The sequence below is a fragment of the Mastigoproctus giganteus genome, chromosome 8 (assembly GCF_048544385.1).
Source record: "Mastigoproctus giganteus isolate SK-2022 chromosome 8, ASM4854438v1, whole genome shotgun sequence".
Classification (NCBI taxonomy): Eukaryota; Metazoa; Arthropoda; class Arachnida; order Uropygi; family Thelyphonidae; genus Mastigoproctus; species Mastigoproctus giganteus.
In genome coordinates, this window is record NC_143582.1 from 218,752,449 (window position 1) to 218,858,724 (window position 106,276).

Sequence of the window (106,276 nt, forward strand, 5' to 3'; positions counted from 1 at the left end):
TCAGAATCTTCTATCGGAATTTCTGTTTCTACTTCAAGCTTCAATCTCTGGAAACTACGCGAACTGCTTGCTCTTGATGTAACACTGGTGTACCATAACTTCCCTGGATCAACCTACTTGCCGGATCTACTAGTCAACGGATCCTCGGCAGATAAGGACTCTTTGAGAGATGTGTCTTAAGTTCTCAAGGTGACCGGAGAAGACTGGGGCTAAAGGGAAAGTTTTCTGCTAGTCTTACGATTCTCTCTCTTCATATTATGACATATTGAGGTTATTGCCTGACCAGCAACGGCCAAAGGCACAAAATTAATACATTTGTAATTTTATATTTAAAAAAGATGTCTGCAGGATGATCAAGAAAACTAGAGGATCAAATCTTGAAGGGAGAAGGCAGTTCACCTCCATGTATATTTTATGAATTTTAGAAAAAATAAAATAAATTAAGAAAGCAGCAAATTAAAGTATTTTATTAATATTTATTGGCAGCGTCTTAAATATGGGGATTTGGCCTCCCCTAATCCAACTCGGAGATTCAAATTGAGTTGCACTTGGGATCTATTTAGAACACAGATGTTTGTACTTATGGTCGTTTTTATTTTTCTGGGTATTTTTACTTTTATTTTTTATTGAAGCTAACTCTAAATTAAAAAACATTTTGTTTTTCAGAACACGAAATTAAACCCACCCTCCCGCATACCATAATGATATCGCCTCGTCAACGATACCCTCGATTTCCCAAGCCCAGTTCAGTTGAAAAAACGCTTTTCAAAAGTCGGTGGCCGATCAATTTTTTTTGGGGTTCAGTTCCACTGTCTTGAGATACGATCTTCCAAGATATGCTGTCCCAATGGCAGAGAACCTCAATCCAACATCCCATTCCTGGTCCAGATCGTCAATACAACATGGGGGTTTATCATTAAAACACTGTTAGCACTGTTCTGTACCAAGTTGGAAAGTTCGGCGAGGTTTTCTGTAAATGAAAAGAGCACTCTGTTGTCCAATATCCCAGACGGTGACTCTAAAAAAAAATTAACCAACTTTACTAACAGTTGAAAGGTTGCAGTCAACAAAATTCTCCGCTGACGGACACTTATTTTATTTTTATTTTCCTGTAATACAAGAAAATAAAAATAAAATCGGATGAACGATTTTCTTGTAATACAAGATCCATCATCCATCTGCTGTTGACTCTTCAGTACTCCCAGTAAACTGGAAAAAATAAAAAACCTGAATTGTCAATGATGTTTCTCACGTTAAAGAATTTAGATTTTAAATTTTCTCTTACCTGTTCTTCAGATCAAACTAATACAGAGCGATATCATCTCGTCGACAGTTTTTATCATAATCTCGGCATAAATATATGCACTTGAGATGATGGATTTGTTCAGAATATGCCACCTTTGAGCAAGATCAAACTGGTCCATCTACGCCAAGGTCCTCCAAAGGCACCCTTACTGATTTCCCTGTACTCCAGGAGATTACACTCCAACAACGCCAAGATTCGTCACAGATTCTTCATCCCCGGAAACTGTCAAAGAACATCATGGAAGCTAGTAGGTTCAGTTCCAAATGCAGTTCGACAGCACCAAGTTAAAAAAAATCAGTAGGTTTCTGTGGTTGAGGAGAGCACCACCTAGTGTCGCAGTGTCTCAGACTGTTTACCAAAAGAACGAACTTTGACGAAGATAAAACAAGATTTTCTTTCAAACTAGTAATAAGATCATCAAAACGTTCTCGCGAAAAAGGTCTCAACAATTCTTCTCTGGCTTCCGCCAGCTGTGTCCACTAGACAGTACGACAAATTCCCGTCCTTACAAATGATAATCATCTGGAAAGACCACTCACAAAACTGCTGACGATGTCCTCTTTGAGATGCATTGGAAATTTGCCTTACCCTACTGACTAGTCAAGCAGGGCGTTTGCAAACTTACAATCATCTGAATTAAACTGGGAAGGCCACCATATTATATAGCATTGCTCTCATAGTGACGTCACAACAGTGACATTTTTGAATCATAACTCATAATTTTATTGTTGAGTATTTTTCTGCAATAGCAGTAGAAGGAGTTGAAGATATGCCCTAGAAGGTATTTAATTTGAGGCTTTCTGTCAAGGGACCCCAACCGCAGTCAATTTCATAGACACTGAAGAGAATTGTATTTCTCTAAGATTTATCTTCCTGTTGCAATTCTCTTCTGATTCTCACAAAAGTAAAGAAACTGTTATATCCATGCCCTCGTGGATAGCGCAGTTGGTAGAATCGATGTCCTCCCGACACAGGTTGCAAAAGACTTGAGTTGGAGTCCTGTAGATGACGTGAGGAAATTCTGTGGGCATTTTCTCACTACGTGGCTGAGTTAGTATTAGTATTTTAGTATTAGATTATTATTTGGATTCATGGTATAATTGAGTGGTACGTGATGCAAGAAATCAAGCTTACAAAGCATCAGCTAAAATAAAACCTGCCCAAATCCAGCAATAGTTTGTCTAGTTCTTACCCTCATAATTCATTTCCCTGACAATTGCGTCAGCAACCTCTTGTGGAACCAGCGCATTCTGTCTCGGGGACTGTCGCTGTGTTGCGTGATGCCCAAGTGTAAATTTGGCGTGCGTTGGGTTAAGCGGCTGGGAGCTTGATGGCCTGCTGATTTTATTTACTTCTGTAGAATCCACAATATTCGTGAAGGGCTCTAATGAAAGCCCACCAGCACGTTGCGTTTACTCCCAATTTTCTCAAGCTCTTTGTACCGATTACGGCAAACATCGTACAAGCAGCACATTTTTAAAACAGTGATTCATTGGAAAACTGCTCACTTCAGTCTCCCCCCTTTGCAACAGCACTCCCGCTACTTTGAACCCTCATGTATCCCCTAAGAGTCATCATTAAAACCTCCACGAATAATGATCATTAACTTACAAAGTCAAATTTAAAAAAATAAAGAAATGGACGTGAAACAAACTCGAAAACTATTTATTGAACACAATTTAATATGTTAAATAAGTCAAGAAAACGGAAAACTTTCCAAATATCCTTTTCCAACAGCTCAAAATTCTTGTTGAAATTTGAGGAATCTTTCGCAGAGAGTGAAGATCATTACTTTTGAAGAATACATCCAGATATTGCTTTACCTTGTCGTTCCCTGAAAATTACTCTACATCAAGTAAAGGTATTCAATGAGAAGAAGTATAAGATTTCCGTCTAAGGAGGATCGAGGTCCTTGTACAGCTCAAAACTACAACCAGAAATAGGGAGATTGTCAGACGTTTAGCCTTATGAGGAAAGACTTCGAATTTGTGGGATACATATTTGAATTCATGGTAATCCAGTAGAGGATTTGATTGAATGGATTATTCAATATATAGCTCCGATAATGGACAGTGGAATGAACGAAGCAAACCTTATCACAGTTAAAAAGATACCAGAATTAGGAAACATAAATTCAAATAACAGTGACAGCGATTTAAACTTTGTTGTAGGAAGTTCTTTCAGCCAGCAAGTCGTTAATTGGTAGAATAAGACAGCACCGTAGGTAGGTGAAGATGACAGCACAGAAATCTTTGGATTTCTGCTGGCCAAAAGTGTTAATTAGTGTAGCAGAAGCCTAACAGTACTGATAGCAACTACGCAACAATGAAACCAGTAAAACAGAAGACAAAGGTAATAAGAAACAGCACGGTAATTACGTCACAATGAGAACGATGCTATATAATAGAAGAGGGTTGCCAGAAATTTCGAGGTGATGGCCAGTTTGTAGGTGATCTGCAAGACGGATCTCATGGGGATATGCAAACTCCAAATTCATCTCAACTATAATTCGTCGGTAATTCGGTCAGTATATTACTCTAAAATGATTTTCGCAAGGATATTTGGGCAGTCTTTCCTGGTTGGATGGCCAGTAATAAATAAATAATAAATAAATAAATTTTCTGTTTATACTCCTGGACGACCAAACGGTCAGAGGAGTTCACAAGATAGATTGAATACAAGAAACAGCACCATATTCAGCAGTCACGGGCTTGAACCCCGGTCACTCAAGGCACGTGTACTTATGCACCCGCGTGCCTGACCACTAGGCTACGGCACTGTTTTATCTGTACCAATTTATTTAGTCTTTTATCTAGAAGCTGCACACTAGATGATGTTCTCTACAACTTTGGATGCCATTACTAATTTCACAAAGTTGAAGACGACCAGCTGTGTTTCATGGATTCCCCCAAATCCTAAAAAACGCAATACGCCATCTTCGACGAGTGGGATCAGTGGGGGGAGTCTGGACGTTTACGAAGAGTATCTCTTGGAGTGCAACATCTCAAAAATTGTACTTAATGAAGTTTCATTTGTATGTGGGTGGATTGGATCAGCTTGGTCGTCCATCAACGGAAATCTGAGATGATAGCAAGTTTTTAGGTGATCTGCAAGACGGGTCCACGGGGATATGCAAACTTCAAATTTATCTCAACTATAATTCGGTCAACGTATTACTGCTACAATGGTTTTCGCGAGGGTATTTGGACTGTGTTTCCTGGTTCGATAGCCAGTATTGTTCTGTCTGTACCAACTTATTCATTCTTTTATCCAGAAGCTGCACACTAGGTGACGTTCTCTACAACTTTGGAAGCCATTACTAATTTTACAAACTTGATGATGACCAACTGTGTTTAACGGACCCCCCAAATCCTGAATAACGCAATAGGCCACCTGAGACGAGTGTGTTCAGTGTGGAGTCTGGACGTTGAGGAAGAGTATCTCTTGGAGTGCAACATTTCAGAAAATGTTTCAAGAAGTTTAATTTGAGTGTAGGTAGATTGGATCAGCTTGGTCGTTCATCAACGGAAATCTCGGATGATAGCAAGTTTTTAGGTGATCTGCAAGACGGGTCCCACGGGGATAATGAAACTTCAAATTCATCTCAACTATAATTTGTCGGTAATTCGGTCGACGTATTACAGCTAAATGCTTTTATCGAGGATATTTGGGCTGTCTTTCCTGGTTCGATGGCCAGTATTGTTTTGTCTGTACCAAATTATTCATTCTTTTATCTAGAAGCTGCACAATAGGTGACGTTCTCTACAACTTTGGATGCCATCACTAATTTTACAAACTTGAAGATGACCATATGTGTTTCATGGATTCCCCCAGATTCTAAAAAACACTACAGGCCATCTCCGACGAGTGGGGAGTCTGAACGTTGAAGAATAGTATCTGTTGGAGTGCAACATATCAGAAACTATTTCAAGAAGTGTGAGTGTAGGTGGACTGGATCAGCTTGGTGGTCTATCATTGGACAAGATTTGTTCAGTTGATACAAAGAGATGTATTGTCATCCTCTTGATGACAAAACGTCATCTTTAAATGATGAGGAAACATCACCGATGAAATGATATCACTGTGGTGTCGTATTTTTTTTGCAAAGCAACTGAAAAGGGAAATGTAAATCCTGATGGCTCTGAAGTTCAGAGACATCTTTGAGTCTCTAGACCTAGGCGGAGTCTTCATTAATTGGATGGAAGATTTCCTCACGACACTTGTCAACGAAGATTATTCTCTGAAAAACGTTCTTCTTTTGTCAGTGGTCAATACATCCCCTATTCTTCCGATGGCAACTTGAGCTACTGAACAATAAGAGACGCTTTCTCCATTGATAAAGAAACATTACTAATCTTTCTAAGTTGATACTGATTTGGCTTGTAATAAGTCAACCCCCAAAAGGTAGAAAAGCATTCTACCCAGTTTTCGGCGACTGAACGTTTAGAAGGTTTTTTGCCTTTGTGAGAGGTCAATCTCAAGAAATTGTTCACCAGGAGTTTGGTGGATAAGTTGAACGTTGACTATGGGAAAGCGTTTTTGAGCGGATTATATTGTTGACGAGAAGATATCATGGAATGTGGGTGGGTGGGAATTTTAGTTTCCATTTTAAAGATTATTTTGAGGTGACAGTGTAGTTTCATTTGAGTAGCAATATTTTCATTAGATTAATAAAACTTGCATTATGTTCATCTTTGTTTTGGTTGTATTAGGTATTGAGCAATAAGGCCAAATTGCAATATATGTAATGTCTGTAAATTGTTTTTGTTCTGTTGTCGATTTTCCGTTTTGTTGCATAAAAAACCAGAGTTTCCGGGAAAAAAGACAATGCTCCCCTAGCCTGAGACTGACTAACTCATGTGAAAAAGGCCCATAAAAATTCCTCACATCATCGATGGAACTCGAAGTGAGGTTTTTTCCACCTGGTGTGGGAGGATAGTGAGTCTGTCAATTGTACTACGAACGAGGCCGTTGTTTATTAGGGTATACAAGTACTAAGGGTACCCGAATTGAACTGTTAGCATTAACATAAAGGGAAAATAAAGTTTCCTGCATGGATTGATTTTCCTCTTTGAAATTAATCTCTTTTCTTTGATTTTTCTACTCTGTAACGTTTAAATCACAGAAACAATCATCGGAAATGCATGAAAATCAGCTGTAATCGGTTGCAATCTTCGGCTGATATAAAAACGAACGTACAGATCATACAGCTCAAAGTAACGCCGGTGTAACGCGCATTTACTAGGCTTCTGCAGTTAGACCACAAAGAGATCAAGGCCTGCCAGACCGAAATATACCATCAGGCACTCAGAAGCCTTCTCATAGCAAAGCGAACAGAGGCCACACAGTTAAAGCTATAAACCTTTGCCCATCTCTGGTTCTGTTGTCACTTCAGCTAAGGATAAAGCTGACCTGCTAGCATCCCATTTTTCCTCCAACTCATGTATTAATGATCTTGGTAAAACACCTCCCGCCATTCCTAACACGCTCCATTCAATGCCTCCTTTTGTCTTCCGTCAAAAGGATGTCAGGATTTGTGAATAATTTAAACGTTAATTATGTGACAATGCATTGTGGGTGTTAAAAGGGAAGGTGTATTTTTGGGGATGTTTATGCTGTGGGGGAGGGAAGAAAATAGGGAAGAAAAAGTTTTTCTTTCCTGTTAATCTTTTTTCTGAAAGATTAGCATTAGCATTAGCATTAGCATTAGTAGAGGCATTTGATGCAAGAAAGCAAGCTTATGCAGCATCAGCCAAAAAAAAAAAAAAAAAAAAAAAAAAAAAAAAAAAAGTAACATAAATAAATAAAAATAACCACTTCCACTTCACCCCTCTGTTCGTTCGAAATACCTGTCCAGCTGAGCCTTAAACTTATTTAGGCTATCAACTTCCACGACAAGGGATGGAAGTCTGTTCCACCCACCAACCACCCGCTGGCTAAAGGCAAATTTCCGCACATCTATCCTACATCTGTCTTTCCTCAATTTGAATTTATGCCCTCTCAGGTGATTTTTCTGAGCTAGAGGAAGAATCCCATCAGCATTGAGCATGCTCAAACCATTCAAGGCTTTGTACACCTCTATCAGATCACCCCGCTGGTGCCTAGTTTCCAGACACTGTAATTTGCAAAACTTAAGCCTTTCTTCGTAAGAGAACCCCTTTGTCCCATTCACCAATCTAGTTGCCCTTCTCTGTACTTGTTCCAGCAGCTCTACATCCTTCCTGAAATGAGGCCTCCAGGCCTGTATACAGTACTCTAGGTGTGGCCTGACCATTGCCTTATACAAGGGAATAATCACCTCCTTATCCCTGCTAGAAAAATTCCTATATATCATTGACAATACACCATGAGCTACTCTTGCAGCTCGTCTGCACTGCTCAGAGAACTTCATATCTGCCTGCACCACCACCCCCAGGTCCCTTTCATTCTCTACCACTGTCAGTGTAGTACCACAGAGTTGATACGTTGCTCTGGGGTTGCTGTTTCCCATATGTAGTACTTTACATTTGTCAATGTTAAACTTCATTTGCCACCTCGAAGCCCATCTGCTCAACCTTTCCAAATCCTGTTGCAGCAGCATAGTGTCAGTAGTGTCCTTGACAACCCTGCCAACCTTCGTATCGTCTGCAAACTTGGACATTAAGCCTGATATACCATCATCAATATCATTTATAAATACAGAAAACAATAAAGGCCCCAATACTGAACCCTGAGGGACTCCACTAATAACATTAGTCCACGATGAGCAGTGTCCATTGATTACCACTCTCTGTCTTCTCCCCCTCAACCACCCCTTTATCCATAGCAGCAACTTGCCTCCAATGCCACACTGCTCCAATTTGTGCAGCAGTCTTCCATGTGCAACAGTATCAAAAGCCTTTCTAAGATCCAAGTATATAATATCAAAGTTATTCCCTGCATCCAGTTCTTTTGTGACTGCATCATAGTATCCAATCAAACTGGTCAGGCAAGACTTCCCCTTAACAAAACCATGCTGTGTCCTAGCTATAACTGAAGTCTTGTCTAGATGATCCTGCAGTGCTTCTTTCACCAGTGCCTCCATTAATTTTCCGGGAACAGAAGTTAAACTCACAGGTCTATAATTACTTGTGTCAGCCTTTGATCCCCCTTTGTGAATTGGGGTCACATTTGCACATCTCCAGTCAATGGGTACCTCCCCTGAGTCCAAGGAAGCTCTCATAATTATGGCTAAGGGTTTGCTTACCTCCTTTGCTGCCTCCTTTAATATAACTGGATAGATCCCATCCACCCCAATTAATAGGGAAGGTGTATTTTTGGGATGCTTTTGGGGGGAGGGACGCCGCATTCGTCGCCTGCCCGACCCAGCGTCGGCGACGTGGTACCTTGTGTGAATGTTTTTTTTTTTTTTCTGGAAGATAAATTCATTTTTGTTTCCAACTGTTGCTGAGACCTGAAAATAAAATCCGTTCATTGTAGTGTCTACCCTGGAGTGTCTTCTTTACCCACAAGTTCCATCTGTTCTTGAAAAGAACTGAAATTTTAAACTTGGAGTTTATCAAGTTTATTTGCAATGTTGATGCGTTAAACCTATTCCAAAGTAAACTTTAGCAGATTTGAAAAGCTGAAAATTAAACTTGTGTGCGCGTGCTCGTGTGTGCGGCCCACACACTTTCTGTATATACTCGATGTGTGAAATCTATTCCAAGGTAAGATTTAAAATTGTAGGTTTTGGTTCTTTTTCAACAGAATCAATCGTTTTATATTCCAGACGTGAATACGATTTCTGGTGGATCCAAATTGTGTGTGTCTAAAAACGTTTTAATTGGTTCAACTGCATCTGCAAACGTGATTGGTTGAAAATAAACCTGATATTTATTGAAATATAATTTGCTTTTCCCACGTCCGTTTCCCAACTTTAAATTCGACGTTTTAGCTGATGTTACATTCAGCAACATCAAGTACGTTTTTTTTAAACGAGTTTAAGTGAAAATTACTAAGGTGTGTGTGATTGAAAACATTTTCATGTATGATTCCACTGTGTCTGCAACACACGAGCGAGTGTCTCTGTGTTTTCACAATCTCCGGATCGACTTAAAAATTTCTAAAGTTAAAAGTTTAAGATTGAATTTAAAATCTACTTAAGCTTAGTAAACATAGGCGCTGATAGCATTTACAAGCCAAAAAACTATTTAATTTAGACATGTGAATAAGGGTGAATAAGGGTATAGTCACTAAAGCTTTTGTTTTGGAATCGCGCAGTCAACACAACAAAATTTATTAGGCCTTTAACACATCTCTTTTTCCCTAATCCTAGCCACTGAAATCCCAGAAAACTAGGTGGCAGGACCTGCCTGAGCAATTTCTGTAGATACACACGGCTAGCCTCCACGTGATATACTCGACTGATATTACTAGGGGCCTGGCGGCCAATAAGCCGGACAAACAATATCACATACATTCAAGATTTTCGTATTATTCACTGGAAATATATTCAGCTCAATGTCAACTGTATCACAAGGCTACATACACATTGTGAATCAAACAAGAAATACATTTTTCCACTTAGCTGTACGAAAGCACAACACATATACAACTTCAACCGACAGAAAGAACGCAGTTTCTTTTTGTAAATGAGTTGAATATCACTAGCGAAAACACCCATGTACACGCCGTTTCTACCAATTTGACTGATAGAAGAAGGATATAGCTTTGAAGACACCGACGCGTTCGAGCCTCGTTTCCGGTCAATTTGAAGAGAACGAAATTTCCCCCTTTTTTTATATCTTCAAGACATGTGAATACGTTTTTATGATAGATCCAAAATGTAGTACACAAAGTATATCATCATATTAGCTGAATGAAAAATTGACATTTATTTTTCGTTTGAAACCAAATTGGGAAAATTCTTATTTTTCGCCTGAGTTTTCATTGAAAAACACGCTCGTTTATGTTCTATTTTAACTATTCACACGTCTTTGCAGTCTTACATTAACTCCATACACAAATAGAGAAAAAGGCTTCTGAGTGCCTGATGGTATATTTCGGTCTGGCAGGGATAGATACATTAAGGGATAGATACACAAATAGAGAAATATGGTTTTATATCAACGTTCAACGTAATGAATAGACAAAGTTCGATCCCAAAATCAACCACTTTGACTGATATCCGCTCAAGATATCAGTCAACGCGTCGGTGTTTCAAACTTTGAAGACACCGACGCGTTCGAGCCTCGTTTCTGGTCAGTTTGAAGAGAACGAAATTACTCGTTTTTTATATCTTCAAGATGAATACGTTTTTATGATAGATCCAAAATGTAGTCTATAAGGGATAGATACACTTTCCTGATATTAGCTGAATAAAAAATTGACAAAGTGCCCGACGTCTCATCTGACACTTTGGGCACTTTGGTGATGCATTTTTTATGGTCTTGGATTACGAGCATGAATCCTTCAGTCTCAGGGAAGATCATCCCTCTCGTGAGCCATCCATTGGAATCTATTTTATCTATGTGGTCTTGATGGAAATCATTGTAGTGTCTGTCTGAATTTAAAATCTACTTAAGCAACTTTCTACCTTGTTTGTACCGTTTGGGGTAGAGAGAGGACTCCTCGCTTAGCTTGAGTGGGGGTATGCTGCTTGTCTACCTTCTTTATGGCCTGATAATGTGCTGCTGCTTGTTTTTCTGGAAATAATCCTTCAGGTTAGCTATCGCTGTCTTCTGTTGCTCGATATCTATCAGGCACCTTCCTCCCTCTTTCCGAGGAGCAGCCATCAAGAGCTGTGGTGATGGCTGCTCTTGATCATCATTGTCCTTGTCTTTCTCCTGATATCTTCCAGGTCAATATTAGTCCAATCTATGAACGTGAAAGAGTATGTCGGCACCGGGACTGCATAGGTGTTTATAGCTTTAACTGTGTGGCCTCTGTTCGCTTTGCTATGAGAAGGCTTCTGAGTGCCTGATGGTATATTTCGGTCTGGCAGGCCTTGATCTCTTTGTGCTCTTACTGCAGAAGCCTAGTAAATGCGTTACACCGGCGTTACTTTGAGCTGTGTGAATTGTACGTTAGTTTTTATATCAGCCAAAGCTTGCAACCGATTACAGCTGATTTTCATGCATTTCCGATGATTGTTTCTGTGATTTAAACGTTACAGAGTAGAAAAATCAAAGAAAAGAGATTAATTTCAAAGAGGAAAATCAATCCATGCAGGAAACTTTATTTTCCCTTTATGTTAATGCTAACAGTTCAATTCGGGTACCCTTAGTACTTGTATACCCTAATGAACAACGGCCTCGTTCGTAGTACAATTCACAGACTCACTATCCTCCCACACCAGGTGGAAAAGACCTCACTTCGAGTTCCATCGATGATGTGAGGAATTTTTATGGGCCTTTTTCACATGAGTTAGCCAGTCTCAGGCTAGGGGAGCATTGTTTTTTCTCCCGGAAACTTGGGTTTTTAAGCAACAAAACGGAAAATCGACAACAGAACAAAAACAATTTACAGACATTACCTATATTGCAATATGGCCTTATTGCTCAATACCTAGTACAACCAAAACAAAGATGAACACAATGCAAGTTTTATTAATCTAATGAAAATATTGCTACTCAAATGAAACTACAGTCACCTCAAAATAATCTTTACAATGGAAACTAAAATTCCCACCCACCCACATTCCATGATATCTTCTCGTCAACAATATAATCCGCTCAAAAACGCTTTCCCATAGTCAACGTTCAACTTATCCACCAAACTCCTGGTGAACATTTTCTTGAGGTTATGACCTCTCACAAAGGCAAAAAACCTTCTAAACTTTCAGTCGCCGAAAACTGGGTAGAATGCTTTTCTACCTTTTGGGGGTTGGCTTATTACAAGCCAAATCAGTATCAACTTAGAAAGATTAGTAATGTTTCTTTATCGATGGAGAAAGCGTCTCCTATTGTTCAGTAGCTCAAGTTGCCATCGGAAGAATAGCGACTGTATACCACTGACAAAAGAAGAACGTTTTTCAGAGAATAATCTTCGTTGACAAGTGTCGTGAGGAAATCTTCCATCCAATTAATGATGACTCCGCCTAGGTCTAGAGACTCAACGATGTCTCTCAACTTCAGAGCCATAAGGATTTACATTTCCCTTTTCCGTTGCTTTGCAAATAAAATACGACACCACAGTGATATCATTTCGTCGGTGATGTTTCCTCATCATTTCAAGATGACGCTTTGTCATCAAGAGGATGACAATACATCTCTTTGTATCAACCGAATAAACCTTGTCCAATGATGGACCACCAAGCTGATCCAGTCCACCTACATTCACACTTCTTGAAATAGTTTCTGATATGTTGCACTCCAAGAGATACTCTTCGTCAACGTCCAGACTCCTCACTGATCCCGCTCTCGAAGATGCTCTCGAAGACTTACTATCATCCGAGATTTCCGTTGATGAACGACCAAACTGATCCAATCTACCTACACTCAAATTAAACTTTTTGAAACATTTTCTGAAATGTTGCACTCCATGAGATACTCTTCCTCAACGTCCAGACTCCACACTGAACCCACTCGTCTCAGATGGCCTATTGCGTTATTCAGGATTTGGGGGGTCCGTTAAACACAGTTGGTCATCATCAAGTTTGTAAAATTAGTAATGTCTTCCAAAGTTGTAGAGAATGTCACCTAGTGTGCAGCTTCTCGATAAAAGAATGAATAAGTTGGTACAGACAGAACAATACTGGCCATCAAATCAGGAAACACAGTCCAAATACCCTCGCGAAAAGCATTTTAGCAGTAATACGTTGACCGAATTATAGTTGAGATAAATTTGAAGTTTGCATATCCCCGTGGGACCCGTCTTGCAGATCACCTGAAAACTTGCTATCATCTCAGATTTCCGTTGATGGACGACCAAGCTGATCCAATCCACCCACACACAAATGAAACTTCATTAAGCACAATTTTTGAGATGTTGCACTCCAAGAGATACTCTTCGTAAACGACCAGACTCCCCACTGATCTCACTCGTGGAAGATGGCGTATTGCGTTTTTTTAGGATTTGGGGGAATCCATGAAACACAGCTGGTCAACTTCAACTTTGTAAAATTAGTGATGGCATCCAAAGTTGTAGAGAACATCATCTAGTGTGCAGCTTCTAGATAAAAGACTAAATAAATTGGTACAGATAAAACAGTACTGGCCATCCAACCAGGAAAGACTGCCCAAATATCCTCGCGAAAATAATTTTAGAGTAATACACTGAACGAATTACCGACGAATTATAGTTGAGATGAATTTGGAGTTTGCATATCCCCATGAGATCCGTCTTGCAGATCACCTACAAACTTGCCATCACCTCGAAATTTCTGAAAACCCTCTTCTATTATATAGCATCGTTCTCATTGTGACGTAATTACAGTGCTGTTTCTTATTACCTTGGTCTTCTGTTTTCCTGGTTTCATTGTTACGTAGTTGGTATCAGTACTGTCAGGCTTCTGCTTCACCAACTAACACTTTTGGCCAGCAGAAATCCAAAGATTTCTGTGCTGTCATCTTCACCTACCTACGGTGCTGTCTTATTCTAGCAATTAACGACTTGCTGGCTGAAAGAACTTCCTACAACAAAGTGTAAATCGCTGTCACTGTTATTTGAATTTATGTTTCCTAGTTCTGGTATCTTTTTAACTGTGATAAGGTTTCCTTCGTTCATTCCACTGTCCATTATCAGAGCTATATATTGAATAATCCATTCAATCAATTCCCCTACTGGATTACCATGAATTCAAATATGTATCCCAAAATTCGAAGTCTTTCCTCATAAGGCTAAACGTCTGACTGACAATCTCCCTATTTCTGGTGTAGTTTTGAGCTGTACAAGGACCTCGATCCTCCTTAGACGGAAAGCTTATACTTCTTCTCATTGAATAACTTTACTTGATGTAGAGTAATTTACGGGGAACAACAAGGTAAAGCAATATCTGGATGTATTCTTCAAAAGGTAATGATCTTTAGTCTCTCCGAAAGATTCCTCAGATTTGAACAAGAATTTTGAGCCCTTGGAAAAGGATATTTGGAAAGTTTTCCGTTTTCATGACTTATTTAACATATTAAATTGTGTTCAATAAATAGTTTTCGAGTTTCTTTCACGTCCATTTGTTTATTTTTTTTAAATTTGACTTTGTAAGTTAATGATCATTATTCGTAGAGCTTTTAATGATGACCCTTAGGGGATACTTGAGGGTCCAAAGTAGCGGGAGTGCTGTTGCAAAGGGGTGAGACTGAAGTGACCAGAATGCAGAGAAAGTAGAATTTTCGAAAATATCACAGTGGACAACTGCATTGATGATTTCATTTATGACAACCAGTAAAAGTTAAAAAAAAAGAAATCCAAGTAGCCGTCCAAAGAACAGAAAAACTGGCCCTTGACTTATGTAATCGTACTTCCATTATTCCATTTCATGGTTGTTGCAACAAAATTCTCATGAAGCCAGATATTTTGATCAATTTAAAGGTTTTTTGTAAGAAATTCAGGAATTCAGAGAATAAATTTTATGTCTTTCCTGAAAGTCATCCGCATTTTCATTGGGTTCCCAATTAAAATGAATATCCAAGTAAGGTGTAAGGTGTATTTAGTGTCAGACGGCACCAGCGGTTTCCTCCCGCGTAGTTTTCATTGTGAGTGTACCAGTTCGCTGGAAATACCAGAGATTTAAATGTGTATATGTGTAGTGTCATGTACCGTTGTTCACCTGGTCGTTTAGCCCCTGGACCCCTGCTGAGGCCCAACGTTGCCCCACCTTCGCCCCGTGGAGACAGATCAGGAACCCAGTAGTTTTAGTTTCACTCTGGCAGGTCCTGCCACCTAATTTTCTGAGATTTCAATGACTAGGACCTAAAAAAAACACGCGCACGCTCTTTTATATGCACGTACATACAGGCAGATCCATATATATGCGATACATGTACCATCATCGTCCGTTTTGATGATCGTTACGTGAGGGGGGTACCGCTTGCATAATAAAGACCTAAAATATGGGCGAACGGTAATTTGGACATAATTTAGTTTTTGTGTGTGTGGAATTCGCTGCATAAAGATAGAGTGGGTGGGAAACTGAAGGCTGGGGGGATTAAGGTAGAAATATGGGGTGATAGTGTAGACAACCCCAGAAGTCAGTGAGACAGGCCCATACCTCACCAGGAGAAAGTACTGGGTACCGGAGGAGGGACCGTCGTCCCACCGGCGCAGGGGGAGGAGGTAGAAAGGCACAGGGCAAGGGAGGCCGGTGCGATCGCCAACAGGCTTCTCCAGGAAAACTATACATAAACCCTGCTGTTTGTGTCCAATCTTGTGTCATGTCCGAGTTGTCAACCGTGGGATCGGGATCACGTCCGCCTTAGTCCTTTACCTTAGTGTGGTTTTTTGTTTTATTTCCTAAGCCTTCCAGTTCTCAGGAGTGTGTCTTGTTCACATAGACCCAGGTGGTGGGGTGTCTAAGTTTGGTAGTCATCTCCATTTGTCATTAATGGGACATGAGTCCCGTCCATTTTAGTCTACTTTGGTATAGTTTGTTTCCTGAGTTTTCTAATTCTTGGGGGTGGGTCATTTCTGGTGTCCCAGTCCGAGTAAGCTGAAGAACAGATGTTCTTTGGTTATAGTGGTAGTGGATTGTGGGCTGCGACGATTTGGTTTCTCCTCCTCGAGAACAGTGCCTGTGCGTAATCCGAGAAGGCTTGATACTCCTCCTTCGTGTCTAGGAGGCGATGTTCTTGTCCCTGTGGTAAGTAGTGGATCCTGGTGTATAAAACACCACGTAGGTCTTCATAGAGCCTGCAGTCATACATTAAGTGCCGCCAGCTCTCCAGTCCCCCGCAAGTGCAAGTTGGATCATCCTGTATCCCAAGTCGAGACAGTTCAGCATTAATCGCTCCTTGTCCAGTTAAGAGGTAAGTTACTTGTAGACCTGGGGAGAACCAGTTTGGTGAGGTTGGGTAGTTTTGTTCAATACTGGATAGAAACTTCTTTGTGATCTCTCCCTTTTGAGAGTTGCACCACCTTTCCTGCCATGCCTGCTGCAGGTGAGTTTGTATCCTCTTATTTTCCACATTTCTGTTGCTGGTTAGGTCTATAGTGAACCCCAGAAAAGTCTGTGGAGTACCTTTGTCTGTCTAGGTAGTACATTATTATTATCATTATTATATTAGGGTTACCCGTAAATGATTACATTAACCCGTATTCGTGTCTGTAAATTGCGTGTATTCTCTGGTCGATTTTCCTCTTTTGCTGGACGAAAAAAACCCAGAAATACTGATTTCTCGATTGCGGCTCAATTCCAGAAGCCTGGCTGGATTTCACTGGCAGACTGAAAAGCTAAAAGACTGTGAAAAGAATAGCATGCGATTCTTTTCATACCGATTCTATAGCATCTAAATTTGGAATATTTAAAGATCTGCTGTATTTTAGCTTATTTTTTTGGTAAATTCATTTCTGAGTATCGTGAAAAAAAGTTTAAATGTAATTAAAATACATTTTGTGATTCTGTACACCCTAACATATCATAAATAAATTTATAATACGCAATTTTCTGAATTCTTTTATTTTTTAATATAATTGTTACATTCCCTTAACCTTATGTAACACGGTGAAGAAATGATTTCTTTAAAAATCCAGCATGGAGGAATATTTCATAAAACAATTTTTCTTCAGAGATATAACTGATAAAAATCGTTTAATATTTTATAGTTAGTTATTCAAAATAATAGAGTCCACGGCTCGTGCATTGGAATCCACGTGAACCAAAAATGCAGTGACATTCAAAACTGCGTATAAGTTATACGCAGCATTGGTAGTATTATGATATTCTCTACCCTCGTAGGTAGAAAGAGGATATAATCGTTGCAGTAGGATTTTAGCAACATTAGGGTCCAAGGCCATACCGCTCAGTATATACTGTCTGTAAATTGCGTGTGTTCTGTAGTCAATTTTCTATTAGCTGGATGAAAAACTCCAGTTTCCGAGAGAGAAAACCATATTACCTTTGCCTGAGGCCGACTAACTCAGCCACATTGTGAAAACAGACCCACAGAATTTCCTCACGTCATCTACAGGACTCCAACTCAGGTCTTTTGCAACCTGTGTCGGGAGGATATTGATTCTACCAACTGCGCTTCCCACGAGGGCATGGATATAACAGTTTCTTTACTTTTGTGAGAATCAGAAGAGAACTGCAACAGGAAGATAAATCGTAGAGAAATACAATTCATTGTCTATGAAATTGTTTGCGGTTGGGGTCCCTTGCCAGAAAGCCTCAAAATAAATACCTTCTAGGGCATATCTTCAACTCCTTCTACTGCTATCGCAGAAAAATACTCAACAATAAAATTATGAGTTATGATTCAAAAATGTCACTGTTGTGACGTCAATATGAGAGCAATGCTATATAATATGGTGGCCTTCCCAGTTTAATTCAGATGATTGTAAGTTTGCAAAAGCCCTGCTTGACTAGTCAGTAGGGTAAGGCAAATTTCCAATGCATCTCAAAGAGGACATCGTCAGCAGTTTTGTGAGTGGTCTTTCCAGATGATATTTATCATTTGTAAGGACGGGAATTTGTCATACTGTCTAGTGGATACAGCTGGCGGAAGCCGGAGAATTGTTGAGACGTTTTTCGCGAGAACGTTTTGATGATCTTATTACTAGTTTGAAAGAAAATCTTGTTTTATGTTCTTCAGAGTTCGTTCTTTTGGTAAACAGTCTGAGACACTGCGACACTAGGTGGTGCTCTCCTCAACAACAGAAACCTACTGATTTTTTTTAACTTGGTGCTGTCGAACTGCGTTTGGAACTGAACCTACCGGCTTCCATGATGTTCTTTGACAGTTTCCGGGGATGAAGAATCTGAGGGATCTTGGCGTTGTTGGAGTGTAGTCTCCTGGAGTGCAGGGAAATCAGTAAGGGTGCCTTTGGAGGACCTTGGCGTAGATGGACCAGTTTGATCTTGCTCAAAGTTGGCATATTCTGAACAAATCCATCATCTCAAGTGCATATATTTATGTCGAGGTTATGATAAAAACTGTCGACGAGATGATATCGCTCTGTATTAGTTTGATCTGAGGAACAGGTAAGAGGAAATTTAAAATCTAAATTCTTTGACGTGAGAAACATCATTGACAATTCAGGTTTTTTATTTTTTTCTAGTTTACTGGGAGTACTGAAGAGTCAAGAGCAGATGAATGATTTTCTTGTACTACTAGAAAATCATTCATCCGATTTTATTTTTATTTTCTTGTATTACAAGAAAATAAAATAAGTGTCCGTCAGCGGAGAATTTTGTTGACTGCAACCTTTCAACTGTTAGTAAAGTTGGTTAATTTTTTTTTTAGAGTCACCGTCTGGGATATTGGACAACAGAGTGCTCTTTTCATTTACAGAAAACCTCGCTGAACTTTCCAAAATGGTACAGAACAGTGCTAACAGTGTTTTAATGATAAACCCCCATGTTGTATTGACGATCTGGACCAGGAATGGGATATTGGATTGAGGTTCTCTGCCATTGGGACAGCATATCTTGGAAGATCGTGTCTCAAGGCAGTGAAACTGAACCCCAAAAAAAAATTGATCGGCCACCGACTTTTGAAAAGCGTTTTTTCAACTGAACTGGGCTTGGGAAATCGAGGGTATCGTTGACGAGGCGATATCATTATGGTATGAGGGAGGGTGGGTTTAATTTCGTGTTCTACAAAACAGAAAATGTTCATTTTTAATTTAGAATTATAGCTACAATAAAAAATAAAAGTAAAAATAAATAAAAACGCTGCCAATAAATATTAATAAAATACTTTTATTTGTTGTTTTCTAAATTGATTTAATTTTTTTCTGAAATTCATAAAATATACATGGTGGTGATTTCTCTTCTGCCCTCAAGATTTAATCCTCTTGTTTTCTTGATCATCCTCCATTCATCTTTTTTAAATAATAAATTACAAATGTATTAATTTAGTGCTGATCAGGCAATAACCCCATATGAAGAGAAACAATATAGTATGACTAGCGAAAAATTTTTCTCTTTAGCTTCTTCGGTCACCTTGAAATCTTTACAATACATCTCTCAAAGAAAGAGTCCTTATCTGCCGAGGATCACCCTAGATATTTGTGTGAGGTATTTGTAACAAATTTCAGCATTTGGTCATGGTATCACCACCAGTTGATGAGATTCACAGCGATAACCGCAACCATGAGTGTCCCCTAATTACTGTCATTAACCACCCTTTAGGTATTTCAGACTTATACATTAAGTGTAATATACCTTCATGAATATCATTTGAATATTGAAAAGTAAATGGATCCAGCACTGAACCCTGGGGGACTCCAATAATATCCATTAATTGGTAACTCTGTCTTCTTTCACGCAACTCTTCATCCATAGCAGTGATTTGCCCTTAATGCCACACTGTTCAGTTTTTATCCAGTTCCTTTGTTTCCGCATCATAGCATCCAATCCGATTTCTCAGCCAAATCCATGCTGTAACTACAGTATAACTACATTGCTGTCCAGATGGTCCTGCATTCTTTAGCCAGACACCACAAGACACAATTGAACAGTCTCAGCAGTTCTTGATGTATTGTTGACATCGCAGAATACGCTTCCTGTTTTCATGGAGTGGAAAACACACTGAAAGGTGAGGCCATCATCCCAAGTTAAGTTATGGTCGGTTTTCCATTTATAATTATCAATTTATTATCCCAGGAAACTGTGGGCCATCCTGGGACGGCAATTTTGTACCCGGAGGGTGCGAGATTTACATACTAAGGTGCGAGAAACCACACGTGCGTGCTCTACCTGACATATTTACAGAGATGAACTTACAAGGGTTTGAAATAAAAACAAAGTTTGTAATAAACAGCAAGATAAATGCAGCAAACAAAAAGTCCAGGTGTAGGTGGACGTCATAGATTCAATAACTGGTAACAGTTCTTAAGTATTTTCTTTCTGTAGAGCTTGTCCTCACTGAACTTATCAGTTAGATGCCTAATTTATTGTACATCTGAAGGCAATTGGCCGGAAAGATGTCCCTAAGGGAATCAATGTTTGTAAGGGTAAGCAGCAGAGGGACGCAGGAATCGGGGTGTTCTCCTCTTATCTTCTTTGGCCCAGAGATTAATGGAGATATATACGGAGCATCAATTCGACCTGTGATAAGCCGAGCCAGTGTGAGTGTATTTCTTTTCCTGATGAGAATGGGAGTGGTGCCTAGATTAGCTTGGAGGATGGATCTGGAGATAGCAAAAGGGTAGCCCTGTTCATCCATCTGAGCAACCGATATTCCAGACTGAGGTACTTTTTTAGGTGGGAGGCAGGACCAGATGACCAAATTTCAGATGAGTAGAGAGAGATAGGGGTAATGCACCTCAGGATGTACCAAACAAGCAGCGCTGGCTGATGCACACCAACGAGCTCCTAACGCTTTGCCCAAAGTGCCGCGTACGTCTTCTGTCTCATCCTTGGAAAGTGAGACTGGAAGATGAGTCCAACGTCCCAGGTGAGGCCTAGGTCTGTATGGGAAGTTACCTCAAGGCCCACAAGCGCATCCTTATGCTTAGGCATCGACAAGTTGAAATCACCCGCGACTACAGTCGAAGTTCAAGGCACTAAATTTGTTGCCAGCCAGGTGAACAGCTCAACTCTAGAGTCTTCGTCATGATCTGGGGGGATGTAAACCAGGCAGCATGGAGCAGCGACAAAGAGAATCCATTATTGGAGAAAAAAACCTCCCCTAAGCTGATCTTGAGATCCTAGGAGAGGGCAATGAGTGTAGACGTGTTGTTATTTAAAACGTTTTTAATTTCCAAAATTTCTGAGGGGTTGTTAACCCGGAAGTCTGTCGCGGAAATTGCCTGAGCGAAATCGTATTTCCGCTCCAAAAAGGCATCATCTATCCCAATGCGTAAACTTGTCTCACGAGGCGTTCTTGACGCAGGCGATGATGTAGTGCTTCCGACCTTCGAAACCCGCACATCAAACAGCCCGGAGGATGTGGACGAAGTTGCCTCAGTAGGGGTGATAGAATGTACCTCTTCCTCCGAGATATCCGCCCGTTTTGAGTTACTTTCACAGAAGTGGCAAATCCATTTTCTTCTCCTTTGCTTGCTCAACCGTTTAAGTTTAGGTGTCTGACAATTAGGGAAGAAGATTCTCCGACACGAAAGGCACCGTACTGCTGGGGCTTCCGGTTTACTCCCACAATCGGCACAGGGCATTTGCTGAACACCCGTTATATCCTTCATTGTATCAATCTAGATGGGAATTGAAGGCGCAGGCTTAAGAGGAGACGAAAGGTATTACTAGGTAGGCAATTTATGGTAGGCTCTGATGTCATTCTTTATTTGATTTGATTTGCATACTTTGAGCTTAAGTTCTGTTTCTTTAAATAGGCTAGGAAACTGTTAATCGCCGTAGCAATAGGTCGTTTATGATGCCAATTCGCTATTCCTTGCATGAAAAGGTTCAAGCGCAGCTGCAACAAATAGTTAACTTCATGTTTCAGTGTTCATGATTTTGAAGACAAACAAATGATAAATAAATCTGGTAGGATATTAACTCCACACGGACGATGAAATGACATCAGTGTTGTCAAAATAATTTTATTAGAGTATAAAATGTCTGGTTGCACAGATTTTTACCAATCATTGGTAAAAGAACTTCATTAAATTTTTCGTTATTTAATAAATGCCAGTATTTTATTGTATTACTTTATTTCCCATGTGATAGTCTCCAAGGAGAGTCTCAAAAGATCTGAAGGGTGTATGCTAAGTAATGAAATTTAAAATTTTACAGTAATTTCTTGTTATTACTATGTTGTGAATCATGTCTGCAATGTAGTGAAGATGGATTTAAAGGGGCATAAGGAAAATTGCGAATGATGCGTTAAAAGAATTCTTAAGCTGTGCGTGCTATATGGTACAAAAGTTGAAGAATATGTGTCAAGGAGTTGGTTTTTTACAAGTACAAGTTGGTTTTTCTGTATCACAATAGCCAAAATCAGGACTAACTCTTATATGAATATATAGAACACTAACCAAGAAATCTTTATTCTGGTGTTTTATTAAGACCAGTACCTTATGCCACAATTTATCCTTAAGAGAGTAATTACACCCAACTCAACTGAGGTGGCTCCATGCGTTTTCCAACGGCGTGGAACCAATATATAGTTCGGCCAATTCAAAAAACGCATTGAGTCACCTCACTATCACAGTTTCAATTATGAAAGAATCATGTATCCTCAAAATCATGGAGAAGTGCCTTCTACCATTCCTAACTAACAAGTTCTCCTATGTGGTTCACCATTTAGCCATTATGCACGGAAATGCTGACAACCAACAACACCATTCTGGAGGCTCTACAAAATAGGGCGAAGATGGAAATAAACAATTTCCATCTTCGCCCTATTTTAGGCCACCCGAATAATTAAATTCATCTGCCTTGCTGTGTCTTATGTCTGTTAATTGCGTGTGTTCTATGGTCGATTTGTCTGATTGCTGGACGAAAAACCCCAGATTCTGGGGGGAAAAACCTTGCTATCTACGCCTGAGACCGACTAACTCAGCCACTGAGTGAAAAAACCCATTAAAGTTCCTCGCGGCATGGACGGGATTCGAACCCTGGCCTTTTCCACCCGGTGTGGGGAGGACGGTGACGATACCACTGTGCTACCCACGCAGACTTCTTCACCTGACTGTGAATAAAAAATCCTTGACTAGGAAAGTTAGTGAAGGTGTTTCCCAGGGCGGAGTCCTTTCAGGGCTCCTCTTTACGGCGGCAGCCATCTACCCATTCCTGTGCCAGCAAGCGAATTTTCTCAGTTACACAGATGATTTAAAGCTCCTCTATCGGATCCACGAGACCGACCGACCTGAGACTGCATCCTCAACCATTATCAACAGCCTAAAGAATCTTATTACATACGTAGCACAGTTTTGTCTCTTAAGATTAATCCAGATAAATCTGCACAATTTGTTCTCACTCAAATCACACCCAACTCAAGTAAACCTGAAAATCCAATCGACCTCTATCCCTCCAATAACCAAGCACAGCGATCTCCGGGTCATCTTCGACACTAAACTCCGTTTTAAATACCATGTTGCAGATATTCATAACAAGGTCTGCCAATCCAGATAACTTGCCAAACAACACCTCCTTCATGCCATAGAGTCTGAGTACACCTTTTCAATATATTTACCGGTTTCTTCAGCCAGTCATCACCTACGGATCTTAAATCTGTGCGTCCGAAACGAAAACCACTCTAAAAACCATCTCATCTGATGAGTACTGGCTTCTTCGTTGGGTGCTCTTCAAGCAGAAACTTACACCCCCCCTCTCGCACTCTTCAGAAATCACAAAACTTCTAAACTACAGGAAAGTCTCAGAACGGATCTTCACCCTCCAGTTACTCGTCTCAATTAAAATGATAGCGGGTGAAATCAATACGCCAAGTTTTTGGCAGATGTGTAATTGGAGGATCCCCTCGAAACCCTTAAGAGCCTTTACAGTCCTTGGTGTGGAGGCTCACGAAGGGCGACGGATTCCTGCCAATGGAGATGCCCCAAAATATACAGGAGATAGATGCTGACTACAAGAAATTCATTGAGGACAAATTCTACAGAAAACGTATCATCAGGGAGCAGCTCTTGTCTTCAGTTGAGTGAAGGTCACTGTTTTTCCTCAATCGGTATGCTGCCATTATGGAGAGGAAAAAACTGTTTTCTCATTTCCTGTTTTTACAAGTTTGTTTTTTTCTGTTTTAGTTCCTTTTTAAGTTAAACTTCTAGCATTGTTTCTATCATGGCAATTGCATCAGGCATGCATGTAAAATTTTGACATAAGAGGAACTACAGATATGTATCTGTGGTTCCTCTTATCGTGCCTGAACATAACTGCAGATACATAAACATTCGGATCTAACTAGAGAAACCATTTTTTCAGTGAAGGTGTTTCCCAGGTTTACATCACTAGTCCCAAGTGAATAATAATTCCCTTCTTTACTCCTCTTAAAATCTCATAAGTTCTTGGTGACTTCATGTAATGTTCCCAGCAAGCACATCCTGATTCTATCCACCAATCCTTATTACAAAAAATGTTACCCATTTCCCTAAAACTGGAAACTCCCAATAGAACTATTTTAAACCAGAGCATTCTTTACTTCATTAGGTTCTGGAGTCAAAACGTGAATCATCACTTTCCTGGTTACTAAAATCTTGAGTTCCTAGTGAGCGCCCAGATACATTTGTCTCTAGGAATTTGACTCTTTTAAACTGATTTCCTTCATCGAAACATTAAAAATGGCCACCACAAACTTCCATAAACAGTCAAATCAACGTGATTTTGATAAACTTTAATGTGAACTTTAAATATTTCAATTTGCATAATTTTCGTTAAATTTCTAAAACAGATAGTCAAGTATTCAATAGATAATCGATGGAAATGAAGACGTGACTCCTAGAACAAAGAACAACCGGCTAAATCCCACCCACCCACTTTCCACATAACCCGACCTTCCTCAAGCGATATATCACTTTGTCTTGCTATCAACACTGTGTGCTGATAGCAAGACACATTTTCAACTGCAGAATTCGACTGATGGTTATCTTACCCACTCACCCATCTGCCAAAAAACAGGAGATACACCCTAAAGATACCCTTCATCGGGAACATTCTAAGGTCTCTACAAGATTTCAAAATACGTTGGCAATTAACGTATTTTGATGTTCAATTCTCATAAATCGCCTCCAACCGATTTAACACCGCTGTGCTCACACGGGTGTGTCTGAAAGAGCACAAGTGTGTTCCATCAGCTGGAAAGGTTCACGATTTCTTAGATCTCCCCTCTAATTGAGAAAGAACTTCCGCCTACAGACCCCAAGTGATACCGAAAAAAGTAATGCTTCGGAAGAAGTCGAACAAAGGATGCAGTCACTGGCAAACGGGTATGAAGGTGACCATCTAAACTTTGACACTTCAACTTTAGTGGACATCCATCGAAGAGTTTCGGACGACGATTCTTCATTGAAATTGCCTGCCACCAGAAGTCTCCTTCTTCTTCGGTGGCGAGACAACCCACTCACCTCCCTATCATCATTTTGTTAATGCAGAAGCATTAACGAAGAAAGGACAAGAGTCCTTCCTTAATTTCATTAATCTGAATTAATGAACAATAACTTCGTATTATGGTGACTTACGGTATCAACATATACTCTGTTTTTCCTCTCATCCATTGCGGACCAGAGTACAAAACCCGAACAACTCCAAATCGTAGTTGAAATTCTGATGAACGCCACTGATATTAGTCACTTGCGTATTCCACTGATTTTACAACTTGCGTTCACTTGATTCCTCTCTTACATTTATTGCCAATTTTCTTAATTTCTTGAACTCCAACTCCAAGAACCGTCTTCTTTGAAGTAATCAAGCACCGCTTCTAGCTTTTATAGCGTGGATTGAATTGTGATGTCATAATTTCACATTCTGAAGTCATACTGGGCAGAGGTAGAGAAATGGAAGATAAATTTATTTCCGCTTGTTGTCAATTTGCATTATTGCGTATCACTGGGAATGAAGGCCATTAGGTATCAGTGCAGATGGGACATATGCAACGTCAGAATTTGTTCGTGTTTGAACTGTTATACTTCCTAGATGTAGATCAAATGAATTGAAGGTAAATATGGATGGAACGATGAAAGCTGGTAGCTTGATATTACCGGCCAACTCAATTTACGAATGTTTGAAAGTCTTTATCAAGAAATAAGCAGTAGACATAAGCAGCTTTTGCTTCATTCTGAAATACAAAGGTTATTCCCTTGGATAGTGTTGAAATATTCGTTCCAGCTGGGGATGAAATATTTTTCGATTGAGTGGATGTTCTAACAGCTTTTCATGAATTTTGTTTGCATCCATCGCCAAAAAGAACTCATCTGTCCATGTCTATTATGTCCATAAATTGAGTGCGTTCTCTGGTTGTTCTACCTGTTGATTGCTGATGTTGATTAAAAGTTTTGGCTTCAATGATTCTTACTGTGATTATTTTCCTCGTTTTAATTCAAATAAAAATTGGCTTTGGAATCTATTTGGTTTTAAATTATTGGAACAAAACTGCTTTTTGATTTTCTTAGAACTGTTGCTTTGAATTAAAATTCGAATAACATAGTATAGTCCAAGGATTACCAAAGTGGTCGATATTGACTCTTTGTGGGGGTCAATTGCCTTGAAAGAAGGGTAGGTACATGTCAAGGAGTTGAATGGAAGTCAACAGGCAACTTATGTAATATTATAATAATAATAAATATGAAGAATATAATAATGCATGATTTAAAAATATAACTATGCACATTGGCCTTGTTAATTCTCTGTTTTAGCAATTTGATATGCAAATTTTGCATTTTATCTACATTTACTAATCAGCCGAATCCAGCGAACGGCTAGACGAGTGTCACGTGTCTCAAGTTGAATTTATTTTACAGGAGGAGTAATTAAATAAATCAATAAATCTTTATTGTGAAGCACAGAGGAACAGCACAATATCCCATCACGGTGACGAGTGCCAGCGGTTCACATGTAGTGGATTGAGAAAAACAGAATAATATACGGCATAAAATACAAGACAGGTTACAAAAAAAAAACAGTATACAAATACAAAATGCGAGAATCTTGTAGAGCAAGACCACAAATGTAAACGAAATACAAAAAAAAAAACAGAATACAACTTGGCAATGATTCAGCAGGGCTCTAGTAATGACAGATTTGAACATGGAGATAGGAACATCACGATTCTCTTTTAGAAGGTCAGGGTTCGAGGGCTTTGGTAAAGTATCTGTCCTTCTTGTTACTTATTACCCTGTCAAAGTTGGCGTCCAAACCGTTCAAGGTGGCGAGCATCTGCTTGGGGAGAAACCTGTCAGTGAGTGCAAGCCTGTTGTGGTGAGCCACAAGTGCAGATGACGATCTTAGGCTAGGCTGTGGGATCCTCCAAGAGCAAGCGTTTCAAATATAATATTCGGAGATGATATCTGGCCTTTAATGAGTTCGGCTGTGAAGACCAGCCTCTTTTCCACGATCAGGAACTTCACCCTCGGGATTTCGAGTGCTTGTGCCATCATAGTGGTTTTGTGGTGGCAGGATACAGACGAAGCTTGTTGTTGGCCCATTTCAATAATCAGTATTCAGCGGTATACACCCACTTATGCAGTAGGTGCAGCTGAGGCCCATATTTCTGCACCATAGAGAATGGCGGGGTAGATCGTGGAGATGATGAACTTTTTAAGAGTGAGGGGATGTTGGAAGTGTAGCAGATGCTGCTTTTAAATCCACCGTAGACGAGAAAATTTGGTATTGATTTTGTCGATCTGGTTGACAAAGGACATATTTTGATCAAACAGAATTATGGACATCTGAATCAAGCCTTGGAATTTTGATGCTTACAGTATTGTCACTATTTCAGTCTAAACTGGTAGAAATTCCTGATGGATATAAGCATGTGGTCAAAGGTGGTATAATCAGTGTGCATCTGCCAGTTATGGATACGTGGAGCTAGATAAGATGCCAATGATACATCATTACTCCATTGGCCTAGCGAGTTAATGAAAGTAAAAGGTTAATTCGGAAGATTCATAATATAAAGTTGATACAAGAATAACAGATCTCAAAGATCTTGAATCATTATTATTGCAATGCCAAAGATTGGATTTCAAGTTTGTATCCATTACAGTGATATTGCTAGCAAAATCAAGGTACTGAAGATCAGGAATTACATTGTTCGAAGGCGAGTAGTATAAGATCAGATAAAAAGAATGAGTAGCACAAGTTATTTGCACGCAATTAATAAACTGTGAACACAGGGAAGAGACTTTTAACACGTCTAAATTTAAAGACGATAATGACAGTTGGTCACAATAAATCACTTGGTCACAACTGTGAACGATTTGACCTTATTGGCTGACCAACCAATAAAAAATCTGTCGACAGGATACTGTCGAACCAGTTTGGAAGAAACTTTTAGAACGTAATTTTATGTTTATGATGATGGCATTGCTGACAACACAGTCAATAATGCTGCCCTTAGAAAGATTATTATCTATATCAAATAGGAAACTATTGGATTCAATTCCTTAGGTGCCTTTGCAGCAAAGCTTGCACCTGACAAGGATTTAAAAGGAATGGTGGTTTGAATTTCATCATTAGCGTGCGTTTCAATTATACCTTTATTCTAATCTGAGAGTTTTAATTTTCTCTCAGACTCTTTTGTTTCCGAGTAAAACCAGAAGGTTGATAAACTTTTGAATGGCTGGCATGGAAGGAGATGGGGAAGAGGAAACATTTTGGTGTAGAACTGCTGATAGAAGACCCCTTAACAACAGAGGCATAGGAGCAAGATCCATAAGTGTAGAATTTTTCGATTCTTGTATTAACCTTTAGCCTTTCATCATCAATGTGTAGAGAGTTGAAAAGCGGTTCGGAATTACTCCAAACCTTGAGGATTATTTTAGCTTGAATCATAGTAATCTTACTGCATTCGTTGAATGGGTATCCCTCTAATTCTTTCCTCAAGAAAGACAGAAACGAATTCTTATGAAGGCAAGTCAGTTCAAAAAGTACAATTTTTATTTAATATCCTGAGTTTTGTTATTATTTTTGGGTATTTAGGAGTATTAGGGGCTAAGGCCACATTTCTCCACGCATGCTATCTGTAAATTGCTGGTTCTATCATCGATTTTCTGTTTTGCTGGGCGAAAAACCCAAATTTCCAGGAAAAGAAACTCTCTGCTCTTGCTTGAGACCGATTAACTCAGTCAGGACTAGTTCGGTTTTTTTCTGTAGCTTCTCATAGGAGTGGCCTGGATATGGGAAAAGCATACCAAAAGAACCTCGTGAGGTACGGAAATGATAAAGGAAACAACACAACAAAGGAAACAAAACGGGGCAGAAGGACTTTATTCAAAAATGGTAACACAGCACTGGCTGCCATGATACAGATGGATCATCGCCAAAGATGGAACGAAGGGAAGAGGCGGTCCTCAATAGGAGATATGGCCCCCCATAATATTGATGCAGGCTTTGCACCGCTGTTCATACTTAGAACAATGTTGTTGATAAGTTCTTGCGGTAACATCGTCCATTCCTCTGTCAGCGCCATCTTCAGCTGGTGAACATTTTCTGGTGGGTGTTGATGTGCCGCTAGGCGTCTTCCCAGAGCATTCCATATGTGTTCGATGGAATTTAGATCGGTGGAACGGGCAGACCAATCCATAAGATCAATATCCTCACTTTCCAAAAGCATATCAACAGCTGCAGTGCGATGGGTTGTGGCATTATCTTCCTTAAACACGAACTCGGGGCCAATGGCACCTCGGAACAGATGCATATGGGGAAGGATTACTTCAGTACAGTAGTTTCAACCGGTTACAGTGCCGCCTTCCAGTATCTGGAGTTGTGTACGTCCATCCAAGATAACGCCTCCCCAGACGAGAACACCTCGACCGCCATATTGATTCCTTTCAGTGATGTTTGCGGGGTGATACCGTGTGCCAACGCGGTATCACCAGATCAGCTGACGTCCAAAATCGCTGCTGAGACTGAATCTACTCTCATCAGTAAAGAGTACCTTAAGTAAAGATTTTGTGGTTGTAATCTTTGGAAACGGTGTTGGTCCTAAAGTTTCGCACACAAGTATATGACGATTTTTTATGTATAAATATCGTCATATACTGACATGCGCAGAGACTAGCCGATACGTTTGTGCATTTGAACGCATAAACATGCAAAACAAAAATCATGAAAAGATATTAGAACATCCACTCAATTGAAAAATGTTTCGTCCCCAGCTGGAATGAACATTTCAGCACTATCCAAGGAAAATCTTTGTGAAATACCTATGTATTTCACAAAGATTGTATTTCACAAAGAAATACCTATGTATTTCACAATGAAGCAAAAGCTGCTGATGTCTACCTCTTATTTCTTGATAAAGACTTTCAAACATTCGTAAATTGAGTTGACCGGTAATATCAAGCTACCAGCTTCATCGTTCCATTCATATTTACCTTTAGTTCATTTGATCTACATCTAGGAAGTATAACAGTTCAAACATGAACAAATGCTGACGTTGCATATGTCCCATCTGCACTGATACCTAATGGCCTTCATCCCCAGTGATACGCAATAATGCAAATTGACAACAAGCGGAAATAAATTTATCTTCCATTTCTCTACCTCTGCCCAGTATGACTTCAGAATGTGAAATTATGACATCACAATTCAATCCACGCTATAAAAGCTAGAAGCGGTGCTTGATTACTTCAAATGAAGACGGTTCTTGGAGTTGGAGTTCAAGAAATTAAGAAAATTGGCAATAAATGTAAGAGAGGAATCAAGTGAACGCAAGTTGTAAAATCAGTGGAATACTCAGGTGACTAATATCAGTGGCGTTCATCAGAATTTCAACTACGATTTGGAGTTGTTCGGGTTTTGTACTCTGGTCCGCAATGGATGAGAGGAAAAACAGAGTATATGTTGATACCGTAAGTCATCATAATACGAAGTTATTGTTCATTAATTCAGATTAATGAAATTAAGGAAGGATTCTTGTCCTTTCTTCGTTAATGCTTCTGCATTAACAAAATGATGATAGGGAGGTGAGTGGGTTGTCTCGCCACCGAAGAAGAAGGAGACTTCTGGTGGCAGGCAATTTCAATGAAGAATCGTCGTCCGAAACTCTTCGATGGATGTCCACTAAAGTTGAAGTGTCAAAGTTTAGATGGTCACCTTTATACCCGTTTGCCAGTGACTGCATCCTTTGTTCGACTTCTTCCGAAGCATTACTTTTTTCGGTATCACTTGGGGTCTGTAGGCGGAAGTTCTTTCTCAATTAGAGGAGTGATCTAAGAAATCGTGAGCCCTTCCAGCTGATGGAACACACTTGTGCTCTTTCAGACACACCCGTGTGAGCACAGCGGTATTAAATCGGTTGGAGGCGATTTATGAGAATTGAACATCAAAATACGTTGATTGCCAACGTATTTTGAAATCTTGTAGAGCAAGACCTTAGAATGTTCCCGATGAAGGGTATCTTTAGGGTGTATCTCCCGTTTTTTTGGCAGATGGGTGAGTGAGTAAGATAACCATCAGTCGAATTCTTCAGTTGAAAATGTGTCTTGCTATCAGCACACAGTGTTGATAGCAAGACAAAGTGATATATCGCTTGAGGAAGGTCGGGTTATGTGGAAAGTGGGTGGGTGGGATTTAGCCGGTTGTTCTTTGTTCTAGGAGTCAGGTCTTCATTCCATCGATTATCTATTGAATACTTGACTATCTTTTGTAGAAATTTAACGAAAATTATGAAAATTGAAATATTTAAAGTTCACATTAAAGTTTATCAAAATCACGTTGATTTGACTGTTTATGGAAGTTTGTGGTGGCCATTTTTAATGTTTCGATGAAGGAAATCAGCTTAGAAGAGTCAAATTCCTAGAGACAAATGTATCTGGGTGCTCACTAGGAACTCAAGATTTTAGTAACCAGGAAAGTGATGATTCACGATTTGACCGTAGAACGTAATGAAGTAAAAAATGCTCTGGTTTAAATTAGTTCTATTGGGAGATTCCACTTTTAAGGAAATTGGTAACATTTTTTGTAATAAGGATTGGTGGATAGAATCAGGATGTGCTTGCTGGGAACAACATTGCATGAAGTCACCAAGAGCTCTTCAGATTTTAAGAGGAGTAAATCAGAGAATTATTATTCACTTGGGACTAATGATATTAATCACACACTGACGATATTTGGGTAAACATTAGACCATGCTGAAAAAAATTCTGCTAGTTAGATCCGAATGTTTATGAATCCACAGTTCTGCTCAGGCACGATAAAGGAACTACAGCTTGCTGGATTAGTATAAGATTTGAAGGACTCTGCAAGGATTTTGAGGAAACATTTTTATCAGCATTGCTTGCACTTGTAGCTAGAATGTGTAAGGCAACTACCACTGGATTAATAGAGCAAACGGGTACGTGGGCCTACTCCGAAATAGGGGATGATTCGTTTCATTACGGGACGTACGTATTTAGAAATGATAGGGAGGATACTGGACCTGTATATAATTCTTCACAAGTTATATTAAAAAATCTAACTTCAACTTATTTGTTTTAAAAAAATTATCAAAACTTTTTTTCCTCCTATTTACAAACTAATACCTCGCTTTCTATCAGGCAACTTATTACTTTAGAGTACTTCAACTGAAGCTTGAGATAAGTATATTGTTTTGTTTATTACGGAGGATGACACTGCTGGAAATGTTAATCCACTGGATTAAATGGAGTGAACAAAATGAAAACTCAGCAGTGGTAATTCAGAAACTACTTTTGTATATGAACATATTGAAGAATTATACTAAACGTAAAGTTCTATGAAGATATTTTTACTCTTCCAAAAAATTTAGAGAATAAAGAACTTTCTGACCCTATAATATCATCTGATGTTAGAAAATTCAGGGCCCACGTGAGCAGCACAATTGATAAAATCGCTGCCCTCTTCCACACCAGGTGGAAAAGGCTCGAACTGTAGATGGTCTGAAGTGTGGATGAACTGAAGAAGCTGCCTTCACCTACTGGGTTTTTGTTACTAAACTAAAGTAATCGGTAAGTAATCAAGAACTGATTGTTACCAACTGTGTATTATAATTATTTTATATCTTTTAATAAATAATTAACTATTATTAAAAGATTTTCTTATATTCCATCCATTAAACTGTCTAAAGACTTATAACGCTGTCGACTGCGTAAATCATAATCTTCTCCTTAACAAACTCAACAATCTTGGCTTGAGAGGAAAAATTAGTCTTCTCCTTGAAGATTACTTTGTTGTGAAAACAAACCAGTCTTATAAAGGACACGTTATTTCTCCAGGAAAACTTCTCAAGGCTTATTTCTTGGATCTGTCCTACTTATCCTTTTCCTCAATGAATTTCTCCATGTTCTTCCATCTTCCCACGTAGTCGCGTATGTTGATATTTCCATTCTTTTCAAAGATAAAGACCCAAACTTGTTCCAACTAAAACTCTCCACCTTACTTTCCATAAAGCCTGCTCATCATTCTTAATTCTGAAAAATCCAAATATATGGTCTTCAGAACTAAAACTAAACACTAAAAACAAACAGCTAAATATCGATTTCCAGACAGTGTACAAAGAAAAGGATCTAGAGAAAATGAGTGAAATCAAATTTCTAGGAATGTGGTTGGAAAGTAAGTTAAGCTGGGATAAGCAAATAATAACCATGCGCAACAAGACTTCGTTACTTGCAGGCATCCTTGCCCGAGCCTCTGCACCTCACCTATGGAATAATCTCTAGGAGAACCACCTGCAAAGAGAACCTTCCAAGAGTCAACTCCATTCTTAACAGTCCAATTTTAGGCCTTCCCTGAATGCGTCAGTGAGTACTAAAAAGAAAGAAGTGGGACTCCTCAACATCTACCAACTGTTTCACAAAGCTGGGGATGTCTTTCCCTACAACGCTTTGAAAACATCAGATTCCCTACTCGTTTCAGATCCTTTTTCTGTTATGAAAAAGGATTTTATTCTAATTGTAAAAATACTCACAATTTAAACAGTCTGGTAAACCACGTTATGTACGTGGATAACTTTCATTGTCCTCACTCCTTCAAGATTGTAGAAGGGAGTGTCTGAATTTCTCCTCTATTTTCTATTTAAACGTACATATTTTCTAATTAATTAGTAGTGTATCTGTTGCTGTTGTTGTAATACCTTAATTTTAGATGTGCATAATTATTATATTGTCATCTGATGAGGAGTTCGATGAAAGAAAACTGCGTTTTTTAAAAGAGTCGGCAAGTAAAAAAAGATTAGGAACTCACCCGTGGTCTAGTCGATGTTTGTATAAGGGCACAGTAATAAGGATCTTAGTGTGTGTGCAATGATTTAAATAACAAAAAAGCTTTATAAAATCTTCTGTATGTAAAATTTAAATATTGAATCGGATGGAGTTAGATTTCAAGGTTTCATTTTCAGCATCAACTCAATAGATTTCGTAAACGTTTTCAACCATATAAAACAAGCTTTGACATCAATATATATGTCAATACTGTGTTTGTATTTTTAGGAATAAAATTATAAAACTTTCTTTGTAATTCGTGTTCTTTTTTTCCCAATTTAAAGTTCAAATTGTCAACAAATACCCTGTTGATTTCTAAACCTAGACAGAAAGAAAACAATTAGGAGTAGAATTTTTTTCAGCCTGGTCTGTACTTGTTAACAGGAGAGACTGTTCTACAGGGGTGGGATACACTTAAATAGAAAGGGTGCAAGAATATTTGCTGATGCTATCGAGGCAGTGTTAGGTGGGTCGGAAAACTGCTAGCTTGGGGGGATACAAGGACTAACAGATTAACAGTAGTCACTGGCAGAGGTGAAAGGGATTCTTGCACTGCTTCTATTGGAATGAGCAGCAGCCTGGAAAACAAGATACAGGATATTTCAGAGACTGCTGGGAGCCATTGCAGTACAAGTAAACACATGGGTTGTGTTAGGGTAGCTAAGAATAGAAATAGGTGCAGGTATACTTGCGTGTACACCAATGCTAGGAGTTTAGTAAATAAATTTGATGAATTTGAAGTGTTGGTCAAGACATCAAAGGCAGATATCGTTGGGATAGCACAGACGTGGTGTCACACAGATATAAGGAATGTGGAACTGGAATTTGGGTAGTACAACGTCTACAGAAAGGATAGACTGGATAGGAAGGGAGGAGGGGTTATGCTATTAGTTAAGAAACATAAAATCCAAGGAAGTGAAGCCAGTCGACATTGCTGGACAGTGCAGTGTCGAGTCAGTTAGGTGTGACATAAGCATTGGGAGATCAAACTTGAGAGTAGGAGTGTGCTATAGGCCTAATGACTCTGATGAGTATAATAAGAAACTGTACAGGGAAATAGAGTGGGCCAGTAAATCAGAGAGTCTTATAATGGGAGATTTTAATTTCCCAGATATTGACTGGAATTTGTGGGTTGGTCACTCACACACTAGCAAGGCTTTTGTGGATTTATTGGATGATTGTTTTATATATATATCAGCATGTTCGGGAGGCAACTAGAGGGAGTACTACTCTTGATTTGATTATCAGTAGTGATTCTTCATGCACTAAGAATCTGCAGTTAAGGAACCACTAGGTGGCAGTGATCACAGTGTGCTGAAGTGGGATTTACTCAAAGAGGTAACTACCATTAGGGGTAAAGGGAAGGGTTATTGCTTCCGTAAAGGCGACTACGATGGACTGAGACAGTATTTAAATTCTATACAGTGGGATCAACTGATGATGTTACCAACAGCAAACTCAAAATGGGAAGCATTCAAGGAACTTATCTTGGAAGCTACTAGGCTTTACATATCAACTAAGAAATATTGTTCAAAGTTTAGATCTAAATGGATGTCAGATGAACTAATGAGACATGTGGCACAGAAGAAAAATGCATGGGATGGATACATATAAATTAACCTGTGACACAGAAGCCTATGATAGATCTGTAACCAAGTTACAAAGGAGGTTAGGCAGGCGAAGGCAGCTTACGAGAAATCTTTGGCAAGGGATGCAAAGAAAAACAGCAAAGAGTTCTTTACTTATGTAAACTCTAGAAGGAAGGGGATGAATCAGATTGGTCCACTTGATGTCGAGGGTTCAACTGTTGATGATCCTGCTCAGGTAGCTAACAAACTAAATGAATATTTTGCATCGACATTCACACATGAGGAGTTATTCAGCGAGGGGAATGCCAGAGGTGTATTCAACTCTGGCAGTAAGCTAGAGAATCTTGTAATAACTGAGAGTAAAGTGGAGGAGAAATTGTTGAAGATAAACACAAGAAAGGCACCTGGGGTTGATGGGATCTATCCAGTTATATTAAAGGAGGCAGCAAAGGAAGTAAGCAAACCCTTAGCCATAATGATGACAGCTTCCTTGGACTCGGGGGAGGTACCCATGGACTGGAGATGTGCAAATGTGACCCCAATTCACAAAGGAGGATCAAAGGCTGACACAAGTAATTATAGACCTGTGAGTTTAACTTCTGTTCCAGGAAAATTAATGGAGGCACTGGTTAAAGAAACACTGCAGGATCATCTAGACAAGACTTCAGTTATAGCTCGGACACAGCATGGTTTTGTTAAGGGGAAGTCTTGCCTGACCAATTTGATTGGATACTATGATGCAGTCACAAAAGAACTGATGCAAGGAATAACTTTGATATTATAGACTTGGATCTTAGAAAGGCTTTTGATACTGTTGCACATGGAAGACTGCTGCACAAATTGGAGCAGTGTGTGATTGGAGGCAAATTGCTGGTGGGGATAAAGGGGTGGTTAAGGGGGAGAAGACAGAGAGTGGTAATCAATGGACACTGCTCATCGTGGACTAATGTTATTAGAGGAATCCTTCAGGGTTCAGTGATCGATCCATTATTGTTTTGTGTATTTATAAATAATATTGATGATGGTATATCAAGCTTAATGTCCAAGTTTTCAGACGATACAAAGGTTAGCAGGGTTGTTAAGGACACTACTGATGTTATGCTGCTACAACGGGATCTGGAAAGGTTGAGCAGGTGAGCTGAGAGGTGACAAATGAAATTAACATTGACAAATGTAAAGTACTACATATGGGAAACAGCAACCCCAGAGCAACGCATCAATTCTGTGGTACTACACTGACAGTGGTAGAGAATGAAAAGGACCTGGGGGTAATTGTGCAGGCAGATATGAAGAGCAACGCATCAACTCTGTGGTACTACACTGACAGTGGTAGAGAATGAAAAGGACCTGGGGGTAATTGTGCAGGCAGATATGAAGTTCTCTGATCAGTGCAGACGGGCTGCAAGAGTAGCTCATGGTGTCTTGTCAATGATATACAGGAATTTTTCTAGCAGAGATAAGGAGGTGATTATTCCATTGTATAGGGCAATGGTCAGGCCACCCCTAAAGTACTGTATACAGGTCTGGAGGCCTCATTTCAAGAAGGATGTAGGGATGCTGGAACGAGTACAGAGAAGGGCAACAAGATTAGTGAATGGAACAAAGGGGTGCTCTTACGAATAAAGGCTTAAGTTTTGCAAATTACAGTGTCTGGAGACTAGGCACCAGGGAGGTGATCTGATAGAGGTGTATAAAGCATTGAATGGTTGGAGTATGCTCAATGCCGATGAGATTCTTCCTCTTGCTCAGAATAATCACCTGAGAGGGCATAAATTCAAATTGAGGAAAGACAGATGTAGGATAGACGTGCGGAAATTTGCCTTTAGCCAGCGGGTAGTCGGTTGGTTGAACAGACTTCCATCCCTTGTTGTGGAAGTTGATAGCCTAAATGAATTTAAGGCTCAGCTGGACAGGTATTTCGAACGGGGTGAAGTGGAAGTTTTTTTTTTTTTTTTGCCTGATGCTGCATAAGCTTGCTTTCCTGCATCATATGCCTCTACTAATGCTAATGCTAATGATTCGGATTCATCATGTTTTCCAATGAAAATGAAAGATCACAAAAAGAATAAACCTTGGAGCAAGGCCGGTAGTAGAGTTCGGGGGCAGCAGAGATCTCCCTTTTGTCTAGCTTAAGAAGTTCCCCATCCCTATTCTTTAGTTTTTGGAGTCTTTCCTGTCTGGCCAAAAAGCAGTACGCCTGCTCACCCTCTTCATCAAGGATATGCTCTGTCTCTAGGGTATTCACTGCCGCGGATGCCTGACTTTTCCTAATATTAATTAACTACAGTGAGGTATTCAATGCTGGACTTAAAATATTCTAGGAACCTCGTCAAATATATTTGTTGGGGCATCCTGGATCGACAGTAATTGGATCAAACTCCGCCCCCTGGCCCAAGCATGCCCCACTGATCCCGGTAAATTTGGTCTTCAAGGTACCAAATATTTGATATCATGCTCTGTATAACGGTAAGATTGGTAAATACTTTGTAAATTTTTACAGCATCTTTGGTTACATTGGGTCAGTTTACTATGTTTGTTTCTGTGGGCACTTCAGCGGACTTTGTTGGATGGGATGAAAAACTCGGAGTAACCCACGAGTAAAACTATTATCGTTCAGCTCTCAATAACTAGAGTTGACTTTTAGAATTATCTTTGGCAGCTTCCCCACAGATTTAAAATCAATCATGTTAAAGGGTATTGACGATGAAACAGTAACAGCTGCTAAGAAGAAAACTAAAATTGGAACTAATGAGAAAACAGCAAGTTATTGGATGCAGAAGAAGGGATCATTGTGATACGCTTATGCCAAAAAATATTAGAGATTAAATTTAATCGAAGGATTTTATCTTATAGAGATATTTCACTAGAGTTAATGGAATTTTTTTTTTAAGTAATAATCGCTAAACATAGTGTAAGTTTGTACAGCCAGTAACTGATGATGGTTACAATGTAACATATGACAACACTATAATTGGCAATAATCAAAATTATTTCTATTGTGTACTGTACTCAATAAAGACATCACTACTATGACCTCACAATTTGTTCCATGCTATAAATGCTAACAGCACTGTTTGATAACTCCACATGAAGAACAGGTTTCTAGAAATTAAAGTTCGAGAAGTTAAGAAGGATTCGGAAGAAATGTAAAACAGAAATTTTCGAGTTAAGTTGGAAAATCAGTAGAATAATCTGTTGACTAAAATCAGAGACATTCATCAGAATTTCGACTTTGATTTGGAGTTGTTCGGGTTTTGTACTCTCCTCCGCAATGGATGAGAGGAAAAACAGAGTATTTTGTTGATACCCGTAAATCACCATAATACGAAGTTATTGTTCATTAAATCTGATTAGTGGAATTAATGAAATTATGAAAGGACTCATGTCCTTTCTCCGTTAATGCTTCTGCATTAACAAAATGATGATAGGGAGGTGAGTGGGTTGTCTCGCCACCGAAGAAGAAGGAGACTTCTGGTGGCGGGCAAAGTCAATGAAGAATCGTCGTCCGAAACTCTTCGATGAAGGTCCACTTAGAGTTGAAATGTCAAAAGTTTAGATGGTCATCTTTATACCCGTTTGCCAATGAGTGCATCCTTTGTTCGACTTCTTCTGAATCATTGCCTTTTTTCGGCATCTTCTAGGTAGGAGAAGGTTCGTTCTCAATTAGAAGAAAGATCTAAAAAATCGTGAACCCTTCAAGCTGATGGAACAAACTTGTGCTCTTTTAGAAACACCCATGTTACGAGCACAGCGATGTTAAATCGGTTGGACACGATTTATGAGAATTGTACTTCAAAACACGTAGGCAATCCACGCATTTTGAAATCTTGTACGGCAATACCTTAGAATGTTTACGATGAAGGGTGTCTTTAGGGTGTACTAGCGTTTTCTTGGCTGATGGGTGAGTGGGTTAGATAACCATCAGTCGAATTCTTCAATTGACAAAGTGTCCTGCTATCAACGTTCACGCTGACAGCAAGACAAGGTGATATATCGCTTGAGGAAGGTCGGGTTACGTGGAAAGTGGGTGGGTGGGATATTAACTGGTTCTTCTTTGTTACAGGTATCCGTTCTGAAAGCGATCAGTTGAATGATTGTAGTTGGGTACTTTACGTACTGTTGCAGAAGGTAGATATAACTTGGAATTCTACTTCGAACTTACAAAAATAGTTTCTATCCGATCTTTACGTTTGTGGCCGTCCTGGTTGGTTCAGTATGGGGTAGTGTTTCACATACCTCCATTACAATTGGGGCACCGTTATTTTAATGAGGTGGAATCTATTTAAAAGAAAGGTATATTCAACGACATAATTTGATTGAATACTTCACTGAGGTTAACAAAAGGCAAGATTCTGAAAAGAAACCAGCGATATCATATTTTTCAGAGAAAAAGAGAATATCTTTACTGCAACATAGAAAACAGTGCACATCAGGCTAAAGTTGCAGCTCTCCAACGCAGCTAGTTGGCCAGGGGTTATTGTGTTACTTATTTTAACAAGAGCTAACTTAATTTTAATGTAACTGCACAAGAGAGAATAAAAATGGTGCATTTAAAAAGTGTCAAGGAAGTGGTTTAAGTTGTTCAATAAAGTTACATAACCAAGGACATTAATAGAAGTCTGTCTTTTCAGGTTAATGAATGGCTAATTAACATGTGGACATGTGTTTTTGTAATGGGCGGCACCTAGAACGTCAGTTCATCTCTGCCTCGTACCTCTGTGAAGAACAGTACCACTGTAGAAGGGCCAGAAATGAGTAGTGTATATTTGTGGGTACTCGTCCACACCACGGGAAGGTGGGCCAGTTCCAATGGGGCTCGCACTGTTTGAATTCAAGACTCTGACCCACCTGATGTTGGCAAAAGATGGGCCAGACTGGCACATCTGGGGACCCACTCCAGAGGAGAAAAAAAAAATCCCGTGGTGTGTTATTTAAAAAAATTAAATAATAATTATAAATAACTATAATAAATTTATAGATTCCTTATGTACTGTTACTTGAAGGAATCCCTAATAGAATCCTTTTATTTATTTATAATTATATTAGTAAATTAATAAGAGGAGTTTACCTCAATATAGTACGTGGAACACTTCCGTATGATACCCTCCAGAAATTAAAACGGAAAAAACGAAAAAATCGACAACTTACCGGTACATTAAAGTAAAATATAAATAATTAAAGTAAATTATAAATAATTAAATAATCAATTTAACACAATTCAAAATCAATTCAAAACAATTAAAATTCAAATTAACGCAATTAAAAGAATCTAACGAAAAATCGTTTTGAATATTTTCGTTAGATTCTTTTAATTGCGTTAATTTGAATTTTAATTGTTTTGAATTGATTTTGAATTGTGTTAAATTGATTATTTAATTATTTATAATTTACTTTAATTATTTATATTTTACTTTAATGTACCGGTAAGTTGTCGATTTTTTCGTTTTTTCCGTTTTAATTTCTGGAGGGTATCATACGGAAGTGTTCCACGTACTATATTGAGGTAAACTCCTCTTATTAATTTACTAATATCATTATCAACGTAGAACATATTGAGTATTACAGCTCTGATTCATACTATCAAATTATTTATAATTAATATGAATTAGCATAAAGCTAATTTGTATATTAAGCTTTATGCTAATATTAATTATCAATAAATAAAAAATTAATTAATTAAAATAAATAAATAAATATTTAAAAAATTATACATATATAATATGTATATATAATAAAAATATAATAAATAAATAATACACCACGTGTATTTTTTTCCTCCTCTGGAGTGGGCCCCCAGAGGAATTTAGCCCATCTTTTGCCAACGTCAGGTGGGTCAGAGTCTCGAATTGAGACAGTGGAACTGGCCCACCTTCCCGTGGTGTGGACGAGTACCCAGAATCATCAGTCCAGGTGACTGATGCTTCTGCCAAGAAGCCAGAACAGAACAACAGAACATACTGATCCCTAATACACAATGTGCACAACCTCCAAATAAGGAATGTTGCTCCCTATTAGTTAGCTCCAACTTGCCAAAGGAGTAGCATTATTCGTAGCCGTATAACTAATTCTTCTTCTTGTGAAAACATCAGACGCAAACTGCAGAAGAACAACAAAAGAATTCTTTGTCTCCCACCAGCAAAGTTTCAGGCCCATGAGATAGAGTAGAAACTGACGAACGAAAAGTATCTCTCAAGTCATTATATAGCGGACAATCAAATAAAATATGGCTTCAATTTTCATTTTCTCCGCGTTGACAAGCTTCTGTTCTTAAAAGACGAAAACGACATAGTTTCTAGTTAAGAGATCCATGTACTGTTAAGAGGAAAGTGAAGATAAGTCTAAAGAGAACCAAAAAGGTTTCTGCTTTACACAAAAGTCACCTCAGGGAAGAAAGTCCTAGTAACAGATCCGGCAGATGACGTATCCCAGCGGGTCTGCCACAGATCATTTCATTCCACAAATGATTACGTTCTTGCTTAACATCTGAATAAATATTCGGAACCAAACCCATAAATTCAGTTGATATTTGGTTTTTTAACCTATAACAAAGACCTCTGTAAGCTACAAGAAGGTCCAATGGCAATATACCTGCAAGAACCTGCAGTGCAGAAGTTGAAATAGTACAACACGCTCTTAGCATACATAATAATATTGTACATTGCATAGAAGTCAACTTCACGCGAAATTTAGCAGTTCTAACCCTGTGAACCCATACACCTGCAGCGTAAGTGGTCATATGAAGGAATACGGCGTTATAATAGATTCTCATGGTAAGTCTAGAAAGTCCCCAGTCTGAACGAGAAATTTTTACAATAGCACCAGTGAATCTTCTGGTCTTTGTTGTCACACATTATTTAAATGAGAGACAAAATTAAGCTTCGCGTCTATTGTAATCCCAAGTAATTTAGTTTCAGAGAAAAGTGGAATCCTGTTATTATTAGTCTTCACTTTAGTGGATTGATTTATTAATCTTCACTTTAGTGGATTGATTTATTAATCTTCACTTTAGTGGATTGATTTATTAATCTTCACTTTAGGGTTTAAATGTTGAGGGTTTAAATGTGATCCAAAGATCATCATTTTAGTCTTAGACGAGCTTATTATCAATTTATTATCCACTGTCCAAAATAAATTTTGTAAAACATCATTGTCATTATTTTCGATAGCAAATCTAGATGAACCTTGAATTAAGATAGTAAGGTCGTCAGCATAAGCGATGATTTTAGTACTACTGAAACAACGGGAAATCCAATCCTGTAACACTGTATTCCGTATATAAGAAGCCCGAAGATGGCCCTGAGGCACCCTCGTGAAACTTCTCTAGACACCTCCTGAAATTTAGACTTCACTAAAATATGACGATTACTGAAATAGCTCGTGAACAGGAGGTATAGTTGCTGAGAGCATCCAGCTGATCGTTACCGTTCCAGATCACCATGCCACCATACAGAGTCAAAAGCGCCCTCGGAATCAACAAAGGTAGCTAACGTGTACTTTAATGTTGAACTCTCAATGCTGCGAACAAATTCAACAAGTGCATCTTCACAGAACCCATATTGATTAGAAGACGCCATATTTTTCAACTGAAGATCAGTAACACGCAGAGTCATTAGACGCTCTAGCAACTTCCCAAGATTTGGCAAAAGTGCAATAGGCCTATAAGATCTAGGATTTAATGCTATTTTATCCGATTTTTTAATCAGTTTTAAAAGTGCAATTTTTTACATATCAGGAAAGAGGCCTTCTTGGAGACATTTGTTAAAAAGCAAGCAGCACTTGTGGACACCAATTTGAAAAATCGCAAAATGTATTTTCAACCAAGTCTATCCCTAGATATTTCTTAATACTGTATTAATATTTTTAGAAACAGAGATTAACTCATCAATGGTGAATTCTTCTGTCTTCATATTGATGGTATAAAACGAATTTGCAACTCGAGTATTTGAATGTACAACAGAATCAGTAGTTAGATCATGCACCGGGAATAGTCTGTCAAGAATAATGTTAACTGTATTCATCCAATCAGTAGACTCCAGGAAATCTTCCTTCACAGTCCCGTATGCATCTAACGAGTGAATCTTATTACAAGCTGTCTTATAAATAAGACCCCAAGGATTATCATTACCTGCACTGTGAACAAACTCCTTCCATGTTTCCCGCTTACGTGCGGCAATAGCCTTGGCGTAATGTTGTTTGAATGAATTATATTGAGAGTAAAAATAAGCTACTTCATCAGAATGCCAATCCTTACGTCGACGCTGATATTTTCGACGGGCTTGATGTACCTTTTTCCTTAAAGAAGACAATTCTGAGGTCCACCAGGAACAGGTTTTTAAACTAATCTTTTTCTTGCTAGCCAACTTGTATGAGGCCTTAAGTAATGACTGGCGTAATAAGACAGCAATTCCACAAGCCGTAAAAGAGTGAAGAGACAAAAAGTCTTGTTCAGGGAAATCTGAACAAATGGAGGAGTCAAATAATTCCCAGTTTATGTGATTAATGAAAAATCTGACTAAAGCTGGCCGTAGTAAAAATTGATCTCCAGGTTTAGAAAACAAAAAATAGAACTCGATTATCACTTGTTGTCCAATCAGTAATCACTACCCAATCACGAAAAAGGTTGTTACTAGTTGAGGTAGGTGTAGTATATTTAAAGTGTTATTAATAATAAATTCCTCCAACATTTGACCACGACGATCACTTCCATTATTAAACCAAACTGGAGATTTAGCATTTACGTCAGAAGTTATTAAGACATTTTGTGGACCCAAGAAATTTAAAGCTGCTTCCAGATAATTCAAGGATAAATTAAAATCTTCTGATGGAGGACAATATAGGGAAATTAGATAAAAATTCAAATTCGAATATATAACCAAAATACAAGTAGCCGTTCTTGTAAACCAGGGATAATCTGCGGAATAATCTTTAATCTGAGAAATCAAGCTGATTCCTCAGAGACTGGCTGAATTATACAGGCAGTAAGCGGAAATCCCATTACCTTTGGAGTATATCCAGGTTGCACTTTAGCAGTATAAGGTTCTTGAATTGCAATAATATCAATAGCATTTTGCTCAATAGACACTTGAATTTCGTCCAATACTGCTCTAGAACGCTAACCGTTAATTTGCATAATCCTAATACCAGCAAGCAAAGACGCGGAAGAATCAGCAAGCGAATCATTAGCTCCAATAGCAGCTCTATCTCCGGGAATAAAACTTATATTGATATTATTATAACTATTATTCATTGGAGGTCCTTAATCATGCAATCTGTAACGTCTGTAAGTACTCGGAACATGTACCGTCCCTTACAGAGTGCTGATATTCCTTCCTATGTCTCTTACAGTTGATACAACTAGGCGGCTCTCCTTAAATGGACACTCATTAAATACGTGCCCACTTCGAGCACAATGCCCACAAGACTGGGACTCATGTGAACAATATTGGGTAGTATGTCCATACCCAAGACACAGATAACATTTAGTGACTATCGTATAAGGATGGTGTTTATGAGAAGTCCAAGTCAAAAACAACCTGTCCAGTGAGGACACATATTTATAAATTTTAGGTGAGAAGCTAACAACCCAATGAACTAGCGATGACGACATGGCCTGAATAGTAAAACGAAAAACTGTTTATTGCTTCACTTCTTCCAATGTGAAACCATAATCTACCATATTCTTGTTATAAATATTATCCACAATATCGTCCTTTGAAAGATCCCGTGGGACATCATAAATTATGACTATGGATTACCTTTACGAGGAACGCCAGTGATCACTCCAGCTTTGGAAAACGCCGCCATAGAAGTCAAGCAGTCCAAATCAGATTTCGTAGCTGTTTCCACAATCACTCCTCGATTACGAACAAGCCGCAAAGATTTCACTTTTACATTCTTCAAATAATTTTTAAGGGTTGTAGTAACTACATTTTTCACATCAGAACTTGTTTTCAAGTCACTAGTATCCAAAGCTCTAATTATTGAAACATTATTAGATGATTTAATAACATCTCTAGAAAAAACACCCTTTACAATAGAACCCCTCACAGTATCAGCATAGGTACCACAGGCTCTTGTGTATGTAACCTGTCCATCGGAAACTCATCTGTATTTACATCTGACTTTGGTATATACCTCCCTTCATCCTGTTCAATACGTTTACCACAGACTACAGTTAAAGTTTGTAACAATTGGGATCTTTTATCAATTTCCTCATTAATGGCTTTTAATCTCTCATTTTCTATCAATAGTGCAGTTGTTACAGTCTCCAAATTACACCATTTGTCCATAATGATATCCTCATTTTTTCAGTCACCTTATTAGCCTCTCCGAAAAGAAAACTTGTGATATCTTTTCGCATTTTAGAAATGACCGCATATACAGAAGACGCATCTTGAATATTATGAAACTCATCAGTTATTGCACTTACATAATTATCACATTCATCAGGCATTGTACTTGAATCAATAGTCAAAACAGGATGGAAATAGACCCAATCCCCTCCACTTCAATTAACTCACCACCTGTGCTCTGCCCTCGTTCTCAGCTGCTCGTGACTAATACTTTTAGAATAAACAAACTCACCTAAAATCGCCATGAGATTGAGGAATTTTAGGTGGGAGTAGTGAGGAAGTATCCTCTCCCTCCCCACTGGATCTGTCTAAAGATCGTTTACCGTTAGGATTTCTATCTTCCATAATTGTTTGACATCAAAAACTCGCAAATAGATTAATATTAGTAGTATTTAATTAGTGTTGCGCGAAAATGCCCTCTCCCATTCTGCACTTTTGTGAAGACATTTCTGATCTAGCACCAGCAGATTTCTTCCTCATTTCGACAAAGTGTGCATAGTATTAGGGTCAGGCGCCACCTGTGGTTTCCCACATCTGCGCCATATGTTCGCTGTGAAGGAATACAGTACTACTGTAAATGCCAGAAAAGTGTTGTGTGTTGTATATAACATATTGCGTTAGGTTCTGTTGTGTGTTGTATATAACATATTGCGTTAGGTTCTGTTGTGTGTTGTATATAACATATTGCGTTAGGTTCTGTTGTGTGTCCTGGCATTTGGCCACAGGGACCCTGGTGTAACTCCACGTTGCCCGCACACACCACTATAACTTAAGAGAGTTATAGGATAGTGTTCTGCGAACTTTTTTACTACGTCAACTTCCAGCAAATCCAAGCCTGGGGTTTTACCCTCCTTCGTTTTGGCCAGGGCCAAATTCATTTCCAGGGATGTGAAGAGCGGTTCACTAGTATCTGATGTGTATGCCCTGTTCCTGTCAATGATTTCTTGTTGCTCCAGTGTCGGTGCCAAGTCATCAGTTGGGTAGATATTGTCCAGTATGTTGTTGAGAGAATCAGACCAAGAGTATGTCGAGGTTCCATCCGGCCTGAGTGTGGTTTCCAAAACTTCACCTCTGGGTAGCCTGTTTGTAATGATCCGAAATACAATGCCCCATGGATCGCCATTTCCCACTGTGGAAACTAGAGTTTGCCATGACTCCTTCTTACATCTGCGTATTTCTTTGGAATATGCATTTCTTATCACACGGTAAGCCTCTCGTGCTGCAGCTACTTCTCTCGGGGGAAGGTGTACACGAGCTCGTTGAAATGTCTTCCTGGCTAGGTGGACTCTTATTCTCAGATCTCGCAAATTTGTGTTCCACCAGGGGACCGCGTACCTGTATTGTCTTCTACGCGGGATGGAAGCATCACAGGCACTCCTGATGGCAGCTGTTACCTTCGTAACGCTTTCTTCAGGTGTGAGTGTAATAGGTAGTGGAATGTCTTGCGGAAAAAACTTGACCAATTCCTCTTGGAATCGGCCCCAATCTGCTTTTTTGGTGTTGTATCTCACTATGTCTCTAGGAATTGGTGGTGCACGTTCCACAGAACGAACGAGGGAGAAGGTGATTGCTCTGTGGTCTGATGTTGTCCATGACTCTTGAACAGCCCAGTTGATCAGTTTACTTTGAATGTCAGGTGTTGCTATAGTGACATCAATTGTGCTCTCCAGAGGGAACTGCTGAAGGTGGAGAGGTGACCTGGACGATTCAGGATCCGCAGACCAGACGAAATTATGTAATCTTCAAGTCTTGTACCATTTCTGGTTGGTGTTCTGTCTGGAGTTGGGCTGTTCCAGAGTGCTGAGCGACAGTTAGCATCCATGCCTATCAGCAACCGCCCACCTGGGAGGAGATGGAGTGCTTCCTGGATGATGGAGATTGCAGTAGTAATATCCTCACCAGGGTGAGAATATAGTGAGAGAAGATATAGGGACCCGAGAGATGTCATGATCTGCGCACAGGCGCTGATGGAGGTGCATGATGGCGCGATTTTAGTCACCGTTATTTCTGGATTCCTCACAACGACAGCAGCCCATGGATGGTCTTCCATGCAGTGAATGATTTTATATGAAGTGGGATATCCCACGACATTCCCAGAGTGAACGTAGGGTTCCTGCAACATCATGGCGTCAATTTGATTTTCCTCAGCTTTGATCTTTAGCTGGTCTGCGACTACTCTCGCTCTCTGGGCATTTAGTTGCAGTAACTTGATCTCTTGTTGTCTGTTTCTTGTGGGGCATCTATCCATAATTTACTCTCATTTGGTAAAGGCTCTTCACTTTTTTGTATACTGGGCAGTTTGTGTCACGAACCGAATGTTCGTGTGGTGCCCCAGATGACTTACAGTTTGCGCAGTTTGGAGACTGTTCTTTGTTGGGACAGTTCTTGAAAACATGGCCCTTTTGAGCACAGTGGCCGCAGGTGGTCTCACGCTGGTTGCAGGTATGGGACGTATGCCCAAAGCGGAGACACCTATAGCACTTAGGAACCGATATGTGCTCTTTAAACCTATAGCTGCCCCAGCCAATATAAATTCTATTTTGGGTTTCAACAAGTTGCCACACTCTTGGGGATAGTTCAATTATCCAATTAACCCTTGTCGGTGATTTTGTTTTAGCTCTGTATTTTGGTTTGATGTCTTCTACCGCCGTCTCGTCCAGTAGATACATACTCAAGTTTTTATGGTAGATCTCTTCTTTGAGTTCCTCTGGGGTCATATTCTGGTCTATATCGAAAGGTATAATCGACGGCCCATTTTTTTGGGGGGTTTCAGCTCTTAATCCATAGTTGGACATTTCTGTGTTATTTAAGATGCTTATTGCCTCCTCCCTGGTACCAGTTTCAATTATGACTCCGGGGTGTCTGGTTTTCCTGATGCTTTTAATTCTGATGGTTTTCATCTGGTTCTTCATATTTTTTGTTAAGGCGTCTTTAACTGCATCGCTAGTTTCCAGTTGTGCATCTTCAGCTGGCTTAATTATGATTACATGCGACTCAGGCTTCTTGGCTATCTTTTTATCTTGTACTTTTTCAGGTAAATTGGTGTTTGATTGTGTTGCACCATTCCTCAACGCTTCTGCGAAGGAGCGGGGGCGTTGTTGCATTTGATTTCCTCGCTCCTGTGTAAGGACGTCAATTTTGGCTTCTAATCTTTCATGTTCTACATGGAGGTTTAAAACCACTGTCTCCATTTTGCTGAAGATACCAATTAAATCAGACCTGATGGCAGCAGTGATCCTGCTCGATTGCTTTGCCAAATATTTATCTAAGGACACTCTGATTGTCCTGATCTGATCAATCGGAGAACCTGTTAGTGGGGGATCTTGACGCTTAAGCACTTGACTTTTAGGTTCTTCGCATTCTGAATCGCTGCAGGACTCATTTCCGCCCTCTACAGTTGTGTCTTTAGGTGTTGGAGAATCTGTAGCCGATATCATTCTACTTCTCTCCTTTTTCTTGAAATTATCCTTGAAGGGCTTGTTTATCTCTTCCGCAGCAGAGGGAGCTTCAGTGGTGAAATGGTATTAGCAAAGCTGCTGCTTCCAGGGCTATTTTTACGGATTTGTGACTGCGCGCGCCAAAGTCAAATAGGGGCCCACTTATTGGGGGTCATTATTATTGAGTATAATATTACTCAATATTTTCAGAGAGACCCATACTAAACTTTGCACTGGGGCCCACTTTTTCTAGTTATGACACTGGTAGTAAGTAAATTAACTGTACCCCTTAAACAAATAATAAACTTAAATACATTATATTTTTTCTTTTTCAACATTCAAGATTTTAAAATCCGATTACTTTATTAAAAACGAGTTAGAGACTTCATATGGCCTCCTTTACATACAGTTTCACTTGAATTTGTTTCATAATTTTTCTTACTATTAATTAATTATGAACGATTATACAGAATGACAGAGACAGTGAGGTTATGATTGATCGGTTAAACGACGCCATGTCTTTAACCGGAAGTACGTCATGTGTGATCAGCTCTTTTTCAAAGAGCTGATCACTCATGACGTACTTCCGGTTAACCTTTCCTTTCACCTTTCACCTTTCCTTATGTTTGTAACCCATTCATTTAACGCTTTTGTTTCAGACATCTTTAGCATGAAGTGTGGCTTGCGGAGAGGTGAAAGTTATGCTTAATTCGCGTGTAGTTACATCCTTGAGCCTCGGATTCGGGCTTGGTGTCCTGTTTTCTCAAGCGGTATGTTGTTTGTTTCGAAGATATTTCTCATACGTAGCATCGGGAACACGTTGCGATTTGACCTCTACGGATATAAAGCTACTTTTGAGTAATAGAAAGAGAAATAATGGATCCTGTAATTCATTTCACAGAGTTCTTGTGTTTCCAGACTCCAGCATAGCTTGCAATACAGTTGCCAAAGGGGAAAAATGTGTGAAACCAAATTGCAGGTTTTCCCATGAGAAAACTTCCGTAGTTATTATGGAAGAAGTATTGACTTCCAGTCGTTATACAATAGATATTTGTGTGTATCTCATAACTTCAAACTACCTTCGTGAACTAATAATAAATTGTCATAAAAAAGGGGTGGCTGTTAGATTGATAACTGATAAAGCTGCAGAAGAGACTAATGTTAGCGGAAGGCAAATAGGAATGATAAGAGCAGAAGGTACGTATGATACTAATTTCAGTTGTTAGCTTATTGCCGGAAATTATTAACAACACTTTTAAGTTATCCGCATTATGAATAACTTGTAAAAGCACTAGATTTTGTTTTTAAAAGTGGTAGCTTTCATAAACCTGAAAAAAATAAATAAATCAAACAAAAATATATACAAAAGGTTACAGTTCGATTCCATGATACAGCTTGGTTTCTCCACAGCTCAACTAGAAATAGAAAGCGATACTGTTCATGAAAAATCGTCCTTTATTGAATAGCCATTGTAGCATCAAATCGAATTGGTTATATATGATTTTTTCGTAACAAACCCGTGCTGTGGCTGAAGTATAACTGCACTCCTGTCTAGACGATACTGCATTACATCTTTAACCAGCAACTCGGTTATTTTCCCCAGAACAGAAGTTACGCTAACAGGTCTGTAATTACTCATGTTACTTTTTGATTTCCGTTTGTGAATTGGCTGAGCCGTATACACTCAGTCAGATTTTATCCGACAATGACCATGTGTCTGCCGTTTTTAGCTTTTTAAAATCAATAAACATTTTTGCTCATATATAAAATTTACATTTTTCTTTTATACATTTGTTATACCTTTTGACATAGTGACCTAACCAATTAGGTCACTGAAAGTTAAATTTTTTTTTTTTTTTTTATATATATGACCTGGTCTTTGTGCATTATAGCCTTAGTAGCTAATGCGCCAATAAAATCAAAACCAAGCCAAACCAAACCCTTTGTGAATTGGGAATACAATCACACATCTCCAGTCCTCAGGAACCTCCCCTGTATCCAACGATGCTGTCATAATTATGATTAATGGTTTGCCTACCTCCTTTGCTGCTTCCCTTAATTTAATTGGATAGATCCCATCCACCCTAGGTGCCTTTTTTATGTTTAACTTCAACAATTTCTCTTCCCCTTTTCTCTCGGTGATCACAAAATCATTTAGCTTCCTATCAGGATTTGATAAACTTCTGGCATACCCATCCCTAAAGAATTCCTCATTTAGATAAAAATATAATATTTTATATTAACAGTGGTTAGGCCACATCTTGTATCCTGCATATAGGTGTGGAAACCTCAGTTTAGGAAGGAGCTGTATGTGTTGGAATGGGTGAAGAAGAGGGGAACAAAAGCATGCTCTTACCAAGAAAGGTAAGATCACCATTTTGTTCTGTTTGCCTGCTCTGCAAATTGCAGTGTCTGAAAACTAGGCACATGTCAAGAAAAGGAGCATACACATTGAGTGACATCATTGCCAGGTTACTCTGCTCTTCAAATGTGTCCCCAATACTCAGGAATTGCTAGTTAGGTTTACTAAAATTGGTTTTAAAAAAATAACTTGGAAGTTTTTATGTCAGCTCAATTGATAACAGTTATTCAGTCATAATGAATAGAAACCAATGGGGGATGAATATTGTGCAGTAAGATTATCAGACTGTCAACCTATCATATGGAAGCAACACTAAATATCATTATTTCTTGCCTCAACTTTTTTTGGAAAGTTTTTCATTCCCTACTCAACATGGGCAATTTAAACCCAAGGGTGATACTTCCTTCAATTTAGAAATCAATAAAATTTTATTTTAAAAGGCAGTAAATATATGTGATGGACTTATTAGAAGCAAGCAATGCAGATGCAAGTATAACTTTGCATGTAAATTTTTCTATTTTATGGGCATCTAATAAATTAAATTTCACCAGACAAGATGGCAACTTCACCATAACTGTTTTATTGCAGCCAATCGTTCAGTACTGGATCACTGTGCATTTCTTGCGTAAACGAAAGAGTTTGATTTTTCAAGTGTGCACTGCTTGCATATGTTTATTTTACTGAATGGCAATTTGAGAAATGTAGTCAAGAACACTGTCAATTTTCATTTAAGCCCAAAGAAAATACTCTGCATTTTGAGACAAAAAGTAATACCTTCTGTTGGATATCTTCTGGCTGTTGGTCAAAACTGGTGAGCACAGAGCACCAATTTCTTTGATGAGGGCTTGGTGCAGTTTGAAAAAAATTTAACAGTGGAAACCTTAACAAAACTACTGTTTTTGCTTGCTTTATACTTCTCTGAAGTGTGAAAACAAAACAACTGAAATTATGCCTGAACAGTATTAACATCAAAAATTAATTTATGGTTATTAACTAACACTTCAAACATTTTATTTCTATGAAATGTGCTCATTTTTTAAAATCCCAATGTAAACTACAACACGGGGACCCAAAAAATGCTAAATTTCAAAAACTGACAATATTCATGCCTGTAATAAATGAATTTTCATTACTGGCACATTATTAGTCACCATTGCATTCTTGTTAAGGGGTTACATGATAGTTTATTACTTTATCTTAAACTATACATGTATTTTACATTGGCAAGATATTTGTTAATAATGGAAGCAAATTGGTGAAGTTTTTTTTTTTAGGTTGGCTGTAACTAATCTCCCAGCTATAAAGTGTTTAAATTTGGTTTCTTTAAGTTTATATTAAAAAGGTTTATTTATCACATAATGATATTTATATGAATAGGGGTTTAAAAGTTTTTAGCCCAATAGAGATTGCAGAAGTTTTCTTGGAAAAAATATTGCCATCCTGTGCTGTGACTCTTGTGTGTCCTCAGAAAATTTCAAGTTTGTAACTGTATTCTCCTCCTTTACCAAGGCTATTGAAGTATTGTGATAGTGTTAATTGTAATGTGGCTCTGGGAGTTTCCCCCAACTCTGCTTTGAAGTGTGGAAAGTGAATGAAGATGGCAAGTGCTGAGAAAATCAAGCACTGTGTGCAGTCATTGAGTACCTTCATTTAAAGGGAATGTTTCCAAAATAAATTCATGGAGACATGCAGCAAACTTTGGAAGAATCTTTTTCCTCATGCAACATGATCAAAAACTTGGTTGCAGAATTTAATCATAGACAAGGCAGTGTTGAAGGTGCATGCCACAGTAGGATGCCTATTACCATATACCTACAAACGTAGATACCATTCATGACCCAATCGTGCAAGAACGCAGAATAACATTGAAGCTGATTTAGACAACATTCACCATCTCCCATGAGCAAGCTCATGATATTGTATGAGCATTTTAGAGATGAAGAACATTTCTTAAAGGTAGGTCCCTAAAACACTGAATGTAGACCAGAAGCAGGAAAGAGTGAGGTGTTTTGTCATGAGATTGTGCAGCATTTTGAAGCTAATGAAGCTGTTTTTTGGGTGGTATGTCACTGTTGATATGATGCACCACTTCAACTCTGAAAGAAAAGAACAATCGACACAGTGGAAGCATCCCTCTTCTACCCCCCCCCCATTAGAAGGTTTCAAGTGCAGAAGTTAGCAGGGAAAGTCATGGCATCCATCTTTTGGAATGCAGAAGGCAAGATCATAGTCGATTTCCTGGAATGAGTTGCTGAGTATTAGCAAAACGGCCTTAAAACGTCAGGAATAAACATACCAGAAATAAATATTACTACAACCAGTGAAATGTTAAAATAATATTTTTTTAAAAAAATATGCAGTGATAATTAAGAAATACAAATATAATAAAGAAAATTAAATTAAAGGAAACATCTCAGCTGTGTTATTCTAACCCTACTGGAAGTGTTTCCACAAAGAATCCACGCTTCTTGATTAGACCGGGGTTCGAGCCCGTCACCACCAAATACGGAGGATGCAGAAAGGTCAGCGAATGACCACCGCATATTCTTGGAGCAATATGGCCTTAGTTGCTAATGCTCCTAAAAACCAAATAACAAATCCACAAAGAATTAAATCTCAAGAAGCACAGAAAATTGGCCAAAGGAGATATCTTACATCAGGACAATGTACCGGTGACTGTGGGTTGAGCTATTACAGCATCTACCCTTCTCACTGGATTTCGGTCCGTTGGACTATTTTCTATTTCCAAATCTCAGAAAGGAGTTGAAAGGACAGAAATTTGATAGTAACAATGCTGTGATTGATGGAGTCAATAACTGATTTGAGTCAAAATCTTCTAAATTTTATTTGTGCAGGTTACAAAAGCTAGTGGACTGTGCCAGAAAGTGTTGACTTAAGGGGGACTGTGTTTAAAAATAAATGTGTTTTCACAAATTTTCAGCATTCCTTCTATGAGGGGCTAGAAACTTTTCATATTCCCCTTGTATGTAAAGCTTTATTAAGCACATCTAATTCAAATTTTTTTTTTTTTTTTTTTTTTTTTCCATCTAGGAATTCCAGTTAGGTGTAATAGTACAGCTTATTGGATGCATCATAAGTTTGTTATTGTGGATCAGCAAATCCTTCTTACTGGTTCTTTGAACTGGACTGAACAAGCCATGATGGGAAATTTTGAAAATATAATCATTACCACTGAAAAACAATTAGTAGAACCATTTATTGCTGAATTTGAAAAGTTATGGACACTCTTTAAATTTTAAGGACAAACAGTGGACATCCACTGTGATATTTTTTTTTCTTTCTTACTGTATAGAATAATTTTCATTGCAGTGAGTTATTTTATACAGTCAAATTATGCTAGCCTTAATGGCTTACGTGAATGTTTTATTATTTTAAATCATGTTTTAAGATCATTATCCATTTCTATCCCTTTCTCATACGTCATATCCAACCTTTGAAGTGATTAATGGGATCTGTGGCACCTGGGTCGGTTGTAGCTGTTCATTTAGGGGGAGGAAAAAGTTCTAGATTGAGTTTTTATCATCAACTTTTTTTGACCCATTGAATGTTTAAGGCTAGTATATCTGAAACCATCTCATGAAGATGTTGAGTGCTAATGTGATAAAATTATCAATTTATATGTGAAACTCCTGGCCAAGCTGGCTGTGAAGGGTATATTGCAGGGTGTATTTATTTTCTCTGCAATAAAGAATATTTATTTATTTATTTAAACTATTTTTACATGTTTACAAGAATTCCTTGCATCATTTTGCATTCACTGAACCTTTGAACATTTTCAATGGACAGAGTAAGCCATTATGGGGAAACCGCATACAATTTTATGAAAATATTATGAAATTGTTAATTTTAAAACTAGTTACGACAAACAATGAGAGCTATCAGGGCTTATCATTTCTGTGTTTGCTTGCTTACACAGTTAATTACATGCATTGAAAATGTGACTAATACTTGAATACCTCTGAAGCAATTAACACATCCAGCACCAATCTTCCACCACCAAATACCGAGGATGCGGAAAGATCAGGGAATGACCACCGCATATCCCGGAGCAATATGGCCTTAGTTGCTAATGCTCCTAAAAACCAAATAACAAACAAACAAAGCACCAATCTTCCACCTCATGGTGTATTCAAAAAGTAGTTATTACAAATTAAAAACTATCAGTCTGCTGTAGTCCACCTATAAAATTTATAACTTATTTTCCTGAGCAACATATAAAAAGTGATATTAAATCTGCAGCAGTGGCAACTTGTTTTAAATTGTTTTATTGTATTTTAATTTATTTGTTTTGTTGCTTTTATGAAATTTTATTTTTAAATATATATTTAAATTAGATACTGGTGTAGTTTCACAAAAAAAATTGTTTTATGATTCTTGTAGTGACTCACTGTTGTATCAGTATATTGGAGAAATTGATACAAAGCGAGCCCATTGGTAAGATGTTGAAGTCGACACATATGCCTTGGAATAATTAATTGCATTAAATGTTATGGACAAAGTAAGCCATTATGGGGAAACCGCATACAATTTTATGAAAATATTATGAAATTGTTAATTTTCATAAAATTGTATGCGGTTTCCCCATAATGGCTTACTCTGTCCATTGAAAATGTTCAAAGGTTCAGTGAATGCAAAATGATGCAAGGAATTCTTGTAAACATGTAAAAATAGTTTAAATAAATAAATATTCTTTATTGCAGAGAAAATAAATACACCCTGCAATATACCCTTCACAGCCAGCTTGGCCAGGAGTTTCACATATAAATTGATAATTTTATCACATTAGCACTCAACATCTTCATGAGATGGTTTCTTATGATAATCTTATGATGGTTTCTTTTTCTTATGATATAGAAAGTAATTTAAAATAAAATTACTGAATTGCTGAAGGAATTTTTTTTTTTTTAACAAATACCAAAAATTAAATACTTATTGCTAGATGATTGAAGCAAAAATATTACCACCATTTTCTAATATCAGAAGTATGGTAAATTGTATCGAAATCCTCAAATGTCATTAATTGAACTCGATGGAATTAATTTCATGCCTAACTAGAGTCAAATATTGCTCTTCTTGCATCTTCTGAAACAGGTGGTGCATACCATAAAATGATTAATCCCTTTGAGTGCTTTCTTCCTTCAGAAGAAATGGCACATGACCTTGCAACATAATATTCTGGGATGAATTTTAGACCGGTTATCCCACTATCCACAAGAAATGCAAAACTCGGCTGGTTATTTTTTGTAAACATTAATCTAGTATCACGACTGCCAATATTTTTGAAACTTGACTAGTGCAGTTTTCTGCATTTTAAAAAAATCCTTAAGCAAGCAAATTTTCACTTCCTGAGCGTTTTATTCCATTGTAGCAGAAGTTAGTCCAGTAAAGGGCCAGAACAAATTTCCAAAAAATTAATTGTAGGGAACACGAATGACAATATAATGTCAAGGAATCCAATTTAACAATCTTTTATATCTTGATTAAGTCATGTTTTAAACAGAGTGGTGCCTCAAAGTGAAGTGTGAGAATGGTGTTTTGTCTGTGCTCTTTCTTCACTTAAATATGAGAATGTTGGGAGAGTGTTTCGATAGGGCTGCACCTGTGCTACACCTCCAACTTCAGCCAGCATGAACTGTAATATAAAATCACAAAACTGAACTTACACATACCACCAACCCATCAACATGTACAGTGGTTTTATATTTTCAGCCTCTGTTGCATGTTACTCAAACTCTTGATGTTTAAAAACATCTCATGTTTTAAAGAGAGTGCTCAATGAACAGTATTGTATGTCCACACTCATTCATAAACTTCATTCAGTACAAGAGCTACTACATTACCGTGATCCAATAAACAGACCATATATCAGCAGTTCTGCCCTACACAAAAGGACATCTTTTCAGGTATATCAAGTCAGTAATTTCACTGTGTTTAAATGGTGTAAAGATGAGAGAGGGATGAAACTTAAAATCTGTCCATCGCAAGTTAAATTTAACCAAGAAATGAGGGAGATAAGTTTTATCCTTGTATCTTTATTTTTTTTTTTTTTTTTTCTATTTCTTCTTTTTCTTATGATATAGAAAGTAATTTAAAATAAAATTACTGAATTCTCCAAATAGGCCTCTGGGGTTGGGTATATTCATGATATAATTTTAAGTATTTTTCACCAACCGTATGTTGAAATGACAAAATAAAATGAAAGCCAAAATTTTGATAACTTTATAATTAAGCTTACAATAAACTACTATTTACAGTGAATATAAAACAAATAAAATATCATAAAATACAATAAAATATGCCAGGTTAAAAGCGATAAAATATCTGAAGCTTTCGAAGGCTCCACCTTCTTTCTCAACAGTATACTTTTTTACTTTACAGTGCAACTTTAAATACCCGCAGGTTCACGGCGCATGGCACGTGCACTGTTCTCGTGGGTGTCGGAACCGGAAGTGGCTCGGGAGCACGTCAGGTGGAATCGTTCATCCCCTCTAAGGATCACTGCCTCAAAGGGGGATGAATATGCATACCCCCCCTGTCTCTGTTAATATTGTTCTCAATGGAACTAATCCACAAGCTCTCGAGCCACTTGCAGCCCCAAAACCTATGTGCCCGGTCAATGATAACTGCTTTGTCCGGGGAGATATGGTGCTGCTTCTCCCAAAAGTGTTCGGCCACGGCGGATTTTCCGTAGTCCGCATTCCTTATCACCTTTGTGTGCTCCCCCAGATGATCCTTGAGTCGATCCCCAAACGCCTTTGTGTGCTTCCCCCAGACGATCCTTGAGTCGATCCCCAGACGCCTTTGTGTGCTTCCCCCAGACGATCCTTGAGTCGATCCCCAGACGCCTTTGTGTGCTTCCCCCAGACGATCCTTGAGGATCGTCTGGGGGAGCACACAAAGGTGATAAGTAATGTGGACTATGGAAAATCTCTCTCTTTTTTTTTTTTTTTTTTTTGCCTAGTGTAGCAAAAGCCTTAGGCTTCCTCGCACCATATGGCTGATAATGATAATTACATGTTACATTCACCCCAGGAGCTCACATGTGGTGAGTATGAGCTTGGCACACCCAGGGTCCTGAGCTGGATATCATTATTCTTCTCTCTCTTTGTGATTCCCTTCTCTCTCAGGGTAACTCTGGAATTTTTTTTGGCTGGTGCAGCATAAGCCTCGGGCTTCCTTGCACCATGTGGCTAAGTAGTAATAGCATGTGCTGCCTTCAAGATCTGAATTGCAAATGAAATACTGCAGCCAACGAAATGCTCTCCTTCACGAACGCAACAGGTACGACGCCGGCACGCGTTTTTGCTCTCATAACCACATTTTTGTGACAGTATTACTGTCACTAAAATATGGTTATTTTAATTACTGTCACAGTAATTAAAATAATTGCATAGATTGAACACTTTCATTTTTTTATAATTTCAGTATGTAAATGTAGGACGTAGGACACCTGGCAACCCTATTTACAGCATTACTAAGGAAAATATGCATTTTTTTTTGTTCACTTCTAATTATCATAAAAATTCGTTTTGCATAAAAATGTAGTAATTAATTTTATGTCAGATTTCAAGTTGTGTAAAAGTGCAGTAATAGTTTATATTACTGCTAATACAATTGATGTTCTGATATTTCTGAAAAATAGGCTTTCTTCAGTAAGCCTATTCCACCTTCTCCCAAAAAGTTGACATTGATTATTCAAACTTTCACAGTGAAACAGAAAAAACAGTTACAGAAGTTGGCTTTATTATAATTCTGAGTTAAGTTCCACCATTCACAAATTTTCTTTCTTAGCATGAATAATTAGGATCGAGTAATCCAGTATTGACTGCCCATTTTCTGTTTTCCTAAAAACTTTCCTCACCATGTCACACAAATCCTGCATGAAATCTTCCACTTTCTCAGAAGGGATGTAAGATGAGAATGCACAGCGAGATTTCAAAGAACCTAAAAATAATATAAAGGAACTTTTTAATTTCAAAAATTAAAATAATTTTAAAAAGTTATTAAAACAGATGCTCATTTATATAATAATTTGCTTGTTTCTCTGTACAGAACACTCTTTGAACTTGATTACCTCAAAGACTAAACAAGCTTCTAACTTGATATCTTTTACAACAGGTTTTGTTTAACAGTAAAATTGAGAGGAAGAGTAAAAAGAGAAAAAAAAAATAGGTTGTAGCGAAATTTTCAAAATTTTCACACAGATTTTCAAAATTTCTGTTAACAGTTTTGTTAGTTTAGACGAAATGCTCACCATGGGTACACTAAAATAAATGAAATTTTGTAATTTTGTCTGTGCAGTAATTGTAATTTTTATAAGGAATTTATACAGGAAAAAAAAAAAGATCAAATTGCATTTAGTCATTTTTTTAATATATTTTTCATTAACAGAGTCCATCCCACTGATACCTTAGCTAGCAGCGAACGGAACTGAGCAGTGGACTTTTGTGATTATTTTGATATTAATCTTTGCTTCTCTGAAACAAAAGAAAGGAAGGGGGAATGTCACAAGAGAGCGATTAAACCCTGATTGGTCAGTGTTTCCTGGACTTTGTGATTAACAGAATTTAATATGATCGAAGGACTGGCAGAGGTTTTGGAATGTGATGCTATTAAAGGTAATAATTACAACGTTAATTGTGAGTCAAGTGGTAGTGAACTAATGGAAGTAAACTGCAACACTTACAGTCGTGATTAGTGGTTGAGTTAATCTATCTCAGGAAAAGGCCGAATTGGATTCTCACATTCTTTGTCCAGCAAAGAGAAACTGGGACAAAGAATACCTTAATTACAGACACATTGTACTATTGTAAGTAGTGACCAAGCTGTTCTTCTTAACATAGTATTCAGCTTCAAACTTGGCCTACATGCCTGCTGATGAGACTCCAGAATCGAAACTCATGTTTCGGCAATGGCAAGCACTTTAAATAAAACAGTATTATACTTCACTGGAGCAGTGCATGGTTGGTGGGATCACATCCTCTCCACACCAGATGGAAAAGACCAGAGTACAATTTACGTTGATGATGAGAGGAATTTTTGTGGGCCCTTTTCATCTGAGGTAGCATGGTTTTTCATCCATCAACCAACAGAAAATCAACCTCAGAACACAATTTTCAACTGGTAGCTCTTTAGATTAACATCCATGGAAAGTAGTAATTAACTGACAGGTTTTCCACATCTCGAAAGGTGTTTTGGTGGTTGTAAGACTAAAAATTTATTTCTATCTGATGACTGCCCACTCTTAGCTGAGGAAATAAACACTCAAGGTAAGTGCCAACGGAAAAGTCCCAATGGCTTTCAACATCTGCAACAAAAAAAATCAGGGTTGATATATATATATATATATATATATCTCATTCATTTCTTTATTTCTATTCAATATCTCAACTCATTTCTATATTACAGTAATAGCTATAGAGGGCACCAGTTCTTTTTTACACAGCTTTTTACTGAGCAACTCCACAGTTGTCATAGCTCTTTGCTTCTGTTTATATTCTATTTATGCCTATCTTGATGAAACATAACTTAACAAATGACAGGTTGTGATTTTTCAAACCTATTTATCTCTCTGCCACATCTGATTAGTTTTGTGCTTAATCATATAAGAATGTATTACACATAGATGAAGTTGTTTGGAAGAGATATATTAACTTCTGTATTCTCAACAGTTTCATTTATGATAGTAAATTTACTTATAGACAATACCAGGAGTGCCCATGGGCTCCCAAATTTTAAGCATAGTTTCTAATTTATTTTTTACATTATTATGAAGATTTATATACTCATAATAACCCAAACCATAATTTCTATGCTTTTTGCTATGTTGATGACATCCTTGTTTTGAACGTTCATTTTGAGAATACTGTATTGCTAAAACTATATACCCAATCGGACTTACTTTGAATAAAGAAAACAATGGTAATCGAAACGATAACTTTCTTGATTTACGTATTACATTAAATAGTCCCCCTCTTCATCATAATTTAAAATTATTTGACAAAAGAAGTAAATTCAATTTTAACATTATTTACTTAACTAATTGGAATTCTAATATTTCTAATAAAGTGCAAAAAACATTTGTATTCAGATTATTCAGCTTGCAAATTTAAGCAGTAATCACTTTTTACTAATGCCTTAAATGGCCTTTGTACTAAATTGGTCAATAAAACAATGTTCTAAGTGCCGACCGGGCTAGCCGAGTGGGTAAAGTACCTGCCCGGCAACCCAAAGGTCGCGGGTTCAATTCCCGCCTCGGGCTTGGATTAAAGTACTGCAAAAACCTTGGGAGGTGCAATATGGCCACAGAAGCCGATGCGCCAACAACTACCAAATCAAAAAAAAAAAAAAAAAAAAAAAAACAATGTTCTAATTAACTTTATTAATTAAAATACAAAAAACATGTCATTTATCAAACAAAATTTGGATTTATTATGTTTCAATAACTACTTACAGTAGATGTACAGATATATAATTCTGTAATTGAAAAAACAATCCTGCACACCATTATCGAGCATTGCTTCAAGCACAGGCCAGAATACCTGCACTCAGTACTTCCACAGAGATCGACCATCACCAACCTCATGGGGACACTGCTAAGGATCCAACAAGCACTAAACAGCAAGCAGCAGGTGGACGTAGTCTTTTTAGATGTGGCTTCCGCGTATGATAACATATCCATCCCAGCTCTCATAGTCATTCTGCGGGACTACTTTCACATTGCAGGAAATGTCCTCCATTTATTAAAGAGCACTCTTCGGCAAAGACAAATTGCGGTGACAAACGAAAACATGTGCGCAATGTATGAGGTGGATAAAGGGGTCCCGCAAGGCGGAGTTTTGTCTGCCACACTTTTTGCCATAACCCTTGAACCCTTCTTAGCCCAGAACAAGAAGCACTTCATCACATACGCCGATGATATAAAATTTTTTATTACCTCAGGAGATCAGAAATCAGCTGACTACCACAACCAAGTGGCTAATACTAAAATAAAAGAACTTCAAGAGTACCTAGATTGTATCGGGCTGCAGTTGAATGGAAAAAAGACGGCACATATGACTTTCACAAATAAAATAAAGCCAAACAAAATGGAAATATTTGTGAACGGCATCCTCGTCCAAAAGGCACAGACACACGTTGATCTTGGTCTCAAGTGGGATGAAGGCCTAACCTTTCGCCCGCACTTCGCATACATCCGCAACAAAACATACGCGCCGCTTTGGGCAACCAGGCAAGAGCTCACCGGTATTAGAGACCCCGGTCTGATGAAGCAATACATCAACAGATGTGTTACTCCTATTCCCCTATACGCGGCACAAATCTGGTCTTCAGCTCCCGAAAGCAGTATCAAAGCCTTTCTAGGACTCGAATACTGGCTCTTGAGATGGCTGAACAGAATTTCAGCTAAACCTTTTACCATCTCAAGAGCTATACTATACTCCAATTTAGAGGTCACACCCTGGAGACAAATAATCACGTCAAGGAACATAATGACCCTCGCTCAGCTTTTAACGGGACGACTGGATGCACCGAAAGCCCGAGAGTGGATAAAAATACCCGGCGAAAAATCAAGACGAGTTGCAGATAAAGAACCACAACTGAAAGCGGCATTTACGCAGTTGGATAGCCTCGGAAGATTCTTTCCAGCAAACACTATCCAGCTATTTAACAACCTCAACATCAATCCTGAAAAGCTCTGCAATTGCAAATCCTACAGAAAGGAAGTTCTCAGAAACTCTTACTTGCAAATACAGATGTAAGGATACAGTTTCAGCACCATGTTAGGCCAGGCACAAGCCACTGGGCTTTAGGAAACCCGGCCTCATCAATGTGTAAGGATTGGCCTACCTACACAACTCTAATCCCCACAGAAGAAGAAGACTGCTGGAAAATTGAACTTTAAAATTTTTATTTTGCCGTATCACGGTCATTCCTGTTGTTTCATATGCTGTACGTTGTTTTGGCTGCTGTAAATATTTGTGTTTATGTAAATATGGTAAAACTCCCACTTGTGTGTGTTTAAGCAGAAGGTATGCTTCAGTTGTCACGGTATGTTCTTACCAGTTTACAGTAGTTAAGTAGTAAAAGTATTTGCGAATAATTAATAACTCAAATAGTGTATTTTCCAGATAAAATGTAGTTATAAATCAGATATTATGTATTTTATAATTGTAACATAGATGTATTTTTGTAACATAGTTGTATATGTATTTTCACCCTCTAGCCAGTAGCTGTAACCGGGTGTTCTCCTAAGAGAAATAAACTGATGATAATAATAATAATAATTCAATGGTGGTAGTTATTATTATTATTATTATTAGCCATATAGTGCAAGGAAGCCTGAGGCTTATGCTGCACCACCACCAAAATTCATGAGTTGCCCTGAGAGAGAAGTAGAAAGGAATCACTAAGAAAGAGAAGAATGATGATATCAAGCTCAGGACCCTGGATGTGCCAAGTCCTTACTCACCAGATGTGAGTCCCTGGGGTAATGTTCCACTACTTTGAAAGTGAATGCATTATATGACTTCTCTCTGAATGATATCTATGCTTTTTCACTGCCTGTCTATTTTCATTTTTATTTTTAATAATCATTTACAATTGAAATGGTATTTTATATTCTTCTTTTCGTCTATGGCATGTTGCTCTTTCTCATTTCTTCTGATTTTTTTTCTTTCTTTTTTTTTTTTTTTTTTTTTTGCCAATCAGTATTTTGCATTCATTTTTTATTTCTATTCGATATCTCAACTCATTTCTATTTTACAATAATAGCTATGTCGGGCACCAGTTCTCTTTTCTTTTTTTTTTTTTTTTACACAGCGTTCTATTGAGCAACTCCACAGTTGTCATAGCTCTTTGCTTCTGTTTATATTCCATTTATGCCTTATCTTGATGAAACAACTTATGAAACAAGGTATTTAATTGTTTTCTGATATTCATCATTTTTACTTTATTGAATTCATTCTTATATTTTTATTTTTGGCCATATATTTTGACATTTTAAAGCATATCACAGGCTAGGGTATTAGTTTCTTCTTCAACTAACACACCTCAGCCAGGGTCCCTCTCTAAGAGGCTGGGTATTTACCCACCTAGCTTGCTTAGTATCCTTTAAACTCTTTTCTTTTTATCTTTCTACTTTCTATTCTTCTTTCTTCCGTCCGTTGAACTATTAGTGTAATACGAGGGTGATCGGACATTCTTTTCTTATTCTTCGCTATTTTTGCCTCCTTTGTCTTTATTACCTTTATCCTTTCCTTGCCCTGCTTTATTTCCCCATTTCTATACCACTGCCTGTCACACTTAATACATTTTTGATCTCCAAATTCACTTTTTTGTCTCTTTCTCAAAACATTTTTTACACACCCAGCTTTTTCATTGCTATCGTTTTTCCGTCCGTTGGGCAATTCAGAAATTCTTGCTTTCCTTCTTTGCTATATTTACTATTTTTTCCTTCCTGCACTCTATTTTATTTCCCTTTGCCTTCACATTAAATATTAAGTTATGTACATTACTTCAAGGTATTCATTATTCTTTTTTCATTAATTTTATACTTTGATGATTTAATTTGCTTAATTTAATTACCTTAACTTAATTACATACATGTGTTGGGGCTACCTTACTTATGTTTTTGGAGGTTCTATCTTTTTCTCCCTCCCTTTTTTTTTTTCTTCATATTATTTTTAATGTTTCCTCCATTACCATAAGTTTGTATAGAAACACTGGTTTGGTACATGATCAAGTGTAGTCACCTGATCTATGTACCAACTTCCTTTAGTTTGCATCAAGCTTTTTTTTTTTTATTTTTTCTCACCTTATTTATTGTCTTCCCACCCTCAGTTTGATGCTCACTATTTTTCTTTATTAATTAATCATATATTTCTGCTTTCGCCTTCAGTTTCTCTAGATTTAATTGGCTCATTGATTCAGCCTCTAATTTTTTTAAAATTTTTTTTTTTTTTTAGGTTCGTGATATTCTTTTTCTTTTTATTTCTCGTTCTTTTCTTCTTACTTTTCTTCTATTAGACTTCTGCACCTTGTGTTCAATATTGCTCCATCTTTTTGTATTTTCTATTAATTCTTTCTGATTTCATCCATATACTTTTGTATCCTGTTTTTGCAGCTTTGCACACTCAGGTGCAATTCCTGTTTTTTCTTTACATTTCCTATTCATGCATTCTCTCTCTGTCTCTCTGTGTTGGCAAGAGTTTAATATTCTTTATCAGACTAAAGACTGATGTTCAGTGGCTTTTTAGTAAGTGTATTTTATTGCTGTAGTTTTTGTGCTCGTATTAAAAAGTTAGTGTTTTCTTTGAATGTTCCATTGTGACATCATCTTAAATTTAGTTTGAAAGAATTACTTTTTGTGATACATCCTAGAGAAAGTGGCATTTTCGTCTACCCATTGCACCAATGTTGAAACCCTTACCAGTATGGAATTCTCTTAGTACATCCTGGAAGACCATGGTTTAACAGAACGAATGATGGGTAGGTAATTTCTTTTACTCACAAGATACATAAATGTGGAGAATATAAATGGTGTTGAGAAACTTAAATTTAGACGTGCTTTCACTCTTCAATTGTGTTTCTTCCAACGAGAAAAGGGTGATTATATGGCAAAAAATTGAATTTCATGAGTGGCGAGCGAATATTTGCAGCTGTGATTAAATGTACATACTTTTTGTCAAACTAAAGACAGTAAAAGTCATAGTTTTTATCAATTGTTTTGTTAATGAGTACCGTCTGCGTGGGTAGCACAGTGGTATCGTCACTGTCCTCCCCACACCGGGTGGAAAGGGCCCGGGTTCGAATCCCGTCAATGACGTGAGGAACTTTAAATGGGCTTTTTTTCACTCCATGGCTGAGTTAGTCAGTCTTAGGCATAGATAGCAACTTCAGAAATTGGGTTTTTTTTTCGTCCAGCAAACAGGCAAATCAACCAGAGAACACGCAGTTTACAAACATAACACACACAGCATTGATAGAAAATCTAAGATCTTTTGGAGGAGGAGAAGGAGGGGAACCTGTAGTATTTGGAAGGAGAGATACCTTAAAAGTGATTGCTCGGTGGTCACTATGTAGTCAGTACGTATGGTCCAATCAGAGATCCTCGAGGACATGGCAGATGTTGAAATGGGTAAAACAATATTTGATTCTCCGTGGATGTTTGAGAAGGTGCGTGATTGGTTGGGTAAGTTGTGCAGATTTAATTTGTAGGTGAATAAAAATTCCTTGAAAATCCTACCTCTGTTGTCCAAGACACTGCTGAACCATAAGAAAGATTTTGAGTTTGAGTCAGTTGTAATTATTAAATATGTGGGATTTAAAATAGCAAACACCTGTTCTAGATATCTTTATGATAAATTAATATCTGCTGAAGGTGGACAAAATAGTGACAGTAAGTAGAACGAGAAAGTTGATGTAGAGACTAAAATACAGGTGGAATTTTGATTACACAAGCCAGAGATAACAGTGATATCCAGCTTGTTGAATATGATGATGGCAGATTTAGGATCTGTTGCAGAGGACTGGATGATTCTTGTAGTCGTGGGATATCCCATAACTTTGGAAGATTGCTCATAAATGTGCTTAGAGACATAAGGTTCCTGAATGCATATAATATCGAATAAATTTTCCGTTGCAATGAGCCTGATCTCATCAGCAATGCATCTAGAGTGTTGTGCATTGATCTGCATGATTGTAAGTTGGAAGGGACAGTTTGGTTCACTGCCTAGCTATGCAGAGAGGCATACTGCCCGTCTCTGGTCTCAAGATCGCTTGTACCGCTGGTTCATTATGACTGCCAAATGATGGCATTACCAAGAGACCTGCAGGCCATATATCTGTGTTTAAATATCTTTCTATATCGTGACTTTTGTTCTTAATCCGGAAAGAGGAATAGGATGGATGCCTGGTATGGACCTTTATGGGGGTACCGGGTATGTTGAGCTGCTTCAGAATGGTTTCAATCTGTTCTACTGTTGTTTCCGGGCATAGTCGACATAAAAATGCTGGAGGGCCTTGCCCTCCTTCCTCTGCCCTCCCCGGTTTTAATACCCAGTGTGTTAGGGTTAGAGCCAATAACTGCATCACAATTCTGAGCTGCTTGGGTGAAGGAGGTCTCCTTGTCTTGCTTGGAAGTAACGTTACTGTTGATAGGTGCTGATTTCATCCTCCATGCTCTTGGTTCAACTGTCTTCTTGGAGCTTTCAAACGGCATATTGTGACCATCAGTTGTATTTGTTGCATTACTGTTCGTTGTTGGTCAGAAGTAATGCTGTCGTATGTTCACTGCAGCTGTGTTTTGCTGCAGACAGCTCGATTTGGGCTGTTTGGATTTTTTGTAGTTCAGTTCTGAACCTCTGACGGCCGCCTTAGTTGGTCTTCTGGTGTTCTGAAGCATTATTTCTCCTTTTGCAGCTGGTAACTGGTGTGTAGTTTGGTTCAGTCTATTTAGCTGAGAGGATCTATCACCTCTTAATAAGGAATCGAGTTTTTCTTTGTGTGATTTTTTTTTGATAAAATCTAAATAGTCAGAATTTCTTAGCATTTCTTCAAGAGGACTAGAGACCTCAAGAGCAGGTTTATTATTATTATTAATCTGCACCTTAGGTTGCTGCGGTACAGTCTCACTAGGCATGGAAGAGACAGGATCTGATGTTTGAGTGCCCACTTCCCTTTTGAGTATGGCTTCCTTTTCTTTAGTTGAGCTATTCGGGGTTCTTAGGTATGTTTCAAGAGTATCAGCTATTCTGTTAATGCCTTCAAGTATCATCTCAAAGCCATTTGTTTCCTGCCCTTCTCTGCGCAATATTAAATCCTTAATTTTCTCGAGACGTACCCAGTTTTCTAGTTTTTTCCCATTGGTCGAGATATTTTTTTTTTAAATTATTTATCTCACTAATACAAGTGGCATGCAGTTCTGAATTTTTTTCTTTTCATATCTCTGTTTTTGCTACCGAGTTCAAAGATCACAAAAGATTGTGGTTTATGGTCTGTGTGGGTTACTGCTCTGGGCGTCCTCGGTTCAGGTATGCCGTCCGAATCAGATGCTCCAATAATTGTAATACTATTTCGCATATTCTTTGCTTTTCTAAGTGTTTTCTTCATTGTGGTTTTCCTGTATACGGAAATCTGAAAGTGCCGGTCGGGGAGTTATTCCTAGAAACGCTAGAGCTACATTTAGTTGGCTGAACACCACAGGCATGTATTGGCCTGTCACTTAGATGTTTTAATTGTGCATATTCCTTTCGTGGGCAGGTAGAGGATTTAGATTTCTTCATTGTTAGGCCAAATGGAAATTTACAGACAATTGTTTACAAGCCCTAAGGATACTTGTAGGGTAGATCTATACTTGGGCGGAGTAGGAATTTGAGCTGGAGGAAAATTCCTAAGGGAATTGATTGAATTATCCCAACAGCAGGGTGGATACTAGTACTTTTGACCTTGGAAGCCTATTGTTCCAGAATTCTGGCAATCAGCAGTAACATTATTGACTAATATTAATTTTAAAATTGAAAATTGCACTGTACCTGTTACTCCTGGAATTAAATGGAAAGGATTGATGTACAGCTTACACTTCCTGGATTCTGTAGATGCCAAATATGGATCAGTTTGGTGAAGCTAATACAAGAACATAGTAACTAAACTGGGAGCACACAAACATGCGACCTGACGCTGGCAATTGTTGTGACATTTCCTTAGGCTTCCTTCAATTAAACAGAAGTGTGATCCTTCGATATCTAATCTTTTTGTTCAGCGCTAGTCAAATCTATCCTTTTCCTATCTTGAACTGAATTCATTCGATGATCTCAGAATCGAATCCACTAAGCGAAACTTGGAATGGAACTCCTCTTGACGAAACAAAAATTGCAAACTTAGATGAGGCAAAGTGAAAATTAACTTTAGTAACATCCTGTAAGACAGCCTCCCTACTCCCTTACTCCCTACCAAAGCTCATTGGCTTTGCTAGGGAATAATAAGCAGTGTGAAGTTGTTCCTTCATTACAAAAACTGACACTGAAATAGTTTAAAACACAGTATATAAATAATTCATAGATACACAGAAATACAAAAAAAATTTTACCCTGTTAAAGGCCGGAAGGTTGTCCCTGACTTCATTCAAGAGCCAATGAAATATTTAAGCCAATTTAGCATTCACCTGCGAGAGATATTCGACTTGCAAATTTATCTTGACTATATAATTATAAAAATTAGTTTTATATTTCTGAGAATATTTTGACCTACTGGTACACCACTGTATAACTGAGATAACATTTTTTTAATTGAACATTGGACCTACAATCTATATGGCATCCCTCATCCTGACATTTGTGCTACTGACACTCTCCCTCCACATGCCAGACACTGGCACCAGGAGAAGGCACGTGTATATTGCTGAACTCCGATTTAATCTGCTTGTGCCATGTGCAGCTCATTCCCTTAATCTCCTCTGATAAAAAGCTGCCTCCACAGTACCTGAAGTTGTTGACCACTTTGCTATTTTGCAACAGTTATTGTTTTCTTTTCGGGTTCGTCTTGTAGATGAAGTATTTTAAACACATGCCAACTTGGATTTTTCTTTAGAGTCTTTACGTGTAACAAGATGGTCTGCCCATTATAATTCTGTTCAAGCCTTGCAACATGGATACAATGGCATTTTAAGGAATCTAAAATATATTTTTGAAGACTCGGAAGATAAACCCGAAAACAAACAAGATTGTTATTTCTTTTCTCGTTCTAAATAAATATTCACTTCGTACCTAATTTTGCATTCTTTTACTTAAAGAGGCTCCCACAAAACCTGGATCCGTGGAACGGACACTGCACCTCCATTTGCGTATAATCAAGTGTAGTTATGCTCTTGTAATTTCAAGAGTTTAGTTTCAGTTTTCAGATTTTTTAAAAATATTCCCTCAGCTGACAATGCTGCTGTCAAGTTGAAATGTTCCTGGCACTGGTAAGATGCAGTTTTCAGTGCTTTGAGTACATTGACCTGAACTTCTGTTGCCAGTGCATATGAAGTATTTTCATGCTCAACTGTCATATTGATACCCAATAAACATTTAATCTTAAATATACTAGGTTATAGTGCAAGGCCTGCATAGCTGAGTGGTCAGGAGTAGGAGTGCTGTAGCACGCTCTTTGAGTAAACCGGAGTTCAAGCCCTGACTGCTAAATACAGTTGATTTGCCAACCCGCACTAGATCAGTGTGGCAGATTTTTGTCCATTTCCCTCAACATTAATTTTTCAGTAGGCTGCCGTCCTACAGTGGATTGATAATGGCTGCAGTTTAGCTTTACTTATAGTACAATTTTCATCATTTCTACAACCATAAATCAATAAATACAAATATACTGGTAAACAAACATTCGAAGAGTAACAAATGAAGTGGTTGACATTTAGCCTTTTGTAAGTTTGTGCACATAGATGATGGAAATACAAAATGAGCAACGTATTCGCGTGTACATGGTTTTCTAATTAAAATCATTTCAAAGCGAGTTTTGAAATGATTTTAATTAGAAAACCATGTACACGCGAATTAATTAGAAAACCATGTACACGGGTAAAAAACATTTCATATTTACACTATGCCACATAGCTCGCAATATAAAAAGCTGAACAGTTTACTATGCTGGAAAAGTGATTTACATCTGGTCGTGCAAGTCACAGTGATAAAGCAGCAATTACGGGATGCAGTAAAATTATCACGGAGTTTCAAACGGCATGATTGTGGGAGCTTTTGCGTTGATTGCTTCCACATCAGAAATAGTCATCGTATCAGTTGCTCATGGTCCACTGTGGTTAAGGTGTACAAAGAATGGTATTGAATGGGTCAAACCACCATCAGAGCTGTAAAATATTGCAAAAGGTGAACGTTCGTGGCGAGTGAAGGGTGCAGCAGTGCATTTATACCAGCTCAACAGCTGACATGGAGAATGCAAGAACAGTAGCACGTGTTAGAATCGCCATCCTCCCCAACACCGGGAGAAGAACTAAGTTGAGGTATTTTCGTCCAGCAAACAGAAAATCGACCTCAAAATACAATTTACAGACAATATACGTGGAACAATATGGCCTTAGGCCCTAAACTTCTATTAGAACAATATCCCAACTTAGGATGTGCCACGCACTCAAACATGTGGTGTTTCCTCAGCAGACAACCTCTCCTCACCGCTGACCATCCTCGACAGCGAACACTGTGGTGTTGAATCCGGATGAGTCCAAATACCTGGTGCAACATGCCGTGAACACCTTCGTGTGTGACGCAAGCAACATGAATCCATGTACTCATTGTGCATGCTGCTCACTATCCAGGCAAATAGTAGTTGCTTAATATGACATATTTTTCTAGCAAGAACTACGATCCCTGGATCCTACCATTATTTGGCGCATAATGGCCTTTAGCTGCCATTGTGCCGTAAAACATACAACAACAACAACGATCCCTGGGTGTGTATGTACCAAGGTTTTACTGGTGATGTCTACTGGCAGCTCTTTGGAGACTGTGTACCCGCTGTGTTGTATATTTCCCTGGACAGAAATAGGATCTTTCAAGACAATAATGCACCGTTATCGGGCCCACATTGTGCACAAGTATTCGATGAACACAGTGAAGATATCATCCATCTTGATTCACCTCCAAATTCGTCTACCCTCAATCCAATTGCACACCTGTGGGATATTTTGAATTGTATGGACGTATATTTGAGGTGTATAGATTAGGAACTGGCATGTATCCAATGCTGGAAATCCCTGTTGAAGAAGGATCCAGATTAGTACTATATTAGTTCAATTATGAAGTAATTGAATCAAGATAGGCCTAATTTGGGGCGCACTGCTACAAAACAACATGTTTATACATGTCTAATCCTCACCTGAATGTAATAAACTGTTCACTCGCTTATGACAGTCCATTAATGTCAGCCGATAATGAAGATGTATTTTCACATCTCGTCGCATTTCTAAATAACCGAGTTCACTGAACAGTATGTTGAATTTTGCTTTAAACAGGAAGAAGAACAAATGAAACATTTGATCTTATATAGGAATTTTGCTGTGAGCCATTCTCAAGATTTCGACTGTCACCATCGTTTCAAAGAGGATAGAGAGTGTCGAATGCGATCCGCGAGTTGGATGGACTTCAACAAATAATGAATCGTGTTTCATTATGGGAACGTTAGTACAAAATGACCAAAAGTAAACTGCTAGTGAAATCTTTGAAGTAACATATCTGCATTGCATCATGTCATTCTATTTTAACCATGAGGTGCATTGCAGCAAAGTTCGACACCGTCGACACCGGTTCTTCACATGAACAAAGTGAACATGGCCATCAGCTCACTTCTAACTTATCTGAACGTTGGACTAATTGCGAGATATTTTTGAAGTGTATGTGTATCATAAGTGGAAAAGAGACTCGGATTTATGGATGTAATCCTAAAGCCAAAGAACAGTCATTGAGTGGAAGGCTCCTCCATCCCCCATCCAGAAAAAGAGCGGCAGATGCGCAGAACAATGAAGGTTATGTTGCTAACATTTTTTTACTATATGTCCCAATGGTGTAAAACAATTAATAAAGAGCTTTACGTTGAAGTTTTGAGAAGCCTTCTTGATCAAGTTTAAAGAAGAAGAAAAAATCTGGAACTCTAAAGACTGGACGCTCCACAACTATAATGCATAGTCGCGTTCAGAAAACTAGGTTTTGTATTTTGCTGTCGGCGTTACTTTGCTAAACAACTACTCACTGTACAAATCTCAGATCCACCCTACTGTGAAATATTGTTCTCACATCTGGGGCGGTGCCTCAATAACCTCTCTCAAACTTTTACACCCCATTCAAAAGATTTCAGTTAGTTTAATTAATGACCCATGTCTTACAAAGTCTGCACTCTAGGTCTCATAAAGTGTGCCTTTTTCTATAGACACTTCTATGGACGCTGTTCTTCTGAATTAGTACTTTTAATTCCCTTTCACTATTCCAAACCAGTCGGAAAACGTGTAGTGACCAGTCAACATCCATCTTCAAATTGACAGAACCAACTTGTCTTCTTCCTCATGTATCCCTTCTACTTCTGTATTCTGGAACAATCTCCCTTCACAAGTTATTTCTTGGAAATTACAGTCTACAGAAATTCAAGTCTGATATCAACAAGTATCTTCTTAATCGTCTCAACCTTCAACTCACGCAAGTCACTAGGTATTATAGGTTCTAATATCCTTCGTATTTGCGGTTTTCATAAATAAATAAAAACATTCATTGCTTCTTATAGAGATTAAGGACGCTATTCCGAAGGTGTTTACATTGCCCAAGCTCCAGGCCCCTCCTCCCACGTTAAAATTCTACTGCCCAGTTTTAACCATACAATGGCAAGGGGCATCCTCCCCCAGTGTTGTAACTATATCCTCATGAATTGCCTTTGGCGTTAGTCCCTGTCTTCTCAAATATTGCATAACTGCACTGTGGTTGATTTTTATCCTCTTTCCTCATTCACACAACGCATTTGACTTCTGGACCTAAAATTTACAAAAAAAACTGAAACTGCATGAAACTTCCCTGGTTACTATTTAAAGTCTTATACACCAACTACAGAAATTATTAACCCCGCATCACTACTCTTTCATGCTCAGGCCACGAACTTTTCAAACCCCCTCGTAGATATGGAGTAATGCTGTTCCATTACAACACCAGGTCTCGAACATCACCTGCACCTCAACAAAACAATGATTAGGGATTTCGGGTAAGAACATCTTGATGTCTTATCTACATTAATTACACTGATTACAACATGAAATGAATTCTTTCTTTAAGCAGCGAGTGTCCAAAATTTTGGTAAAGTGATGGGACAAGTGTCTAAATGGCTTTGGTGATTATGTTGTAAAATAGATACTTTCATTAAGCTACTTTCCTTTTATTTATTTTATTTTTTTTTTTATTGTAATCTTTTGTGACTTAGATCTAGAAAATTTGAGGAGATGGGCTGAGAAGTGGCAACTGAAGTTTAACATTGACAAATGCAAAGTACTACATATATGTAGAAGTAACCACAGAGAAACGCATCAACTGTGATACTACACTTAGGTTGGTCGAAAATGAAAAAGACCTGGGAGTAATTGTGCAGTCAGATATGAAGTTTTCTGAGTAGTGCAGAAAGGCTGCCAGGGCAGGTCATGGGGTTATGCCAATGACATTCGGGAATTTTGCTAGCAGAGACAAGGAGGTGATTATCCCTTTGTATAAGGCAATGGTCAGGCCACGCCTTGAGTACTGCGTACAGGTCTGGAGGCCTCATTTTAGGAAGGATGTAGATTTGCTTGAGCGTGTACAGAGAAGGGCAACAAGATTGGTGAAGGGAATGAAGGGATCCTCTTACCAAGAGAGGCTTAAGTTCTGCAAATTGCAGTGGCTGGAAACTAGGCACCTGCGCAGTGATCTGATTGAGGTGAATAAGGCATTGAATGGGTTGAGCATGCTGAATTCTGATGGGATCCTTCCACTTGTTCAGATTACGAACTTAAGGGGGCATAAATTCAAATTAAGAAAAGACATGTAGAATAGATGTGTGGAAATTTGCCTTAACCAGCGGTTGGTTAATTGCTGGAACAAACTGCCATCTGTCATTGTAGAAGTTTATAGTTTAAATAAATTCAAGGAAGGAATGGACAAACGTTTAGAGCAAGTGGATGTGTGAAATTGATTTTTTTTTTTTTTTTTGGCCGATGCTACATAAGCTCATACACTTGCTTTCTTTCATCACATACCTCCATTGCTGCTACTACTATATTTTATAAAATTGTAGACCTTACTTTTAAATTCCTTTTTGTCTTTGTAGACGTGGGTCTTTTCGACTTCCTCACAGCGTAACACCGAAAATCCAATATCCTGCAGCATTTTCTTGTAAGTTAACGCTCTCTGTTCTTTTTCCATGAAATGACTTTCTGGAATACGATTGTCTACGCCCTATGAATGCAAACAATACTGGTGATACTCAATTTGAAATGAAAATTATTGCTTCAATAAATTTCATTAAACAGTTCAATACGTTGAAAGATTGATAGAAACATGGTACATCTATGGAAAATTATGATAATCAGCAACTACCATGCATAAATCCTGCAGAATTAATACACACAACGTTGTATAAAATTTTTCTTCTGTTAATGTTTCAAGAATTAATACTGGTTCTCATTGTCTAATGGATTGGTTGATACTTTCATCTAATATTCACTGAGCTAGCTTTGTATTAGCAACACCCCCTTGTATACAAACTTACTGGCCTGTGGCACTGGTGAAGTCTCAAAGTCTGGAACGGCTGATTTAAGATTGCATTGGTGACGATCAGTTTTTGAGTGTCTGCGAGGAAGAATGGTTTGGCGTCGAGATCTTTCTAACTTCGAATATTGAATGATTGTGGGAGTAAGACGTGCAGGTGCCAGTATATCGAAAATAGCCAACATGGTTTAGTGGTCCCGATCTGTGGTATTTCGGGTCTACCATAACTGTTTCAACAGCAGTGGGATAGCATGGCTCAACAATATGGGACAGCTGCGTATGGTCGGCGCGTGTGGTGTGTGCCATGCATCTCGTCTCGTAACACAGCTGCGACAAAGCACAGTTCCCCAATACAATGCAGGAAAGCAAGATCAATACCTACATGGACTATGTACCGGACATTAGCCTGTACAGGCTATAGCAATCGACGACCGTCATTGATGCTCACTGCGAAACACAAGAAACTGCTCTTGTTTGGGCATGTCAGCACCAATGTTGATGGGCGTATATCTGCATTCGGAAAAATAAACATCAGGCCATGGCACCTAGTTCACTGTTGGTGTTCGGCAGGCGGGAGTCGGTTGTGTTATGGTTTAGGGACTTTTTATGGCATTCCCTGAGTTCGCTGTTCACCGACAATTCCACAGAATAACTACCATCACCAGCCAAGTATACACCTCTTCATGACGACAGTGTATCTGGAAACAGCGGTGTCTATGAACAAGACTAGGTACCATGCCACAAGGCCTGGCAGATGCTAACTGCCAGGGGTCCTCGGGTAGCACTGTTGCCAGCACAGGCTGTCACGTGCTGAATAACCTATTCAGATACAGAAAGCATTAAATAGAAACTCTCAACTTTGTTATTTTCTTTGACATTTCTTCAGCGTACGATAGCCACTCGGATTCTCGCCTGGTGCTTTTCCAATATGTAAGACATTGGAAAACTATTGCAGAATTACGGTAACTTCCTCAGAGTTTTAAAGTCCATACTTCAGTCTAAGTTGTCAATAATCTTTCATGAGGTTTTCCACGAGACCAGAGCTGAGAAAGGAGTCCCATAAGGCGGAATCATCTCAGGTGTTCTGTTTGCACCCGACTTGAAGCCATTTCTAGTAACACGTGATAATTTTGCATCTTAAGCCGACTGCCTTAGAACATGACAATAAATTCTCCGTCCTGCCATGGCCGCCCAGATTTTCCGATCTATAACCGAACTGAGTATGTTTGGGACATACTGGAAAAGGACATTCTATACTACGACCATCCACCTAACAATCTGTGAGCATTACTAGACACATTGTTAAACGTATGGGTAGCACTGCCACAGGACACCCTGCAACACCTTGTGCAGTCAATGGCAAGAGGTGTATAGGCTATGTTACGGGGTCAAAAGGTGGCAGTGCGAAGTATCAGGTAGGTGTTGCTAATGCAAAGCCACCTCACGAGTTGGTGTCAAATTATGATATCTAAAAATTTCAATTGATTTATAGTATTTTCACATAAAGGAGGAATTCAAGATAGGGAAGATTACAGATTAAAAACTCTGTCAGGAATATAAATAAAATACATAATTCGTAACATTGAAGGAATAATTAAGGAAAAAGAAGTCAATAGACTTCAATAAATTAATAGTTGAGCAGGAATCTGAAGTTGCCTTCAGATGTTAGATGAGAATGGGCTAATTTAATTCATTTTCTGATTTCCTGCTATATCGTACTTACCTTCAGATAATTTTTCCATTGGGGTTTTTCTTCTATATAATTCACTATATCCCAGAAAGGTGTAGAAGAAACGTATAACAGCGCAAAATCACCACCTGGTGCTAATAATGATAAAACATTTTGAAATGCCTTTTTGTGGTTTTTTATCCAGTTGAAACAATGAATGGAAAATATCTTTGTAAATTGGCCTTCCCATCCTTGAAGAAATGTTCTTCTGAAAGAAACAGTTAAAAACATTTAATAAATAACTGTTTAGATATAAAGAGGTGAGTTTAATTTAGTGTTAGTATTAGTCATGGAAGGTTTTTGCTGCAAAAGCCAAATAATAATAAATAAAAGAAAAGAAAAAATAAACTGTTTTTCCTCCTCACGTAGATAAATAATCAGCTGATCTTTGAATTTTCTGGCTAAAAGAAAACATCCTGCAATCCGGTCTTACCCCATAATTTGAAATTATGGCCCCTAGTCATGGAATCTTTTGCAACAGTGAAAATTCCTCCTTCATTCATTTTACTGTCCACATTCAGTCTTCTAGACTCCATTCAGGTTCCCCTTTATGGTACCTAGTTACCAAGGTCTGTGGCTCATGTATGAGAAGTTTTCCCTCATATGAACACTCCTATGGCAACAAGAGTGTTGAAATCATTGGACTCTATCAAGAAACTCAATGTCTTTTTTCTTTTTCTTTTTTTTTTTCAAGTGCAGTTTCCACAGTACTCCAGGTAGTTTTACAATTGCCTTGTATATTGCGATTAAGACCACACTTTCTATACAAACAAATCTTAGATAATTATCGAAATGGCACCATTGACGCTCCTTAACGCATACCTACACTGCACAAAGGACTTCATATCCATCGGTATCATGCCCACCTTTCCCAAGCTTGCGGTTTGCTGCATTAAAATATAACTACCACTTTTCTGACAATCAATGAAACTTATCTCAGTAGATCCGAAGGGTGTTTGGTGGTATTCATTCATTAACAACTCTCCCAATCTATATCATCTAAAATTTTGATATCATGTACCTCTAGCCTTTCGACGATGTCATTTAAGAAAATTAGATAAACATTGGTCCCAGAAGCGATTCCAAGAAAACCCCACTTCTAACGTTAGCCCAATCTGAGAAGTAATCATTAATAACAATCCTGTAGTCCCTGCCCTGCAGCTATTCTTCGGTTTATACGGTAAAGAGTTCTTTACTTATATAAACTCCAGAAGGAAGGGGATGAATCAGATTGGTCCACTTGATTATCGATGGCTGAACTGTTGATGAACCTGCTCTGGTAGCTAACAAACTAAAGGAGTTATTCAGGGATGGGAATGTCAGAGTTTAATACTCCGGCAGTAAGCTAGATAAACTTGTAATAACTGAGAGTAAGAAAGGCAGCTGGGGTGAATGGAATCTGTCCAGTTATATTAAAGGGGGCAGCAAAGGAAGTAAGCAAACCATTAGCCATAACTGTGAGAGCTTCCTTGGACTTAGGAGAGGTACCCATGGACTGGAAATGTGCAAATGCGACCCCAATCCACAAAGAAGGATCAAAGGCATACAGGTAAATACAGACCTGTTAGTTTAACTTATGTTCCAGGGAAAGTAATGGAGGCACTGGTTAAAGAAGCACTGCAGGATCATCTAGACAAGGCTTCAGTTATAGCTCGGACACAGCATGGGTTTGTTAAGGGGAAGTCTTTTCTGACCAATTTGATTGGATACTATGATGCAGTCACAAAAGAACTGGATGCAAGGAATAACTTTGATATTATATATTTGGATCTTAGAAAGGCTTTTGATACTGTTGCACATGGAAGATTGCTGCACAAATTAAAGCAGTGTAGCCTTGGAGGCAAATTGCTGCTATGGATAAAGGGACAGTTGAGAGGGAGAAGACAGAGTGGTAATCAATGGACACTGCTCATCGTGGACTAATGTTGTTAGTGGAGTACCCCATGGTTCAATGTTGGGTGCATTGTTGTTTTCTGTATTCATTAATGATATTGATCATGGTATATCACGCTTAATGTTCAAGTTTTTGGACGATACGAAGGTCAGCAGGATTGTTAATGACACTAATGACAGTACGCTGCTGCGACAGGATCTAGAAAAGTTAAGATGGGCTGAGAGGTGGCAACTGAAGTTTAAAATTGACAAATGTAAAGTACTGCATATGGGAAGCAGTAACGTATCAACTGTGTGGTACTACACTGACAGTGAAAGAGAGTGAAAAGGACCTGGCGGTAATAGTGCAGGCAGATATGAAGTTCTCTGAGCAGTGCAGACGGGCTGAAAGAGTAGCTCATGGTGTCTTGTCAATGATATACAGGAATTTTTCTCGCAGGGATAAGGAGGTGATTATCCCCTTGTATAAGGCAATAGTCAGGCCACACCTTGAGTACTGTATACAGGTCTGTAGGCCTCATTTTAAAGAGGATGTAGAGCTGTTGGAACAAGTACAGAGAAGGGCAACAAGATTAGTGAACGGAACAATGGGTTGCTCTTACGAAGAAAGGCCTAAATTTTGTAGACTACATTGTCTGGAGACTAGGCACCTGCGAGGTGATCTGATTGAAGTGAATAAGGCCTTGAATGGTTTGAGAATGCTCAATGCTGATGGGATTCTTCTCCTTGCTCAGATTAATCGCCTGAGGGGCATAAATTCAAATTGAGGAAAGACAGTTGTAGGATAGATGTACGGGAGTTTGCCTTTAGCCAGCGGATGGTTGATTTCTGGAACAAACCTCCATCTGTCGTTGTAGAAGTTGATAGCTTAAACAGACTCACGGCAGAGCTAGACAAACATTTGGCGCCAGTGGATGGGTGAAATGAGAAGGGTGTGTGTGTTTTTTTTTTTTTTTTGGCTGATACTATAGAAGCTTGCTTTCTTGCATCATGTGCCGTTGCTAATGCTAATGTTATCAAAGAATCTTACCGAGATCTCAACATGTTTCAACTTCACAGTGACCTCTCGTGCAGGGCAGTGTCAAATGCTTTGCTAAAATCCAAATAAAGAATGTATAAATTATTTCCTACATCCACCTCATGAGTAATGTGCCAAAACAGCTAACCAATTTAGTTAAACATAAGTTTCCCTTAACAAAACAATAATGTGTATCCTCTTTAGAATCCATTTCTATCTATATTCTCGTATATTGCACTCCTGGTCATTACCTACATGATTTTCCCAACCAATGAAGTCAGACTAACTTGTCTGTAGTTACCCACTTCGCTCTTAAAATCAGCTTTACAGATTGAATCTCTATACAATTGTTAGAGATTACGGAGAGGGTAACCGCTCAAAAAAATAAACGGCTTTCCAATAAGTTAGCAGTAGACCTAGATGGCTTTCTCCCATTCATTATCCAAATATTCAGTGTTTTCATAACAGACACTTTTCTTAACATCTTCAACAGATCTTAAAATCCAGAAAGGTTCCAAGTATTTGGAACCAGTACTTCATCACTCGTCAGACCCATTCCCAAAACAGGAATTCAATGACACACAAAGATTAAAAGCCGATCTGAATAAGCTGCACATCGTCAAAAAATTTTTAGAAGACCATCATGCTTCATGTGTTCACGTAGCATTCTTTCCAATACAGGCTATCACATGCCGGATAATCTATTCAGGTACATGAGCCATTAAATAGGACCCCTCAGATTGATATTATTTGTAGGTATAAACTTCTTACTTCGTGTAAATATAAACTAGTCTGTAATTAAGTCACAAAGGAAGTTAGGCAAGCGAAGGTAGATTACGAAAATATTTGGAAAAGGATGCAAAGAAGAACAACGAGTTTTTTACTTATGTAAACATTAGAAGAAAGGGGATGGATCAAATTGTTCCATTTGATATCTATAGTTCGACTGTTGATGATCCTGCCCAGGTTGCTGAAAAACGGAATTAAAATTTTGCATTTACGTTCACACATGAGGAATTTTCTAGGGCAGTGGATGCCAGAAGTTTATCAAACTCTAATAAGGAGCTAAATCATTTTGTAATAACTGAAAGGAAAGTGTAAGAGAAATTGTGGAAATTAAACATAAGGCATTTGGGGTGATGGAATCTATCTAGCTAGATTAAGAAAGGCAACAAAGAAAGTAAGCAAACCCATAACCATAATTATATAATTGAGAGCAACCTTGAATTCAGGGGAGCACCCTGCGGACTGGAGATGTATGTATCCCTAATTCATAAAGGAAGATCAAAGAGTGACACGAGTAATTATAGACCTGTTAGTTTAACTTCTGTTCCGGGAAAATAATGGAGTCACTGGTTAAAGATGCATTGCAGGATCATCTTGACAAGACTGCAGTTGTAGTTCAGACAAAATGGGTTTGTTAAGGGGAACTCTATTTGATACTACGATGTGGTCACAAAGGAATTGGATGCAAAAAATATTTTTTTCATATGATATAGCTGGATTTCAGAAAGCTTTTGATACTCTTGGACGTGGAATGCTACTGTTCAAATTGGAGCAGTATGGCATTAAGGGCAAATTGCTGCTATGGATAAAGGGATGGTTGAGTTGGAGAAGACAGAGAGCGGTAATCGATGGACACTGCTCTTCGTAGACTAATGTTATTAGTGGAGTCTCGCAGGGTGCGCTGTTCTGCTCATTGTTGTTTTCTATATTTATCAATGATAGAGATAAAAGTATATCAGGCTTAATATCCAAATTTGCAGATCGTACAAATGTTAGCAGACCTGTTAATGACAGTAACGACGGTATGCTACCGCACCTGGATCTAGAAAAGATCCAGGCTCCGGAAGGCTCATTTTAGGAAGGATGTAGAGCTTCTGTAAAGAGTGCAGAGAAGGACAACAAGATTGGTGAGGGGAACAATGGTTTGCTTACCAAGAAAGGCTTCATTTCTCCAAATTGCAGCGTCTGGAGACTAGGCACCTGTTAGGTGATCTGATTGAAGTGTTTAAGGCTTTGATATCAGATAAACACAAAGTCGATTTGATAAAATGTCTTTGTATCTGTACAATTTGGCATCTGTCTGGCGTTTATCTGTTTGCAAGCTAATGTGCAGTAAGCATTTTTCCAGTCCTCAGGAAATAGTTCTTCTGTAAGGTGTTTATTATAACAGAGCCGTAAAGTTTTAGGACTAAGAGTATGAATTCTTTAGTTAAATTCGTTCTGTAAAAAATCAGTACAGAAACATTTATTGTTTTGAATTTCATTTACAGCTCCATCGATTTCTTCCCGCTGAAAGGACGCAGTGAGATCAGAAGAATTTCATTGCTGATTCTGAAGCTTAATTTTGTGATGAATGGGAAGATCACACTTAGGTCCATCGGACGGTAAAAGGCGGTCAAGAATTTTGTGAATTATATCGTTCCAAGACGTATCCACAGGAATTTTTATGGGTCTTTCTTCATAACGTGGCTGAGTTAATCAGTCTCAAGCAAAGGAAGCATCATTTTCTCTCTCGGAAACTCGGGTTTTTCGTCCAGAAAATAGCAAATTGTTAGTCGTTACTGCATTATAGACATCGTCTTGAAGGAATTTGTGCTTAATCATTTTATATATATGTCCTTAAGGGTTATCATTTCCGTTGAATTTCACTAATTCTCTCCAGGATCGTTTTCAACTTTGGATGATAAGTTAAAATTTATTTATTGTATTTATTTTAAATGCTGCAGCCAGTCGATCTCTTGAAGAGGCCAGGAGCGACTTTTATGCTAAAATTCTCGACTTGTCTGATGAACCAGGTGTCTAGATATGGTCAAAGCATAAGTCCACAAAGGTGTCGCATACTTAAAAGTGAGTTTTTATTTTGTAGAAAAACTGGCTTTATTTAAAGCTTAGTGAATATAGGCCACCATCTCGCTACCTTACTAAAGTTTTGGCTCCAGTAAGGATAATTAAACTGGCAAATCCTAAATATATTATCTTGTCTAGGTACGAAGACGTGATTCGTTTGATCGATGTTGATTTTGATTGATGATGTTGTCCAGGTACTAAAGATGTGGTTCTAAGGCATTATTTGGAGGACAATGAAACTGTACAAGTTGAATTGGATGAAGAAGTAACTTGCATAGATGCAGCATGTCGTATTCAGAAAACTATAATTTTCAAAATTTCAACGTCCTGGTTAAAAAAATAAATACAGCAGACTTTGGTTATTATTATGCAGAAGATGACATGAGAAAATCGATAAACTTACCTTACCCTTAGAACAGTAAGGCTCCTAAATAACAACTATATCGATGGATTTTTCTTGAGAGATATGGTGAATCTCATCTTTAATTGTGCAAGATCGAGCTGAAGAAATTTAAGTTAACGCAAGTCTGTAATATTAACACTAGACGTTGTCGAAATGTTGGTTGTATTATTCATTTACACTTCGTGTCCATACTGTTTCCATGGCACGTAAGAAAACAACCGAAAAACGAAAAAAAAACGAGTTTTTTTGGGGGGAGGATGAGGACATTGCTATCCAAGCGCAGCTTTCAGTAAGTATGTTGTCTTTTAGCTTGAATTGATGGGGAGGTGGGGGTTGGCACCCATTTTATTTCTGGCTTGGTTTAAGTCTTTTTTTGCTTATTTCCTTTCTTGGTTTTATTTTCACTTTTAGGATGAGGGCAACAACAAATTGTTGAATGTCTGGTGTTGCGTGTGAAGAATTAGCTGTCAGCACACTGACAGGATTTCAGCATAAGATAGTGGAGGGGGGAGGAACAGGAGAATAAGTGAATTTCTCTAAGCGAACTTGTTGAAGTTTTGTTTTGACCTTTAATTTTTCTTCGGTTTTTTATAGCTAATTTACAGACTAACTACGGTAACCCTATCCTGGATCTTAAAATAGCCATAATAACTGGTTTGAACTTATTTAATGAAAATAACAATGTTTTGGTAACATTGTTATTTTCATTAAATAAGATTTCTTCAACTTCTTTTCTAAGAAATTTACAACGTAATTTGATGGTAGATGTGAGAGGTAAACTGTTCCTTGATCGGGAGTTTTGACCTTTCTCGGCTCAAAATCAGAAGTAATATCTCACCCTTCTATTATAGAGTGCTGAGAGGCCACTAAGGGAGCAGCTTCGATATAGTAGATTAGATAGTAAGGCTGACAGATGAACTGGGCTACGCCTACAGTAGATAGGAACCAAGACAATCCGTGCCTGCCTCTCTGTCCAACGCTGTGTAACCCACCACTTTTACAATATGTTCCTTAATAGCACGTTTAATCTACTTATCATGTGTAATCGAAACCTGAAGAGCATGGGAGGATTTTATACCAATTTAAAGATTTGACTGAATAGTATTAGACACTTGCATATCATTAAAACTTACCTGTCTTCTATATCTGCTTCATAATATTCTATTTTACTCGAAGAATTTTCCTTTTTTGCAAATTCAATCATACTTTTGAATACATCTATGCCCAAAAGCTTCTTTAGCTTCTGACAGTTTGGTAAGACAATGTTTCTGGTGGTATCTCCAGGTCCACAACCAATATCCATCACAATCTCGTTGTCATTCCATTTTAGCACAGAAGAGAGTTCAGCAAACAATTTCTCGGCGTCCCGCTTCTGAAACTTATGATTGGTGGAGTAGAGTTGTGGATCTGGATTCATCTTTATGCTGAAGGAAAAACAAAGATGCAAGATGCTTCAGAAAACAGTTTTGCTGATTTATATTCAAAACATCAAATCAGAAATTTTAGTTAAGTTAACCGTGAAAGAAGAGAGATAATTGTCATAGAAATACAAGTATAAATATACAATTATGTAAATACAAATATACAAACAAATTTACAAAAAACTATTAATACACAAATACAAATTCAAATTTTTTATGATATATATTTGATTATCACGGAGAGCAAATTTATCCTTATTAATTCAATAAAGAATAATGAAATTTAAACCAGAAATTGGTACATAAACTAGTTAATTTTACATTTGTTACAACGTTGATAGTTGTGAATATTTACTAAGTTTACTTGAGAAAGTTATTATAAGAGTGAAATTAAGATCGTTTCCACTCACTAAGTTTGATTAGTGGAAATGGATTGAATAATTAGTGGAAATGGATTGACGCAAACAGGCGCAGCACTGTTGAAGAGTTGACTACCCAATACAACATGGGCCAACCCGGAACAATATGTAGCATGACCATGCTTCGCACGTATGGGCTATACCAGCAGACGACCCCCTAAGACATCCTCTCCTAACCAAGGTTCATCGGCGTAAAAGACTCGCCTGGTGCAAAGAGCATGCAAGTTGGACATTAGAAGACTGGAAGAAGGTGTGCTGGTCGGATGAGTCACATTATTTACTCCACGCCGTGGATGGTCGTGTACGCATTTGGCGTCAACAACATGAGGCTCTTAATCCATCATGCATGGTATGAAAAGTGCAGGCCGTTGGAGGCGGTTGTATGGTGCGGGGCACGTTTCACTGGCAGGAACTTGAACTACTGGTGCATGTGGAACAACGTATCAGTGGTCTCCGCTATCGTCAACTGCTTGCTAACTGTGTACACCCCGCTATGTTACACTTTTTCTCGAATGGCGATGGTGTCTTCCAAGATGACAATGAGCCGAGCCATTGAGTACTTGACGTGCAGGAATGGTTTGGGGAACACAGTTCTGACTTCCAGCATATCGATTGACCACCAAACTCTTCCGATATCAATCCCGTAGAGCACTTGTGGGACACTATGGAAAGGCATATCAGGCGTCTGGATACACCAATCACCATCACACCTGCTTTGCTAGCCGCATTACACACGGCTTGGTTGGCCATACCTCCCGAACGCTTCTGACATCTTGTTGAATCAATGCCACGTCGGTGCTGACTGGAAGCGGCATGTTCGGACTGGTTTGCATGAGATAGGAGGAATTATCAAAGCCAATTCAGAACAACAGTGCCCGTGGAAGAATCCATAAAAAAAGTATGCAGCAGAAACAGAAAGTCTATGAAACAGAGTGAAGACGGGTTATTCATTAACCTAATTGCGCTCTTTTGAATGGGATATAAAAAATGGAGCCTGAGTGGTTCTGGGGGGGGGGGCACATCCCCAGATGTGGGACCATGTTCCATAGTAGGATGGATCTGCGATTTTAACACAGTGAATAGTTGCTGCTTTTCTTCTAGAAAAGAAATACTGAGAGCGAAAGAGACCTCCCCCCTCCAGTTTTTTAGATGCTGAGGAAGCAATCTGGTCATACGCACATCACAATATATTGATGAGTTCGAATCTCGTCGATGACAGTAGGAATTTTTATGAGTTTTTCACAACGTGGCTGAGTTAATCGGTGTCAGGAGAGGGTAGCATGGTTTGTTCGCCCGAAACTCTGATTTTCGTCCAACAAGCAGAAAATCGACCTCAGAATGTGCGCAATTTACAGGCAATATACACGCAACAACATGGCCTTTGTCGCGGATGCTCCTAAAACCCAATAACAACAACAACATTCTCTACTACCTTGAGTGTGGTTTTCACAGTTGGAACATTAATGTGTGATTACTGCTTTCCATGTAAAGTACCGTGCATTTGTCGATATTAGACTTCCGTTGCCACTTCTCAGCCCATCCACCTAATCTATTTGGAAATGTATTGCAGTACATACTCTGATTACTGGGATTAAACAACCTGCCAACCTTCGTATCATCTGCGAACTTAGGCCTTCGGGGGAAAAGACTGGATTTGAATCCTCTTAATGACGCGAAGAATTTTTAAGCACCCTTTTCACAACGTGGCTGAGTTACTTGGCCTCAGGCGAGAGTGGCATGGCTTTTTCTCCTGAAAACTCGGGTTTTTCGTCATGCAAACAGCAAATCCATAGGGCACGCAATTATTTACAGTCATATTATATACGGCGCAATATGGCCTAAGTTGCAGATGTGCGTAAACTCTACAACAACCAACCAAGGCTTCTGAAGCGGGCTGCAATTTGTCTCCTGTACACCTCATTGACAGGACAAGTGTATACAATGTGCCCCTGTCCTCAATATCACCACGTAGGCAGCCGTTCATGTTTGACATGGTCTGTATCCATGGGCTCCGTTAACAAATAAGATAAAGCAAGATGAGTTCTGAATGTCGATTGTTTCATGTGCCTATGACGCCATACCATGGTCGTCGTTATGAAAGAGATGACTGAACTGATGAACTGTAATCACAATGATTCTAAAACAGTGCTTATAACTTGAGGGGTTACTATGTTGCTTCAAGACGGCAAATAGAAATAAAATCACATATCTTCTCATATGCGTTTATCTGGTTTAGATTGGATAATAAGGACAAATGTTTCTCAAATTATGGTCATAATAAGAGATTTAAGAGTTCTGATACTCGCCAAATTTCAGCGATATAGGAGGGTTCAAAGAGGACAACATGCATGTCACGTGGCTGTGGTAGGGGTACGGAGTTAATAAAATTCTCCATAAAACAGAGTTGTCTGTGTTTGCAATCACAGAGAAAATAAAGTAGGTTTCGTTAAGGTTGTGCAATCCATGCCCAGGAGCCTTCGTGAGTAGCACAGTACTTATAGTCACCATTCTTTAGTACGGTTTTAGAAGCACCAGCAACTAAAGCCATATTACTCCATTTTTACTGTTTGTAATTTGCGTGTGTTCTGTGGTCGATTTTCTGTTTGGTTGCCTGAAAACTAAATTTTCCGGGATAAAAAATAATACTCCCCCACTAATATCGGCTAATATTTGCCTTTAGCCAGCGGGTGGTTGGTTGGTGGAACAGACTTCCATCCCTTGTGGTGGAGGTTGATAGCCTAAATAAGTTTAAGGCTCAGCTGGACAGGTATTTTGAACGAACAGAAGGGTGAAGTGGAAGTGGTTTTTTTTTTTGGCTGATGCTGCATAAGCTTGCTTTCTTGCATCAAATGCCTCTACTAATGCTAATGCTAATGCTAACTCAGCCACTTTGTGAAAAAGCTCATAAAAATTCCTCACCTGATCGATGGGACTCGAACTCAACCCTCCTCTCGGTTTGGGGAGGACGGCGATTCTACCCACTATGCTACCCACGAGGAATTTAAACATTTATTCTGTGGTTTTGCATGTTTCTCAGCCACGATAGCCATTGACAGTAGCAGAATTTTTATTGACCTTTCATCATGTATCAGTGCAGAAATTCATTATTAAAAAAATCAAAAATTCATCATTAAAAAATTCATTATTTTTTTATCATAAGAGGAAACTATAGCACATTTAGTCCCTCTCTATGTCTGCAAGATAGCACAGTGGTTAAAATCATCAGGTGGAAAAGACCCTGGTTCGAATGCCATCAATGAAGCGAGGAACTTTTATTGGTTTTTCATTGAGTTATTCAATATCAGGCTGGACAGCAATGTTTTTCCTCCGAAAACTCAGATTTTTCGTCCAGCAAACCGATGAGAATGTCAGTTTTTTTTTTTAGTTCCCATCTGAGATTGATGGTAGAAGTATATGGATAGCCCTTAATAGTGTTATTTATGAGCTCACAAAACAAAGGGCAAGTACTGCTGTCCATATTTAAACGTAGTGAAAGCAGATTAACCCTATTTACCCACTGTTCTTTCGAAACAGTTACTAATGATTTAGCATTCAAGTATTTTAAGCAATTGCCTTACCTTTAAATCTGAAATAAAATCGACCTAAAATCCCACTTAGCAAATGGTTCCGGAAAAAGTAAAAACAGAGAGAGTACTTTTCAGCTGAAACTACTAGAATCATCGGTCAACAACCTACTTATATGGATATATCTCGCTGATTTGTGTAGATGTAAACAACTGATTGCAAGGTTCCCATTCTGGGCATCTCATACGTTTTACGTTCACCAAGATAAATAGCAGTGTTAAAGAATTAATGCAAGGTTATCCATCGTAATGTAGGTCAGTGTGGCAGCCAGCTTATCATTTAATTTTTACTTTATTTATTAATTTAAAAGGGTTAACCGTATTTTTTATTAACAAAACCAAATAATATACAAGGATTCAGTAAGAAAAAAAAACTAAACAGGAAATTGTCCTGAACATAGCATCATAGCATTTATTTTTCAACGGCTTGTGGGTAGCATAGTTGGTAGGATTGTCATCCTCCCCACACCTGGTGAAAAAGACCTGAGTTCGAGTCCAGTCGATGACGTGAGGAATTGTTATGGACCTTTTGCACAACGTGGCTGAGTTAGTCGGTCTCAGGTGAAGGTAGCATGGTTTTGTTCTCACGGACTCTCGGGATTTTCGTCCAGCGAACAGAAAATCGACCACAGAACACACGCAATTTACAGACATATGGCTTTAGTCGCTGATGTTCCTAAAACACTACGATAACAATAACCTAAATCTTCCCATCGCTTTACTAAATTCTGAAATCTGTTGCATAAAATACGTCGATTGCTATAGTAACCAATGACGTATATCATTTTGGCCCTCGCAGGTAGCACAGTAGTCATAATCCGTCCTCCCAACTGGAAGGAAAGGCCATTTTGCTGTTAATGGCTCCAAACTATGCGCTCATAAACGTAGGGGTATTGTGCCTGTAGAAGTGCGTTCAAGAGCCAATTTGCATAATGTGTGGGCTGAAAAACCTGGACTACCTTACGAAGAAAACCTTACATCCTCCTCCTGAGATTGGTTAAATAGAGTCTGGAGTGAAAATTGCTGTAGAAATTCGTTCATTCGTCGACGGGAACCCGATGCAGACATCTCCAAACGAGTGACAGACGGCGATGTATCGTGCCCACTGGCTACCTGGAGAACTATAGACGTAACCCGCTGTCATATTAGAGCTACCCACGAATAACTCATCTACCGGTGTGTATTGTGTTCATAAATTGCGCGTGTCTCTCTTCGGTTTACTTGATTTGTAGGACGTCACAACCCGAATTTCCGCCTGAACCGATAAACTCAGCTACGAAATGAAAAAAAAGCCCATAAAAGTTCTTTCTCTCATTGACGGGATTCTAACCCCGGCTTTTTCCACGCGTTATGGCGAGGACTGTGATTATAACCACAGACACTCCTACATTACTGTCAGTACCTCTTGCAACTAACTGATGATTGACCCAAGCGCAAAAGCACCCCTTCCCGCCTTGGAATGTTGTTCCACCTATTGCTAAAAATCCACCATCGTTCCTTTAGCGTGTATGGAGAGCTTCGTTTGTTTGTGACCTTCATACTAACTCCCCCAGATACCACCGAACTTTAACACTAGTCTATCTGCACTGATGAGTGATGGATACAAAATTTCGAGCAGTACAAGTGCCACTTGGTAACAAAGGTTGTTTGTTCAGTTGTACGGCTGTGTGTCTTTGCTGCTCCGGTTAACCAGTTAAATTAACAGAATTATGCTCAGGTTTATATGATGATTTTTATGTTGGTGTATTCCTAATTTGATGCTGAACAAGAGGATATCCATTGTGTGGCGACCTGGACATCCAGGTATTTATTATTTATAGTTTTCTTATACTGCAAAATTTGCTGTTTTTGCTACTCACGGCTGACCAGAGATATCTATCGCTTCCGGCTACAGGTCAAGGTCAGGCAAATGCGCTATGGGTTTGTACTTGCGGTCAAGTGACCATGGCAACACACGTCATTTACTGCCTCCTAGCAATTATCCACGCCTCGTACAAGCGGATTTCCACATCCAACAGTAACAAGTCCAGCCAACTAAAATAAGCCGTAATTTTTGACTTATTTTGTATCTGATCGGTAAACGTATCACTTGGAATACGATACGTAGTTAAGGCAACTACTAAACACAATTGTAAACTCTTTTCCAGCCCACTCGTAATCCTTTTATCTGCGCCTAAAATCAGAAAATGCCTTTAAAGCAAGATCACCCAAATAATGATAGCTGTGTAATTTGTGGAATTGTTCCGGACGTAGCTATAAAATGTACTTCCTGTCTCAAGACATACGGAAGCGAATGTCTCGCGTTGGACCTAAAGAGGCTCGGAAAGCAGCGACGGAAAGTTTGGCAGTGTCCCCCCTGTAAGGGAGAAAATTATATGCATTCACTCGGAACAACTGGTGAAACTTTTAACGATGTTAACCAAATTTCGGATTCACCTGAGCACAGGACCCAACCCGAACCTGAGGTAGACACGGAAAAATTGACATCGCCAGATGCACATGTGGAATTGACACCCGACTCATCACAGGAAGAACAAAATGACCATTCAGATCTCATCATGCAAAAATCTAGTAGCTCCCAACAGGATAACACCCTATCAACAGAGATCTCCGCAATAATTAATCAAACATCACTCGAACACAGTCCACTCCTGGTCTCGCTCCTCACAAATATTGAGACAACTCTATGTATAAAGCTGTCGCCAATTCATAATATCCTCGCAGACCTACTGCTGGAAAACAAGCGACTACGAGAACACAATGAATGCATACACAAAACATTGGAGGTGTTGCGGAAAAATTTTGAGGACCTGAAGCAATCGGTTTGTGATCTTGCTGTTCAAACTAACCATCATGAGCAGCAGCCTCCGGACGAACACTTTCACGCGAAACCGAGAGCTCCTACCCAAACCACCCCATCTTTATTACCACATGACCCCTCTCCAGCCCCCATTCTTACAACATGTGAGTCTGAAGTTGTGTGCCCTGAACGTAGCACTAGACCAGTATATATTGAAATCACAGCAGATGCCAACGGATACTCAGGAAATACTGCCTCACAGAAGACCCAAAGAATTCATCAGGAGCAGAATCTGCCAAATCGCACCTATTCGCGATCACAAAACTCACATATGGGGTCCTCGCGCTCAAAACCGGATAATGCTTTGGCTGCTGAAGTACATCGCAATTGTAGTTCCGCTTCAAACAACGTGAGAGGTAACCATTATGCAGGGACTACGATTGCATCTAATGTAAAGACCCATAGAGACACTACAACGTATGCAATGATTGCAAGCCAACGAACAAAAGAACAAACACTGACCCGCAATCCAACTCTTAAGGAACTGAGCCCCAATCTTAAAGTTATTGGAACCAATTTGCACTTCAGCAAGATGCAAATTGCGAACACTGGAATGATGAGCAAGCGATTCCGTAATGTCTTCATTAGTAGGCTCTCCCCTGCTACCACAGCTGATGATGTGGAACACCTTCTTGCTGCTTTCAAAATGAATGGTAGAGTCACCAAGCTATCCACAAAATATCCCACCTACGCCTCCTTTAAGATCGATGTAGCTGATGCAGATTTTGAAGCACTCTTCAATCCTGAAATCTGGCCTGCTGGAGCTCTTGTTATGCCATATCTCGGGCATAAAGGGCAGCGATATAGAAGTAATGGAAAGGACTCCCACCAATGGTACCCTGATTCATAGCAATCCCAGATCTCGTTACCGCAACTAGCACCACAGACACGGAACACCAATATGCCGATCCCTGTGCTCATCAGTCCTAGACACACCCCGCTGAATCGAGTCGTGCTATGTCAAAGACAACCCGTCCGTATTAAAGTACCTACAGTACCTGCCTGCACCATATTTTATCAAAATGTGCGTAGTCTTAGGAACAAGCTTGACACTATGGAGCAAATTCTGCTTCCCGGATATTTTGACCTGCTCGCCATCACCGAAACCTGGCTCAATGACGATGAAGAATTCCTAGCAGCAGCTGCCCCAGCTGATTATGGGGTCGTATTCACATCTCGGATTGCACGCAAGGGTGGAGGCGTCGCAATATTTTACAAGAAATCCACTTTCAAGCTATTGGATAATAAATCCAGTAACTCCCCTAACTATGAAGCAATCCTCGTTACGTTAAGATACAACTTCGTGACGTTTGACCTCTGTGTGGTGTACATACCTCCAACGCCTTCCCCGCAAATCATCCTGGAAGTTTCCAACTGGATAATCAATCAGCTGCATCCCACAGCTTCTCATGTAGTTTGTGGTGATTTCAATTTACCTCCTCAGCTATCTAATATGAAAAAGGATCTTCTGGCACACTTGAGATGTGCTGATCTACAACTTATTAATGAAGCTCCAACCAGGGGGAATAACCTCTTAGATCTAGTTCTAGCCTCTATCCCTTGCACCCTTGATTACATTGCAGAAACGTCATTCGACTCTGATCATGTCCCAATACATGTGACTGCATATCTGCCAGCCCCCAAATTAGAAACCAGAAGGACAACAAAAAAGGTTGACATCACTAGCCCCAACTTACTTGACGTAGATAAGTGCATCAGAGCCGCCTCTCTCATTCCCTGGGTGGCCTTAGAGACTTGTGACCCAGAAATAGCTGTGAACATTCTCACAAACTGGATCAACACGGTTGCCAAATATGCCGCCTCTAAAAAAATCACAATCAGTCCATATACAAGACTTTGGTGGAATTCAGAACTCAAAATGAGTTTCCAGCTGAAGCAACAGCTCCATCGCACATGGAAACAGTCGCAAAATGTCAATGATCGCATCGTTTATTCTAGGGCACGGGCTCAATTTAATCGCATGAAATCTGAGGCAATCAAATTATACGTTAACCGAGATCTGGCTAAAGGAAAAATTCCATACCAGAAAGTGAACCATCATTTTCCTCTGCAACTTGATCCTGAATTGTGGCTCGATTTCGTCACAAGATTTAATCGTAATCCCATGCCAAACTCAGATCTGGCTCTACTAACAGAGCCCACCCAGCAAGAAGTGTTGAACACCATTCAGATCACAAAACAACAGCTGATCGTCGCCATCAATTCTCTACCTGCCTCGTCAACCACTGGTGATGATGGAGTTCCCCAATTCATGCTCAAATGCCTAAGTCCGTACATTATTCAGCCACTTTTAATTATCTTCAACCAGTTACTCTCGAACCAGATTTTCCCACAGCAATGGGAAAACTATCTTATCAAACCTTTAGCCAAAGTTCAGTCGCCATCGAAACCTAAACATTTTCGACCCATCTCCAACTCCTCCAGCCTGCTGAAGCTCCTGGAGAAGACCTTACTCCCGATCCTCACCAAGCAGATCATGCCCAGTAATCCAGCCCAAATTCACTATTCCCTTCCAAACAGATCAACGATCACAAATCTGCTAGCCACAACGAATACTATCTTGTCAGCATTCGAGAAAAGGCACGAACTAGCTGTTACTTACTTAGACATTGAGGCTGCATTTGATGCCGTCCAAGTAAACCAACTACTCACTCTCCTGGAATGCCACTTCCAGATCACAGGGAACATATTATGCTTTCTCTCCTCTCTTCTGAATAACAGAGTTATAAAGCTTCAGACAGGAGATCGCACCCTTACTAGATCCGTCACCGCAGGAGTCCCACATGGAGGGGTCCTTTCCGGCCTTCTGTTCTCATCTATTATCTTCCCACTGGTTGCACATTCTCGATGTCTACTGAGCTATGCAGATGATATCAAGATACTTACTCCCATCATTCCTGGTCAAGACCTTGATCTGGTAAAAACGGAAATTAACAACACTCTCACTGCAGTCACATCTTACCTCTGCCAGTTCGGGCTCAAGATCAATCCTGCTAAGTCCGAATTCATGGTGTATTCATTGAAGCAACCTCCTTCTTCTCTCCAGCCTTCGGTCGGCAACACCCTCATCCCAATTGCATCCAGCCATCGTGATCTGGGCGTTGTATTCGACTCCAAACTTCGATTCAACGCCCACATAGACATGCTCCTCACACGTGCTTCAAGACTCCGGTGGATAGCAAAACAGCATCTCCTTCATATCAGAGATAAAAAGACAACCGTGAGGTACATAAGAGCAATCATCTTTCCACCTTTACTCTATGCTGCTGAAATTTGGGCGTCAGCGGCACCATCAATAAAGAAACCGCTCTTTGCCACAGAATTCTGGCTCCTAAAGTGGGCCAACAGGAAGCACAACCTTCCAGTTCTGATTCATACCACGCAGCTCGCCAACTCTCTCGGGATTCCACGGCTTCCCACCTTAGTCGAAGACCAACGCCTCCTAGCAACAGTCAAGATGATAACAGGCATAATCGCAACACCTTCATTCTGGGATACCTGTGGCTGGAGGATCCCCCCTGCTGCCCTTAGGGCCAATCCCGAGCTCTACTCGCATTCAGCGCGACTCCATCTCTCGGACAAGTTCCTCCCTCAGCAGATGTTCAAGCAAACCCAGGCACTTGACGCCGACCTGAACAAATTCGCTGTTGACCGGACTTACAGGAAAAAAATTATGTCTAGTAGGACTAATAAGCATTGACATGTGTACCTTACATCTGTTTCTGTCTGATTGAGCTGGTGCTCTTATCTCGATGTTAAGTCAGCTCAATCAGACCTAACTCTCGTAAGGAGTTCTCTCCTTTGTATAAAATATGTTTTCTTTTGTAAAATTAACTGTTTTTGTAAATTAATTGTTCTATTTTCCCGGAAGTTTCGGGAGGTTGTAAAAATGTAAACCCCTGGCTTTTTGGCTGTGAAGGGCATTAAAGATTATCTCTCTCTCTCTCTCTCTCTCTCTCTCTCTCTCACTTAACCGCTATACCTCTGCGTTTTCGTTCTTGTGATAGAGTTGCATTGAACTAAACGTATCGTTTAAAGAAAGGTACCATATAAAGAGATTTGTATCATGGTATTATAAAATTACCAGTGTCGTAATGTTTCCATTTTAATTAATTTAGTAAGGTGACATCTATCAGAAAAGGTAATTACTACGCCTAAGTATAAATATCTTATGTTTTATGGCTGATTTTATTAACATAATTTTAAGTTCAGTTATCTGCAATAATATTAAGGCGACATCTATCGGAAAAGGAATTACTATGCCCGAGTAGAGAAATATATATCATTTTATGGCTGATTTTATTACAGTAATTTTAGGTGTAAACATTAACCAGATGCGTGTTGTTTGTGTTTGTATACCATACCCCAGCAACCAAGAAAAAGCAATCAGTTCCGTCCAGGAACAACGTCATCCTTATGGAATGAATCAGGCTGGCAATAATGTTCAGATACACCCTCAAGTGACAGAGTCCACCAGAACAAATGACAGGCCCCACGAATCATTCCCCAGATGATAAAGCACCATCGGTGGCCTACAAAGAGGGTGGCAACTTTCTGCAATCTTACTTTCCAATTTTTGTGTGCATGGTGGGCCCAGATATCTGCGGTCCACATCCACCTTCTGCCAGACTTGTTCGTTTCGTTGCTAGTTTTGTGCTACAGTGGCTACTCTGACTGAACCCCTAGATTTGTGGCACATTGGTCAGTTGGCTACTATCTATAACAATACTCCTGTAAGTGCCTATGATCATGCCGTTCGTGAGGTCGCTGATGTCGACTATCTCCCATGGTACAGTTTTAATATCTCCCTCTAGACATAGACACTGTTGCTCTTCTTATTGAATTATCCTACCACATTACCGGTAAAGTATCCCGACGAACGTTCAGGATACTTCAATATTTTTACAAATATTTTTGAGACACCCTGTATAAAATCAAACTCACTGATGCATAAAAACTATTGTGAAAAATAAAATTCCTACAAATGGATTATTATTTAAATTTTTATTGATAGTAATTTATGTAGCGTTAAATTTATAGCCTGTTCTCTATTTTTAAATGACCTTTTTTTTTTAAATGCTGCACGACAAACCCGAGTTTCTGGGAGAAAAACCATGCCGCCCTCGCCTGACACCGACTAACTCAGTCACGCTGTAAAAAAGGACGTAAAAATTCCTCATGCAACTCAAGCTCAGGTCTTTTCCACCCCGTTGGGGGGAGGACGGCGATCCCACCAACTGTGCTAACTACGAGTGTCTTTCTTAATGAAATAACAGTATAGTTTATGTCAAACAGAAGTGACATGAATGAAATTTGTTCTTCTTTTCTTCATTTATAGCGCTTTATCTAAAGGGGTAATTATGATTTCAGTGTATTCATGTGAAATTACACGTGTATTAAACGTCTCAATTTCTTTCATGAGTTTCATGAAGTGAAAAACGTTTTGAAACACTCCTCGGGTAACTGAAGTTTCGGATAACCGGATTTCTACTGCATACTGATTCAGAATGACCCAAACGAAAATTTATAGGCCAGGAGGAAGACCCTGTCATAGTAACTTCAATTTTTGAATTTCTTTGATACAATGAAGTAGACAACGGCCTCTGTATGAATTTTAAAATGCTCCAACCATTATGCCAAGTTGGGAACAATGTCTCATACGCCATCTTGCATGAGATTTAGTAAGGGCTGATGAGTGGAGCCCTCGTGGGTAGTACCGTTGGTAGAATCGCTGTTCTCCCCACACCAGGGTGGAAAAGGCTTGAGCTCGTCCCGTCGATGACGTAATGAATCTACACAAACAGATTCTAGACGTTATTACATTTGGAGACAACGATGAATGTAGTACCATTCCTCCAATGTCAAAGAAAGGGATACTTACGGTGGAGGTGGTGTTCTCATGTTAGGCTGAAACAACTTCATGTTTTTGATAGGGATACCGTAAATGTGCAGAGGTAAAAAAATTATCATATTAGGCCACCCGAATATTTTTATTCATCTGCTGTGCATTGTGTATTATGTCTGTAAATTTCGTGTGTTCTGTGGTCGATTTGTCTGTTTTGCTGTACGAAAACCCCGAGTTGCCGAGGTTTTCGTCCCCAGCAACTCGGGAAAAAACCTTGCTATCTACACTTGAGACAAATTAACTCAGCCACGAAGTAAAAAAAGACCACTAAAGTTCCTCTTGTTATTGACGGAATTCAAACGCGGACCTTTCCCCCTCCTCGGTGTGGGGAGGACGGTAACGATACCACTGTGCCACCACGCAGATTAATTTTCTGTGGAAAAAAACCTTGCTATCTACGCCTGAGACGGACTAATTCTGCCACGGAGTTGGCGTAAGTTATTCAAAGTATTCTTGTATGTAAAGGCGGTAACCAGAGTTTCCCCTATATGCCGCCGAGTCATCTAGCGGCAAAGTGCCAAGACCGGCATTAAAAAAAAAAAAAAAACGATCTAATGAAATGTTTGTATCTTTATGTGTATATTAAATGTGTGTTTTGTTATATGTTGTAAGCCGGCCGGCACCTGGCATTTAGCAATCAGGGGGAAGAAGAACAAATGCTCCCCCCCCCGACTCCCGTCTCAAGCCACGAGGAGGCAGCCAGGTTCTACTATCAAGAGACACGTACCGAAGTTGTCACGAGGAGTACCTCAAAATAATTTAGAAAGGAAGAAGGGAAAAGGGGAGAGAGGATGAAGGAAAAGGAACAGAAGAGAAGAGGAATACAGATATCCTCTAGAAATATAAGCAGAAGAATATAAAAGAGAAAAGTAAGAAGACTACAAGGAACATGTAATTAAAAACTAATTATCAACAGTAATACATACAATCAATTTTACCCAGTAATTATAATAAACCCAGTCATAATATCAACCATTATGGCAGATAATAACTTAAAATCAAATTTAAAACTCCAAAAACAACAAGGCGAGAATCATACCAATAAGCAATTGAAAGACTGCAAATCAATAAGATTACAAAACCTTGAAAAACTTACAACTAAAACAGCCAATCAATCAGGAAAACTCCCAACAACACGATTAATGCAAGGTAATTAATTTAATACTACTTCCAAAACCCAAGACACAATCAGAGAGCAAGTCCAAATAGACAACTTAAATTTTAACTTAACAATAATCAAGCAGTATTTTACATTTTAACAAGTGATAGGTAAGCTAAGTTGCAGCCATTATCAACCCACTGCAGGACGGAAGCCTCCTCAACAATTCATGCTGAAGGAAATGGACCATAATCTGCCACGCTGGTCCAGTGCGGGTTGGCAGATTGACCGTATTTAGCAGTCAGGGGCTCAACTACTCAAAGTCTACTCAAACAGCGTACTGCACTCCCGCTACTGAACCCAACCCCGACACCAGAAAACTGGGATCAGGGTCAAGCCAGCAGCAAACACAAATACAGGCTGTCACGACAGAGACATCCAAACAAAACAAGGAGAAAACACTAATATTGAGAATCCTCAACCAGTACTGATAGCAATTTACTAAACAGCCACGACAACTTCTGTAATATACAAGTTCAGCTGAAACTATCAATACGAACAAATAAATAGAAGTTAAAACGATAAAACTGGTCAAAATCTAAAACCTTTTTATGCAGCAACTCGCATAAAAGCATTTTAAATAAGTTCAGGTTTAAACAACTATTAAGGTTATTAAGACAACAGAATCCCTCCTGCCAAAGACATATGACCCAAGCTATGGGTGAAAGACCCACCAAAATCCCGAATCATCAGTTAAAAATAACTAGCATGAACAATTCATCAAAAGAACAAGGTGAATTAACAAAATACAGTTAGCCAACAACGCAATGGCTCTCTGCAACCCACAGAGACAACAGGATGATAATTACATTATTAAGAATAACAATAATTCAACAAGATAAAAGTTTATTCCCACAGTAGGCAACAAAAAAAATTACATTAATTACAGAGAAGCTTAGTTTAAGAACTCAATAATAATAAGATTTAACTCAAATTATTATATAGAGAAAAACTCGATCTAGGGCCGTTGACAATAACCAGAAACACTCATTAAAAAAAAGCAAGAGAGGGCCAACCAAAACATCACAAAAGAAAAACAGCACCCCAAGCAACCAAACCAGAGCAGCCAAAATTTTTATCAAACAAGCAACAGCGCAGAAAAACCAAAGAAACCGCAGAAAGTCCAAAGCAAAGAAAACACAAAACTATTCAGGATCATTTGGATCGAACTGAAATTCTCAAGGATACTCAGCATGGTTTTGTTAAGGGAAAATCATGTTTAACAAGTCTGGTTCGCTATTTTGAAAGGGTCACTCACGAGCTGGATTTAGGGAATAATTTCGACATTGTTTATTTAGATTTCAGCAAAGCTTTTGACTCCGTCCCACACATGTACGGTTGCTTTATAAGCTGGAACAGGTTGGAATCACTGGGAAAATCCTTAGATGGATAGCAGGATAGCTTCAGGGCAGGAGGCAGAGGGTTGTGATAAATGGCTATTCCTCAGATTAGGTTGATGTAAGAAGTGGGGTTCCCCAAGGATCAGTATTAGGACCACTGTTGTTTTTAATTTTCATAAACGACATCGATGAAGGGATAGAGGGCGTAATGTCTAAATTTGCAGATGATGTTAAAATTGGTAGAGTAGTTAATGATCACTGTCAAGCTGAGCATCTTCAGAGAGACCTAGATAGAATTCGAGAATGGTCAGAAAAATGGCAGCTATGCTTTAATCCAACAAAGTGTAAGGTATTACACCTGGGAAACAGTAATCCCTAAAAATCTTATTCACTTGGTGGAGTTCAACTAAACCCAGTACTGGAGGAAAGGGACTTGGGTGTTACGATACGGTCAGACATGAAATTCCCTGAGCACTGTAAACAGGTTGCAAGGAAGGTCCATGGTGTTCTATCGATGATCTATCGAACTTTTGCAAGTAGAGATAGGGACGTGATAATTCCATTATATAAGGCTTATGTTAGACCACACTTGGAATACTGTGTTCAAGTATGGAGACCGCACCTAAAGAAAGACATCGAGCTTCTTGAAAGGGTGCAAAGACGGGTAACTCGCCTAGTGAGATCGGCAAAAGGGCGTCCTTATGAAGAAAGACTTCGAATATGTCGGTTGCAGAGTTTGGAAACTAGACACCTTAGAGGAGATTTGAATGAGGTGTTTAAGGCTCTGAGAGGTATCAGTAAAATGAATGAGGACGAAATTTTAAAGATTATAAATGATGCTAGAACTAGGGGCCATAAATTCAAGTTACGGAGAGAAATGTTTAGATTGGACTGCAGGAAGTTTTATTTTAGCCAGCGAGTTATAAATTACTGGAATAAGTTGCCTACATGGGTGATAGAGGCTGACAGTTTGGGAAATTCAAAGGTCATCTGGATAGTACCTTCGGGTCAGGGAAGCGTATAGGATGATAGGTTTCATTTCCTTTTCTTTTATTAATTATTATTATTTATTTATTTATTTAATTTTTTTTATCATAGTTTTATTCGTTTTTTTTTTTTTTAGCTGGTTCAGAATAAGCAATAGGCTTTCTTGCACCATGCGGCCATTACTAATACTAATACTAATACTATAAATCAAGAGAAGCCAATCTCTTAAAAAAGGGGCTCACATCTGGTGAGTATGGGCTTGGCACACCCAGGATCCTGAGCTGCTGCTGGATATCCTCATTCTTCTCTTTCTTGGTGATTCCTTTCTACTTCTCTCTCTCTCTCTCCCTCTCTCTCTCTCTCTCTCTCTCTCTCTCTCTCTCTCTCAGGGTAATAGGGAATTTTTTTTTTGGCCGTGCTGCATAAGCCTCAGGCTTCCTTGCACCATATGGCTATTAATAATAATAATAATAATAATGTTTGAAGATTTTTTCCGCAAAAGTGGAAAAAGAATTATAGTTTTCTAAAGTCTCCACCAATTTTGGAAGATCATCAACATGTAAAACCCCAGTGATCAGTTGAAATTCAGACCTAAAGTCAACGTACTGAATACAATCAAAAATTAAGTGAGTGGCAGATTCTACCGCACCACAGGAACAATCTGGGGAAAGAGCAAGACCCAAGGAGAACAATTTTTCATTCAAACTTCCATGACCGGAAAACAAAAAAATAGCATAAAGACCAGGAGAAAACCAAGCTAAATATTTCTTATTAATTTGAATTACCTTTGGGAAGAATGAAAAGTTGTACGATCTGTAGCTCCATTAATCCATTCAGAAAGAAATTGATCTCTTATACGTTGAATATCCAATTTTACGGAAAGATCTAAATTTAAATAATATCGGTCCAGCACAGAAGGAATACCTGGTCTTCTACAATATTGAAGGTAACTAAAAATCACTTCAAATTTAATAATAGGAACTTTACCAGTAATGACTTGGAGGGCAGAGGAAGCAATAGTCCTACAAGCGTGAGAAGTAGCCAGCAGAAAAAAGCGTTGGGCCTGAGTCAAATATTTATTAACTATGAATTTGGACACACTCAGATCCTAAGCACCAGCAGCATAACAAACTATAAGAAGAAAAATGCTTTTATAATAAATTCTAAGAACAGAAGGTTTGAGTCCCACAGAACCCCTTGTAATTCTGATTAACTTTCCAGTTAAAGTTTTTACTTTTTGTAGAATAAATTTGGCGTGTTGAACGAATTAAAAACGGTCGTCAATGAGGACACCCAAATATTTGTAAGATTTAACAAGTTTTATGTGCTGGTCCAAAAGCTTAATATTGGGAGGACGATTGGCGTTAAGAGAACCCTTAAACAGCATTTGTTTAGTTTTAGAGACAGAAATCTCCAATTTATGAATCTGACACTAACTATGAAGGTCCGATAAAACGGCATTGGCACGTTCCTCCAATTGGAGCCTAGATCACCAGAAACCAGAACAACCAGATCGTCGGCATATGCCACTTTAGTAACAAAATCATGTTCAAAACTGAGCCACCCATCAAGGACCACGTTCCAGCACACGGGCACAAGAACGGATCCCTGAGGGCAGCTACAAGTAACCGGTCTCCAAACAGCACACAGGCCAGAGGAGTCAATAAGGCACCTATCAGAAAAATAATCCGTGATCAACCGGTAAAGAGGGGTAGAAATCTCAGCCTCCCGGAACCTCACCAGGACACTTTGCAAGTCTACAAGGAGGCCGAGGACATATTTAGAACTACAGTCGGTGACTGTACACTGGATTTTCACTTGGCCAAGTGCATTGGACAGCCTGGTTTCAACAATTGATAGGCGAGGGATTAACCTCCTGGTTTAAGTTTCCTTTGATGCTCCTGATTGTAATACTAATGGGATCTTTTATCATAACTTCATGCATCTCTTGTTTTCGTAGGTAATTTTAAAAAAAGGGGGGGGGGGGACTGAGAGGAGAGAGTTCTGAACACAAGCCCTTCCTTTTCGTTTTTCTCTTTACAGTTCAACAGAGGACCACTTTTTTGAGGATGGATACCTACAACCAATCACATCTTCCCCAATTATTTTTTACTAAATTATCAACCCTGGCATACTCACCCACTAGGACATCTCCAGATAATGCAGCATTTGATATATACAGTCCGAAAGAATACTTTGTCTCTCCCTTCTTGAAGATAACAATTCAAACAGATCTTCAAATCCGTACACCTGTAGGATGCACAAGAAGAATTTTACCGTGGGTAGGCATCCCTCTGAATCATTACTTGGAAATAAGTGCGGGAAAGAAAAATTCCGAATTTTTCAAGAATCTCAAAGTAGACATGCTCAATCTTGGGAATATCGGATTTAAGATTAATCCCGGAGATAGAATAGCTCAGTTGGTTGTCGAACACCTGGAAGCTACTCAACTGACTGAACTGGCGACTTTTTTCCCTCAGATGGGAACCTCAGGCCAATGAAAGGACAAGTAATCCCCTTTCAGATGCCAATAGAGAGTACAATGTATTCTATGGCACATCTCAGACACGGCACCTGTGTGAATTTTTGCAATAAAATCTTTCATCAATGTCCCCGGTTGAAGGATACCAAATCAGTGGAAAAAGACACAGTGCAACTAGCCTCCTGTTTTAGCCATCTCGGTTTCGATGTAATTATATATCACGATTTTACGCTTAATGAAGTCTTCCAAGCGTTAAAACGAACAGCAGCACATAATCATTCTGAGACAGATTGCTTCGTGTTTTGTGTCCTAACTCATGGGACCTATGGAGTTTTATATGCTCGAGATGGAAAATTTGGCATGGCACAGCTATTTACCCCTTTTTGGGAAAGTGCCTCCCCAACCTTGAAAGACAAACCTAAAATTTTCCTAGTTCAAGTTTGTCAAGGAAGTGACGCGACCATAAGAAATCCAACCACCTTAGATAACTCCACTATAGAACTGATAGAATCGGAACCCATTTTACAAGCAAATCTTTTAGTTATATACTCTTTGATTTCCGACTGTTCCTCATGACAACATTCGAAAAACGGCTCGTGGCATATTACTAACCTTTGTGAGGCATTAGAAACGGAGGCTGACAAGACCGACTTATTGAGCCTCCTTACTAGGGTGAACGGGGAAATGGTGTGGGACGCCAAATCCATGAAACAAGCAACCAATAAAAACATAGAAAGAGCCCCAGTTATCACATCTCTCCTCACCAAAGACATTTACTTCTTCCCCAAGTGGCGGGAAACCGTTGCTTCATTGGCATTAACACCTTCTAAAATTACAAATCGAACACCCTCTACTCCATATCATGTAGAGACGCCTCTGACTCTACTACCAGAAGAAACGCCTATTGGTAGAAGGATCGCGAGAACTGCTGTAATGGAGCCGATAGCATCCACGTCTAGTTGGGGGGGAGACCCCACTATCCCAGCTTTATACCTTATTACGAGAAATTTCAAAATAGACAGACATGGCTTTTGCCAAAAAAAAAATAATCATAAAAAAATATATATATATAATAGATCAATATCAAACTTGCACTTGATTATATGTAATGATCCAATAATTAATCTCAGTGTGTTCTATTTATACTCTTCAAAGGAAAAAATATATTTTTGTTCGATGATGAAAGCCCACCAACTAGCAAAACAATTAACCTCATGGTTAAACTGGTTACTGAAAGCAGTTTGGATACTTCTTGCTCCCGGAATTGGATGGATCTTCATTACAACTTGGATGGAAATAGAGGAGAAAGACCTTATGACTACCGGACACAAGAATTCCTTTACGGACAACCCTTCCCCGAAAGAGGAAATACCAAAAGTGGTTAAGTTGCAAAACGAAGAACCAAATAACCAATTGGCATCCTTTCTCCCACCTCGCTCTCCGCCTCAAGCTCAGAAATGCATACATCAGAAGCAAGTAAGAAGAAATTATGTCCAAGAGGAAGACTATAGGAGGACAAACAAAGCTCAACATTTCCAGTTCCAATCCGGAGAAAAGGTAAGCCATTCCCTTTTTCTTTCTGGCCAGGGATGGGGTTCCGAGGGATATGAGTGTGGAGTTTCATCTGGGAGAGCACGACTCCCGAGGGGATGCTCTACCCCCTCCTTTGTGGATCCACATAACAAAAGGCCTTACTCCTATCATCAAAAGAGTTATCAAAGAACCAGGAAGGAAGAAGAGGGCTGGGATCCACAACCAATTAGGAATTCCAGTCCTGTTGAACGTAAAAGAACCTGGAAGGAAGAAGAGGACTGGGACCCATGGCCCACGACCAGAGAGTATATGAGCATCACGGGATCACAATGGGGAGAACCGGGATGACCCCATTCTTTCGGCCCCATTGTGTGCTCCTGGATTGATTGGGGAGAGTGTCAGCCATATGATCTCACGACGAGGATC

General features: G+C 38.9%; 2 protein-coding genes across 2 annotated transcripts; one reads left to right on the forward strand and one right to left on the reverse strand.

Moving 5' to 3' along the window:
* The first annotated feature begins 50,251 nt into the window (after window positions 1-50,251).
* Window positions 50,252-55,210, forward strand: zuc (Mitochondrial cardiolipin hydrolase zuc). Its single transcript, XM_090380478.1, has 2 exons — window positions 50,252-50,785; window positions 55,002-55,210. The coding sequence occupies exons 1-2, from the start codon at window positions 50,290-50,292 to the stop codon at window positions 55,208-55,210; spliced, it is 705 nt and encodes a 234-aa protein (XP_090236604.1). The 5' UTR covers window positions 50,252-50,289.
* Window positions 55,211-59,742: 4,532 nt separating this feature from the next.
* Window positions 59,743-89,641, reverse strand: LOC150082297 (juvenile hormone acid O-methyltransferase-like). The gene is made up of 5 exons (XM_090380479.1): window positions 89,558-89,641; window positions 85,273-85,563; window positions 77,967-78,180; window positions 75,778-75,931; window positions 59,743-59,915 (listed from the first exon to the last, which is right to left on the reverse strand). Exons 2-5 carry the CDS (start codon window positions 85,554-85,556, stop codon window positions 59,743-59,745), a joined length of 825 nt encoding a protein of 274 aa, XP_090236605.1. The 5' UTR covers window positions 85,557-85,563; window positions 89,558-89,641.
* Between the last annotated feature and the right edge of the window lie 16,635 nt (window positions 89,642-106,276).

Excerpts from the sequence above, each read along its gene's own strand:
- zuc (XM_090380478.1), top strand. The coding sequence starts at position 50,290 with ATGCTTAATTCGCGTGTAGTTACATCCTTGAGCCTCGGATTCGGGCTT. Across the intron at positions 50,786-55,001 it reads AGGAATGATAAGAGCAGAAG|GAATTCCAGTTAGGTGTAAT; the intron begins GTACGTATGATA and ends TTTTCCATCTAG.
- LOC150082297 (XM_090380479.1), bottom strand. The coding sequence starts at position 85,556 with ATGAATCCAGATCCACAACTCTACTCCACCAATCATAAGTTTCAGAAG. Across the intron at positions 78,181-85,272 it reads GAAGCAGATATAGAAGACAG|AAGAACATTTCTTCAAGGAT; the intron begins GTAAGTTTTAAT and ends TGTTTCTTTCAG. Across the intron at positions 75,932-77,966 it reads AATGGAAAAATTATCTGAAG|GGCGTAGACAATCGTATTCC; the intron begins GTAAGTACGATA and ends TTGCATTCATAG.